Raw genomic sequence first — 141499 nt, forward strand, 5'->3', positions numbered from 1 at the left:
ATTTTAAAACGTTATGTTACGATCGGCAATAGAGAAATCACCCCGGCGAGCCGTTTAGGGGCCGTTTTACTGAACATTTACCGTTCGTGGGCCAGCATGATTCAGCAGTAAACGACACCCTCGGATAGGGTAAGTGCTGCAGCCAAACACATACTGCGTAACGATCTCACGATCTACGATCTATTCGACAGTCGCGCCGCTTATCCTCCCTGGTTTGACCTGCTTTTTGAGGGTTTATTTCTATTTTATTTGTTGATTTCTTGAGGAGAGTGTGTCACAAAAATTGTTAGTATGGGGTTTGGTACCGATTGTGACTAAAATCGCGTCCACCAACATAGGAGGATATGATCATGTTGTTTCTTGGCTGAGACTGAGAAAGCGATCTTACCCGATGTTTTCATTCAAAAACACCAATCTTCTTCGCTCTTGCCCTCCTGCTGGCCATCGACACCAACACAAGCATCTTTTCTTCTCCCTTTTTCGGATATCTACTTCGTTCTTAGCGAGATTTGTTCGTTTCCAGCAGCAGGCATGTTGCTGCAGCACCAAGACGTCCGACCTGATCGAGCCTTTCGAAAGCACGCAAACATCTTGGCAAGAAAGATCGGAAGGAAAGCGAAGAAGCACACATGAAAATCGGTGGCTTCTTCTTCTTTTGAGCTGATGCTGCGTGCGAATTGATAACAACGGGGAATGATAAATATGCCAGGCGCTTTCGACTTACCTCTTCTGCAGGAGAGATCGCAGCAACCGTTGTTTTGGCATTGAGTTTCGGAAGGAGTTTGGTGGTGGTGGTTTGTCGCTAAGGAAACAAACGTCGCGATCACCGTATTGCGTTTGCACATGCACTGTGAACTTCGCCACTTCGACAACTCGAATTCAGGGCACGGCAAAAAGGTTAAGGAAAAGGTACGGCACACGACGACGGCGACGAGAACGTACAGAAATGCACACCTTTTGCGCGGGGCACTAGAAAAGAGGTGATACACACGGCACAAGACGGGCTAGCACGGCACAAGACGCTATAGAAATACACTGGCACAGTACAGTTAAACAAACGCAATGCAAGGGGCGAAAAAACGCACACTGCACAACCTGCAACGATGCAACTTTGGCTGCCACGGTAACTGCAAACCAAACACTCGCGGCACCGAAACGGAACGGAGGCTTTCAAGTTCTGGAAGACTCCCTGCTCAACAACCGGCCAGCGACGCACTGGCGACGAACCCCCCGGACGGTCCACCGTGGTGGAAAAGAATCTTTTTTCAACAGCGAGCGCGAGCAAAAAACGCACGAACTTCACACGTCGCCAGCGAACAACATAAACTGCTCGACTGGCAAGCACTGGACTACTGCGCGAGAAATACGAACGAACGAAACGCGCCGCGTCTTGGAGACGCAAACCTCCTTCTCCAGATCGTTGTTTTCTTCTTTCCACCTTTTTATCTACCTTTCCTTCTTCTCCTATAAGTCGCGCGCGTTTCGCTCTTTCTCTATCTTTGTCGCGGGCTTCCAATATACAGGGGCTGAAGAAAACGAATGAAATCGTAAATTTCTTGCTTTTCCACTCGCTCCGCGAGCTTCAGCGCTTCATAAGCTCCTGCTGGTCTGCATTCCGTAGAACCGCGATCACGCGACGACGCGATGGCCACAGAAAGGAATCGATTTTTACCAGCTCGCGGTACTCGAACGGTCCCACTTGAAGGAACTTAAACGGTCGCTAAGGTAAGAAACGGACTTCCCAGCTGTTGTTGTGAGACTGTTGGAGGAGATCACAACAATGGGAAGGTTTACGGGACGAGAAAACCAACCCGGCTGGTGGGTAGGGAGAAACGGAAACAACAGGGCACACAAGTTCTTTGCCTCTTGAAAGCACTACATCTTGGATCGATCTTGCACGCGCGAAACTTTATGCGCTAGCTAGCAAATCTACCTTGAAGATCAAGTGCGAGCTTTCTTCAGTAGTTTGATGAACGGAATAACTAGGAGGAAGCAACAAAAGAAACTAAAATAAACGAATACCGTGGTCTTTTGTTTACACGCTCCAATTCCAGCCGGCGATGAAATATGCAACAGAAACATGAGATTTTCGGTGCACATGTTGGAAAGCGTTGCGTGAATGCGATCGAAATGCATCTTTTGCACGGGATATTTAGGACAACTGAAACGTATGGTTTTTATGCGGGTGTGAAGTTTTTGAAATTGCATTTCTTTTAGGAAAACTGTTTCATTTGTCAGTTGCTTGAATTTCTACATTCAGGTTTTTTTTAAAAAAAGAAACCAACAGTCATGTATGAAAATGCAACAGTTTGACGGTTGCTTACAATTGCGGAGTTTTAATAATTTCTTCCTGGATTTCAAACGATTCTCAAATTGAACCTAAACTTACAAAAAAATTTAAAAAATATTCAAAAGTTCCCAATGAAAACATTCACAGCACTCTGAAAGCACAACCCGGTGAAAATAAACGGTTGCCACAGATTGTTACAGCGTTCTACAAATCAACAGCTAAATCCAGCGACATTGAAACTAGTCAATCTAACTTTCTTTAGCGAGAAAAAAAATGAATCTGTAAATTCAACTGCATTTTCTTCCACGAAAATACGTTTAGCGTATTTTAAAAGATTCGTGTCGAAGTTTGAATGTGAGCCAACGTGTTTCTGCTTTAGCTATTCACTGAAAAACCCTGTATGGATTGGATTGTCACTACATGTTTACCATGCTGGGTCGATTACTCAACAGATTTTCAGAATTCAACGTTTTACAAATTAATATCAAAACCAAGCAAACATTTCTTCATATGTTTATGCTTTAATCCTGCAGCATAATGAAAATTAAATGTCCAGCATTTCACATTTCGACATTTGTTTACAACATCAGAAAGGAAAATCGCGTTGAGAAGAGCTCAGAGCAAAATAGGAGGGAGAGATACGTTGATCCGCTTTACTTCTCAACATTCTCTCTTTGTTTCGCACTATCAGCCTCTCTTCTTCGACCAAATTGGCTCTCGTGCTCTTTCGCTCTCTCGTGTGCTCTCTTCGTCTGTCCCTCGCGCGATTGTGACCCGCAAGCGCATCTTGCGGAGCCACGAACGGTACAGACGACTTTTTCCCTTTCATGCGGGCTGACAGTCGTGTCGCTTATCGTTGTGCTTCTTTTTCCGTGCCAGTACAGTGAAACGGTGTCTAGCAACCGCCGCCATATTAAAGTGAGACAAAAGACGGTTCGTGGTGATTCGAAACGAAACTCGGAACGGGGACGCAGAAGAGTGTGTTGTCGATCGAATAAAGTGATTTGTTTTGGCCACCGAAATCATCGTTGGTCATCCGGCTGGGCAAACTGCCGCGAAGAAGGTATGAAGCATATGGAGCACCCCAAGCGCGCGCTAGACCCCGTGGGGTGCTACGCCACCGCCAGGCAAGGGACGGCTTGGCAAATGAGACTCGGGGAATGGCGGCCGAGCGGCTGCAAAATCGATCCACTTTTGTGAAGCTCTCGCATGCTGCTTTAATTGTAATCCCCTCAACTACATCGCTTGCTGTAGATATGTTTCGAAAATCGCAAATGCTACCCCGGGAATTTGACTGAATGTTTCTAGATCGAGATGCCCTAAAGTAGGCGCCTCGGTTTCGTCACAGATTTTTGCTTTTCTCATCGCGCGTCCGCGAGTGTATGCGTGCATGGCACGTCGTCGCGACGTTCGCGCGTACGGTTGTGTACGTGCATTGGCGCAGTGAGCAAAGCGCAAGAGCGAGTTAGCAAATGGCCGCATGAACGGAAGCGGAATTTGGTTAGAGTCGGGCAAACGCTTTCAATGCAACCAACGCCTGGTCCGTTCATACGTCAGCCGCCTGTGCGTTACTGTTTCGCGATAGAAAACTAGTGGTAAAGTCATCACAAAATGCACTAATCTACTCGTATTAGTAACGTAAACCCCCCTAGGGGGTGTGAAGTGAAGATTTGCTGCTCGCATTCTCGAACAACTGTGACTGATGCAGTCCTCCGTTTGAGAGACTGACCATTTTTCGAGGTGCCAACGCGTGGTGTCATCCCGTTTCGCAGCCCCTTTCTCGCTCGTTCCGCTTTCTTGAGTCCGCCACGAACAGCGCGGGAGGCTGAACAGTTTTGCGTTTGCCCGACAACAAATATCGCAGTCGCCTGTGCGTTCTACTTTTGTCTCCTTCGGGAAAAAGAAATTTTTCAAAGAAAAGGGAAGGAACGAATACAAGCCGTGTGCGGACGTCAAAGGTGGGCTGGTGGTGATGATATGCGTGTGCTGCTTCCACCAGGCACAACACAGCCGCCCTGCTCTTGCCCCACGAGCAAGAGGGCAAATCGGTGCGGTTTCTCTTTTCCCTGCGCCACCATCGACGACGGAATACGATGCACGCGATCGACCCATCCATCCTTTTTTCCGAAACGGTGCCAATTTGCAGGTTTAGACAAAAAGACAAAGTAACACCGTGCGTCTTCTCTTTCTAAGAAGAAAGCAACAAAAATGTGCTTAAGCAAAAGAGCAGGAGAAAAATCATAGCCCATGTGCGTTAAAGTAAATTCGCGGTTTATTTACGTTTTTTCCATATAGAGTTTTTATGATTCGCAAAACATGCTTTATAGATGTCTGTTTAATTTACTTCAGTAGGGTATTTTAAAAACATTTAAGCGCATAACGCTCGCAAACCAGCCCTATCGTAACAATGGGTTGTAAAGGTGATGCACTAATCTTGGAACACTGAGTCCACCAAGATTGTACGATTCCTTCGCGTACAAGGTGAAATCGCGCGTTTACTTTCAAAACCAAAGTCTTTACCCGGGCGACATTCGCGCGGTGCCTCAACGTGAAAATGTTCAAAAAGTCACAACACAACGACACGTTCGAACGTACGCCTTTGAAATTTGTCCTATGGCGCAGGGTGAATGGCGTAAGGTTTCCGAATGCATATCCATGCAGCGGCTAAAGGCCTACTATACCTGTGATCGTAGCTTACTTCGATAACATAACCCACACGGCTCACTGCCGTTGAATGAATGAAGCAGCACGTGATGGAATGTTGGTTGGCACTTTGTCAAACGCTTGTTCCCGATCTTGATCAACAACATTTTTCTTATTTTTAATGTACTCTCGCCGTTCATTTTGTTTCTCCACACAGATCGAGACGGCGCTAGAAAAGCTATGCTTACGCGATCGACCGCGATCATAAGACTTTAGAGAAAGAAGAGAGTGTGTTACGAGCGAGTAACGTCAGCACGCGAGCAAGATGTTTACCACCAACAACATCCAGACGGCCACGGGAACCCCTATCGGCATACAATACCAGACCACCACCACCGACATCAACAAGGGCACCAAACTAGAGGGTCAAAAGACGAACCAGCAGGCACCGGAGTTCTCCACCTTCTACGCCAATGTGAATATGATTCAAAAGCTAACGCCAACGTCGCAGGTAACGTCCCTGGCGGCTGGCAACACGCTTTTACACACGCACGGACGGCTCGCTGACGAGAATGGTGGTCTTTCTCTTCCCGTTTTTCCTCTAGGCGTTGAGCACCGTGAACCTGGCGCAGTTGTCCGATGACACGAAAACGGTCCAGTATTTGCAGCCCTTCGGGTATGCCAACTGTGCCCTGGTCAACCAGATGCCGATACCGAATGGCGTGACCGGAATCACCGTCGACGGAAGGCAGCTTGTGGTAAATAAGCCCATCACGGTACGAGTGTGCTTTATCCTTTGCCACCGGGCAACTCTTGATCGATTGTTACTTTTTCCCTTCGTAGAACACCATATCGAACATTAGCTTCAAGTGCGACGTGTGCGGTTTGATGTTCAATCATCTGACGCTGCTGAATCATCACAAGCGCACCCACAATCAGGACGGTGAGACCACCTCCGATGCCATCACGGTTGTCACGCAGTCACAAAATCTCATCTCGGAGACGGGCCAGAACCTGGGCCAGATTCAGATCGTTGCTACCGAGGCGCTCGATCCTGTGCCACAGCAGCAGCTCCAGCATGCCCAGGAAGCCCAGCAACAGCAGCAACAGGCTCAAGCGCAGGCACAAGCTCAAGCCCAACAGCAACAACAACAGCAGCAACAGCAACAGCAGCAACAACACCAGCAGCAACAGCAACAACAACAACAACAGCAGCAGCAGCAACAACAGGTCACTGTTACTCATACGGCGAAGGGCGACAAAGCGCAGAAATGTATCTCCTGCAATGGACCAATCCACACCAACCCGAAGCGGAAGGGCCCCAAGCTGATCCGCTGCGAAACGTGCATCAACAACGATGGAGCACAAACGGTGCCGGCACGAAGTAAGCATACGACATGGCCACTTTGCGTGTAGGACAAGATTATCTATAGCTCTTTGTACCGTCCACAGCCACACAAATCTTTGTCGCACCCGACGGGGACATCAAGTTCGAGATCGGTGAAATACCGAACGCCTCGAACAGCAACTCGTCAATGGACTCGCTGATGCCCGGTGGGCAACAGATGCACTCGATCAAGGCCGAGCAAGCGATCGTGCAGCAGCAACAGCAGCAGCAGAATGCGCATCCCGTTAAAAAACGTAATTTAGCAACTGTCACAAAATGTAACAAATGTAACGGTTCTGGTGTAATTATAGTTGGTGGCCAGAAGAAGCACATGCACCAATCGCAAGTACATCCCCAGTGGGTATCCCATTTTGTTTTTGCTGAACAAGCAAGTTGGGAGTATTCGTTCGATAATCAATCGGTTCGGTGTTTTCTTCCTGCGATTTTATGTTTCTAGGCCTGAAAAACCGTTCACCTGTAACACGTGCGGAGGGCGTTTTTCGCGCTACTCCAGCCTCTGGTCGCACAAGAAGCTGCACACGGGCGAAAAGAACTACAAGTGCAACGTGTGCGGGATAGCGTTCGCGAAGGCGGTCTACCTGAAGAACCATATGCGCATCCATACGGGAGAAAAGCCGTACAAGTAAGTGCCTTTGGCAGCGGATGTTTACGGATTCTCTAACTGCTAACCAAACCCGTTGTCCCGTTGCAGATGTGGAACCTGTGGAATGCAGTTCTCGCAATCGCCGCATCTGAAGAACCACGAGCGTACCCACAGTGGAGAAAAACCATACGTTTGTGAGGTATGTAATTTTTGCTTAATTTTAGTAAAAACTAAACCTCTAAGTCACTCAAGTCAAAGACTTGAATGTGGTTGCTTCGACCAAAACGGATACCAATTCGAGTAAAACCATACCCTAAAGACAAGATGTTTAATGATCCGATGTTGTTTCCTTCCTTCCAGGTCTGTGACAAAGGATTCGCACGCCATGCCACCCTTTGGAACCATCGGCGGATCCACACCGGTGAAAAGCCGTACAAATGTAACCGCTGCCAGTCGGCGTTCAGCCAGGCGGCCCATTTGAAGAATCACGAAAAGGTAAGCATGTGACACTAAAACTCTATAAAATCCCATACTAAACGATTGTGCTTTTCAATTGGTTTCGCCATTAGGTACACTCCGGTTTGAAGCCGTTCAAGTGTGACATCTGTTCTGCCGCATTTGCCGATCGTTTCGCACTGAAGAGGCACCGTGGTATTCACGAGAAATACGGTATGGTTTCAAATCGTTTTATGAAACAATCCGTAAACTATGAACCTAATGGCAAATATATTTCCGTTTCAGGTCAAACGACTCCACTGCATCAGAATCAGCAGCAACAAGCAACCCAAGTGGTGCACAAGGAGGAAATCATCGAAATGGATGAAAAATCTCGGGAAGTTATTATCACTGGAATGTAAAGAAACTCGGTGGCTTGAAAAAGTTGCACTAGCGATCGGTTGAAGATTCTGCATCATGTAGGATGGAGGACGAACGGAGGGAGAGATAGAGTACGGGGGATGCATTTTGCGACGGATGATGAAATTCTTTAAAAACATAATTAGGAAAGTAGTAAGTAACCTATAAGAATTTGTGTAGCACCTACGAAATGCGAAGGTATGCTGCACGCGTTATAGATCCCCGAAACCCGACGTACGAAGAAATAACGATAACTGTCCTCCAGGAAATTACATCGCAGTGAATTGAAGTTTAAACACTAGGCCATAGGTTGAGACTTTTCCCGCTACCGCAGGATAGGTTATTAAAACATGCTTAAAGTAGATCATAACTTCATGCAAGGTTGATCTTAAGACGTTCGACGAACGCCGTTGCGCGTGCGATGGGATAAGAACACACTCTCCCTATTCGAATGATGATTTTAAACAAGCAGTTCTCTACGAAGAACACCTTCAGCTGCGGAATGAAAACACATTTTAAGACATTAACCTTCCCTTGTAAGTACGTATTATGAATTTTTTATTCTGTAAAGTAAGCCACATGCGACCCAGCCCGTTTGATGAACGGTCGTCACTGATGGTTCATTTAATCGATAATTTTTGTTCCCTTAAACCGCCGCTATCGCACTAATAATTGTACATACTGACCGGTTCTTCGACACGCAAGTATTTGTACTCTACTGAAGTGTACGCAAACACTTTTTGAACATCGTTGGTGAATAATAGTTAAGTACGTAAGTGTTAGAATAATTGAAACAGCAGCAAGAATAGGAGTGCATTTCATTTGCATTAGCGACTAACATTATTTTTCTTATTTTATTATTACTAAAAGTACTGCATTACTTGAAATGTATCACAAAAATCTTTGAAAAACGTAGTTAAATTCAAAATCAAAAAGATAAAAAAAACAACCCCCGGGCCATGTTCAACACATCCGGGCATATGTTGTTTGTTGAATAGTATTCAGAAGAAAGAAAAAAAAAAACAGCAACAAATGTTGCGTTACTTTTCGTTTTTGGGTCACAATCTTTGTTTATCATGAAACTTTGTTTATAATAGAAACTTAGTGGTTAAAACAACAATTTATCTACGAACAATATGTCGTAAGGCTTTGCTTCCTTGAAGCAAGGCAGAACGAAAAGCAGCACGAATATTTACCTTTAAACATAACAGAACTACAGGATAAGATCTTCAGATGCCCACACCTGGCGCATCTGGGAAATGTAAATAGGGTTTTAATGTTATGCTTAACTTTACGGCTACAGTATGCAGTATGCAGGCACCAGAGCAAAACCAGAAGAATGAGCGAAAAAGCAAGAACAACAGGCAAAAGAGGAACCCATACTAAATTCTTGTGCACATTTTTATTGTAAAAACAGAAGACCCCCAACTTGACCTTACGCAGACCTTAAGCTCCCGGAATCACGTAGTATCTAGCGTACGAAAGTGCAGAACATTCATACACCTATCTTATAAGTGAAATAAATCATTTCAAGCAAAAGCGAGTAATTTAACTAGGTGGTGATTTCATTTCACTGAGTGTGTGTCGAAAAGGACTCGTTTCATTCTTTCTTAAAGTAAGTGAACTTACGAACAGCTTACACGGTTACATATTTTTATTTTGAAATTAAAACACTAATGCAAGTTTTAATGGTCCGCGATCACTTGATCGTGACAGGCATGAAAAGTAACTGTTTTATTGCTACATTAGCATAACGGCATACAAAATGCACTTTAGTGGCACCATGGCAATCACGAAATGCTTCAGCTTACTTCGATTGAGTCTTGCCTGAACTGAAACATATTTTTCACGTACCAAAAAGATCAGTTAGTTGAAGTTATCTATTTTGTTGGCTCAATTGATGGACATGAAGTGGTTACAAAAACATTGAAATTGATAGCAAACTAGAAATGCACGCGCCTAATAACGATAGTGTTCCGGTTTGTATGGTCCTTCGGCAGGCAAGTTCAGGTACTCCGACTGCTTGGGCGTCAGTTTGGTCAGCTTAACGCCAAGCTTTTCCAGGTGCAGTGCGGCTACCTCCTCGTCCAGCTTCTTCGGCAGCACATGCACACCGATTTCGTACTTCTCCCGGTTTGTCCACAGTTCAATCTGCGCCAGCACCTGGTTGGTGAACGAGTTCGACATGACGAAGCTTGGGTGGCCCATGGCACAACCGAGGTTCACCAAACGGCCCTCCGCCAGCAGGATCACGTGATTCCCGCTCGGCAGTAGGTACCGATCAACCTGCGGTTTAATGTTAACCTTCTCCTTTGCGTTCTGCTCGAGCCAGGCTACGTTCACTTCACAATCAAAGTGACCAATGTTGCACACAATCGAATCGTCCTTCATGTTGAGGAAGTGTTCGCCCATGATGATGTCTGTGCAGCCGGTCGTGGTGACAAAGATCTGTGCCTCCTTACTGGCCTCCTCCATCGTCGTCACCTCGAATCCTTCCATGGCCGCTTGCAATGCATTGATGGGATCAATCTCTGTCACAAGCACGCGACCTCCGGAACCACGGAGCGCTTGGGCGCAACCTTTGCCCACATCTCCGTATCCGGCGACCACACACACCTTGCCCGCAATCATAACATCCGTCGCGCGCTTAATACCGTCCAGCAGCGACTCCCGGCAGCCGTACAGATTGTCGAACTTGCTCTTCGTAACCGAATCGTTCACGTTGATCGCCGGCATACCGAGGCGACCCTCGCGGAACATTTTGTACAGATTGTGCACACCGGTGGTCGTCTCCTCGCTCAATCCGCGGATTTCTTTCAGCAGCTCCGGATGCTCTGCGTGCACCAGGTTGGTCAAATCGCCACCATCGTCAAGAATCATGTTCAACGGCTTGCCATCCGGGAAGATGAGCGTCTGTCGAATGCACCACATGTACTCCTCGTCCGTCTCACCCTTCCAGGCGTACACCGGAACACCCGCCTTTGCCATGGCCGCAGCGGCGTGATCCTGGGTGCTGAATATGTTGCAACTGCTCCACTGCACCTCCGCGCCTAGCTCCAGCAGTGTTTCGATCAGCACCGCCGTCTGGATGGTCATGTGAAGACATCCGGCAATCCGGGCACCCTTGAGGATCTTGAGCGGACCGTACTTCGTGCGGCACGCCATCAGACCGGGCATTTCGTTCTCAGCGAGAATGATTTCCTTACGTCCGAATTCGGCCAGCGAAATGTCGGCTACTTTATACTGTGGTTTGGACATTTTTTCACACGAACTGTTCTTAGCTTAGCGCACGAAATTAGAATTGAGCCGATTTGTGCAACACTCGTCTGATACCGCGTGAACCGAAAAGAAACTGTGAAACCGGCGTGCTAAATTTGGCGTTTATAACCTAACCGCATGGAAAGGTAGTGCGAGATAGATTTTGGCTTTTTAGCTTCTGGAAATGGTTCGAAGAAGGCAATTCAAACCTTAAAAAAGGAGATTAATTTACAGAAATCCGCAAATTTATCAGAACACAAGAAAATTACCTATTTTACCAATTTATGAAAACCATGCAGCAAATAGTTGCTCGAAACAACTGTCAATTTGCTATAAAAACGTAGCTAAGCTGTCTAAATCTTGCCGCCTTGCCGATGTTTACCTCGATAGCTGCCATCATCAGGTAAACAAACGCCATGCGGTACTAACAGCAAAGAGTGTGATCGTTTACTCTTCACGCCGCAGTATTAAAATGGATTTCTTCGTGGTCGATACCGTTGGTGACACCGCTAACAGCGGTCATTTTAATATCCCAAAGTTGCCAAAGCTTCCCAAACCTTATGTGAGTGTTTTCGATGGAACCGTTCCCGCAACCGCTGTAGAAGAGGTGAAGAAGGAAGAGCTAAGCGATGGTAATGACGACGATGACGACGATGACGACTTTGGAGGTACGCTACCATCTTTTCCCAAGATTTACAAAATGAAATCCTCAACGAAGCTTTTTTGTTTGCAGGATTACCTCCTCCCGGTGAAAGCATTGCGAAAATACTGAGCACTCCCGTAGACGATATGTCTTCAATTGTGGATTACAAAAAACACGCACTAAATGTGCGTACTTTCCGTGCAGACAAACGAGCGAGCAAATCGACAGGCCGTTCTACCCACCAGGGAATAACACAGAAGAACGAACTCAATCAAACGGATGTCAATGCCGAAATGAAAAACGCCGTATTAACTGCTAGCATTGAGAAGAAAGATAGCATTGCACGGTTGGGGATGAGCGAAGCAGCTCGGCAGAAATTAAATCGGGTAAGAAAAATCGTATTTCGCTATGGAAAGGGATTTGCTTTATGATTTCCTTACTGATGATATATTCGACAGCTGAAATGGTTGCTTAGATACTCTATTACATTGTCCAGACTCAACCCGTGCTCACAATACAGCCCTCCCACTGTAATCTTAACGGAATGATACACTTTTCTGAAGCTATGCATTCTGTCGTAAGGCCGGTGGGATAATGAAGCTGGTTCGAGCATCGATTCGGTTCGCTTTCGCTAGTGAAACGATGTTGATGATCGATCCTTGAGGATCGGGCACTTTATGTTGTTTAGAAGCGGTTAACAATGTGCTGGCTGCTATGATCCCACAGAACTAACTTTCCAAGGGTTTTCAACGAGCACGGGTCTTGATAAGTTTTCAGAGATCTCTGAACCGATTGATGTCCTCTTTAGTAATCTGATTTACCTAATTAGGGAACCTCATCGCCGTCGGTAGCAAAAAGGTACACTAACATGTAGTCTTATTTTCTAGGCGGAACGCCAAAAGACCAAGGGCAGAGAATGGTTCAACATGGCTGCTCCAGAGGTGACGCCAGAGATGAAGAATGAACTCGATCTGATACGGATGCGCTCCGTGTTGGACCCGAAAAAGGTATACGGTCGGGTGGAGAAACGAAGCACTCCAAAATACTTCGAGATCGGTACGGTGCTCGAATCGCCGTTGGACCACTTTAACGAGCGCGGAACTAAGAAGGCCAACAAGCAGTCGCTCGTGGACGAACTGATGGCCGATGCGGAGTTCCAGAAGTTTAACAAACGCAAGTACGCGGAAGCGTTGGAAAAGAGAAAGAAGAAAGCCTACCACAAGGCAGTGTTGAAGATGAAGAAGGATAAGAAAAAGAGGAAATAAATAGAAAGCTTTTGTTTATTCGTTAAAAAGTCGATTACTTTTGTTGCGATGGTGTCGTACGACTTGGCAAACAGGGAATCGGGAAATTTCAAGCAAACGGGCGTTCCGGCATCGCAGCATTGCATTACGTCTTTTTCGATCGGTATTCTGGCTAGCACTTCCACCGAAAGCTCCTGTACATATTTTTCGATAAGATTGTCCGCTAGTTCAATCCGATTGTCACATTTATCACAAACGACATGGCTCATGTTTTCAACCAGTCCCACCAGTGGTACCTTAAGCGTGCGATACATTTCAGCACCCTTCTTGGTTATATCTAGCGCTGCCGCTTGTGGAGAGCTTACTAGCACCACCCCATCGATGGGAACGTTCTGGCTGAGCGAAAGATGGACATCTCCTGTGCCGGGTGGTGTATCGACGACAAGGATATCCAACGGGCCCCAAGCTGCCCCTTTTAAGAGTCGCTGAATGGCGGACATCACCAGTGGACCACGCCAAACCACGGGCCCAGATTCGACCAGCAGGCCCATCGATAAACTGAAACGATATTGTTTGTCTCATAACTCATTTCGAGTCTCATGCTATAGCGTTCAATATTTTACCATTTCACACCAAAGTTGACCAATGGAACCATCATATTCCGCTCGTCCACCAACGGGGCCTCGCTGAGGTTCATCATTCTAGGCACGGATGGGCCGAAAATGTCTCCATCCAGCAGGCCCACCGTTTTACCGTATTTTGCCAGTGTAACCGCCAAGTTTACTGCCGTGGTTGTTTTACCTACGCCGCCCTTCCCGGACGATACAACTACAATGTGCTGTACGCCAGGTAAAGCCAACCGTTTAGGCAAACTTCTGGCCATAAGTTCGGCCTGTCTTTGGTTTGGTTTTGAACATAAATTCCTAACGATCGACACTCCATAATGTCTACTATGTAATCCTAATCGCATCATTTGTGCGGCACTTTCAAAAACCATCGATCTTTATTTTGGAAAACACCGGTAGTTTCGTAATGTTTGACAAATCGATCCGGTTTGTTTACATTCCAGTTTGTTTGAATGATCCATAATAAACGATCATTTCGGAATATATGAGTCAAATAGATTTTTACATGTTAATTATTCCTAGAAAAATCGTGGATTATTATAAATTAATATGGCTGAAAAAACTAAATCAAATTCGTATTCTTTTGAGTTAGTTACCGCATTACAGGTGTTACATGGTGTTACGACGAAATCGCACAATAATTTGTCAAATTCCATACAAAGTGATGGGATAACAAATCGTGATTCAATAAAAGTCCGCTCTCAGATCTGAATCTTCTAATCCGAGTCCTAATACGTAATATCACGCGTGCACCAAAATGAAATATCAATGGAATATAATTCACCGTAGCAAACGACGGAGATATGTGAATCGCGCGAAAAAACCAATCTTTGTCCAATTCATCTATCTCTTCTTGGCGTAACGACCGTCTTGGTCATGCCCGTTAAGGGCTTACAAACCTTTTTCCCTTTGCGTGCGTGAATAGTCAGTCCTCTCGTACAGGTGAGGATTCGGTCTCGATTGGGATTCGAACCCACGCCGTCGAGGTAGTCCAGTGTTTGATTCGAAAAAACTGCTGTCAATCACGTTTTCTGTACATCGACTCGTTACATGACTAATTCGACTCAACTCGTGTTTGGGTCGAGTCACATTAAATTCAAATAGATTCGAGATTCAAGTCTGAATCGAAACAAATCGAGTCCCAAACAAATCAAATCAGAATCAAATCCCCAATGAATCAAACATGATCCGAGACTGTTAAATGGGATTCAATCTTTATATTCCTCAAAGAGGGGCGAGTCTTCTGGTCTTCCGAATCCCCATCTGCTGCAACTTTCAAAAACGTCAGTGTTCTTCGAAGTTTCGGTGCGGAAAGTTGTGTCGGTCGGTTCGTGTCGTGCAAAGAGTTGAGGGCGTTGATCGGGTCTGGTCGAATTAATTTCCCTATTTCCTCTGTGTGAAGCGACTGCTGTATCAGCGAGCGCAGGAAAACGGTGAAAACAATGGTGGTTCTAGTGTAGTGTCTTACTGCTCAGGAATAGTTCGATCTTCTTCGCGTCTTCGCCTGCTCCGCTCCGGTCGTCAGTCGGTGTTGGTGAAACGATGCACACCTGATTTGCACTTCAGCAGTTCAGAAAACCGTCGAAGACACATATCCGCGGAACGCGCGAGCATCAATTTGTCCACAATCATCACGACCAGCGGGTGAAAATTAGTTCCTCCTCGGGCCCGGCACGGTTTTTTTCGGTGAGAGTCTGTCTGCATTTTTGTTGTCACTTATCTGTGTAAAGTGTGCGTGCAGTTTTTTGTTCCCTTTAGTGTAGTGGCCAACCGGAAAGTGGTAAAAAGTTTGCTTTGCTCGAAAGCAGCATCTACATCCGCGCCGCCTTGTTCTGCTTCGTCCGGCGCAATTTTACCCCAACAGGGCGGAGTTAATTATCAGTAAAGTTTTTTCCCCCCCCTGCCTTCTGTACAAACCGTGCGGGTGTGTTCAATCAAGTGTTTCGGCCAAACCGTTACTATTACCGTACGGTAGTGAGCCAGCAACCGTGTGTGCATTTGTTGCTGGCCAGGCGCCACTGGAAGAGACATCGGCGTTGCATTATTAATTATCCCGTGCACTTGTGCCCATTTCATTTGCAAGGTAAGACAACAGCAAAATAGCGTTCAACGTTTTGGGAAAGGATACACCGTATTTTTTTTGTAGCCCGCTCGCATCGGCCCCTTTGTGAGGTGGCTCAGCTAGATTACCTTTATGGCGATGTGAAAAAGAAAAAGGAAAAGCTTCCTTGCTCCCCTTCAACTCCCGGTAAAAATGGAAAAGAAAAACCCATTTTGTTGTGTGTTTAAGCAGGCGCTGGTTTACCCGTATGTTTGTGTGGGTGCACCCGCGAGTCGATGTGTTGTATGATGCGGCCCAAAAAGAAAAGCTAAACCGCGTCCGGTTGGCAAATGCAACATAAATGAGGAAAAGGAAATCGTAGCCTCCTGTGTGTGGCGGAAGATGGGATGAAATCGAAAAGAAAAGCAATTCTTGTGTTTACCCAAAGGATAGCGCCAGAGGGGGTGTGGGAGAGCAAACAAAATGTACGATGGGAATGGAAAAAAAGGTGGAATGTGCGCGCATAGGAATCTTTTCCCGGTGGTGACCATTTTGCGAACGAACCACAGAGATATCGAAAAGCATATACCATCTGTAGCTGTATTTCCGATGAACGATAATTCTTTGCTTCAGCATCAAACGCCGAAAAAAAGATCATCGAAGATGGCTCTCTATGGAGCATGTCGTCCCACGTCCTTCAAGGCAGCGTTTCGCTTGCTCGTCATATGGCATTTGCCAGTTTTTGGATGTTTTTGCGGGCTCGTCGTTTGTTTGTGCGAGCAATAAAAAACGCATCATTGCTGTGGCCCGTCGTAAGCGATTTCTGTAAAGCGGCGAAGAAATAGAAAGGTTTCGCTGGTTGCCGTGGCATGCAAACGAGGAAGGAAGAGCGCTGGCCGAGTAAGGGCAGGCGGCGGCAATGGAAAACGCGAAAAAGAAAGTTGGCCTACCACCATTTGTGCCAAATTCGCCAACATCCATCGAACGCTCATCATCATCATCGTGGTCGTCGACGTCGTCGTCGTCGTCATTCGTCAGCAGTAGGCACGCATACAGAACTGGACATTCCTTCTGTTTCTGCGCTTTATGGCTGTGGACTTTTGAAAATCTAGTTTTGATGGCGTTATGGGTCCCCCGTTTACGAGCGCCACTCATCCGGACATCCGGCGATGATGTGTTGCTGTGCATGCGAAAGTGTTTCGCCGCCCCGAGAACGCTTATGCTGCGACTGCTTATATTGTCATCGCTGAAGAAAACGCCACCCCGTCTCGCACGGTCCCAGACGCTCTCCCTTCCGTCGGCGGCCAATGGAATTTGAAGCACTCCGCAAGCCATCGGAGACGCCACGCGCTTTTAACCAGTGTAGCAAAAAGTCATCTCCGGCACACCAACACAGGCACATCGGTCGCGGCATGAGATGATGTTGTTGTTGTTGTTGTTGTGGGGAGTATTGTACCGCCCCGTGTATAGCTCCCTTTGGCATTGGGCGCCCTCGACGCCGGTCGACGTCTTCCCGTCGATGTCAAGGAGATTCTAAAAATGTACCGTGTGCGCGCACATTGCGTGCGTACCATCCCAGCAGTTCCCTTCTCCTTCGTGCCCCACGTTTGGCCCTTCGCCCTTAACCCACCCACCCCTCGCCACCTTGCGCTCTGGCAGGAGCGTTTTTCCCGTTCGCCCCGATGCTCCTGCGCCCCAGTGCGTTTTCCTTATTTTCTTTTACGCCTCGCACCGCTCCCTAGGGGCTCGTTTCAATGGCATTTCCCTTTCCGGACACGTGAGAACGGAGAGGAAAAATGGCACCCTAAGGCGGCGAAACCACCCCTCCTTCGTACCCTCTTCCCTCCGGATGTCTTTCAAATAAAAGTGTTTCTGGTCCATCCGGAGATAGGAGGGGGGGCCAATACCTTTGGATGAAAAGGTTGTGAAACGCACACAGGGTTTCTTTCCGGCTGCAAGTTGTTTACTCAATGCAAAACCACCTAGAGTAGACGAGTGAGAAGGTATGCGCGCGCGTTCTACATCGTGGCCTCCGAGACAGGGCAGACGACTAATTACCTACACATTCACTCTTGGGGCTAAATTATCGCTCAGACCGCTAGCAGAGATTAGCAACGCGCTCCCCTTTTTCGAAACCATACCTCCACCCCCCGTCTAAAGGCCAAGTGGCGAGGAGAGATAGATAAAGTTAAATAGTTCAAGAATGCGACCGAACGATGGACATGAATCTAGTTCATACTGATGTGGTCCGTACCGCATTCTAGTGGCTTCCTGGGAAGATTTATGCCCCACCGCCCCCTAGTGCAACACCAAAGCCGGGACTCACATTGTTGTCGAGCGATTCGAAAGCGGGAGATGGGGAAACGATGTTAGAATAATTGAAATGTCTATGACACAGCATTATTTCTATGGACAGATTTTCTGGAATCTTATTTTCGTCCATCAGTACACGAAACGAGCAGAACCGGCTCTCATCGCTTGTAAAAATGTCACATTTCAACACCTAAAGCAAAGCTGACTTTTATGAATTCTATCTGTCGTGAAGCTCTCAATCTTGGAGTTTGAAATTCTAGTAATATCTCCAACGCTCCGTCACATGTCGTTAGTATGACGCTCGGTTGAACTTGTTGTGTAACGGCGTGCACACATCCCATACCCCAGCATCATCCCGGTTTTGTTGCGATTGACTTTGCTGCATTTTTTTTCTTCTTCTAATAGTTGTTTGCCACCCATTGAAGCGTGTCTAATGGTCCGTCTTTTATTGTCTTGTCATCGAGTTATGTTCCCCGGTTGTCGGGTTCGATTGCATTCCTACATCGACACCTTAACACTCCAAAATGGGCAGATTTTCACCGCGCAGAATGTTCTATTTTTGCTTGCAAGCAGAATAGAAATAAAAGAAAACAGGAAGACATCGGGGAAAAAAACATACAAGCAAGTACGATGTGCTGCTGACCTAGAAACTTTCCGTACAGGAGGACATCCCATGCACACGCGGTATACCGTACCTGTGACAAATCCGTGTCCACAATCCGTCCACGTTTATCTCATGCAACCTGCCCTTCCCACCGGATGTGTTTGGTTTGCGGGTAGTTAGGTGTGGGGCCAGGAGTGATTTGTGGCCAGCAACATTGGCAGTAGTAGTCCGCTCCAACGGATCACTTATGCGTGTGTGAGTGTGTGTGTTTTTGTATGTTCCGGGAGTGCCAAGTTGATGGCGCCCGGGGCTCTGATGAAGCGAGATTAGAAGAAGTTTATGATGCCTTCTGTTTTCTCGATTATTACACCACCGGCTCTGCCGGAGTTTTAACGAGTATTTTTATCTTGTTTTCATTTTTTGTTTAATTTTAAGTATTCTCTGTCGCATGAGAATGTTACTCCATGACTCGGACATTTTACTTATTTTTATTGTGCCTATCAAAGTGAAGTTTTGTCTTTTTGCTGCCCCCCACCCTTTAGTTTCTTTTTCACGTTGCTTTTTGTGATTTGGTAGGTTTTATATGTTTTATTTCTTACGCTTTCAAGAAACCTAGGTAAACGTTAGAAATAAAATTGGTAAAAGTCTTCTTGCTAAGTCTACGCATTTTAACAATTACCGGCAAGTTTAACGGCACTTAAGCTATTATTCTACACAGTTTGTAAGTAAACTCAAACGTAGGAATAGCTACCCCAACGTTACGTACTTATGTTTTATGAAGAGGGTTCGTTTTAGGCTCAGCCATGCCGTTATTCAATTATGATAATTAATTGTGGCCCCTCGCCGCACGAACCTTGGTTAAACAGGGAAAACAAAACCGAAAACTATAGCAAAACCTATTAACGATGTCTCTAAATGGACACCTCTTTTGAAAAAGGGGCAACCCTTTCACTGGGTGGGATTTTCTCACTTCATTTTCAAATCTCAATTTGCACGAAATTATCCGCGTGTCTGGCCAAACTCGGGCCGGTGGTTCGTGCCGGCGCACGGGTTTGTTTTATTTATGTGTGCGTGCCGTCCCGTGCCACATATTCGAAACGTGAAAACCGATTCCTTTGGAAGGCTCACAAAAAAAAAAATACTAGCTGAAGAGCCTTTTTCGAATCTCAATTTCGATCATTTATCTAATTAAATCCGGCAAACTGCCAATCAAGTTGCATGCAAAACGCGAAACCGAGCACGTGCACTTTTGCTCAAACCTTTCCAAAAACTGTGGTTGAACATTATTGGGCCTGCGGGTTGGTCTTTCCTCTATTATTGTTTGATCCGCACGGTAACAGGTCCGTTCAGTGAAACCTTGGCCTTTGCATGTCTCTTGGTGGCTTTTGGGGCTAACCACCGGCCCCGTTCTTATCAGCAGCAGGCGGCCACAAGTGCAATAGCTGGCACACGATAAACCTCGATCATCGCTGTCGTTGAGTGGTTGTGCTTTACCCGGCACACCCCAATTTAATGTGGGGTGCAGGGAAAATGTGCTCCTCTTATGGCCTTATCGAAACCATCGTACCCATTGCGGAAGGTTTTCGTTTGTTTTTTTATGTGCCAACCTTTTCCTCATTAGCCGCGCGGATAATAAATGCTATTTTTGGATTCAATTTCGCTCATTCAATGAAAGTTATCGAAGCCAGGTCGGAAGGAAAGTCAGCCCCAATGAGGCTGTTAATGGGTGCGCTCATGCAGCTCTCTCGTTTTCATCACTCATTTTCCCTCCCAAACCCCTAGGCGTGTGCTGTCTTATGAATGAAAATGGGAAATAAATTTCCTCCCCAATGGTGCGATCAATCGTAACACCGCAAATCGTCAAATCGTACGCTTTATGTGTGCGAAACACTTTCTCCATTTGTCAAGTAAGAAAGAAACCACCCTCCCAATAGCGGTTACCTTTAAGAGGCAGCAAGTTAATAAGTGCCTAGGATCGGTTACATTACCGGTGGTAATGCAGGGGTCCGGGCAGAACGGAAACCCCCCCCCCAATGGCCCCATCGTTCGCATGTTTTGGCACAACCAACCTCCCCCCAGTAGGGAAAGCCAAATCTATCCGTCATAACAACCGGGGCGGCAGTTAGGAGAGAGGTAGGGAGCGAGTGTGGGTCCCAGGCGGGAGTTTGGGGACGCTCGATGATTGATGAAGGATGTCACCGGGTCCGTCGCGAAGCATTTGCCGGCCCCGTTTCGTTGTGCGATTTACGCAAACGATCGCGGACAAACAGATGTTTTGTTTTCCTTCTTGGCTCGTTACTTTATTATTGTAACTTCTAGGCTAATGACGTCCGTCCGTTTGGTCTTTTAATTGTTTTTCTTTGAGTTTCTTAGAGCAGTTAATCGAAGAAGATACAGTAGTATTTTTTATACTTTATTTTTCCCAAGACTTTTTATTTTCCAAGGTGTTTTTGAATAAATTTTGTCTTAGGAAAAACTTGTTAATGTATTGTACCTGATTATTGTTCTAAACTGATGTTGAATAGCTGGGTAATAATTTAATATTTGTTTGCCTTGGTACGCTACATTTTACTATCAAACAATAATTAATTCTTGTTATTTCCACTTCAACTACGTTGAGTAAAGTTTATCCTCGACTTACCTTTTTTCTGTTTTATGCTTGTGATGTTTGTACTTAACTGTTCAGGCTCGTTTTCAGCTTTACTTTTGCTTGATGTGCATTGCAAAAAAGCCAGTACAACCAAGTTGGCATTAGCTTTCGCGATTTGTAATTAGAAATTCCGTCGTGATTTCATCGCCATCGCAATGGCGCAAGGCAGCAGCTCTCGCCGGTCGTCGCCGGCATTGCAATTGGGGTTGGTGGTTGCGCTCCGAAAGGCGGCACGTGGACGCTGTTGTCTTGCAAGGGAGGGAAGTGTTGCCCATTTTTGACTCAACCAGTTGATCCCAATTGCCACTGGAAGCACTTCCCCTCGTCGCTCGTCGAAACAGTTCTGTGCCCTCGTACTATTAGCTATTCGGTTCTCCAAGGAAAGGTTAGCGCCTCGTCTTCAGTCGTCCAATTCGTGACTGGAGTCCATATCGAGAGCCCGTCGAAAAAATGGCACATGGAGGAGTACCAAGAGAACCGAAAAAAACGAAAGAAAATTCTTGCGGTAAAATGGTCGTCCGCCGGTTTGACTTTTACTTCTACAGCTTGTTCCACGCGTGGCTGGCCTCGTGGAACCGGCGGAGGACCATGGAGTTTTCCCGGCCTAGTTGGTACTAAACTAAACAACGGTTACACATGGACGCGGTAGTACACATTTCGGTGTCAACGTACTGTATGATTTATGCTTTCGTCGTGCCGGCATCGACTTTTTACCGGGCGGCCGGCTATTATCGCATATACACACATGCTGAATGGGTAACACCTTGTATTATCATAGAAGAAGGCAGCATAAAATAAATTTCCCATTTAGAACAAATTGGAGGATTCTGTTTTTACTTTAATGCAAAGGTTATTAGTGGTAGCGTTAGTTGAAAGTTTGCTGGGATCGATTTTTATTTTAAATTAGCATCAAAATAATTTATTTTCTGCAATTCTTTTATTTTATATTTCATGCCTTACACTTCCTAATTTTTTAATTCATAAAACGAACATGTTTGCCCATCCGTTGTACGGAGATATGCACAGCAGTTTCCTTCTATCGCATCTCATACATACGCTTTCCATGTCATTAGCGACCGAAAGCGGCATCCTCAGGAAGGCCTAGACAAGAGTCTAGAGTGTCATTGGATGCCAAAAAAAAAAAAAACTTGTCACAATGGAGCAGACAAGTTGTGCCTTCTGGGCACGTTATTCATAACGCCCACCTTCACACGGAGCGTCATATGCGAGTCTGGCAGAGATTTGCCTCTGAACCGAACGACATGCCGTTGCAGGTTGATTCTACTTTTATGGCAGGACACGATTCTTCTGTACCCTTCTTCAATGACACATCCTGCCCCTGGAGGAGGGAAGAGGGGAAGAATCGACGCTTCCTTCCCGAAGGAGAAGCCGGGGAACTCCTGTGTCCATAAAGAGGCTGTCTGGCGTTGGACTTCTTGCCCTATTTTGCACATTATCGGGCATGGTTCGAGTGTGTAAGTACCTGCATGCACACCGAGTTGAGGGTGCGTGAGTAATTGGTTGGTAAATAAACTCGTAAACCAAGAGTTCCGAACTTCCGAGGCGACAGTTTGGTTCAACCTACGTCACGTCTAAAGGAGCCATATTTCAAGCGCTTATAATTTCCATTTTTGGTGGTTTAAAAATCACTCGAACGAATACTCCCGACGACGGTGAGGTTCGAAATAATCTTACACGACTTGGGTTACGTGAAAATATTTCTTTTTTTACGACATGCCTATCCCTTTTTCCTGACCGAGGGTGGCCTTTTTCTCGACAAGGTTTCACCTGGACGGCTAAAACCCTAAGGTGAAGAAAGAAGCTGAATAGTTCTAAGCCACCCCCTAAACCGTTGTCCTACTTTTAAGCTAATCTTCATCGTAACACGGGGTTGTTAAGCTTGCCGGCGATGCATCAAGGAAGGAAGTCAATGTGGGTGTGTGTGTGTTTGGTCACTTCCACCCCGCGATAACGCGACGGACGAGTGCGATGATTGTAAGGTGTCGTGTGGCGAATCATTGACCGGCTACAAAGTAACGACACGCGGGGCTCGCACGACATGGCACTGGCTGGCGAAGAAGGTTGCTCCAGTTTTCTTTTATTTCAATTTCATTCACCTAAATTCGTTCTTAAAACGAGAGCCGGTGTGGCAAAAATGGCAATTTCGTCCGGCTGCGCCAAAGTAAGTCGGTCAGACGCTGGCGAGAGTAACAAGCTCGGTTTCAGGCGCGACGGAAGTACAAGAAAGTTGAGTGACAATGTTGCGAAAACGTGCACATCTAATCTCGTCCCCCTCGGGGAGAGGGTGGACTGTGCTGTGACCTACCTACTGTAGGGGGAGATACGAGCCAGACATGCACCGATGCGAATGAATCTTCGATGGATGAGTCATGAAATAGCTCGTGGAAGGCATAACGAACGGATTGTTTCACTGGACGACAGCGAGAGATAAAGCGGCCTGTCTTCAGGTGGTGTTTCCGCTTCGGGTGATTGAAAACCACGTGGCAGCTTAAAACATGTCCGTTTAAATAAAAAAAGATTGACTCAGGCCATTGATGGTTTGTACTTTAACATGTCTAAATTCATATTTTTAACTAGGTGTAATAATTCAATATTGTCCATTTTAATTTCTCTTCAGATGCGTCTACACATAAACGTCTGTAAATTGTGAAGATGATCGTGTTATACTTGATCGAAACATGAGACTTAATTATGTTAACCAGTGTCGTACATTTGGTTTCCCGAAAATGATAAATTTCTTATGAAAAGTTTCAACCAAGTTTTTTCTAAATTTACAATTTCAAAATTAGTCAACATTCTCCACAGATTTTCATAAAAATGTACCCTCGCTAGTTCTGGATCGGGAGAAGTTGTGAGAAAGTGATCAACGGTTTGTGACGAGCATATTTATGCTGACGATGATCGTTGAGTGTAAACAGACACTCGGCTGCGATCCTGAGAGTAAAGAAAGCGGGAGGATTGTTTCTCACAAGCTAACAAACACACACATTCAGATACAGTTCCAGACGATCATACATTGGCGCTGATTATGCAAAACAAACCGGTTCTGGTGTCTCCTTCGGTGATCCATCGTTGGGTTCGTTTTATTGTCTTTATTTGGTGTGAAGTCTTATGGCGGTCGAGTGCCATGTATAATCACAGCCCCGTGGTGGTTGGTGGTATTGAGATTTTGAAACCAAGAGCCCGTGTTGGACGCACCCCCTAGTTGATATATTATTATCATTTTCAAGGAGGGCGCGGCGTATCGAATGAGTGTTTCCGAGTAAACCGTCAGGACGAACGAAAGGGAAATTAACCGACTTCGAGGTGGCACCTGAAACAAGTTCCCTTCTATCGGAATCTTTTGTTAACTTCACGCTAGACGTTTCAATTTTCCCCGGGCGGATTGACGAATGGGATCCTCTCTGCTGGCACTTGCGTGCGTTCCGGCCGGAAAATGTTAAACGGTGCAGAAAAACGTGACAATATTGAAGGGACCTTTGAGTTTTCTTTTTTTTTTGTTAACTTCCTCCCTATTTGAAGGCACACAAAGTGATAGATGGTCTGACGTCATCCTTCCTCTCCGTCGGCTTTGCTGTCTTCATTTATGCCACTTCGTGACTTTGTGGTTTTCGTCCCCGTTCGTCCCTGGAAGCCTCCCTCCAGACGGCGACGGAATTCCAAAGGCTTGAGTCAGTCGCAGAAATATGAAGCATTGTGGCCGGGCGTTGAAGTTCTAATAATAAATGTTCTCCACTTCTTCAAACCATCGCGAACTTTGTGATCTCAATGTCAACCGCGTGCGTTTGAGTTTTATGTTTTTCCCTAGGTGAAGTTGGAGTATATATGAACCTAAAAATGTTATTATTAATTACAAAAATGAATTTCAATGACTTTTTTAAACTTTAATGAAGCTTTGTATTATTTTAGTACCCTCAAAAATGTCGTCAATTAAATGTTTAATTTTTTATTAAATTCAGGCTGTTTTAGTTTGTAAATGAAATATAAATGAATTCTACATGAAAATGGCAAGAAATCTCGTTAACTTAAAGTGCTTTTTGTAATATAAAATTAGCACCATTTATTTACCCCAAACCAATTCCAAACCAATGGTCGTGGCACGTGCTGTTCTTTGGCGACCCAAAAACGCTCCATCATCGCGGGGAAATATATGAGGCTTGTCAGCCCACAAAACTATCGCAAATCGTTACGTAAAAGTTGACTATTATTATTTTTATATCAAACACATACACCTTGAAAGCCACATGGCGTGGGTGGTGAGAAGGAGATGCGACGGAGGGGCCACCTGGGGCCGCGGCTCCCAATGAACTTTGGCACAGTTCCAGCCATAAAAGGATCATTAAAAGTTCTTTCTCTCCTTTGGCGCTCCTCCATAGCGGCATTTAGTTCGTTTGACTTGAGACAGGCCTATTGGCTGGCCGAACAGTCCTAGGAATGTCTTGTGGCTACCTGGGACTGTGGCCGTCGTTCTCCCGCTGCTTCTGGAGCATCGAATCGTTCTAATGCGAATTGATTTTTGGTCAGTGAAGCGAGTGAGCGGGCAAATAAAGCAAAGAAAGAACGATGTGCTCCGGACGGTTGAGAAGACGGTGGAGATCGTAATGAAATAATAATTTTACGGTTGTTAGACTTAGTTCAGTTCAAAAGTCGTTTGACCCGGCGAGCAGACGAAACATCGGAGGGCAGAAAAAAAAGATACAGACATGTTTTCCTTCAAAAAGTGCGACGAATGTGAGGCACTACGACGGGGAGGATAAACTCTCCCGAGCAGACATTGTACGTTGAACGCATTTTTATCAGCTCAGCCAGTGTCTCAGGTGTCAACAACCTTCGCACGTTAGCGAATTTTCATTTAACACACGTCTAACGGCACACCGGCACGGTTCGTGACTTTGCCGGGCAATTATCACGATCTTACCTCTTCGGCGATCTTCGAGAGAAAGAAAAAGAAACGGCTAAATTGTCACAAATGCGTCTCCCCATTATACTCCATTTTATGGGGAAGCTTAGTTGCAACTGACATAATCCCAAGCAGCGTTAAATTTAGAAATACTCACCATATTCCCTTTGGGGTTGGGAAATCATATATCATAACTAATCTCGTGTGGATCGTTCCGTTCCTATAACGCCCCCTTTGGGTTTGAATGCGAAGAACGCTTCCTCCGTTTATTACCTCGAGTTTTTTTGTTGCCCCACAGACCTTTTCATGTTCACCCAAGCCCGCTAGTAAAATGATATTCCACATTATGTTTCGTGTAAATGTGCTGTTTGCTATCGCCATCGCCAAAAATACTGCGGCCGAAAGGGTGGGGACGTGTTGATGGGGAATGAAATTACGTTAATTAGTGGTTGGTGGTAGAACTGTACGACTGTGGGGGTCTTTGGCACATAAGGTGTGAAAATCAGTCTAAAAACACTGAGTGATATTCTTGACCTATAAATCTGTGTCGCGAAAAATTGGCTCTGACGTTGGGAAACAGACGGAATCAGATGTTTATGAAAAGAAAAACGGTGTGTGATATTCTAAAATGCGATTGTTTTGGCATTCATTTGTTTTGTTTTAGGTTTCAATAATAGTTTTAACACATTTTCATGAATGTTCGCATATCCTTATTCTCGTGCTATAGACTATCTCTTAACAATCTGTAATTATTGAAAATTTTCCAATAGTTTGTGTTGACTTTTCCAACCGTTTGACTGTCTTTCACCTTAATTGAACTTCATAGCTAGTCGCTGACTTTTTTTCTGAAATTTACCACAACAAAAGTTACAGTTATAAAGCACTTGCAAAAAAATTATTTACGTCTTTAGGATTTAATTGAAAATGGAACTTTCCCTTTTAGATGAGAAGATACTCCAACAAAATATCCAGTTCTTGCTAGTTTCTGTAATGAACATATTAAAAAATAACGAAAGAAAATTTGTTTAGAAATTGTTTAATTTCAATTTCAATTTTGATGAAATTTGGTAATTCTGTACTGTTTTGTAGAGTAAATCTTCCATATTTATTGTACACTATTAATCCACGACTTGCCACTTGCCCGCCGTGAATCCGCAGCAAAACCGAACCAAGTAAACAAATACTACTTCTCAACGACCATTTGAAGGGGTTTTGCGCCTCTTTATGTCGCGCTACCAATTCCGCGATGCGAGCGGTATTTAACGGTCGTCCATAATATCTTCATTACGGTGGGGATTAAATTTATCTCCTCTTGGACAAACAAATAAACACGGCCATTTAACAGATTGTTTTCCCTCCCTCCCATCCGCTCGCTGTATGCTTTGTGATTTCGGTGTAGATAATTCCTCATACTGGCGTTCGACCGAAATACTTGCCAACACAACCACTAAATGAGACCTGCGCCGGTGGGCAACGACCTAAACGATGGCTGTATTTGTGTGTCGGTAGTGTGTGCTTCGCTTCGCGGTGGTGCTATGTTTTCGGTCACTTCCGGCCAGGTTGTGGCCCCCGGCCACCACCACGGTCGGTCATTTCGGTGCTGAATTTTCCGTTATCGATCCGAGCAAACAGGAGCCTAGCCGAGCCGCGGCGTTACGGAAGATGAAATTGAACGGTTGCCAGAAAATCCCCTTCCGGTTTGCCGTTTGCTCCAGAAACTCCTCAACCCCGGGAACACGCGGTGGGGACTTATTGGTAATGCAAAAAGCGCGTCCGTCGTTTACTTCCACGTTCCGCTGAGTCGGCCAGCGGTGCTTCCGAATGTCCGTGGAAAAGAAACGGGGGGATTGGGGGTGGTTTGGTAGCAGCGAAACGGCACCAGTGGATCACCTCACGCGGGGTCAATGACACACGAGCCGATGTTGAGCCCAACGAGGGGTAAGGAACAACTGCAGAAGTCATTTTGGAGTTTGGAGAAAAAAGGAAGCAATAATACCCAAATCCCTCAGGTGGAACGTTTATTAATATTTTTGATAGCGAAATCCTCCTCGGGAAAGGAGGACGGATGATGGGTGGATAAGATCCAGAAGGCAGCACAATGTCAAGATCTTGATGATAGCGTCTTTTCTGCAGCATATTATTCCACCTTTTCACCAAACTCTAAAGCTTAAGCCGCACGGTATCATTTCGCTTTTCATGACCCTTGAAATATCGCTTAACCCATGAGTAAGGGAACGGGGGTGTGGAGGGTTTCGGGTCGAGACGGAAGAGAAGATGGCATAAAGTTTAAACCGCAAACATTAATCAGGAGCCACGAGGCCAAAATGTCGTTGGACGATGCTCCCGCCGAACGACATCACGGGTTCGTTATCGCTCGTCGTAACTCTACCAAGGCAAGGTTATGGAGGTGGAGGACGGAAAGGTTGCACAAACAAAACACGCAGAATTGATGGTCCCAGATTAGTGCCAAACCTTCCAGACCGTGGTGACGTTTGTCTCCAACGTGTTATGAATGAATATCGATCCATCCTGTCGGAGTGTAGAGGGCTTTTTTGCGTGAGATATATTTGTGGATTTGTGTATGCGCCATTTGTTCTTTATAACTATTTATTTATTACTTTTTTATCGTATATTTTACTAATTTTGTTTTTTATTAACGTTTTATATTACGGCAATCGCAACTTTTGTTTGGTATTGTTTTGTTGTTGATCTTCTTGTGTCTTTATGTTTATTTTTTATGTTTGAATTTTCATTATATTTTATCTTTGGTATCATTTTCTTCTTACCCATCAGTTACATCTAATGATTATAGTTGTTTCTATTTTTGTACCTTTTGCTATTTTTTATTTATGTTAAATTATTGTATTCGCTTATCCAGTACTTTTTGCTAACCATATTTTTATTAAATTCGTATCCGTATAAAATTACTTTCGTATCCTCCAGTAAAAGAATTCGGCATTCGCTCAGTGTTAACTGTTTCTAACGTCGATAACATAGTCACAAAAGATTAGGATTGATGTATGTGGCTGTAGACATTTCGATGATAACCCAATTGGCGCTGACGTAATAACCATTGATTATAGACGCTCATTCCGTTCACATTCTACCCTCTCTGCTACGGATCCGCCACATGCGTAGTGTTGACTTTAATTTCCACCTCTCGAGTAGGGACGTAACCGTAATAAACTTTTACTCCTCATTGCTCTTGCACCGAGACTCGACGGTTACGGTTTCCGCGCTCAGCAGCAGTAACGAGCATTTTTACAGGGCTTTATGATCCATCGATTTTTCGGCTGCCTTCGCCCCGCCTAGCCCCCCGTGTCCGTTGATGGACATCGTAAAATATGGTGATGCTACCTTTCTCCGCCACGATTAGTAACGTTTCTGCCCCCGTTGTATCGTTTCGTGCGTGGTGGGCGAGTTTATGAATCAGTCCGTCCCCATCGGAAGGGAAAGGACCCTTCCTTCCGGTGTGCTATACGCTTCCATGACCGGCAACCGGGGCCCCGAGAAATGGAGATGGCGGCTTCCAGCGAGGTGGAAAACCGTACCCCGGCGCACGAGACTTTGATTAATCACTCCGCTTTAAGGCTCTTTTACACGTCGCATTTTGTGGGGAGTTTGTACTTTTTGCTTCTTCCTCTTCTTCCCACCTCTTGCCCATTTCTCGGTGCACACGTTAGTGCAGGCGAAGTTTTAGGGCACGGAAATAAAAGAATTTTTTAAGAAACTCTCGCCCATTAACGGTTGGTTCGCTGTGTCGTTGTTGCCACGCTCTCGCAACAGCTGAGCGGACACAAGAAAGTGCTCTAAAACTAATGACAATGGGGTGGTACGATGGTGTGGCGATGGTTTTGGCTACGCTTTCTCCCGAAGGCATCCGGCCACCGACACCAGAGCTCTGCACGTTTCCGTGTGTCTTAAATGGCTGACTCTTTGCACTCGCGCTTGAAACCGTGGCTGGCCCCCGGGGCGGGAAAAAAGACCCGTGGTGGTCGGTTTCGTTTTCGAAAGGGAAAGCCAGGGCCACCTACCCTAAGACGAGAGGGGAGGGGTGATAATCATAATTGCTACCGGGTAGTGGTGGTGGTGGTGGTTTGGTTGCTGCAGACAGCGGAGGCCCGGCTGGCGTTACAATTAATTCTAATCGAACTGGTTGTAAATCATTCGCGTTGGGCTTTGGAAGCATTTACGGCCATCGGTTTCTCTTCGATTGGCGGTAGCAATAGTAACTTCAATGCTCGAACTCGCACATGTTCGCGTGGTTGTTGAAGGAAACAATCTTACGCAAAGGACGCCTTTGAGCGCGCCTTGGTGTGAAAGCAAGCAGAACCGATGAGAATTAAAGGGAAAAAAATATAGCCACCTCCCAGATACGAGTTTTTATACTGTAAAACGACAGTTGCTAAAGGTTTGATTAGGAAAACGGAAGACTAACATATAACACACGCTCGTCCATGTCGCCGTTTATCTGTTTGCATTTCCAACAGACCACGAAAAGATTGCGTGTTCCTCTTCCTCTTCCCATCTGGGCGTGCTGTAGTTTGTACGATCAACACATATCGATTGTGTTGTGTGTTAGTGCTAGTATTAGAAATACAGTGAGTATGTTCAACTTGTCTTTCCACCCTGCTAGACGAGGAAGTGTGCGGGAAAGTTGCTGATAAACAAAGACCGTGCCGTGGACGGGTTGAAATGTAAATCATACCCTCGGATGGGTTGACATTGAACTGGATCGGTCGGCAAACAAAAGCAAACAAGACGGGGTGCTACATCGAGGAAAGATAAACCAGTGTCGAAGGGAGGAATATTGTGATACACTTGTTATTAAATAAATATTTTTTTAAAGGAATTTGACGTAAACTTTTTTTTATGTTTCAGTTAAATTTTCTTCGTCACCAATAACCTCAAGGAAAATAAACAAAGGAAAAATCACAGACACGAAACAATTTGTCTCAAGGCCCGTTACAGTTGACTATGGAGTAAACAACAGTGTCTCGAAGGGAATGTGTAGTTTATTTACCCATTTCAATTTTCCTTCCCTTATCTAAATCGATCGGAAGGTTAATTAACCATCCAACCAAACGTCATTAAACTCGCTTACCTACCCATCCCATCCCATGAGCTCCTCCATCAGACTTCGCAAACGACGATAACCTCGAATCGAATCTATTCCAACCCCCCAACCGGGCGGGGAGGAACTCTTTAATTGGTTTGGTTCGAGCAAAACGAGATCATGCTTTCGAAGCAGATCGGTGGGATTCAAAAAGCGAACAAAAAATTATGCTTCCGGTCAATTTTTTTGGGGTGTTGGTGTGATTCACCGATTATTTTTCCTTCGCAAACAAAACATGTCTAATTGAATCCGCACGGTCGGTCGGTCATGGGGAAAAGGAGGGGGGGAAGGAGCGGGGTGTAGATGATCTTGGATTTGGAGGTTGCTTTCTTGTGCTCACATCTCCCGACCGATGTTTACTTATGCAGTCGGTGAGTTGTTGCCGATCGCATGGCTCGATCGCAATTTCCATTACGCCACCGCGCGCGAATCAATCATGCCGGGAGGGAAAATCAAACCTATCCCTACTCCGGGTATGGCACCCTGGGCGGGTGGTGTGGCGAGTATCGTTTCCGTTTCACTGGCGATGTTGCCGTATTCGCGCTTCCCTCACACTGGGGGAGTCCGATTGCGATGTGAAACCGGCCACTGGAGCGACTGTTGCGGAACGATGTTATGTAAATGGCGAAGAGGAATCAATTATCACGCGTGTATGCGGGAATCCGACGCCCGTTTGACGTCTGCATTTCGTTAGCGAAATGTTGGGAATGAGGACTATTTCCATTCCCGCATTTCTGCAATCAGGTAAAGCACTTCAAATTGACAAGAAGGAAAACGAACCTGGTCCCCTTCGGCGCTTTGCGATGCAAATGATCGCTAAATAAAAGAAATCACAAGGAATACTGTTTTTATCGATTCATTTATCCTGCATGACATTGCGTACTGAATGTAGACATAACCAAAAGTGACAGTCGACGAGTCGTTTTATATCTGGCTTAAGCAACGGCTGTTGCTAACTGGAAGGAAGCTGCACTGCACCAAACCACCATCATGGTCAACCCTACGCGCTCTGATAAACAAATAACACTATAACGGCACTCGGTCTGTTGAAGGAAGGGAAAAAATCGCGTCGTTAATGATTGCGCACGCCATTGATTGCAGTTCGCCCGACTGCAAGGCGTCACCGGGCACCACCGACAATGCAATTTGCACTTCGGGGGGTTGTGCAGCTGTGGCACCCTTCGGAGACAGTTAAATGCCAGTTTTGACGTCTTGCAAAAGGGAGCCACGTTCCCCAACCGCAGGTTACCCTGGTTGACTTTCCAAGCGTTCAATTCATTTATGGATCCCTCGGCCCGGGGAAGTCACATTTTCCCCAACCAATTACAAGTTGAAAAATAAAACTAATTTAACAAATCTCTACCACCAAGGGGAGCAAAGTAAAACATACGGTAGAGCTGTGGTCCGAAGCTAAAAAGTAACAAGTACAAATAACATACTTTTCTTACCCCGCACCAAACCCTCCGAAGGGGGTAAAATCTTTATCCCTGCTTGCACGTTAAGTGAGCCACGCGATAACGTGGAAGAAAAAAGTTTCTCTCGCAAACGGAACCAGCTGATTTTCCTTTGGAGCTGAGCTTGGCTTTCGTTTTAATCGCCAGGCCAATTACAAACGCTCACTCGGTGCTAGTTCAAGGTTAGTTCGGTGTAAGAAGGTTGTAGAAACATCAGCATCATAAGGTCAAGGGTTATGATATTTGGCTTGCAGTATTTGGTTCTTTACTGTACTTCCGTTGCAATTGCATTAAAGTCATGCAACCACCAGGGCTTTACATTGGCTGCAGTAAATTAAAGAAGTTTATTTGAAAACAAGCTAAAATGGGGAAATAAGGACCTTAAATGGAAGACAAGTTATTATTGATACAATGTTTGGTTAACTTTAAAATCAAGGAAAAACGTTAAATTAAAGAAAAAAATATTGTCGAAAACAAGTTGATTGATTCTAAAATACATTCAAATAAAATATATAAAAAAAATATTAACTTCTTCAAAGTTTGAATAAAGAAACGTGAATATGGATCGTCGAAGTTATTTTTTCCGAAGTTTTCATTATATTACAATTTTCAGTCCAATCCGTGGCCAATGGAAGCCATGGAAGGAAATAATTATCTATTACCCCAATTTTTCGGAAACGAAAATCAAAACTACCTCGCTCTATTTTCCAACTCGATGCAGCATTTCCGAACGGATTATAGGTTTGGTCCAGTACGATGGTATTGGAGTCTAATATTATTGATGTCCGATGGACGATGATGCATTCGGGAGCATTTCTACTACTTCCAGCTGGGGGGATTTTATTAATGATTGACGCTAATGCGATGTGCAGTACGCAATGCCACTTGTTACGGCCATAATAATAGTGATGATGACGATGATAATGATGCCAATGATAATGTGCTGCTAGTGTGTACTTTCGATGACGATATGGAGGTGGTAGTTAGGAAATATATTTCGGCAGTAATGGAAATATGCCACAAACCCCATTTTTCGTCGCCCCCGGAAGAGTGTTTCCGTAATATTCATGTGTGTTCGGTTTCGCTTACCTCATTTCGTTTCAGGAGCACAGGCGTCTAGTCTAGTTGGAAAAGCCATTTTCCAAGCGGATCATACCGCCGACAAAATTGAGGAACCACGGGCGAACGGCAGCAAAAAAGACGGCGGTATGGAAGTGAGCACCCATACAACTTCGACGCTCAGTCGAAGCAACAGCCGGACCAGCTCAAACTCGGAGCTGGAAAAGGAGCTGATCGATCTCGACCTCAGCGGGGGCACGCACAACAAATCGAACACACTGAAGAAGCGCATCTCGAGCAGTCGGACGCCGGCGAAAAAAGCGAAACGGATACGATTTTTTCGTAACGGCGACAAGTTCTATCCCGGCAGCACGATACCGGTCTCGGTAGAGCGTTACAGGTTGGTACGAAAGGGGGAGGGAGAAGAGTGACCCAATCCGACGTGATCCCCAATCTAATTTGTGTTTATGTTCGCCGGCAGATCTTTCGATAGTTTGACGGAAGATTTAACGCGACTGCTCGAGGACAGCGTCACACTGACGGGTGCGATTCGGGCAATCTACACCCTCGAGGGTAAGAAGATCGAGAAGGTGGACGATCTGGAGGACGGAAAGAGCTACGTATGTTCCTGCAACAATGAAGGTTTCAAGCGGATAGAGTATAATGTATTAAACACCAACACCAAGAACCCCAACAGACTGTCTAGGTAAGGATCATCATTGGGTTGGTGAAGGGGAACCGGAAGGGGTTGAAGAGAGTGGCACTTGTATGTTTTGTTTTTGTTGTTCTAGAATAATACGCCCACTTTCACCGGTAAAAAACGGAGGCTCTAATGGTGGCACCCCGCTGAAAGAGATCGACTCGGTGGTGCATCCCCGGATCGTGACGCTCATAAGAAATGGCGTGAAGCCACGAAAGGTAACCACGAAAGCTGATTACTGCAACACCCCGTTGGGTTCACATTCTATTCCATGACACCTTTTTTCCGGCTTCCAGATCCTACGATTACTGCTGAACAAACGCAACAGTCCAACGTACGAGCACGTGCTGACGGCCATCACACAGTGCGTCAAGCTGGACACGGGCTGCGTACGGAAGGTGTTCACCGTTTCGGGTGTCCCGGTGCAGCAGCTGGCACAGTTCTTCGGGGACGATGACGTATTCTTTGCGTACGGCAACGAACGGGTCGGTGTGAACGATTTCGAGCTCGAGGCGGAAGAAAGTAAGGCGATCGCGGCCCACCGGAAAACGCTCCGCAGCAGTACGACGCGGACGGGACCGAAGCCCAAGATGCCGGTCAAGAGCCACAACGATACGTTCGTTTGCGTGGACGAATCGGTGCTAAATGGGGGCATCCTGCCCGATTCGTTGCCACTGGAACTGCAGGCGAAATACACCCTTGGGACAGTGATTGGTAAGTGTGTGTTTCAGAATTAATATTATCCTTCTTTTATTGTGCAAACGTTATTTAATGATGTTTTTTTTTCCACACGACTAGGTGACGGAAACTTTGCCGTAGTACTGAAGCTAAAAGACAAGCAGAAAAACACCGAATTTGCATTGAAAATTATCGATAAGTCGAAATGTTCCGGCAAGGTAAATTTCTTGCACATAAACAGTAACAAAGATCAAACAAAGTTCTAAATGTTTTTCTCCACACACACTTCGTCCAGGATCACTACCTAGCAGCGGAGATTCGGGTAATGAAGAAGCTAAACCATCCGTACATCATCCAGCTGGTGCACGACATCGAAACGATCAAAAACATGTACCTCGTGCTGGAACTGGTGCGCGGGGGCGATCTGTTCGATGCCATAACGCGGGTGACGCGCTTCTCCGAGAACCAGTCGAAGATCATGATGAAACACCTGGCGTCCGCCATGGCTTACATGCATTCCCTTAGCATCGTCCATCGGGACATCAAACCGGAGAATTTACTGGTGAGTGACACGCGCGTGGTGTTATTACGTTTAGTGAGCGAGATTGGTTAACATTGCGTTTCGTGCTGGTACAGGTGGAACTAGACAGTGATGGTAATGTGGTCCTGCTGAAGCTTGGAGACTTTGGACTGGCCTGTGAAGTGACGGAACCGTTGCTTTCTATCTGTGGAACCCCGACCTATGTCGCACCGGAGATACTCATGGAATCGGGCTACGGTGTGAAGGTAAGAGTTACTGTTTCCCATTAGCTTTTTTTTTCTTCAGAAAAGTTTTAACAAATCCCTTCCATGTCCAACACAGATTGACGTTTGGGCCGCCGGTATCATACTGTACATTCTGCTGTGCGGTTTCCCACCGTTCGTGTCACCCGAGAACCAGCAGGAGCAGCTGTTCGATGCCATCCTGAACGGGTACTTTGACTTTCCCGCACCTTACTGGAACAACATTGGCGACAGTGTGCGCGATCTGATCATCAACATGCTGCAATCCGATCCGGAGCTGCGGTTTTCCAGCGAGGACATTCTCGACCACCCGTGGCTCACGAGCGACATCGTGGACGATACGCGCGATCCGGACGGGTACCGAATTTTCTCCAATCATATGTATTAGAACGTGAAGCGCGGGACCATTCGTCGGTACCACGCCACGGTAGATTATTGTGTACAGGAAGTGTGTTTCGTTTTCTTCGTTCCGTTCCGTTTGGTCGGTAGATGTCGTCGAACAGCGTTTGTGTGCTTGGTTTAGTTTTTGATATGTTTGTTTTTTTTTTAAATGTGTTCTGCTCTGGAGTAGGTTCCCTCGGCAGGCACTGGTATATGTTCTGTGATGATATTGAAATTCTTTAGTTTTTTGTACTCTTTTTTTCACTTTTTTTGACTGGCATTCGATAGCCAAATATCAGTTTTATACTTGTTTTGCGGTAAAGTCGTAATATCACTGGCAAGTGTAGTGACCGGTGCTGTAGTGAGCATGTTGACTTTTATTAATATTCCAACTGACACGGTTTTTTGCCTTCTTTCCATTCCATTTTCCACTGCCCTATGGTTGAAAATTTCAACTTCTATCAACACCGAAAAAATCCTCCGCTCAAAGGCTCGTTCTTGGAGAAAATTGTGTTCCACTCGAGACGACGGTGGTGGCAATTCCAATCAGCATCCAATAATAAGGGACGCCGTGTCGCTTTGGTGAGAGATCGATACAAAAACAATCACAAAATTACATAAAGGACGGCCAGAAAAGAAAATCTCGTTCCTAGAAGGCGCCTCATAAAAACCTCATCCAAATCTCACAGTGGATACACACACACATAATGCTGCGAGTGGGATGGAAGCGACCGAGGAAGGTTTGTGTGCCACTCTTTATTTTGCTATCAATTTTTTGCTTTTAACTGAACAGCATCACATTGGTTTGACGACACCGTTTCGGTAAACGTTTTGTTGTACATATTGCTTCACGAAGATGTATTTATTTCTAGCGTGTATTATGTTATAAATCCAGCGAAAGTAGTGAATAATTATTATGCCTCGTATTTCTACGACTATTCGGTTGTTTGTTTTGTAGCACCATTTGCATCACATTAGTTAGCAGCAGTTTAGTGTTTGTACTTTTCTACTCCTTTACCACCACTACTCACTGCTACTAGTCTTTATTAGTGTTTTGAAGAATTGATGACGGCGTATCGCCGATTAGCTTGGGGAAGAATCAAGCGTGAGCAAACTTAGAAACATCCCATGAGTACACACCATTGCGAAGATGAAACTTAAACACAAACAGCAAGTTCTTCTTTTTTCTATTTATTTACCTCCGTAAAGATGACATTGCATAGATAGAGCATTATAAAACAAATGAAATTAGAAGGAAAAAACTCGACGGATTAAAGAAGAATTGTAAGGAGAGTTGCTAAGCAAATGTTATGTTTAAGTCAGTCAATGTCGAAGCTTGGGAACGGTTTGATTGTTCTTCTTTTTTTTTTGTTAAAGCGAAAAGATTTATGCTACTCTAGTAAGTGCTGGTGTGTTATCATTTAAGATAGGCACGTTTAGTATTTGTTTTTATGCATATTAGGGGTGAATAAGGCTAAACATTGGTAGCTTTCATACTTCTGGTCATACGAGACTCAAATTGCAAAGAAAGGATCAAAAAGCACCAATGGTCTGTGCGTGTAACAACGGGACGGTAGAAACATTTTGATAAGAAACAAAAACGATCCAAAATTTAATTATATTTAGGCTCAAAACAAAACATCGCCAGACTGGGAAACTCCGTCACGGCGGGAATATTAGGTTTTTATTTTGGAAACGAACGATATTTGTAAACACGAAAAGAAATTGAAAAACCAATCTCCCCACTATTGTAGGACGCTTTTGTTTTCACCACATGAACATGAAATACACTGAACGCTAAAGATGTAAGATCTCAAATTGCACATTTTGTTTTCCTTCGATTGTTGTCGTTTTCTATTGGTTAGGTAGTTCAACTGTTAATTTTGTTTCTTTGTCCGGTAACCCGCACCAATAGCGTTTCATGCACACAAAATTTGAAGCCAGATTTAATACATAGATTTGCCCGATTTACGTTCACTCTGTTACTAATCATTCCACTTTTCTCACATTTGCAGCGCATTTCCGTAAATCATTTCTATATACGATCAGCCCTACGAAGCTGCTAACCTCAATTTCTTGCAGTAGCTTTTAAGGATCCGTTGGCCAGCGTTAGTCGAAGTCGATAGGTTACAGGTTCGGAAACAGTTGCAAATGAATAAGCATATAAAAATACGAATATATATTGTTTGATAATCATATCACCTTCTCTCCAGAATGGAATTCACAACTATCACGCTGAAATGCTATTAATTTCGGCAGCGTATTGCATCAATATTGAACTATACTATAGTGTAAGATACTGCCCACTACTTATTCCGATGGTGCTTTTTACTGTATAAAAGGTAAAAAGTGCATTGGATAGACGTATGAAAATAAAGCATCATCATACGTAAAGCAGTCTGAAATAAGTGACCAATTTGGACGAGCCAAAAAGAAATTTAGGGTACTTGTTATTTCTGTTGAGGTATTAATCAATATTGGTTCCACTTATGTTACACAAGAGATATTACAATATGTGGAAGGTGCCGAGCAAAACAAACATGATACATCACCCATCTATTCCTTGTAAAATAGACTCTGACCGACGGTTAGGATGATGGCACAACAGAAACGAACAGTTTAACGTAACGTGTGCCTCGAGAAAATGATATCGAACCCCTCTTGAAGGCAAACAGTAAACTGGCAAGCCGAAGGAAAATGCAGCTGCAGATAGCGAACGGTTTTATATAAAGATATGATATACAGTTTATAGACAGCTTATTGGCTTTTTAGACACGTTTACGATCGTATGAAGCGAAACGTACTGAAACGAGCAATTTTGACCGTACAAGGAGAAGGGCGAGCTAGAGAGGATGCGGGAAAAGTAAGGTAATAGGTTTCTCAACACAAATAACAACGACGAATTTCAAAACGGAACCAATTTCAATAATCATCCATCCATCATTTCTCTGCCAAGCTTCTCTTCATACGGTGTTTGACAAGATCAGCAAGAAGAACGTATAAATAACGTCAATTACACTTTTGAGTTAGATTGCGCATTCCATCTGCGCCAGCTAGAGCCTAGAGAGGGAATGAGGGGGGGTTACTTTACCCGAGAGGCATTCTGATGTAATTTTTGTGCATAGCTTTCAACACACAACCGTCTTCATCATTCTGTCCAATGAGGTTGCGCTTCTGCGGTACGAACATATTTTCCTCGCTCGCTTCATAAATCACCATCTTTGCCATTCTGTTCTAATGGATCGTCGCCATGTAAATATGGTGGAAAGGGACCTTCAGGGACCGTTTTTGCTTAACGGAGCGCGAAAATAATGAGCATTCACAATGGACAATAACAGATAGTGCAGAGATCGTATATTTCTCATACAAACGGTGGAAACACATGAAACATTATCAGCATTAGCCTACACCACACGCTTCCAGATCAGCATTACTAAGCCTCGCGCGTATAGAATGGTGGCCACTTAGAAGATTACAAACAGCAAGCAAATCAATCGTCCATCCAATTGGAAGGCAAACCAGTACACAGCACTGGCTGGCAGCAGTATCGCCACATATAATCATACCACGTTTCAAAACGCCCGGAAACCAGTCTCGATGCACCAGGTACACACAGTAGGCTTCTACATTCATTTCTTCGTGCATCTTGTTTGTGCTCTTTTCTTTCGGGTGCTACATTTCCGCGCTCTTTACGAACCGCAACTATCATCAGCAACAAACAAACCACACACTGTAAATACTGTCCAGCAAACATGCGGAATATTAAGTGCGGTAGTAGAAAGAAGGAGTAGTACTAGCGGCGAGAACGAAACAGTGCCGAAGGATTAATTAATCATAGGTTCGCTACATTTTGCGTGATATTTTGAGATGAGTTTCGAATTGGCTTACGCAAGTGATATATAGGAAGGAATATTTGTCAACGAACAAGCAGCATATTAGCATTTAATCAAGATTTCCGCACTACAGCTTACTGAATAACGGTGCGGGTGTCGGCCTCACTGCATATACTTTCCGACCCCCGGTACGCTGGAAGCACAAGACAAAAAGTATCGTATGCGATAAACTGCAGTACGCAATTGCACATGACGTGCGTATTAACGGACATTGAAGTGCGAAACCAAATCGTCTCTTGGAAGGACGGTGAGTGAAATCAACTATGAATAAATTATTCTATCGCGAGCAATATGAAAATTGATGGAGTTGTTTGATAATCCCTGGGAAAGAACTCAAGATAGAAAATATTTCCATGGTAACGGGGAAGTAATTAAACACGGTAAAATGATTGACAAACAGTTTGGCAACGATGACATTAGGAAGAATTTTCTTCTAACACAACTAAACTGAAGGGATAAAACTAGAAATGGTAGGCATAGCAAACCATGATGGAATTTAAAGAAGGTCGATAAATACGACCGGAACGTTGACGTAGATACAGTTTTCTATCTAAGTTTGTTCATAAATCTTGTAAATATTTCCCTACAGAATGCGCCCATGTCTCGGTTAAGTTATAAGCTATTACTCATTTTTCCAACACATCGGTTTAAAGATGAGAAATCCTCTTCTTTTGTTTCACGAAGAGAACTATCACTTGTAATTGCGCGTTGGTTTATCCAACGCTGATTCACTCGCCCTAGAAAATGTTTTGTGTTGTTCAATGTTTGACGCGTTTGTGAAAATAATCCCGGCCAGTTTTAAAAACAATCCAGCTGTGAAACCCTGGCAAACAACAAGGGTTGTGCGAGCAAAGTTCGAACTGCGCCTTCCTGCTGGAAATGGAAGAAACGGTCGACACAACAAACGGTGGGCCAGTCGTGTGCGACCGGTTTTTTTGTCCAGAACCGACAAACTGTTGAACCGATCAGACACCAGCCGAATCCAGATTGAGGCAGATCGGATGTAACCATAGTTTCTACCGGATTTCAACGACGAGGTGTATTATTCAACTGCTGATGGTTCCCTTGAACTTTTCGCATACTCGAAAGGAGAAAGGTGCTCAATATCTACGAAAGGTAGTTATACAATGGTTTTATTTTAGAGAGTATAAGGGAATATTGAATGTTAGTAAAAACTGAACTTCTAACCTCCAGTGAGTTCAATCTACTTAAATTTTCATTGATTTATTTTTCCCTCCAATAGGATCTATTAAAGTTAGCGTGTCTGGTTTGTAATGATGAATCATTTACCATTGTGGCCGTAATGACACTGTTGGTCCCGTTGTGTGCCATTCTACGGGGTTGCGTGTGTTGGCCCCGCAAACCTCAGACATGTGTCACCGTCGAAGATCGCTATGCTGCTTGCCAGGAAAACGGCAACGTGCCGCGATCGGCACTGATCGCGGCTTGAGAATAATTACCGCCAAATGGCAAGCTAATTGCGTTCAATTAGTAGACGGAATCGGAATCCGGACTTTGGGTGTACTTTGGCTGGAATGGGAAATGATACCAGAAATGAAACCATTCGCAGGCTAAAGAGGAATCGTCTCGATTTTCCAAATGCCTTACGGTTAGTGTACGTACGCGTTCGGCCAGTCCTTGCGTCTTTAAAATCACAAGTCACAACACGTCCTTGCCGTAGCAGGGGAGAAGATGGCGATCGTACTCCGCGGCGCTCGAGAGCACGCGGTAAAATTATTTAAATTACGACCGTTGGAAGGTGCACATGGGTGGGTACGTTTTTCGATGTCACCCCGGTCGTCAATAACAGTGGACCCTTCAACCGGTCGAATAGTAGACAAACACACGTAGGTAAAACCACATAGAGTCACGCAATCCCTAGAACACAGTGCTGGAAGCAACCAAGATCGGTTGACGCATCGAATGCTGCAGCGTAAATAGAAAGCGCTGGAGTGAATGAATGGGACAGGGTGTCTCCCTACGTTTGCCCACATCCAGCCGGTTTTCAGACAACCGATGGAGGAACATCTCCGATAAGGGCTCGAGGAACTATGGGATGTTAAGGAACGGATAATCTTAAATCTTTGAATTGTTTTCTTCAATGTTGCAATCAAAGTAGGTATGCTAAACGGCTTAAGTGGCGCATGGTTCTTTTACTGACATACTAAACGGATGTTTAAGTAGTCTTTTGCTTGTAAGGCCTTTTTTCGCAACTGCAATTTCCACAAGTTAGTTTTCTTCTACTGATTAAAATGTATTTGCTTGCATTTAGTTCAACAACACTTGTGTATACTTTAGATTAAATTAACATCAAATTAGGTCGCTTCTTCCCGACCGAAATGGTGACCGATCCCATAGTGTCCAACGTACGGACGGAATCGAACCGCAATGCGCGGGGTTGGTTGGATCATCGCGGTGCCCCCTTATGTGGCCCTCATGGCCGCGGGGTTGTGGTTTTCTGTGTGTGTGTGCGCGAGCGTGCTTGTTTGCTTGCTGGCCTGCGGTGGCAGGAACTTGTTTGCGGCATGATGGAGTGGTGCGGTAAACGGAAAATGATAATGTTTTAAATCAACAGTAAACAACAGTGCTCCGGCGAGGGCAAAGATTTAGTTCTTCGCTAGCAATCCGATCGGGTGGACGCACTTGCCTCTTCGCGCGTCGCAAGGAGGAGATAAGTTTGGTCCCGGTAGTGACTTTGGAGTGTTGAGTTGATTTGAGTGGGAAGAAAGTTAACTGATAGACTACTAAAAAGGACTTTGAAACTAAAATGAGAGTGTCAGTGTGCATTGTGGTTGCTCTTTTTGGATTATTCCGGGACCAAAATTACGTGAGCTCGTTAACGGTGGACGATTCTCCCGTGGTGGACCGTTACGAGTTACCACCCGCCCTTGCCCGGAAACTGGAACGCTTTGCCACCAACGCCAACGTCGAGGAAGCGCTCGACTACAGCGAGGCCGTGTTCGAAAAGTCGAAACGGTTGGAAGGAACGATCGCCGGTTCGCGGGTGAAGGTGGTCCGCGGCGGGACAACGTACGCGCAGATCATCGATGGCCATCCAACTCCCGACACCCAGCGGCAGGATGTACTCGCCCGCAACGTCCTCCGTGCGTCCACGTTCTTTGTCAATCGATACTGCGCTCCGGCCGGCATTCCCTCGTACGAATGTGGCCTTTACCTTGGCGGGATCATCGTTCCCGAGGGGGCACCGATCGGGCGCGAGTGTCGGAATGTGGTCGAGACGAAGGAGTACAACGACGAGTACCGTCGGTTGCTTCCGGCGGCGTACGACGACGGTATCTACGCGTTCCGGCGCAGCACGGCCGGTGGGGAGCTCCCGTTGGCCAGGGAAATTTCCAGCAAGTTCCATTCGCGCAGTGTAGACGCACGGGATGCGACCCGGTCGGTCGCACTCGTCCAGTGGAGTCAGTTTATCGAGCACGATCTCGCCAAAACCACCGTTCAGACCATGCACGACGGGGTGGACATCGAGTGCTGTTCGACGGAGCACGGTCAGCTGCTGCCTCGCTACCGACATCCGTCCTGCAAGCCACTGCAAGTCCCAGAGGACGATCCGTACTATCGCACGTACCGAGCGACGTGCCTTAACTACGTACGAAGTGCCCTTTCCGTCGGGGACGGTTGTCGGCTCGGTCCGGCTAACCAACTGAACCAGGCCACGGATCGATTGGACCTTTCCCAGCTGTACGGTAACCTCGCCAATGACACGCAGTCCCTACGAACCGGCAAGGGCGGACGGCTGAAGTCACATCTGTACGACTCGGTCGAGTATCTAACGGAAGCGGCCAGCGGAAATTTGTGCGTGGCCGACTCAACCCTCGAAACCATCTGCTACGAGTCTGGGGACACACGCGTCAATGTGAACCCTTACATTACGCTCATGCACACGCTGTTCCTACGTTCGCACAACCGGTTGGCCAAACACTTGGCACTGTTAAAACCGGCTTGGAGCGATGACCAGCTTTTTACGGTGGCCCGTCGGATTAACACACGCATCTACCAGCGGATCGTCCAGGAGTGGCTGAGCGTGGTCACGGGCGAGCGGACACGACCAACTGAGGACATTCCGGTCGAGCGGGACGACCGTGTGAGTAACGAGTTTGCGACGGTCGCCATCCGATTCTACAACACGATGATGCCGGGTGAGATCACCAGCGCGGTCAGTTCGTACGACCTGGAGAAGCTCTTCTATCGGCCGAAAGATCTTCGAAAGCGTGAATACTTTGCCCATCTGGTGGGTAGTGTGCTTGGACAGAGCGCAATGTCCCTCGACACGGCGTACGTGGACGATGTGGCACATCTTCTGTTCGGCTCACGGAACGTCGGTCTGGACGTGCTCGCCCTAGACATCCAGCGAGGGCGTGACCATGGGTTGGCCCGGTACACCGACTACTACACGCTGTGCAATGGCAAACCGGTGGCCGGGTGGGCCGATCTCGAGCAGGTCCTCCGACCGGACGATTTGGCAACGATACGCGCATCGTACGCAACCGTGCACGATGTGGATCTGATCGTCGGAGCGATCTCCGAGCGGCCCCGTGCCGGCGCCACCGTTGGTCCCACTCTCTCCTGTCTGATTCGCGAACAGCTGGACAATTCTCTACAGGCGGACAGCGTGCCCACTGCGCTGTTGAACGAAAGTCGACTAGAAGCCCTGCTGGACGGATACAGTGCGGCCCGGTTCATGTGTGATACGGCGCAGCTGGAGCGGGTCCAGCGAGACGTGTTCCGTGTGCCGGCGGTCGATAACCCGCAGTTACAGTGTGCTCAGCTTCCAGCGCTCGATCTTGCTCAACTTGTTTGAGTGTGCACACTCGGCGTGTACTGAATAGGTGATTAATCGAAGGAGAAAGGTCAAGCGACGCAAACACCGGCCCGACACCGGCCATGGCGACATTCGCCCGGAAGTGGTGGGCCACGCTGGGGATCGATTTATTATCGCTTCATTTGCGTACACCTCGTAGTTTTGCTGAGCTGTGAACAAAGTAGGCGCAATTGGAGGTGGCAGGGGCTGCAAACCCACGGCCTCCTAAGTTTCTCTCTTCACCGTTACATCTCTCTAAGATTAAGGGCCGGGCTAAGTTTAAGTGCCATCCCGCGTGCAAGCATTCCGCTAGTAATAAATATAAGCATCCAGTAAATATGTAAATGAAGTTAAACAGCCTGTGAAAATGACTATTTTTAAGGAATGCGCTCTTGGCGCATTTTGCTGCGCGTTGTGAAAATAAACATGTCCGCTGTACACATTAACAGCCATCTTCGAACGAATCGTCTTTTTTAACGACTTTGCCAGTGTATTGTTCTGTTTTCTTTACAGCTCCTCCAATGGTGGAATGGATCGCCAAGTCCACAGTAATTGATTTGTTTACAAAAGCTTACCCTCGTCCGGATCCTCCGGTTCTCCTCTAGTACGAGACCGGTTTTTGGTTTGGTAATGATGCACAACGTGGTCGGTATGCATGGGGCACCAAGTGCAAGTTTACGGCTTGTTGCGGCCCGTTATCAGCAAGTACGACACCTCCGGGTGTGCCTTGGGACCAATCGAACGGCGCCACTCCGAGCTAGACTTAAATCATGTGAAGCTCTTGTTTGCCCTTAGGCTGATTTTTGTGTTCCGTATGTTACCGGTTACGAATTCAGTTGGAAATGAACACCATATCAGTGCATATTTAATTTAAGAAATTGTTCTTGATTGTGATTTTTCATTTCATTCACATCTCATCTTTAGCGCAATCTAAAATTTTAAAACCAAATTTTATTTGCTTTCTTCCCCAACATCACTAACTTCGGCCATTGAACCCCTTGCCAGCAAAAAAAATCCCAAACATCCTCCATGTGGTAACCGCTTTAAAATTTCTTTATTTTCTAAAGCTAAATAAAAAAAACACAAATGCTTATAATTAGTGCTTGCATATATGTGACCCACTTTGGAGCCACTTTCGTTCACCAATCCTCGTTACCCTCGTCGCCCCAACCGTCCTCGGTGTTTTCCATCTCGTCCACCTTAATCTCCAACCGACTGCTGTTTACCAGGGGGAACTCTTCCTCCTTATCGGCACCCTTCTGGGATCGTGCGTTCTGTTGCTCTGGGACGTCCTGCTGTTCGGGTGTGTGTGATTTCACTTGTGGTGGATTTAATCGCTCCAGTGACCCACCGCCGACATCATCGTTGTTGGCCGTGTCGTCATCGTCGTCAATGAGAAGAACGTTCGCTTTTTGGATTACTGGTTCCATGTCTTTGAAGAAATCGAAATCTTCGCCCCCTGCCGGGTCGATCTTTTTCACCTTGATGTCCAACCGTTCAAGGCTTTCCTCCGGTTGCACGTCACGGGATGGTTTTCGTTTTGATTCCAGAGAATTTTCCCTTGTAACGTGCGCTTCTGTTTGACGAGCTTCCACCGAGTTCCCGTTGCCAGTAGCGCTTGGAGGTTCTTCGATCTGTGGACCGTTCGTGTCCCTGCCGGATAGAGGGTGGTTTACCGTTCGTTCGTTGCCATCATTCTCCCAGTCGCTCCACTCGTCCACCTCGATCTCCACATCGGAGTTGGTCTGATAGATATCCTCTCCCTCGGGTGACAATCGTTCGGGCATGATGTTAAAATTATTCTGCGCCATCAGCACCGACGAAAGCGACGTGCTGTTGTCTCCACCGCCATCCGGCACCGGACTGCCGGATAGAAATTCGTCCGATCCAATGACCGGTGTTATCGAGCGGACCCCACTCCAGGGATTGGCCGCATCCGGTATGCCCTGTGGTCGGCCATCGGCGAATATTTTACTACGATTTCCACCGATCACCAGCGCCGAACCGAGGATGGGTACGAGATCGGCCAAGCAGAGCAGTGTTTTCGCCACCAGCACATCGTTCGTGTCTTTAATACCGAGCAAAAGCTGAAACGAGAAAGATTTGAAATGCCATTTAATTAATGATTTATTTTTAAACCATATAGGGGATTATTTTATTATATCTATTCATCAGTTCCAATTTAAAGAAACAATACAACGTCAGAAAATATATACTTTAACGAAATCGGGTTCCTTCCTGGATAGCTTCGTTTTCTTACCTGAGGTAATATATGATCTTGCAGATCTTCCTTCGTGAAAAACTCCACGTACGCCGGGAAGTACTCCAACAGCATAAGCCGTATCTGTGCGTCCTGCACACAGAACACCTGTTTAACCTTTGGCAAAATGTATGTCGAAAAGATTTTGGGCGTAAACAGCCCCGGTGAAAGATCGTCGGTTTTCGGCCGCAGCACGTACGGCGTCACGCACAGCTGGGCGGTCGTGTCGAGCAGCACGATGCGCGACAGCAGCAACGAGCACATCTGTTCGGCCACCGTTTCCGGGTCGAAGGAGCGCAACCGATCCGCCAGGCTGATGAAGAATTCCTGCTTCGACTGGGTGTTTTTTAGTGGGAGCTCGGTCAGGAAGGAATGTATGAGTATGAAGTCATGGTTGAAGATCGGATGCAGCAGGACGGCGGAAAGGTTCGGGCGCATCGCCGGGTTGCCATGCTTAAGGTGCGTCGCACAGTAAGCCTTAAAGTCCTCCACCGAGGGAATGTTGATGTCCGTTTTGTTGTGGAGTATTTCCTCGCACATGACACCGAACGCAAACTGTTCCAGCGATTGACCTTTGCTCGCGAGTTCGTTGGGATCGATCGCCTTGTTGTACCGGTAAGGTTGGGATTTTTCCAGCAACGTTTGATTGAAATCGTTCGTTCTCCAGAGATGCTCGAACCCGGCCAGCCTCCAGGCTCCATCGTCCGTGACATAGATGGACGAGATGCTGATACTGAGATGGCGCACCGCCGCCTGCTCAAGAAGGAAGATAAGTGCACACAGTATGTTCCTCAGCCCAAGGCATATCTGGACATCGCTCGTAATGTTCAGGCACGTCGCCAGCGGTCGGCAGCGTTCCGTGGCCAACATTTTCAGCGAACCCTTGCTCCATGATGCAAAGTACTTCAAGATGTAGGGGTGGCGGTAGATTTTCAGATTTTTGATTGCACGTTCTAGCGGGTTTTGATTCGTCCAGAACTGCCCGCTGACTAGGGTTTCACCTTGGAATATCGATATGCTGCTACTTGGTGCGCCGTTCGGGTTCGGCAGCTCGCCATTGTACAGTGACCAATAGTCGGTCACCTGGATCGCTTTCTTGCTAATTTCAACTCCTTTCAGCTGAGACTGTTCATTTCCCATAGCACAAACTGGAAGCAACTAGGAAGGGGAATAATTAGTACATTTTTTCTCTAGCGGACACTTGAAAACCGATAGGTTTCGTCGTGGATGTGTGTACTGAACCGAAAAAGAAAAACAAATCAGAATGCTGTCACATGGGGTACTAGCCCTCGCGTTTACATCAAAAAGTTCACTACCGCAACGATGGGATTAGGGTTTTTTTTTGCATTGTTTACAATTAAAAAAGTATGTATTTTGTTCAGCTTAAGCCCTCATCTTTCATTTACAACTATAAAGCATGTTAAAAAAATATAAGAGGAAAACTAGCCAATTTTCAAAATAGATTTTTCGATTCTTTTTGTGCACAGTGTTGCGACGGATTAGCTCATACATATTCCTACCCCTCAACGTCAGAGTGACAGCTAGCTGTCACTTTGTCGATTGTCGGTCGCAGCGCCATCTTCTTTCTTTCTTTTTTCTGTAGGCACCGACGTGTGGAAAACGTGCTGAACGTTTCGTGTGTCGAATTTCTCCCAAATTAAGCCGAAATGGTAGGTTTTCTGTACTACAAATGTGTGGATTCGTTATATCAGTTCATATTCCATCGAGTTAAAGTGTTTTGGCGACTATCGGGCTGTGAAAAAGAGTAATTTCGGTGTCCAAGACATCTTCTAGCATTTATAGTGTCTGGTGGTGAAGACGTGGGTCGGTCGGATGGAATCTTTTGGCGTTCGTCGGTGAAAAGTTTAACTTATCAACATTAACATGCCCATTTCAGCTTTAGCAACGTGTTTACACCTTATTTCGATAGTATTTGGTAGAAAATGAACTGATATAAACAACTCGAATGCATTGGTAACACAGGGGTGACCCTAACCTCACATTGATGCACATCTGATCCGGTTGTTTCTTCTTTTCTCCCTCATCTCTCCTCAGGGATTCGTTAAAGTAGTGAAGAACAAGCAGTACTTCAAGCGGTACCAGGTCAGGTTCCGTCGTCGTCGCGAGGGAAAGACCGACTACTATGCCCGTAAGCGCCTGATTTTCCAGGACAAAAACAAATACAACACGCCGAAGTACCGTCTGATCGTTCGTCTCAGCAATCGCGACATCACCTGTCAGATTGCCTATGCCCGCATTGAGGGCGATCGCATGGTCTGCGCGGCCTACTCGCACGAGCTGCCACGTTATGGTGTTAAGGTTGGTCTGACCAACTATGCTGCTGCCTACTGCACCGGTCTGCTGGCTGCTCGCCGTATTCTGCAGAAGCTGCGCCTGGATACCCTGTACGCTGGTTGCACCGATGTGACCGGTGAGGAGTACCTGGTTGAGGCGGTCGATGATGGCCCGGCTGCCTTCCGTTGCTACCTGGACGTTGGCTTGGCCCGCACCACCACCGGAGCCCGTGTGTTCGGCGCCATGAAGGGTGCTGTCGATGGCGGATTGAACATCCCGCACTCGGTCAAGCGCTTCCCGGGATACAGCGCGGAGAACAAGAGCTTCAATGCTGAAATGCACCGCGACCATATCTTCGGTCTGCATGTCGCCAACTACATGCGCACGCTGGAGGAGGAGGATGAGGAGGCATTCAAACGCCAGTTCAGCAAGTACATTTCCCTGGGCATCAAGGCCGATGATGTAAGTATCGTTTATCTTTCACATTGCATTTATTGCACGTCCACCCAAATTTCTGTCGTTGATCCTTGATGTGTCACGATAGTTTCCGAAAGTGGACAACAGTAAACTACGACCAAAATAGTTCGGAGTTTACAGGATAATACCTACCTAGCAAACTTCCTTGATTTTATCGTACATTCAGTACTAAAGTATTTGCCTAATTGAAAGTTGCTTAAAATTAATTCTCCCCTCAAGTATCGTGTAGCATTCACATTGCATTTATTGCACGTCCACCCAAATTTCTGTCGTTGATCCTTGACGTGTCACGATAGTTTCCGAAAGTGGACAACAGTAAACTACGACCAAAATAGTTCGGAGTTTGCAGGATAACACCCACCTAGCAAACTTCCTTGATTTTATCGTACATTCACCACTAAAGTATTTGCCTAATTGAAAGTAGCTAAAAAATAATCCTCTTGTTTGTTATTTCTTTTCTAATCAGATCGAAAACATCTACAAGAATGCCCACGCCGCCATCCGCAAGGATCCTTCCTTCACGAAGAAACCCGAGAAGAAGGTTACCAAGAAGCGATGGAATCTGGCCAAGCTCAGCCTCGAGGCTCGCAAGGAGAAGATCGCGAAGCACAAGGCCGAATTCATGGCCAAGATCCAGGCCGATGCCGAAGCCTAAGCGTACAGATTCGCTTAGCCGTCGCTGTCCGAGTGTTACATCCTTACTCTTACTTTTCTCGCTCAAATACGGCGAGCAACAGAAAACATTCGTTTACTTTTTGCTTCTACGTTTCGCTGAAGATTAACATTATATTCCAAGTGATTGTGGTGAATACGATCGATTGTGGTTGGTGGTGTGTGTTGATCGCAGACCATGCTTTCATGCGCGCGCTTTCCTGCCCGAAAATCCTTTCTTCCTCCCGTTGGCCGGCACATAACTTCTATGTGCTGTGAATTGACCGAGGATTGGCGAGAAGATGATAATAACAAAAATAATAGTGAATAAATGTAATGTTTCTATTCAGCCGAATTGGAATCAAACAATATGAAGTTCGAAGTTTTGTTGTTCACGTTGTTTTGTAGCGGGATGAAGGGGAATAGAATGTTTCACTTATTTCATTTAAATTAGAAGATAAGTTTATATTGCCTGAAAAGGAACAAAATATATTACACTCTAAGCATATATGACAAACGAAAATCCATTAGTTTCACATCCATCTGGGGGTAGGTGAGAAAAAGATCCGATTGCAATGAATTGCACTTCAACGAATTTGTCTATTTTCGCTGACATTTTGAAAGAATACATTTGTTTTCGGAAGAGATGACGGACCCAAATTATATACATATGTTTTTATAGCTAAATAGCTCTTACACAGTCTTTAAGTCACTGATTGTTGTATAAATTCATATTGCAGCAATGTTATTGAAATCAACATGCATTTCGATGGACATGAGTTACAACATAACCAGTGAACAAAACAAATGTTAAATCAAACAGTGTTTTTTGAATCAATTATCTTGATGAATCGTTTACTATATGATTAATTATACTGATATTGTATTAAAGTAACAACTTTTTTGTGTAAACTATTTTTCAACGTAAAAACATAATTCAAATGTAGCCCACAGTGCGCTGTCAATCAGTTTTGTATCTTGAAAATTTATACTCCATACAAAACTGGGTTGATTATTTTGACATTTTACGCAAATGCCAAAAAGACAAGCAGCTCGTACCTCGCAAAGGGAGAGAGCGGGAAGGCGCATGCCAAATTGGTATCGCCGAGCTGCTCCAGCGCGTTGGAAAGGCCACACACACCAGCGCAGCCGAGCGAGGGATTGGAAAGATTCTCGCAACAAATGATCCAAATAGAGGTTCCGAAAAATAAGTGTTCCCAGTCGCTAAACGAGTCATTTGTAAATGATAAATTGTGCACTCGCTATCGGGCTACGGTAATACAGTGCCAGCGTAACGAACCGGAGAAAGGCTATCGAAAGCGTGTTCGTTCGTATTTCTAGTCGCGGTTTGCCGAATTTGACGGTGTGCAAAGTTAAAGTGAATGGTGCTCCTTCAGCGAATGAGCTCGGGGTTCGGCCATCTTGAAAGTGAAGCAACACAAACACACGCACAAACGCAGACACGTACGTCGTGAGCCGCGGCTATTTCTCGCCCCGCACCTCCTCACATTGTCGCCTTCTGCTTCGTATCCAGTAGAAGCTGCTGATTCTGTTAGCGGTCCGAAGAATCGGTTGCCGTCGAAGCAATCCTTGGTTTGCCTCGGCTCGTCCTTTCGCCCCACCCAAGCCCCGCGCGCGTACAGTTCAAAGCAGCGCACCTGCCGTGGCCAATCGAGTTCCATTCATGGCCGACGTTGGAGGCTTGAATTGAGGTTTTCGGAAAACGAAAAAAAGAAACGGGGCCCGCAGCTCAATCACTACCACACCACTCCACCACCAACTCTCTCCCTTTCTCGTTCGCGCACACGACGTTGGTTACACGCGGCTACCCGCTAGTTGTCCAGTGCAGCGGCAGGAGGCTTCAGCCAGAAGGATTACATCCGAAACTGTTCCCCACGATCCGGAGGCACGGCCACGAGCCCCTCGTGAAACGTCGGTATCGGCGAATCGAACGCTGGAGCAGCGCGAACAAGAGTGTGGTACACCGGAGAAGCATTGAAGGTCGAGAGGCTTTTGGCAACGCGCGCGCCAGAACCATTCCAGCGGCCAGTTTTGCATGAGTAGATTATGTCTGATATCTGTGAACAGATGTGTACATAGCCATGGCTGCGACGCGAAAGTTGCAAGGTGAGACAAATTACGTTAGTTTGTGGTGGCCAAAGGCGATTACAAAGCAGCACCAGCAGCAGCAGCAGCAGCGGCATCTAAAACGGCAGTCACGAAGCGGGGTTCTACTTCGAAGAACGAAGAAACAAATTCTTTCATAACGCCCTTATGTTCTATACCTTCTTAAACGACTCGTCGTACGATACTTGTGAATAATACCGGTGGATTAATATATCTGCACCCGGAAATCCTCCGGACAGTAATGCTAGTTTGAGATTCGTATGCGAATGAAAGTTTATTCCCTTTATAAAGAGTGCACTCAAAATGCGGTAAAATAGGAGCAGTGTATATAAACATTGTGTCTAGGGATTAGCGAGCAGTAATCTCGATGCACGGATGCTGCAGGAAACATTGTCAACGTTCGTATCGAGTGATGCTCCACGCTCCCCCCCCCGGTGGGGATAAATGCTCTGGGATGTCGATGTTGGGCTCTTAAAGAGGCCGAGATGAGATGAGCGAACGATGGTGGCGTTATGTGATTATGAGGATATGTGTGATATCGGGGATCGTGAAAGGGAATCATGATGCTAAACGGACCGGTTGGGGAGTTGTTTGAGTATAAAAACACGATGGTCCCGTGTTAGGCCGGGTAAAACCGCGAACAGGCGACCCATTTACAAAGAAATGTATAAACAATGTAGAGCACCTCCTCTTCGTTGGAGCTTGTTTTTTTTCTTTCATCCGCCAATATTTGGGGGGATACAGTTGGCGCTTTCTCGGCGTTGTTTGTTAGTGTACGATTCAGTCATAGAGCGCCGAGATACTATCGTAGTAGGCTGCTTGCATTGATTTTGACAGATAGTAGAAAGCAAAGTAGTGGTGTGTTGACAGTAGCAACACGGCAGTGACATTTGACGATCGACTACGTTAGTAGGACACTAATTTTGAGAAGAAAACTCGTTCACCTGCTGCTGCTGCTGCCTCCGTCGCCACCGAAAGAGCGATGCCTCTTCCGACCACAATACGTGCGTGCTGTATCTTGCGATCCGCGACTTTGGCGATTCTGTGCTGGTTATTGGAACCTTTCTTATCGTTCGTCTTTCCCTTTGCTTTCTCTCTCTCCCTCTCCGTTGCAGGTGAAATCGATCGGTGCCTGAAGAAAGTCACTGAGGGTGTAGAAACGTTCGAGGATATTTGGCAGAAAGTTCACAATGCTACAAATAGCAATCAAAAAGTATGCCCGCCAGCCCGTTACGGTTGCGCAGACCGCGCACGGCCGCCTGCGTAAGAAAATGTGTGATAAATTCTCTTCCGTTCTGTTCCGTTCCGTTTTTGCACTCAGGAAAAGTATGAAGCAGATCTCAAGAAGGAAATCAAAAAGCTGCAGCGGTTACGTGATCAAATCAAATCATGGATCGCATCCGGCGAGATCAAGGATAAAAGCGCACTGCTGGAAAACCGTCGGCTCATAGAAACCGTATGTGTACTTTGCCCTTTCTCTTCCGCTTGTGATGTGCAAATTGATCACTCATCCCTCCCGCTTCTCCCCGCTTCGTCCCCCTCACCCATCATCGTACTCTGTATTTGCAGCAAATGGAGCGGTTTAAGGTAGTCGAACGGGAAACGAAAACGAAAGCGTACTCGAAGGAGGGCCTCGGTGCGGCCCAGAAGATGGATCCGGCGCAGCGGGAAAAGGAGGAGATCAGCAGCTGGCTAACGTCCTCCATTACCTCGCTGCAGATACAGATCGATCAGTTCGAGTGCGAGGTCGAGTCGCTGCTGGCTGGCAAGAAGAAAAAGCTCGACAAGGATAAGCAGGACAAGATGGATGAGCTGAAGGGCAAGCTGGAGAGGCATAAGTTCCACGTCACCAAGCTGGAGACGCTACTGCGGATGCTCGACAATGACGGCGTGGAGGTGGAGCAGATCAAGAAGATCAAGGAGGACGTAGAGTACTACATCGACTCGTCGCAGGAGCCCGACTTTGAGGAGAACGAGTACATCTACGACGATATCATCGGCTTGGATGATGTGGAAATCTCTGGTAATGGAATCCTGCCGACACAGGAGGTCCAGAATGGGATTAATTTCTCTTTTGCTTGCTTTTTTTTTTATCACTCCCCATAGGCATTCCGGTGTCGACCGGTACGGACAGCAATAACAGCAATGAAACGGCTGGTTCGCCTAGCAGTCTAATATCTGGTACTAGTCCGGCGCAGTCACCGGTGCTAAACTACAGCGCCAGCACGTTACACAATCACAGCAGCGATCTGTCCGCCGATAACAACAACCTGAATGAGAAGCGTTCGAAGAGCGAAGGAACGAAGATTACGGTACGTGTTATGAGATGGTGCACACATTTGCACAACAAAACATACTTGCACAGGAGATTTGCACGAGTTTTGTTTGCTTTTTTCTCACCACCACCGTAACTCCTTAGCCGGTGAAACCGACTGCAATCCGCGCTAAGGTGGACCCGTCCGTAGCGGCTGCTGCGAGCAACGTCGTGAACAACAACGGTAGCAGCAACAGCAGCACCAACAGCAGTAGCAGTAATAGCACCAGCAACAACAATACGTCCAAGCCCGGGCTGATCAGCTCGACGCCCAGCAAAAACCATGCTACCGCGCCCGTACCCAGCATGCTGGTGTTACCGCAGCCGCCCAATAGTATACCGCTCATGGGACCCGCATTCGCTGCCGTTGCTAAACAACTTCCCAGTGAGTAGAAGCCTACTACGATGTACTGCCACCTGCTATGGTATACTGATGAACGTTCTATTTCACTTTTAGAAAACGGTTCCATACTCCAACCGAATACGCCGGCAACGGTGGCCGGATCGTCAGCGCCCGCGGCCAGTGGTCCCCTTCAAACGCAAGCTCCGAATGCATCGAATGTCTTTAGCAACCTCAGTCAGATTATTAATGCATCTCAACCTAAGCTTAGTCAGCAGCTGCAACCGCAGCAGCAGCAGCAGCACGGTCAGAGCAGCTTACCGAGTGCGGCCGCCGTGGTCGCAGCGGCGAACAGTAGTAGCGGGCAAGCGAACGTCGTGGGTCAGTCGACAGCATCTACGCAGCAGGCGCAACAGCAGCAAGCGCAGCAGCAACAGCAAGCCCAGCAGATTCCTCCCGGTCAGAATTCCATGCTGCTTCACAACAGTAACGCCCTGTCGTCGGCGTCGAGCACGACGGAGAGCAGCAATCATGTAATGAGCACATCGTCCGCGTCTACCATCAGCAGTAGCGGGGCGAACGTTATTAATAACTGTGTCTCACCCAGCAATTCCGCAGTCAGTAGCAGGTAAGTGGCCCGTACCGACGACATCGGAACCTCGCTCTCGTAAACAGCACATCCCCCGATTCTTACCCTTGTTTGTTTGTTCTTTTCAAACCAGAGCGTCACCCAGTTTGATGTCACCACCGCAACAGCAACAGCAGCTGCTGAACGGCCCCACAACACTCGGTAAGTTGTCGTGTTCCTGCTGGCCCGCAAAACACCGCCAACGTCGTGGCTTGCCAGTTCGTTCGAATGTCGTGTTGTGATTGTTGTGTAACGTTTGTCGAGCAAAGTGTAATGATTCATTGGTTCTATTTTCGGTGCGCTGTTTGTGCTTTTGTGTATATTTTTTAGCGCAAGAAGTGATAAATAGAACGGGAGTTCTCGAAACGGTCCCAAGCCCCAATCCGAACGCGTTGATGCAGCAACAACAGCAGAGCCAGCAGCAGCAGCAACAGCAGAATCCCCAAGGTGCATCGGCAGTGGCGGCAGCTTCCGCCCAGCAGGCCGTGGCCGCGGTAGCGGCGGCCCATGCGGCAGCGGCACAAGCAGCGGCGGCGCAAGCAGCGGCAGTAGCAGCCGTAGCCGGCCAGCAACAACAACAACAACAGCAGCAGCAGCAACAACAACAGCAGCAACAATCGCAACAACAGCAGCAACCACAACCACAGCCAGCGGACACGAGACAGACGGCTGGTGGGCAGATTCCTTCGAACCAGAGCGTGCAGCCGCAGGGCGGCGCCGGCCCGCAGTCATTCATGGTCGATCCCGCCGGTACGCCAACCGCGGCCAACCTACTACCGACGTCGTCAGCAACTGCCATCACGAACGGACCGAACACGATCATCAACACAAACTCTAGTATTTCGAACGCCACCAACGTGAACAGTGGCGGCGGCGGCGGAGGCGGCATGAAGGTGGCCGGCACTCACGATGCCTGCATACCCCCGCTACTCGGTGTGGCACCGCTTGGCACGTCCAAGCTGCAGAAGGAGCATCAGATACAAGTAAGAACCAGGCCTGTCCGTCGGACTCTTAACTCGATGAATAATCTGTGTGTAATTATATTCTTTTAGTTCCAACGGATGGAAGCCGCCTACTATCATCTGCCAACACCAAGCGATTCGGAGAGGCTCAGGCCGTACTTGCAACGTCAACCCGTGCAAACACCACCGCACTTTCCACAGGTGAGTTAGTTTCTCAGGTGATCGTTTAAGGTTATTATGTTATTCCAACTGTTCCGAACGGAACGGCTGGTTTCCATTGTCTAGCATGTATGACTGGTTTGAATTGTGTAGCTGCGTTTCCACCCGCTAGGACGTTTTTCGCGCAGTCGTCCTACTTCGTCCTACTCACAATACAAAACTGCTTGATATTTGTGTCACGAAGGACGTTTTTTAGGACGATTTGCTCGAAATCGCCTATCGGGGAAGGTGCAATTTTTAACATCCGCAGCAGGCAAGGTTAAGCTTTAACGGTTTGTAGCTCCCTTGCTTTTGGATAGTGGTACGTGAAGCATGCGTTTACTTAGAAGAAACTAGGAGCGATGCAAAAAAACGAAGATTCTCTATTCTCGTTATGGAACACCACCATTTACTGCTTTATTATTCGCAACAATCGTCCTCTAATGGTACAAAAAGTTAGGAAATAAATTGAAGTTTGACGTGAGGCAAATAAATGTAAAATATTCTAATGATTTTCTTATCTTCTTTTTATTTTAGCAACAACTTCCACATTCTGATACGGTTGAGTTTTTCCAGCGCCTCTCGCCTGAGACGCTCTTCTTCGTGTTTTACTACATGGAGGGAACGAAGGCCCAATATTTGGCCGCGAAGGCGTTGAAAAAGCAGAGCTGGAGATTTCATACGAAATATATGATGTGGTTCCAGCGCCACGAAGAACCGAAAGTGATCAACGAGGAGTACGAGCAGGTAAGCGTCCACATACCCCTTCCGTAAAGGGGGGGCAGCATTTGATCCGGACTTTTCTCATTTCTTCTTCCTCTCGCCCTCCCCCATCCAGGGAACCTACATCTATTTTGACTATGAAAAATGGGGCCAGCGTAAAAAGGAAGGGTTTACGTTTGAATACAAGTACTTAGAAGACAGGGACCTGAATTGATCTTTACAGATTACGGAACTCTTTTTTTAAAAAACATTGTGGAAAAAGCAAAATGAAACGCAAAAAAATTGATCAATAAAAACTATAAAATGTTCTGAAAAAAAAACCAACCAACAACAAAGCAAAACAAATCCACCCGCAAAAAGAATCACACGACTTTTGAAGCGAGGGATCGGTTAGCGAGACAGAAAGTGAAAAATGATGTACATTTGCGGAAGAATCATTGCAAGAGATCGCGATCACTGACGGCTAAGAAGAGCAGAAAAGTTTCGCTATTCAACCTCATTTGCACCACTTTTACTTGACGCCATGATGATGATCATGATGATTATTTTGGAACGATCGATCTCTCTGGTTTGCTGCAGTTTTGCCGCCGGGATGAACTTTGCAGCATTTTTCTACACTCTTTCCAGTTTTGTTCTATTTATTTTTAGATCGAAAGGAAACGGGGGTTGCCACGTATTTGTTCCCCATTTGCAGCTTAATTTTCTTTCCAGAAGTTCCTGTGCAAGAAGCAAAAAGGTTTGATAATTCAATCTTCGATCAAATGGTCCTAAGTTCTAGCTACAACTTGGAACGGAGTTTTTCTTGTGTGTGTAGCACGTGTTGCGATATTGCGGTCTTCTTCCTTGACACTTATCAAGCTTTGATACACCACCATCGATCAACCACACAGCTTCTGCTGGAATTCACTGAATGTTGCTACACGGATTTATTACCAAATGTTTGCATTTTTAGTCCTTGTGTCCTCGTAGCGATTGTCCCCAACCACGAATGGGGCTAGCGTGAAAGGCAAGTTAAGGAAGGCTTCACATTAGAACAGCCGCCCGGAATAAGGAATAGAAGAAAACACACAGCATAATAACGCATATTCGGTCATACCGCAAACATAATCTCCCTAGTTTGATTGTTTGATTTGATGATAGGAAATAGCTTTTAAAAGAAACAAAAAAAGATGAAAAAACGGAAAACAAAAACGAGAGAAAAATTAGAGAAAACCACAAAAAAGTATGCAAACGCAAAACCGCGACTAACAAATGATCGGTCCCCAAATTATGTGAAGCGGAAGAGGAGCGGGGTATTTCGCGAGAGACGGCGGTGTGTTGTAGTGTATCTAGACCTCCCCTAGATCACCCCACCCATAAGCACCGGGGTTCCAAGAGTCAGTCCAATGAACGCGGGCGGGATGCACGGAATGGTATGTGGTTGTTTACATACCAATGATCCTCCGACGGACCCGACGGGAAAGGGATGGAGGTTTTGTGGTGTTTTTTTTAAATAATGGCCGACATGTAGCAGCAGTAGCAACCTTGTAAAAAGCAAGCGAAAGCCAACAATCATGTTCTAGGCCTCGCTAACGACCGGAACGAGGGCGAGTTAAAGTCGTTCGGTAACATAACGATCGAAAGGGATTGATCGGTCTGTCGAATGTAGAAAAATGAACAAAACAAAAAACTAACTTGCGTGTAAAAGTAATGTTACGAGTTAGTAGTGTAAAGTTACATTGTTTCCCAGTATTCTCTTGTACTCGGTACCCATAAATACACATTAGCCCCAACACAGCATCGTCACATCCTTTTTGTGCACCATGACGACGAAGAAGGAGATTCGCAGGCCTCCTCTGACTACGTACTGTTTTCCTTTTTTCGTTTGTTAACGATTGTTCTGCATGTTTTCAGTGCTTTCTAGATTCGAGAGAACAACAATTAAACCGGAGTAGTGAAGCAAGTTAAAAGAAAAGATCCGTTCTTTGATGAGTACTTTGTGTTTTAACGCGATAAAATAAAACAATCGCGCATGACAGAATAAACTAAAATTCCGATAGGTTTCCCCGCTCTAAAGTTGCAAACAAAAACTTTGTAAGAGGTAGTGTTCGTTGGTGTGAGGGAGCATTTAAAAGGGAGTTTGAAGTGCTCCGCCTGCGGTCCTCGAATAAAAAGTAGTGCATGACAACAAATCATCAAAGCAAAACAGAAATAAGAAATGTAAATCACACAATAATGAAACAACATCACCGCAACAAAAGCCACTGGAATCAATTCTACACCGTGGCACCGTTGTTGTTGCCGTTTGTTGTCTGCGTAATGTTTTGCACCGGTCAAACGGTATCCGGTTTGGCAATCGGATACGGACTCTATCGTGCGGGATGAGTAGAGTAAAGTAAAAACCACCCGAAAATCCAAACCACCATCACCAACGATAGGAAGAAAAAGTTTAAAAAGCGATACAACAACAACAAGACTATCTAGCAAACGATAACATTTTCGTATGAAATGGCATCTTCATCACTGTTAGTAGATTGTGTATAGAAAAGTAACAGAAAATCAACTGTTCGGCAAGAACGAATCGAAAGCATCATCCCCATCTGTTTGTACCGGATCTAGTAGACTTAGGCTTACTTACTCGGTTCCGGTGCTGCTCATCCGTAGCTTTCGGGTTAACAGACATTAATCGATACCTAGTGGCCGGGTAGCCACTGGTTCTCTCCGAATCGAAGAGGACACTGGCACGGGTTAACGCTCTGGCCCCCAAACAGCAGGAGCATCCGAACACACGCCGGGAGAGTGGGTGAGCCTTCGCAAGCGGCACCGTTTAATGATGGACAAAATAATTAACGTACGCTCAGTAGCAAATAAAACATAAAGAACTGAATCCGAGTGCAAAGAGTGTCATTCCACGTGTGGAAGTGCAGTGCGGTTTTTTTGTGTTAGTTTTTTTTTCGGTAGGCTGACACTGCCCCAAATTATGAGTGACGCCAAAACGAGGCAACATCGCTAGAAGATCCAAGCACATACAAAAACTAATAACAAACAAAAAGAATGAATATGATTTGTGTTAATAGAACATAAAGAAAGTAAAACAAAAAACAGAAATCATAAAAATTTAAATGAAAAAAAGAAAAAACAGAAAAAAAATCACAAAACCTACAGCGAGACAACGTTGAAATGAATAGAGAAGAGAATCAGAACAGCTACACAATAAAAAAAAAAAAACAACCAGACTTACGGGATGGGAAGTAGTTGCCAAATGAAGATCATCCAGTTCTCCTTCTATATTTGCAACGGAAGCACGTGGCACACTTCTTGCGACACGAATGACGATAAATGAATGAACAAAACAACTGCATTAAAATGTGATTTATAATTATAGATAAACTGATTGAGTAATTATTAATGAAATAAAAGCTCTATATATTAACGTGGGGAGTTTCATTCAAGCTTTCACAAATCGAATTGCTACTTAACTTTACGTGTTTATGGTTTCTTAATTTTTTTTTTCTAGTTTTTACAACCATTTTCGATTTTTAATTTAATTTTATACTTTACTATTATTTAAGTATGTAAATTTTATTTTACTTATTTTTATTCTTTATCTTTAATCTATCTTTTGATATAAATACAAAACTTTGTGCTGATGTCGAAATCGATTATTTTTGATATATTATATTTATCCATTTCATGCAGTGTTCTAGATCTAGGTATGACAACCACTTTCATTAATCAATATTCAATCATATTCAATAAATTTTCTCAATAACTTTAACATAACAATTGTTTTATTGCCTGTTCTCATTTGGTATGAGCAATATATGTTTCACGTTCAGAAAAAGGAAAGTGACATCCTCCGGGGGTCGGCAATGGCCACACTGCGCACACTCGTAGTTGTTCCCATCACCTGTTGAACGGTCCATATCGCAATATGGTACCAGCCAGCGAATCGTTGTCACTCTGGACCATGTAATGTGGTGCCGATAGCATCGGATTCGGTATATATGATGCAGCTATTTATAATGCACCGTGAAAGTATTGATCAAATACTGGCAACAGTTCGAACACCCGCAGTGAGTTGAAGTGTCGTGCAAACGGATACAATGGAGCTTTCCGATCTTCCAAATGAAGTAAGTATCCTTCTGTGGAGCTTTATTGTGTTACAGTTTACCACACCAAAAATTTCTTCTGATGTTTTAGATTCTGGAGAAAATATTCCTCCATCTGCCCGTGGATGAACTGGCCACCGTTTCGCTGGTGTGCACCGCCTGGAGTGAGCTCATCCGGACGTTCGTCCTGCCAAAACACGCCAGCGTACACATTCGACCGGTTCATCCCGTCACACACCAGCTGATCCCGATGGAAACGATCCTGGCGGAGCTGATGGCCAAACCGTACCCTCGGTGCAACATTAAGCTTACCATTCCCAACGACGATCTGCCGGCGCGGGCCGAGTTTGGTAAATTTTTCCAGCACCAAGGTCACGCCCTGAAAGCACTTGCCCTTCAGGTCACGCAACTGTCGGCGGACGTGCTGGAAGTGTTTCCGACGCTGTACAACCTGGAACGGCTTACCATTACGAGCGAGTCGGAATCGGCTTACGGTGCGGTACCGGAGAACATCGAAACGGCACTGCGGTCCTTGAAGGCCCTCCGACATCTTCGGTTGCACTTGGCAAGTTATTCGATTCTGCGAAGTGTTGCGTTTCTCAATGGAGCCCGACTGGTTTCGGTGGCGTTTGAAAGGTTCGAGATGGAACTGCATCATTTAAGGCCACTGCTCAACGACCACCATGGCACGTTGAGGGAGTTGACCGTGCGGGTGGAAGAGATGAAGCCACTGTTGGCGCTGCTAAATTCCTACCACGGGCTGAAGCTGTACCGACTGAACGTGAAAAGTGCCGGCAACGAGGACGATTTCTCCGACGAGTTGATACGCCTGTTCGAGGCACAACCGCAGCTACGATCGCTTACGATCGGCTCGGAACTGTCCCTGCGGGCGGTGGATGCGTTGCCGAAGAAGCTGCTTCAGCTGCAGGAACTGGAAATAATCGCCGAGAGTATCAACAACTGTAAGGCATTCCGGGAGCTGCGCCATCTCCGGATCGAGGGCGTAACCGAGCTTTCGTTGGCCGTAACCTTCCCGCTTATTTCGCCGGCCATATTCTGCTCCTTTCCCCGGTTGCACCGGCTCTGCCTGGAGGATGTGGACGATGAAAGCCTCATGCGTGACATCATCGTCGTGCGAACCCTGCTGGATCGGATGCGCCATGTTCGGGTGCTTGATTTGGAAAATTTTGTGTTCCGCGAGCGGGAAATCCTGGCCGAGGGGGTGGTACGGTTCGAGGAGTTGGAAAACCTCACGTGCCTGCGGTACAGCTGCCGGGATATGTCCGACGCTTCCCTGCTCACGATGAACGTTCCGAACTTGCGCGAGTTGGTCCTCACGCACTGTCCACAGGTGACATTCAAGGGGATCTCGTTCGTTGTGCGCAACTGTCCACTGATCGAGCACCTGCATCTGGAGTCGAACAAAGCTGGGTTCGATGATGACTGTCTGGCGCTGGTGGCCAGGAAGTTGACCCACCTCCGCCGATTGGTGCTGGTGAATCTTCGTGCCCTCACGAACGCTTCCGTCGAGGCAATCGTCCGCAACTGTTTCTACCTTTTGGTAAGGAAATGATAACTTTCGTTTGACTTTTTCTCAAATTTCTTTCTTTTTTGTCCACAGGAACTAACCATAACTCACTGCATTGGAATTACCCTTGAAAAGGCGGATGCGATCGAACAGTTATCCACGGTGAAGTCGTTGAAGAATTTAATCTACAGTTAAACGGTGTACGACACGTCTTAAAAGAAATGCTTTCGCTTCAAATTTTATTGGTACACCATATTTTCACAAAAATAACCAAGTCCCTTAAAGCACGTGCTGTTCAAATCGATAATAAATTGTAATCATTCAACACAACTTTTCTTAGATTTATATTACTTTATATCTTTATTATCTGTATAGCGCTGTATAATCTAATGTCGACGATACAATACTTTCAGAAATCATTTTTATGTGCCTCACCATTTTCCCCTTTCCCGCGCAGCTGCCCAACAAACTTACCTGCTCCTATATTTTTCCTACCGTCGGTTGGTTAATCATACACACAAAAACACATACATGTATGGTTTCCTACGCTGAGCTACCGATATATCTAGGATGACCGATCGTTTTCCTCCCACGTTTTCCTTCACACGCCGCCCTGGATGACCATGTTCTATCACTTGCCGATGACAATGATGATGAAGATAAACCCGCGAGTAATTGGTTTGCGAATAAACAAACTAACAAATCCGTGCCAATATTGGTGGCTACCGATAAAGCGTCTAAATTTCTTGTTTTCTCTTTTCTAGTTAGGCTTTTTTTTTTTTGGGGTCGAGCCTTATCCGCTAATCTCCCCCATTCGATCAGGTCACACTCTCTGGTTGCGTATCGTATGTTTTATGTTTTACTTATCCCGTTTGTGTTCACAAAATTATTAAAAATCCAAAGCTACCGTTTTAACGAACGAACGCTTGTTTTCCCGTGTGGTGTCCGAAACCTATCATTGCAAGGGTTTGCAAAGTGTTTTCCTTTTCCGTTTAAACATCTAATTAACAACAGTGGCCTACTGGGGTTTTTTTTTAAACTTGCTTGGATCGATGTTGACGGACGTGTGATGTTGGTTATAAGATTCGAAAATGTGTGTGTGTGTGTGTGTGTTTAATTTAACAAAGTGTACAATTAAAGTGTAACCATTGCCATCGCCTAATAATTGTTGCTCGATTGTATACGATAGTTATATATGCTTCGTTTGTATGTCTCTTTTGTTTGCCTTTGAACATTAGTTTGGTTGCAATGCGATACGTATTGTTGACATGTTTTAGACGTTCATTTACGCTTTCACTTCACGCCCTTTTTTGCTTCCGCAGATCTTGAGAGGTTTAGATTCGAAGGTTTTAATGATGGAATAACAATAAAACCAAAATTGAAAAAAAATTGCCAAATTGGTGCCAAATTGGTTTCTCCATTTGTGGCATAAGGAAAAACACTTTTTACATCTACTTTCCACTTATCCTACTCCAATGGTTGTAAACAATATCTTAAAATAAACACACAACGTAAAATAATTGTATCACGGGTTTTACGATTACCTGCGCTAATTTTACTGAATTAGTTAGAAAATATAAAATCCAAATTCGACACATTTGAGTGGCAAAAAACACATAAAATCCTACTGTTCGTACGTCTCATTTTCTAATCGTTCTATATAAACTATTCACTAAAGCCTTTCACCTCATCTCATAAGATATTGCCCTACGCAACAAACACACACCTACGCCTGTGCCTTCGTCGCACGCATGTTTGTCTAAAAACTTCGCTCCGGATCTCAGATCCTAGAACACTTCCACCGGGGAGATTGTGCTGTATTTGTTGGCTAGTGTCATCCAATCCGTCCCGCGACCATGGACAATGGGAGCTTTCGTTTTTGCTAACGTCTTGCCTTCTGTAATATGCTTATAGAAAATATGTTGATGGATGCGTAAGCTTAGGGATTCATTTTACACTTGTCTATTCTCTAGTGTTCTATGGTGATACGAGACTATATGGATCGATTTAGTTGGATGGACCAGAGCGGGGCATTCTGTTTAAGCCATTTCTTAGCAATTGTGTATAGCTCTTGATAGTTGCTTGTGAAAAGAATGATTTGGTAAACGTTACTCCTGCCGTACATGGTATGATTTAGCAGAGATTTTTCCAACTTCCAGTTACTATCATTATTTGAATATTTTAACTTGTAAAAACTGCACAAGACTGTAAATTTACACATTTCAACGAAGATTGTAAATGTGTTCATTTAAAAATAATTTTCAAAAAGCTAAATGATCCATATCCATATCTCATTTTCATTGTTTTAGGTTACCTGGAGGTAAGAGACGTGCATGGTAGCTAGTTTAAAAAAGGAGGTTCACATTAGACCAGCTTAAACCAGCTGGACCATTCATAATCAAAGCGTTAAAAATCTGCGGGTAAATGTTGTGTTGGCCTAACTTTTTTTTTTACATACCGATACTATAATTGTGAACTGGTTGGTTTTTCTTCTAGATTCTACCAGACGTGTTTCCCTACGTTTTATGCTACCTCTCTACTCTGTGTCGTCGCCCTTTATTATTGTCCACTTCACACCGGGGACACGTACACTTACAAACGCTCAGACCTACTTGGGGACGGCGGCAGGGAAGTAGCGTTTTTGCTAAGATTCATACGAAACAGCTTCCTTGCTTTTTTTGTTTACCTACACTTTTCACCTACGAGATCCTTATCGGTTGCTGTTTGAGGGATTGTTGTATCGTTTTGCTTCTTCTCTCCGTTAATTGATTATACTTCACATTCAGTAACAGGTGTCCTTAAGCAGTTATAATGTACCTTGTTTAGCTTCTTGTTTTTGTGTCGTTTAGCTGCCTCTAGTTAGATAGTTATATAGTGTTTCTTTGAAGAGTTTCGTTTCTCCATAATTCGATTTTCCTTTTGTTGCTTTCAGTTTCAGTGCAAATACAACCTTTTCATTCTAGCCTCCTTCCTCCCAGGGAGGTAATTTCTGCAGTCAAAATGTTTGAAAGATTCATAGTAAGGGTAGTTTGGATTGTTGATAAAGATTCACTTTAAAAAGAACCATAGCGGAGATGGTTATGCGCCGAGATTCATGCTGCTTACACATACTGGGTATGATTGAACAGAGTTACGGGGTCGGCAAGGTGCCGGCAGGCTCGCCGCTAGTGCCAATGCTAGTGCTTGTGATGTGGGAACATTCTCCCTCTATCGAGTGGGCGGAGGCCCCGGATGTGGTGGCGCTCCGTTCAGTCTCATGCGTTGCCGTTCATCATCGAGATTGTAGGCTGTTCGAGGAGAATCCCGACTGCAGACTAGTCATCGAGCCTTTGTAGTTGGCCGAGCTGAGAACCTCGTGGAAGTACATCAGCTGGGCCGGACCGTCGCAGGACGGTGGACACATCCACTGTAGGACGTACGAACCGGTGCTAGCCATTTCATGGGAGCCCTGGGAGAGGGAAGTTATAGTAGCATGAGGGTTTGTTTGTTAGGTCATGTTTAAATTTAATTATTTAAAAGAAACATTTAGTTTATCATTTAACAAAAATTACCTGTACTCCTTCTTTCGGGCGGCATTTGACGTTCTGTTCGATTTTCTTATAGTTCACACCTTCCTTGAAGTCTGCTGAGTCAAACACTGAAGCGAAATTATCTGAAAATATGTTTGAAGTGAAGCAAACATTTGCACAAACCCACAAAACTCCAAAACCTACCGCTTCCACTCGCTCCGAGTTCCTTCTCCGTGTGGTAGACGGCGAACAGGGTATCATTTTTCAGCACCTCAAAGTCCCACGTCAGGACACTCTTTGGGTCGGTGTTGCGGATGATGAGCTCGAACAGCTGGCCCGGTTTGAGGTCGACCGATTTGTACAGTCCGTGGTGATCGTGCGCGTGAACCGCACCGTTGCTTTCCTCGATCGATTCCGACTTGTAGAGGTGCTTCGGGACCAGGCCCCCTTCGTGGATCAACGTCTGTAGCGAGTGTGTAAGAGTGGGAAAAAATGGAACCAGTAAATTTAAGGGCTCTACCATGTGCGCAATAAAATGCAATTTGAAAATGTTCAAGTAACGAGAAGGAGAGAGCGGCAGCTAAACGATGTCACTAACCATTTTTGTTTGAAAGCGGACAAAATTTGATGTTTTTAACCAGCGACAAAACTTTGCGATCGTTGTTAAGTTGGAGTATCTATGCAGTAAATACAAAGTGAGCAATAAAGTTCAATAGATCACAAACTTAAAGCGTAAATAAATTCCTTATAACGCCACTACAAACAAACAAAAAACACGAAAAAAAGTATCAGGGTATCAGGGCAAAAGCAAAAACAAAAGTGAATCATAAAATTGCACCAACGAGTAGCTTAAGAACGATGAACGGAGGACGATAATGGACGGCCAAAGTCGAAGGCACTGATGAAAGGTGACGGCAGTGTTTATGTAGCGTTTGGCTGATTGGTCTTAAATGTTTCGATTGTCTGGCACGATGTAATGATGTGTTTTGCAAATCTTTCCATAACGTTTTCCGAATACGAAAGCGGACAAATGGTGCGGGCGTGGTAGCTAGAGAGCATACAAGTAAAAGTAACGATCAAACGAGAGAAGGTAGGTAGGGAAAGGGGGTGGTGGTAAAAGAAACACGGAAATATATGTACATTCTTATCTTACACAGTGACATGCGCTCAGAAAGCAGCGCGTGTACAGTTTGGCCGGTACCGGTTCCACCACCGTCAGTATACTTGGCTGCACGTGTGGGAGGAAGGTGGTACGGGGAAGTGGTTAGTGGATTTTTATATCAGTTTAATTACAAAACGCAAAAAAAAAAAACGGAGACTTGATTGATCTTTCAGCCGAGGGATATTCGTCGAAATATTTGGTTAACCGAATCCGTGTGTTTTAACAATAAAAGTACATGAACAAGACCGTCACGTGCAACAAGGTGTACAAGTTGTCGATTCCCAATACTCCCCACCCGGCCTGGGAATACTTACACTGCATGACCCTCCCAAGAAGCTGGGGATCTTGTCCGTGTGTACGTACTGCTCGATCCCGTCTTCCGCGTGCAAACAGTCCGGTCCACCGAAGAACAGAAACTTTGAGCGTGTGTTTTCATCTGCAAATATACACCAAAGGTATACAATGGATAAGCGATAAGATGCGGTCATTTCCGCGAACACACACACATACCGATGAACGTGCTAACGATGGTCCACAGAACGGGAAATACGCGCGGTGCACGCACGATCAACACGCGGCCCATCGTTTCCGGGTAGTTTGTCTCGACCGTTTCGATGATGCGCAGGAGGGCTTTCACTCCCGGCCGCCAAAGGTGCCGCATCGAGAGGCCATCGAGATCCACCAGCAGACACCAGTTCCAGATTGGTTTGGCGAACTGATTTGCCGCATCCTTCATCAGCTGCAGGCCTTGCTCGCAGATGTGCAGTGTCTGCAGGAAGTAAGAGGAAAGAAATAATGTTTATTGATAACGGCCGTAACCGCGGCAAGGTTTCGTTTTCTCCGGGTGATGTTGCTTAATTTGCGCGCTGACCGCAATATTGCGCTGACCTAGTACCCCCTGATAAGGCTTCCCCGGTGAAGGAATGTGCTCTTTGTCCCTGGTTTGCGGATAGTATGTTCTTTTTCTCCTCACTCTTTTGTCCACGAACACGAGGACGGAATGTGAATGAATTTAAAAACCACCTCTTCTTCTTTGTTGTGCATTGAGACATTAAGCTAAGCTGGCTATGATTCTTACAATATGTTTTACTAACACAGCCTACTGTGTTCACCACAGCATCTTACCAGTTTGAGGAGTTCGTCTTCGCCGACCGATTTCAGCAGACCCTTCACATCCATCGTGCCAAGTCGTAGGATGTACAGCGGACGTCCGTCCTTGTCGTGATGGTGCCATCCGCCCGGGAAGTACTTCTCCACGACGGCGGGCGTCTTGTACTCGCCGAGGATGTCATCGATACGGTGCTCCTTGCGCCACTGCAGCGATTCCTGCAGCATTACCGTGGCCTTGTCGATGCTGAAATCGCGCGCTCGTAGAAACCGGAGCAGTGTTTGATAGTCCGGCACCGGTTGTTCGGTCGTTTCCTCCAGTCGCTTACGGAACTGCACCAGTTTGGACTCTTGCAGTGGCGTCAGCTGGCCGAGATGCTTGGCGATGTAGTCCGCGTCCAGGATGGAGTTGTCGCGACACAGCGGGGGTTTCTCCGAGAGCACCGTGCCGCTTGTGGTGGTGTTGTTCGTGGTACTAGTAGTCATCACATCGGTATCCACCCACCTGGAAGGGATTCACAAGTAAAGACGGGATGTTGAATCAGGCAATATTTTCCTGGAATCACTCCATTCCTACCTCTCCACATGCGTGACACCCTCCTGCTTGAGCTCGTTGACGAAGTACTCGATGATCTCCTTGCCCTTGAGCGTCGTCTGCGTGTACTGCTTCATGCCCATCTTCTCCATCGAGTGCTCGATGCCGAAAAAGTTCTTAATGTCCAGCGTCGCCGTCTGGTCGAAGCACGTCCAGTCCGGGTTTTCCGGGTGCGCGTAGTAGCGACACTTTTCGAAGATTTCCACCCGCGTCGCGAACGACTCGTTCGTCGCCTCGATGCTCAGCGTGCGCGTCTTCATGTCGAGGAAGTTCTTCTGGATGAAGTACACCACGTCCACGCCGATGATCTTCTTGATCAGGTACGGTGCCTCGACCGCGATCTTGCACCGACGCTTCGTGTCCCGGCGCGCCCCATTGTCGAACACGCTGTCCTCGATCACCTCGCAGTCGAGCACGATCGGCATCTGCGGACAGGTTGGGAAGCGCCGCTCGTACGCCTGATCAATTGGAGTAAAAGAAGAAGGAGTTTAGTCAAACGATTATAATATTTGAGAAAAGCATGCATCTTTTGGCTTTCTAAAATAAGATCAATTTTGATCGCAATCATCCAAGAAACTTACATAGAAGATACTTATGATAAAGCTAGCACAGCTTCAGTATTTAAATACTGACTATTGCAATAAATTTAACTTATTTCAATAAACCAGAAAAGGCTTTTGGTCTTTTGGAGCAAATAGTCAAATTTGGTTGAAAAATCAAATATGCTTAGCCAATCCCCAAGAGCTTTTGTAAACTTTGCTCATTATTTCAACGTTGTGTATTTCGATGAGCAACCATTCGAATACCTCTGTGTGTTTATGTAATACAAAAAACACAATTTGGTATTTAATCTATAAAAATGGGCCATATGATTTTCATAATCCATGGATCAATCGGTACGCTCAATCGAGTTTAACGGCGGATAATTAGGTTCATTTGGTTTGTTAATTTGTATGCAAAACTGAAGCAACAAGTCTCTTATGGAGTCAGAATTTCTCCTTCCACTTCTTGTAGTTCCGTATAGCTTTGTTTTGAAAACAAACCTGTTTATAAATTCGATTATTTCGTATTTGTTGCTATAGAGGTTTAAAGAGATGTTGATAGTTTGGAGATAGTTTTAGATAAAATACATTTTGTTTTAAGAATATATATGATCGTTATACTTTTCTGAAATAATTTTGCTATAGTAAAATCGACTGTCATGGGGTTTTAAAATAATGAGTTTCCATTTTATACTTGAAGACGTGCTTAATTCAATAATTTAAAATTAAACAATCTACTTCATGTCTGCACAACTGCCAGAGGTTTTGTTTCCCATACACACACCGTAGACCAATGTTTCAAATGAACGGTAAAGTGCTTTGTCCAACAAAAGGTCATCGTGCAATTCACGGCTCAACTTTGCCACCAGATTATCATCCACGGTCTTTTGCAAGAGTTGTTTAAAACCTGCTCCACCCGAACCCACCATTTGCGAGGGCAGCAACAAAGCTGGAATGGAAAATAAATAACATTTTCCACACCGCCACAGCCAAACGGAGCCATCCCGAGCCACTTCGCGTACGACATGCGGAAAAGTTACCGCATGGAGTTGCCATTACATCGGCGTGTGTGGGCTTGTATCTGGTTGGATTTTGCAAGTACCATCTCCCAGGGTGATTGTGCGGGACACAACAGCCCGGAAAACCCCGGTAATCCTCCGTCGAGCCAATCCATCCCCGTTGATTACAGTTGACATAATCCACCCACCAGAATGGCTTTGTACGTTTGTTGCGAACGGAAGGCAAACAAGTTTCCGGCTTTCCCGGGGCTTACGAATGTTGCCGGGATGGCTAGCCATTTGTAGAAACGAAAACTGTACGCTTTTTCCCCCTCGCTCGTACATTGGGCAGTTGTGAAAAAGTTTTATCAATAACCATCATCATCCGCAGCCCAATGTCAATCAAACTGTTTAACGACGTTCGTTTGGCGAGCGAACTTTGTTTTTGTTCCCCGCTGGAAGTTATCAGCTGCGCGAGGACCTTGAACAATAAGTTCTCACCAAACTGCCGGTACAAACATTACTGCAAACGAGGCAACACTGCTAAAGAACTAAGGTCGCCCTTGAAGGTCCTCCGCACCTTTGGGGCGAGAGAAAGGAGGGAAAATAAGTGGAAGGATCGTTTAGCAACCGAACAAAGAGGAAAGAATGCAAACACAACCGAAAGGACCAGGGGAGCCAATCAACTCGCTGGGTCGCTTTTTCCCCGCGGGCATCATGCTATTGTCCCAACGAGGTGGGATTTTTCCTTTTATCCCTCGTCTTCTACGCACTGTGTCCTAATGATCAATCAATTAAGTAACAATTAATGGGCCCGGGATGCGGGCAAACCGCGCGCGCGTACATCGATCGGAAAAGCTCTGGTGGTGCTTAGGCCATAAAACAAACATCGAACGCAAATTGTTGCCAATCGTTCATTCGTCATGGAGGGGGGAAAAACACCGGAGTAGGCAGCGTGGGTGCCGAACCTTCCAGAGAGCTTTTCACCCAGGGGGTCGGGGATGAAAAACGATGTCCTAGGCAGCTCCCAGTTGTCGTCAACCCGGGGCAGAGCTCGCAGAAATCGTGGCGTTCAATTTATAAATAACGTTCACCTTCACTCCTTCAGCCCACGCCAAACCATCGAGTCAAGTGGGAATGCCACAAGTGTGGCGGGTTGGGGACACTTTCTCCCGCGTGCACCAAGCGAGTGGCGGGGTGGTGTGGAAAAATGATACTTTTCACTGCCACTGACAGGCACGTGGAATCATTCCGTGCACTATCATCCGCCGAGCGAACCGGGGGGGGGACACTACTCTCGGTCGGCCTCCTCCCAACAACCTCACATAACGTGCATAACAGCACCGCATAACACACGCCGGTGTCGCTGATAAATGGAGCCTTTCATGCGAACTTAAGTGCAATCATACACAGTGTTGCTGGTGCTACTGCCCTCGCCTTTCTTCCGGCCCTCGGTAGGAACGACGCGCGATTCTTCGCATTTAGTTCTGGCAGCTTTTTCCATCCCGTTGACGTTTGCCGGGTTTGATCAATAAAGGAACGGTTGCAATAGATCGTTTGAAAACTGTCGGCGAGCGGGGGAACGAAGCCAAGGGGAATAAGTTTAACTTGTTGAGTGTTGGCGCTTCCGAGAAGAAGGAAAGGATGCAGTTTATCATGACGGATGAAATGCTGAGTGACATGTGTGTGCATAATATGATCAACGATCCGCTAAATAGGGCAATTGATAAAATTGCGAGAGGAAAAAACAAAATAAACTGGCATAACACGAAAGCGTAATAAATTCCATACTACAGAAGTGATCTTGCATGAAACAATTTCTACAACTTATGTTAGAGAAAATATTATTATAACTTTTAGTTTCTTAAAACTCTCTCTGTAAAAGTACAAATCCATCCCATTATAGTTTTATAAACTAAGGTACATGACACTTTAGTTACAATCCAATCTGTTTAGAAAATATGTAAACAATATAAGAAATTTTTAAAATGGCGTTTTATACTATAGTAAGAGTAACTATAATTGCACTGTCGCTAGAAGGAACAATATTGTGTGAATTAAAAATCATCATCAAAAATTTGTAGTGAAAAATAGATAAAAAATTTCCTAATTTACACATGTCTTTTTAGATGTGTAAATTTAACGTGTGGTATTGTTTTGTGTACTTTTGCAAAAATGTTTTGTTTTTCAAAATTAGTTAAAGCCTTCACAAACATATTCGCAATTTATCTTTAAAATAATACGTTCATAATCATTTGGAAATCTTCTAGTTTTCATGTAGTTGGATAATTTTTTTTTTTTGGATAATTTGTTTTAATTTTGTATGATTATGATCACTTTTTCCTAATACTTTTGCAAAAAGGTTTTGTTTTTCAAAATTAGTTAAAGCCTTCACAAACATATTCGCAATTAATCTTTAAAATACAACGGTCGTATTCATTTGGAAATCTTTTAATTTTCCTACATTTAGCTAATAAATTGTTTTAAAAAAGTACCACATCATTATAAACTGGATTCATTGAAGGTAACTGACCAGCTACACTTGCATCTCTTGGGAGTTGCTGTCTTTGTCAGGCACACCGTCACTATGGGTAACGATGCTCTATGCAAAGCTAATCTGATTAGTCCCGGTCGGTCACTGTGACACCTTTGTCTGCAACTCTTCAAACATTTACAATTCATTAATTACTATTGCTTCATGGTCGTGCCATTGCTTCATGTCGTTGATCGATTGTTTCAATACCGTTGAAAGGTGGCGGAATATCAGCGAAACGCAGCATATAAAATGTCGCATTCGCGCCGCAGACGTTGGTTTTTTAGTTCGTGTTGTGGGCAAAATTTATTAGAATGAGCCCCCGAGTGGTTCTCTCCGTCGGTTGGTTCGTTTTCTTGACGGGAGCGGTGGTCTTGCTCCAATTCACAAGCGAAACGGCTGCACAATGTACGATCGAAGTCACCGAGGACGAGATGCGACCGTTGCTTGGCAATCCATCACCCAGCTGGAAGTGTAACGAGCTGTGGAACAACGTGCTGCTGCAGTTCTACTACACCCGGAAGAACCTAACGGCGTGTGAAACGCGCGAAGAGACGGCCACCACGCCAGAACCATCGTTCGCCTTCTGCCAGCTGATGCTGGACAAGGCACGGGCCGATCTGGAGGGCGACCTTCGGATGCACGAGCGTGAAATGCAGACGCGCGTGCAGGTAGCGCAACTCGACATTCGACATCAACAGAACGAAAAGCAGGCCATGGAAGGGGAAGTGCGCAAGCTGAACGGGGAATGGCGTCCGCTTCATCTCGAGCTGCTGCTGACCAACATCGGCATGGGTTATGTCAGGCAGGCGCTCAAGTACTACCATCTGTACCTGGAGGGACATCCACCGGACACGCTGTACCGCACGATCATCGAATGGGTGTACCGAGATGCCAGGCGCCAGGACCAACGGTTGGACAATCTGTTTACCTTCGTGCGCCACCTGCCGGCCAAGTCGTCTAAGCTCACCATGTACCGGCTTATCAAGCCCGAGATACTGAAGCGCCAGGACCAGCGGGAGGGTTATCTGGCGGCCGTGGCCGGCTTGGATGCGGGCCGTGTCGTGTTTGAAGACGACAACCAAAATGAGTATCATCTCTACACGGACCTGTACGAGCCCGTGGAGAAGCGCTGGAAGAGCCAAGTTCTGGCGGGAAATTACGACGAAGTGATTGCCTTTGCCAACTCCCATCCGATGCAGTTTGGCGAGGTGGAAACCAGCTTCTCTACCTTCAAGCCGGAGGACTGGAAAAAGCTTAACCTGAACCAGTTCATAACCTTTCCGAACCAGTTGCCACTAGCGAAGCAGCGGCTGGAGGCGCTGCTGATGATTCTACTCCAGCTGAAGGAACGAAACGCGAACAACTTCAAAGACTACCTGATAAAGCTGGCCAAAGAGGTGGAAATCTGCGAGCAGCTGGTCAAGAAGAGCAAAGATAGCGACACCGTTCAGAAGAAGCTGTCGGAGGTTAAGGGCAAGTTTGCGGAGATCGATGGCAACAACGACTATGAGTACTATCTGATTGAGTCGAAGAAAGGTCAGAGCAAATCGGGCTAAACTAAAATAAGAAATCGGAAGGACAAATGATAGGTTTTAAATCACCATTTTAGAAGCTCACAAAGTTAGTATTCGCACAACACTACGAGGGAAGTTCATTAAACATACTGCACGCAGCACATGTACAAATATTAAAATGTAATAAAAAAATGTAACGGGAATTTAGGTTCAACTTATCCAAAACCGTTACTGAACTAAGAAATTGATTTATAGGTTTTTGTGTGTGCTTTTATTTGGATGTAATTAATTTTTAATATTATAGAAAAGTTTTTATTGTATGACATTTATAGAAAATCTTATGATTTATTTATAGAGACATGCAGTTTTATTCGTTGTTACAAGCTTTAACTTTGTAAATTAAGGTTTTAACTTTGGTAAACCAAATTCTCATGTTAAAATCACCTTTATCTGTTAGCAGATGACCCAATTTTCTTTAATAATATTCAAATTTTGTCCATGATTAATTTTTCTCACCTCCTCCCCTTGCGTTTTGGAGGGAATGCAAACATTACTAATAGAAGCTCGTTGTGCTTGAATGTCGTACAATTATAATTATAGCTTGGCTGTTATCACAACCTTACCATCCAGGTTCCATAGCGATGAAAAGATCATTAGTTAAATAGTTGCATCGACCGTACTGCGGTCTATAATTATTCCCCTCCCACACCCCGTGGTAAGGGAATCTGTCGTGCGCCATCGACATCGACATTCCACCTGGACCCACCCCCTCTTCTGGCCAGGTAAGATTATTTGATCAAATCTTGTCTCCGGGTCAATGACTATGTGGGAGCTTTCAGAGATTCAGCCCCCATCGGGGGTTTTTCTTTCTGAAGGGACGAGAGTTTGTTTGTTGCCGTTTGTTGCCAATAGCACCAACAGTGCCGTCGGATGTGGCTTGAACTTTGACATTTTCCCTTTCGCTTTTCGTGCCGAGGAATGGCGGCGGAATGAGTTCGCCATTGGTGCGTGACAAACGTTGCTATATCCCGGTGACGATTAAATCAAGCTGTGTGAGGTGGCGGCCGTTGTGGGACGAAAAAACCTCAGGTGTATGCAACTCCACCCCTCCGAGGGCGTGAATCGCCCCCTGCATGGGGACAGGAAATGGATTCAATGGTAAAAAAAGGATCCACAGGACGCTCGTTGAGGGCTAAGAGCCAACTTCCTTGTCGGCCACAGCCAGACTATCGTCGGGTGGTCTAGCCCGCTCCATTCCGGCGCAATCAATACTAATTCCCTCACTAATCACTAGCATTGAACGTTCATTATCCAATCAGCTGGATGGGACGTCGACGAACCTCGGCCTCGATTGTCGCACCAAGGGGAAAAAATGAGGACTGAGTTAGTTTTCCGGCTGGATAAACCAACCACTAAAGAAGTGTGGACTTTAGGGTCGCGCACTGGAAAATGTATCGATCGGGTTTCACTTATTTTTTCCATGTTTCTGCTGTGGGAAACCTTTTTCTTTAGGCACCCCCGTGGCGGACGCAGTAACGCGTAATTTTCCCACGGAAACCGTCAATCAAGGAGGCACTGGACAACGCACTTTTCGAAGCCGATGGAACACGATGACGCGTTTGAAGCACGTGGCGGGGATTAAAAAATATAAAAAATCTCATCAAACATTCCGATAAATAATTCACCCTGTACACACCTTAACGAGGACATCGAACGAAGGGTTTTGTCCGGTTCAGAAGCCAATGCATCCAAGTGCCGGTGTTACAAGCCGTACGAGAGGCCCAGCTGTTTGTCCAAGGACGAACGGATTGAGTTAATTCTATGGGCGAAGAAATCTGCATTATTTTCCCCCGCCAGGCAAATGCGTCACGGCGATGTTAAATCAGTGCGTTGTAGCGCATAACCAGATGTGCCATTTACCCGGAGAGCTGGTTGAGTGCATGCTTCGGGCCATGCAATTGCGTTTGATTGCAAGTTTCTTGTGCCCCGCAGGCCACGAAGCCCGCTTTCCCAGTCTACTCTCGACCTTTGATTGCGACGTGTTTTTCTCGCTCAGGGGGTTTTCTGCCAAAGGTTCTTCCAAAGTCCTTTCGCACTCCTAGAGTGTAACATTTGGTGGCAGTTACCGAAACAAACTCGGGCCGACAATATCACCCGGGCCGGAAGTCAAACATTGGTAATGCCATTTTCTTTACATCCGGTTTTTTTTCCTTCATTTTCTTCAACACGACTTACGACTTCGTTTGGGTCGGGTGTTTTGTTGTTTTTTTTACTTCGTGGGGGTTGGGAAAATGGGGTCGCAACTGTCGTTTGGAGTGTGTGTGTGTCGTGCCCGACTGACCTCCTGATGCACTTTTCCCACCGCTCGCCCCGTTCCACGGTTCGCCTTTTTGTTTGTTGTTTGAGCTAGTTTTAAATAATTCAAACAGTTCGTGCACACCCCTGACGAGTGTTTCCTTGCTGTTTTATGGCGTACCGTTGGCATCGGTATCGACATGCATCTCTATATTACCCGGTTCGCCAGTTGGTGGTGAAGCCCCACACAGCAGGACATTGTACTTCCGGAGGCTACGAACGGACCGGGGGGAACGGGAGAGACAGGCCGGTTAGGCCTTAATAAGTGAGTGACTTATTCGGTCGACGACGGACTTTCGCTAGCAAAAGCGGGCAAATTGTTGCATGTGTTGGTAAGGCGTCCGGTCAACCGGTCTGCCGCTGGTCTAGGTCCCGCGTGTTACGTAAAGCCGCTTTCGTAACATTTATTTTGCAACACGATTAGAAAGACGAAGTCGAAGCTCAAGAGGAGAACGTCGTCAGCGTGCATGGGAAGAAGTGAAACATTAGCAGCAACTGGTTACATTTGCATAATTGCCGCCGGTGTGTGATGCATTTTTGCTTTGTTCTTAGTTGGTGAGGGTCATTCGCTTTTCATATTGCCAATCTTTGTTTTTGGGAACCAACTTATGCAAAGGAAAAGCAGGGTCTTGGTGGGACACATAATGAAACATAATAAAAATATAATTGACAGCAGGTAAAAAAACACAAGGTTATTCAAAAATAAACTTTACATTCAATTGCACAAATTAATTTTCTAAATGACATGAAGAAATATTGTTTGATATTAACCTATAAGTTGTCAAATTAAAAAAAAACTATTATTTTCGCTTTACAAAAAATAAACTAAATAGAAAACAATCTAACATTATCACATCACATTTGGGTTCCTTCTAATTAGCCCAAAATTATTTGTCTTTTGGAAACAAAAATAATAAAAAATGTCTTCTTAAACGTTGGGAAACTATACCGGTTTACGTTGCAAATTTAATTACATTTCTACCCCACGACGACGTTGTTTGGTTGCATTAAATTGCCAGAGGCGAAAATGTTTCGTCATGTAAGGGACAAATTATTACTCCACCTGCAGAAAAAATAGCTGTCACCTGCAATTAAGTGTTACATTTTCTCCATACGTACTACCCCACTACGGTTGAACAGTCTCGTAACATTCAAATGGGCAACATGGTCGCGAATGGCTTGTAGTTTGCCCGGAAGAATGGCCAATCAAATCCGCACTTTTTCGCACATCCTTCCCCCCCCTCCCCCACCCATAAACCAGGGCCATCAAAGAGGTGTTTCGCGAAAGGTAAAGAGATCGCCCACGCCATTAATGTCGCCGAAGCGTGTACGTCAACACGGACACGGTGCTGCTGCTGCTGCTGCTGTTCCAGGTCGTTTGTTTCGTGTTCAATTTGCGGCTAATGTTTCAAAACGCAACCCAGATGGCCGCCCATCGTGCTAGTATTTGGCGAGCTTTACGATGGTTTACACATCGCGCCAACATAACCATCCGTTTCGGCGGTTGTTTTGGGAAACATATGCGCCTACAGTGGTGGGCGTAAAGTGAAGGGAGGATGTGCGATAAAGGTACGAGTTTGATTTAGCGACATTTATTTCGAACCCTACCCCGAAAACATGTGAAGCTCTTCGAGTTCAATCTTTAAAACAATCAACCTTTTTTTGTTTAATTAAAATCATAAAAATTATGAACAAATTCAGTCGAAGCAAAATGTCTCGAAATCGAGGTATATAAAATGATCTATATGAATGTCAAATAAAGCTTCTTCCAGCCTTTTCCGGTAATGAAGTTTAAGGATTTGATATCCACGTCCATAGAATCAATAAAAAAGTTGACAGATACCATGATGGATTTCAGGTTGCCATATTACGGTTTCACGATCCGATAGAGGAATTCACAGAGACGATCAACTCGTTTAAGCTTGCTCTAGCCATAGAAAAAGGCTGTATAAAATATAAATATTTTTAACGAAGCTTATTGTAAATCAAAATCTATCTGTAAAGCCTTCTAAATGACAAGGTGCAAACAGAGAACTGACTCTCGATTCCGGGAAACATTATAGTTTTTAATTGAAGAATTAAGTCCATCCATAATAGATATTAACAGGGGTTAGCCAAGGCGCAACGATAGCGCAAGGAAACATCACACCATACGTTTGGGATCGAATCTCGAGTCTTGATACCCCACTGTATTACGAACGGCTGACCACCGATCTATTTATTCCCGTCTATCGGTCACAAATAGTATCTTCGGGAAAAGGCCTGGTCCCACTTGAGGATGTTGTGCCAAATAAAAACATAAATAAATAAATATTCAGTAATTGCAAAATAACCATCCTTCTACCAATAAAAGTAGTTTCGCCTGTTTATTAATGTTACTATAATTTTGGGAAAAAATCTAGAAATTTCATATTTTTTTATGCAAAGAGATTATGCACTATTTTACAAACAACCACACATGTTTGGCGATGCTACAACAAAATATTTAAGTTTGGCAGATCCTCATGTCCAAGGTTGCATAATTATGACGCACCACTGTAGATCTAGAGTGACGCAGGGAAGTAAATTCTTTTTATCGCCTTGTCGGGCCAATTTTTCGGCAATTTCAAGTGTGGCCAACGCGCACGGAGATAGGAAGGCATAATTCTTAACCGTCCGATACAAGTGCTAGCCGGATTTCTGGCGTGTTGGTGGTTTTTGGATTTGGCAGCCGACCAGCACGCGAGTTAATTCGAGGGCAAATCTCTGCCTCCATTGCAGCAGATTTCGGCGCCGTTTGTTGACCTTTAAAGTGTCATCACTACCACGAGACTACTGTTACTGTGTGGCCCCCCCTCGGGCCCCAGGTGTAGTCAGCTGTTCCCGGGGAAGGGAGTGGCCCACGAAACACCGTAGTGTGGTTGTAAGGGCCCTATCATATTTGGGTAATGGGACGAGTGCGGCGGGGAAGTGATTGAAGTGATGTTGTTTAAAATTTATTACTATTGCGAAAGTTTGTCCGAACAACCGACTCGGTGCGGGGAGATGCCGGAGGTTTGCACACAAACACACAGACGAGCGCAAGATTCCGCGAACCATGTTCAACATTTTCCTAACGCGACTGCATTCCTTGGCGCTTTTCTCTCACGCTCGGTGCACGTGGTGGAGAAGGTGAATGTTACTTGGATGTTGGAAAAATGCACAAAGCCGCAGCATTTGTGTGTCCGTGTGTGTGTGTGTGTGTGTGTGAAGTAGCGGGCAAACGGCGCGCGCGCGCACTCTTTGTGAACCATCCCTTCTCCTCCCGCCGCGGGACAATTTCGACTCCAAATCCAAATTCTTACGCTGGTAGCTCTGCCGTGGAACCACTCTACCGTAGCTTTTTTGCCATCCACGGTCGAGACTTTGGTGCAACCTTGAAGCAAACGAACCGCCGTACGCGCCCCGTTACTGCCTCCCTGCCCCGTCGTTGGAAATCAGGGCGGCCACTTCACCCAAGGGGCCTGTGGCTTCTGAATTTTCACATCGGAGCTGGCAAAGGAAAATAACACTACTGACCTCTTGTTGCGAGGCGCACTGTGCGGAGCTGCTGGCTTTTCGAGCCCCATCGGGCAGAGTGCGGTTTAAAGGCCACGGTCATCATGCCATCGCAGAGCCGCCCTGCTGCAGAGGATTTAAAATAGCCTCCGTGAAAAGGACGAACGCAAGGGCAACAAACGGGGCTTTCAGGACTGTTTCCGAGCAGGAATGTAAAACGAGCCGGCTTTCCGTTTTGATTGCTTTTCCCCCCCAAACCGAGTCCCTTTCTCCGTACACTCGTTTGTTTCACTTCAAAGTGGTTTTGATATCAAATATTATTCCAACATGAAACGACGGAGTGTCAAATGGCGCGTTCGTAGAAGTTGGAAAATGTTGCGAATGAAATTTTGTAAGCTTGACCATGACAACTACACACTTCAAAAGGTTTGGTTTTGCGCTTTGTGAAGAGTCTTTTGATATGAATTGTATTGTAAAAACTGTGGCACAATGATGTTTTCAACGGTTTTTTGAATAATGAATTGAATGCGATTTTTTTAAATTAAACAATGTGAGTTACACTTCATTGTTAATTCCCATTCCACGTGCAAGATTAATGCAAAGTTCAATCTCTGCAATGGAGAAGGTGGACCAAGTGGATTTACAGCGAACGTTTGGGGACGATTTTATGGGAAAACTTTCACGTCCCTACGCTAATCCGAATCATCTGGCCAGCCGCGGCCCCAACTGAGTGTTCCATGGCTTGCGTCGGAACGCTAGTTAAGCATTAAATTGATAAAGTACACGCCCGAGACCACTAAAGTGCAGGCCCCCCTGAGGGTGGCCAGTGGACAGGTATGTTCGAGGGGCTTTGGGGAGGTATGGTTGGGCAGGAAGCCCTACGGGAGAAACTTCATCAGTTGTAATAAAAATACCAACTCTCGAGTAGATGCAATTGAAAGAAGGGAAAGAAAATATTTTTTAAAAATAAATTTCAACTATTTCTTTTCCATTACAGTTGGAAAAAGCTACATACCTTTCAAGTAAATTCTTTTGTTCAGTTCAGCGCAAGCGTTTGTCTATTTTAATTAATTTTCTCGTGTTATTTACTACCTCGCAGATGCGCATGTAATATTTTCAAATAAGTATTTCTGTGGTTCCTTTTTAGCTGCACCAGGGCGCGATGGCAATAGTGAGAACGCAATTGTCCTTCGAATAAATTTCAACCTGACATCCTTTCCTGCTCGTTCTACTCTGCGCCACGAAAACCCCACCCCTTCGGTTCCGAAAAGCCCGCGGGCCTTGGAGTGTCTTTTCGTGTGGAACACGGTTACTTTCATTCGGTGGCGACGATTGTGGCGTTTTAATCAATACCCAACGGCGCCTCGTTGATTTTGGGCAAACAGTTGCGTGGTTTTTTTTTGTTGATTTTATTTATTTTTGTTACTTTCATACGTTTTTCGTTTTCGTTGCGTTATGTTCCGCCGAATGGCGCCCGATCGGCTGGCGGTGCGGTGGAGAACCACGGTGGACCTCTTGGGAAATTCCGAGCTAAAAGGTGAATTAAACGTAAATAAGTACACCCGGGACACTGACTAATGGATTTTTTCAGGAATGGTGCCCTAATTGAACGAACATCAAACGGGGGACGGTGGGGTGTTTTTGAATGATTGATAATTTGTTTGACGTATAGCTGAGTCAAATGAAGCGAACCGCGTACTGCATGTGTACTTTTACTTGGTACTCTAATCAGAAATAGAATGACGATGATAGAATAACTTTTATCATTGTAAATATCAGGCCAGATTGGTTGACAAAACATCAATAACCGTAGAAACTCCTGTCCGAAGGTTACGGAAGGTTTCACTAATAACATTTCAAGATCAAGTCGGTTGAAGTCTGGTCGAATAGAAACAGAACGCGGCCAAACAGCGCTTGGTTGAGATACCAGGACGGTGTACATAAATACAGACATTTGAATCAAGGCTAAGGCGAGCAATGTGGGAGGCCCTTCTTCGCATTAAGGAAACTCAACAACAATTGAACTCGATCGTGATAGAATGGAAGACAAGCATTCGCTTGTAGTTTACTGTTTGAGATGATTAGTTTGAGGAATAAAAGTAAAAGAGACACAATCTTGACCTTGAAAATTGCAATTGAAATGGCTTGCCGTACATACATCTATTAATCCCATAATTCCATACTGGCTGCGCTTGAAGTAACAACCGATTTCATTCACCATTTCGTTTATCATTCAGCTTATCTTCTTCCATTCGAGCGTGAAGCAACCCCCGGCAACGATGTTTTCGCAAAACGCCCCCGGTGCCGAAAGGATAACAAAAATAAACAGTGCACAAAGTTGGCGTTGCAAATCGGTGGCGCAAAACATGTTTTCGATTTGTCCTCGGGCGCGCTTCTTGATCAGCACGCCTCGCAGGGTTTCTGCCGGGCCGCCCGTGTGTACCGTTTTAATTATCGATCACATGTGCGGGGCGTTCCGGTCACGAACGGCCGACGGCGGAGGGGAACGAAATGATGTTAACACATTCGAAGCGCCCATCCTCGTGTGAAGTGCCATGTGATTTTAGCGAGTCTTCTTCATCGAGCTTGAAATGAGATGGAATATCCCAGCGTCTCGAAGGGATGGATATTTTGGGATCTCCTTGAAATCGGTCACTAGCGAAGGAGGATACAATTTAAATACCGCAAGTACTGCATGTGGCCCGGGGGGGTACTTACCGCGACGACCAGCTCGAAAGGATATTTGTAGATCCTGACGGGAGATTCATACTTCTGCACCATGCTTCGGGATAATCCTTTGTAGTGTAGAGGGCAACAGGAGCAATTATTCACACGATACTGATAGCACCTCTTAACCTCGGGATGGGTTGGACTTTATTTTTGTCGAGTAATAAAACAAATCTTCCGCCTTCCGGATCGTCCCAGGTAGATATCTCTCTCTCTCTCAGCTCCGAAGCATCCAAAGTAGCTGGAAAGGTTTCCTTTTACCACGTCCGATTTGTTTTATCGTTTCCTTTTTATAACGCACCCACCCCACAGCACGACCTCCAAAACACGCAAGGCAGGCGCAAACACTTTCGCTTCCGGAGCGCAGGGAATATGATTCTATTTCAGCTTCACTTCCGGCCCGCGTTTAAGGTCAAACCGAGGAACCGGTTATCCGGGGCGTTTCTTCTTATCGCGCTTTGTGTTGTGTGCTAGCGCCGTTTTTCCCTACCAACACAAGCTTTCCCGCCCGTGGTTGTTGTGTGGTTGGTTTTCCACTCTTTTCTCTGCTCGCCGACCACTAAACAACACCGACCAGCATCCCACCGCGGATTGCAGTGTGAAACCAATTTCACCACCCGTCGGACGAGATTCGCGGGTTAATTTACACACGCGACTAGCGCTGCGAAAATACACTTTATGAAAATGGAGAGGTGGACGCAAAAGTAGGCTGCCCGCTGTACAGTGTGAAGGAAACGCGAGGGAGAAGAAAAACTGGTGCCAGTCGCGCTTGTTGGCTGGTTGGACCAGGCATCGGAAAGTGTGGCGCTGCAGGGGAGACGGACACGGGATGACACGGTTCACATAAATCACTCACGAAAAAGGAAACATCTTGCGAACGACAACAATGAACCACGGCTGTCCGACTGTGAATCCCGACGTGCGGAATCGAGACGTCAACAAAAACACGACGCTCCGCGAGGAAATCTAAACTCTTTCTGACGAGTTCGGTTGTACACGACAACAACACTAGTGTTGGCAGAATCGGGATTCGGAAGACTCGAACCCTTGGCCGATTCTAAAGGATTGGATCCGATTTGATGGGTTCAAATCCGACTTAATTCGTTTGGGTCTCGATTTGATTAAGACTTGATTAGAAAGTGATCAAGTCTCAGATTGTGAAAATGTAGAGACGATGTGATTGAATGTGTGATTGAAAGGTTTACGTGCGATTTGGCGCAGGGTATGTTAAAATAAATGAATCCATTTTAAATTAATCAATACACTCACGTTATCACACTAGTCATCAAAGGCATCGTGACAAATTCACTGGACTATCAAAATGCAGTGTTGATACCCAGTTTCTGCAGCTCGTAAATCAGCTAGCATCTGCATATTTCTCAAGCAGGGCAAGAGAAGACTATTGCAACTATTGAGTTGATTGAATTTTATGAGAAAAAGAGAACTGAAATTCTGATTTTCTTGCATAAATCGTTCAATGAATGAAATAATGACAGATATACCTGGCAATCTGAATTTGTCCGCATGGTATAACGGAATGGGATTCGGATTTGGCGATCCGGATCTCAGACCGGATCTGATTTGAAATATTAAAGTCCTTACAGGTATTTAATTTTTCCATCACTAGACAATACAAGAAAACCAATGGGCAACTGACAGTTGTCTTTTGCACCAAACACCTTTGCCACAAGTTTAATAATTGCTAATTTCTTTATAATGTTTTAGTCTTTTAGCCGAATCGAATATTTTTCGATCTATTTTAATTTTTAAGAAAATTTAACATCCGAGAAATGGCTTTAGGCAATTGAAGCTGAAGCTGTGGAAGCGAGCAATGTTCCTCTAACCATTATTTGTGGGTTTGTCGTTCGTTATTGAGAAGCAGATTTCATTCGCTATTTATAATAATAGCGAAGATACATTTTCTAAACATATCAAGCTGTTTGAAACATTTTTTTAAAAGAAAAGGTTTTGGTTTTGTAGTTTCGTCAAAACCATTGTTGTGTGCAATCAAATTGTGCAAGCGATTGCATAATTTAACCGCATACAACGTTTTCGTTGAGCTTGCGTGTTGTATGAAACTTAACATGGACTGCAACCGTAGCTTTTGTAAATTGTTTGTTGATTTAAAATAATTAAAACTTACGTTAACTTCCAGGAATTGTAAAATCGCCCGTTACTTGTCTTTAAACTTAAACATAGAATATTAAGAACCGCTTACAATCGGACATGGCAGTCTAATCACGAGAATGGAGCCAAGGAAATAGAAAGCTGCCAGATGTTTAAAAAAAAATTATTTAAAAATACACTTCATTTCTTTACTTAACTAGAAGATCCAAAACATATACAAAATATTTTAATAATTTTCTTCAGTAATGCGTTATTGCGTGACACGTGTTACAGGTTTATTTTTCCAACCATTCAGTCTTATTGCGTTCAAGTGTAGCATAAAACATGCTGTGCTATAAAGATTAAACATTGGAAATAGCTGCTGGAATGAACACCAGAGGGCGAACGAGAATTATGCTGCTTCCAGCATAACCGAGCACCATCAAGCGCATTAGAGTTTACATGCTTCGGCCGCTTCCTCCGCCGCAAGTTTGTGAATTTCCTGCAGATGTGCTTTGAATTCCTTTTGGAAATTAGTCCCAAATATCCGATCAATTTCTGGTTGCTGGCATAATTTACACTCATACAGGAACTTCCCTTTGTGCTTCGACGTAGAGATTACATGTTTGCGTAGATTTTCCTTCGATTGGCAAAAGAAAAACAGTGATTAAGTAAATCAAGTGCTTAATACTTATTTAACTTGGTACTTACAATGTTGTTGCATGAATAATCACAGTGCGGACACGCGTAGGGTTTGCTTCCGGAATGCACCAGAAGATGACGCCGAAGGTGTCCGGGAATGCGCGTGGCAAAATCGCACTGATCGCATTTATACTTCTTCCCCACGTCTTCGTGTCGGAGGGCATGTCTGTGAACGAGAAGGAAACAACATTAATGATACCGGTTGTAAAATGGTTGCGCATGGCAGAGATATCGTAAAATCGAAGAAAAACAACCGCTCAACGCCACCAACGCGCATAAAGGATGGATTAAATTACGGTATTCCGGAATGTTCGCTAACTCAAAACGTAAGTAGCGCACCCACTAAACGGTCGTAATGCAGTCCAAATTGCCATAAAGGTTATAACCTGCGTGTAGTTTCCCTCCTTGCTTCCTCCACACACACACATGGCCGTAGAAGGGAGTTGATAATAAATTCACTTGATAATCCCTCGGGTTTGAAGAACTTGAACGAACCGTAGAACGCAGAAAGGAAAAATCTGGTTCACTTTAATTGTCCATCGCAGCCAAACCCTTCCCGAGCGGATCGATCGTTGTTTCCAACGCAGCATAAGCATAATGATCGACCGTGTACCGAAGGTTCCGAATAAAATGGCCGGTTTCGCATCCCCGCGTGCCTTCCAACAGGAAGATAAAGGCGTATGCGGAGGCAAGCGGTGTCCGGAATCGGTATGATTCGATCGCGTCGGCCCAAATTGGAACTGCCGTAAAATGAAGAAATCGTGACTTATTAACTGACCGTTGCCCCACCCGTGCACACACACACACACACACTGGTCCCTTTCATCTCCCCCCCTCGGGAAGGAAAGTTCAACTCAACCGAAAGCGCACGCGTCCACCAGATTTGCGCTTGCCCCTTGGAAGGGCAGTTGGAGTGTCTTGTACGATCTGGTGGATTTACTTGAAGCTGCACCAAATACGAGACTAAAACAAGGGCACACATACAGATCGACTCCCTTTTGCGCACCCCCGATGTGCGCAATGGCAAAACGGTTGCAATGCGATCATATAAATTATACGCGTTGATGATATCGTGTCGATAATAATATGTATTAAGGTTTTTCACTTCACCCAAACCGAGCGGCATCGATTACGCGGTACTGACGGAAGCCCGGCACGGCGGGTGGGTTGACAAAGGTTTACGGAATGAGAAATTATGCGCCTGTGTCCCGCGGGAGGATGGCGACACGGCATATCGTCCGGTCGGCCGGGCCGAGGGAGGTTTCGGGAACGTGATGGGAACATGATCACCAGAGAACAGGGTATGTGCTTTATTTTCTCGTTCATCACATTGTAGGTCCTTCGGTGGGTGGGTGGAAAAGTTTCTAACTGAGATGAAGCTTATAAGAAAATACTTAGAAAATAGTAATTATTTATAGACGGTTTCTTGGCTTACATAACTATTTACTTGGCCAATATATTTATAAATGTACGTTCTTCTAACGCAAAGATCATCATTTAGACTTAAAAAATACACAATTTCGTAAGTGTTGCCTAGTTTAGCTTATGTTTCGTTTGTTTCGATTTAAAGACTGAAATATTGTTCAAGTCAATATGATTTTTAACTAGTCTTAAGAGTTTCAACAAGAACTAAATCAAATTTACGCGTCCGTAAAACAGTGTGATTCTTCACTAACAAATCAAGTCTAGAATTGACAATCAACTCGAGAGTAGATGATGAAAATTAGGCAATTCTGGAAAAAAAGCAATGAGAACATGAACACGTCATTAAATTCTTTAAAAATTAATCTAATGAATCATGGCTTAATGACATTAACGAAAACGTAGAAACAGTTTAACTTAATATGAAAAAGAATAAAACACTTTTAACAAGCTGTAATAATGCGTCTTTAAAAGTTCTATATTCTAGACCCTGTCACTGTTCGTTTTACCCCCCGAAAGAGTTTACCATCGGTTGCGTTCGTAGTGACTATTTGAACCGACGTCGAGTGCGACATGAAATCGGTTTCGAATTGTAACAATTTCACTCGGATTCGAGAAGAAAAAAAAAAGGCGGGCAGCAACAGCAGCGATCGCGTTCCTCTCGAATTACAAAGGGAGTACAAAAAGCAAACCTGCAGTAGGAAGTGAAGAAAATTGAAAACAAAGCTCTTCGCGCACCCGGCGTAAACGCGCCTTTTCGCGCATAATTCGCAAGTGGCTCTACCGTACGTGCATTATAATAATGTCCGCCGTGTGCAGCTTGCAGTTGGCCGGGGTCGTGGAACGAGAGGGAGGCAGGAAAATGAGACACACCATGTTGATCTGCCGGAGGGTGGTGGCTCGATTTTCCGAAACCGAATTCGATCGTGTCCCGCTGTCCGGCCAAAGGGGCGCATCTTGATCGAATATCATCCGTCCCGGGCGCTCCGAGGATCGACCACTGGAGCCGGGGCGATGAGAGCCGATGCGAGGCAAGATGAGCGTAAATATATTCACCAAACATCAACCACGGACGCAACAAGAGGTTGCTCGTTCGATGCAGGTCCGATGGCAAGCGTTCGAAGATGTGGTGACGCTTTTTCTTGCTTCGTCTTCGCGTTTCCCCGCGGAAATCGATCGTAACTCAGGCGGCATTTCGCTGCACATTTCCAGCGTGGCATGGCGGTATATGTAAATTGCGATCACTATGCGACAATCGGCATTTCGGCATTCGGCGCGTACTCCTTCGGAAGCCACAGTCAGTGTACACACCGCCGCATGGTGTCCATTTTCTTCCGGACGCTAGGCCCTACGAGCGGTCGGTGGAAGGAAGAGCGAAGTTGTCCGCCGGTATTTGAAACAGTTTCTGTTGCGGTCGGATATCGTTGCAATGTTCGAGATTTGTTTTAGTTTTAATGCCAATCCTCTTTGTCGAACAATCTATCCTTCTTGTTCTGTTTTCCGTCATCCATCGTTTCGAAGGAGAGTTTTAACGTGATTTGATTTGTTTTCTACATTAATTTGCGAAATATGAAACTGTTCGGAATCACAGTTTCATTTGTCTCTTTTTTGGAAATGTTTCTGGCTTAGGTGAGGAAATTTTATTTGGTTCTTTCCATCGGCTTAAGTCTTATTTTTACCTATCTGAAAATTTCACTAGACGAACTATTTTACAGTGGGATCATTGAAGATGAAAGTATCCTTCTTTGTTATATAGTTAATTGTCAAGGATATTCAGGATATGCATGCTCAAAAGATTTGATAACATGCTTAAAATATTAAGAAAAGCCTGTATCGGTGATTTTGAAAGAACTTATAAGACACGACAGATAATCAATATTTTTTTATTTTGAAACATTACCAAATGTAGATTTTATATATTTCTTTCAGGGAAGCAATTCTTGTGCAAGCTTATAGAGTCTTAATAAGACTATTGTACATCAATTTCAATGTTCTCTCCAGCATTCCCTTGGATATTGATGTTTATTATTTTAATAAAACATGATCAAGAAGAACGTCTATACTGAAGATCAACGATGACGATAACAACGACGGAGATCATCATCATTTATGTACGTTTGCTTCGCAATATTGATGTAATGGAATCACAGCGAGAATGCCAGCCGCTTCCAAATGTTGGCCAACGTCAGACATAACACTAGAAAATATGAAGACATTTTTATGCGCAACAACGTCACGAGCGCTTCATGTGCTGGATGTGTATATTGTACGAGATGGGGCACAATAACAAAAAGAGAGTAAATAGTGGAATAGGAAAGCTCACCACGCGCGGTGGTGGAAAGTTTTTTCCCATGCCGGCGAGAAGTTCGCTCGGTTTGTCTATTCCGGGTTCCTATTTACCCACTGTGCACCGTGCCGGATTGTCCGGATTCCGTGTTGTCGGTGGTCTAATAAACCCATTTGTGCAGCTGGGAACGTTCGTCGCCCGTTCGTCATAACCATAAGACCGGCCAATCGACATTCCCCACCGCGAGCGACCCCTCAAGCGAGTGGGAGGGAAACCCAACGACGACGGAAGCTAATCCATTGCCACGCGGCGGGGTGTAACGGAAGTAAACAAATCGTTTACTCAGGACTCGGGAAAACACCCGAGACGAGAAGCGAACGATCACGGAGGATCCATTTTGGCGCAGCGTTCCGAGGACAGTTGATTTTCATTTCCTCGGCTATTGTCTTTGTCCGTTTTTACAATTTCACTTTACCGACGCTCTTCACCCGCTCCGAAGGGGGGGTTTTATCCCTTTTCCGCCGGCCCAAAGTCCATGTAAACAGCACGATGGTGAAGTGAAGCTTCTTAATGTGCGTATCGTGAGGATTGTATGTTTTGATTAAGACCGTGTACGATTGCGCTGTTTGTTTGCGTCGGACGCCAAATTGCATTTGTTTTTCGCTGTTTTCCACACCGCTGCCGGTATCCACTGGGGGGGAAGGCACTTTTTCTTCCTTTACTGATTTGCGTGTTGGAGCAACGGAGTAAGGTTGCTCCAACACGCAAATCAAGGCAAACGGCGTGGAACGACACGAATCCGGCAGCACTCCAATCTGTTCGCTTCCCCCCGGCGAAAGATATTGATGACACATCCAACAGCGTCATTAACATCGTCTTCCGCTTCGGCCGCCCATTGTGCATTATTATGCATTTTGCAGTGACCTAGGAGGAACCGCAGTGGCAGTGGGTGGGCGAGGAATGCATAATAATGCAAATGATAATAAAATGAAATAATAACATAAAGAATTATCTGAGCGCAGGGAAAAGTGCACGTCTGTGTATTTCTCGGGCAGTAAAATGATGCGGACAGGGACACAGACACACACAGGGGTTGCAAAATGGTGGAAGTTTTTTAAGGTAAACCTAGTTATCGTCGGAATCCAAGTGCTCGGAAGGGGTACACAATTTTTAATAAAAATAATAGCAAATATAAGAATGCAGCTACCGAGGACGATCGGCAGAAGACGATAAGCGGAAAATATGCATACGTGGCCGATTAAAGACGAACAGACGACAGAGAGAGAGGAAGCGAGGTTCTCAAGCGTTGCTTGAAACAATGGAAAAGTGGAATATTAACCATGAATCCCACCCCGGAGTGCGCCCGGAAAAGTAAAAGAATTTGTATCAAAAATGGTGATAAATTCGTGACTGTCGAAAAGAAAAAACACAGATCCGGTATCGAAATGCATTCCCAAAAGCGTACAGCGGGGCGCTTGACATTGTCTATGGAACGATTTGAATTATGACTAGAAAGTTTAATACAATAATTATGTATTATTCATGCAAACCAAAAGGCGGAAAATGTAGCATATTTTTCAGTTATACGTATCCTATGTTTGATGGCTAGTATCCGAACATAAATTGTAGAAAATAAATATATTCTAACGGCTTTAAATGTTGGAGAGTTCAAAATTTTTATCTTCATATTTTTACAATAACATGTTGCATGATTTCGTTTCATAAAATTTTTATAACATCGAATCTATAAAATATGCAACTTTTGACAAAATTTTACTTATAACTATTTTCTATTTTCCTTTCCTATTCCTTTTCCAGAGTTAGTAATTTGAATAACCAAACCATGCAAACTTGGTTATTTTTTCCTAAACTTATTTCCTTCCATTATTTCTATACAAAACCGCAGATTTAATCTTTCTTCTCGTTAAAAGGTGAAATTAATGAAGTTTTGGCAAAAGGCAAGACTTTTTTTCGCGATTTCAAACGTTCGATAGGATTTCGGATACGATCATCCCATCGAAAAGGGAGACTCCTTTTTACATTCCAACGCCTTTGCGTTACGTCCTATTCCTCGAACGAATTTCGATGGTAGGAAAATTCCCTCGGGAAGGTTGGAAGGTTGCCCCACTCAAATCGAACCCCGGTGCCACCCCCAACCACCCCTCGTGGCTCGTGAGCGAGAGATATCTTATTTGATCTCGATTTTGACAATATTACGACCGTGACAGACGGGTATTTCTGCGCGGAACCCTGCGAGACAACAACGGGAGAGATATTGTGCATACGCCGTTTGTGGCCCTTCGGTTGGGTTTTTATTTCTCGTTCTCGTCTTTGTTTTCATCGGTCTTTAGGAATGATGACCACAAAGGGGTAAGGGTGCATCGCGAAGGCCTTTCGGTGGCTGCACTCGTTTTCCCTATCGCGCCGCCATCGTGTGAAGGTGCATTCCTGCGCCGGAGAAGGCAGCGTTCGAAGTAGCTGGTGGCAGAAGTTTTCGTGCACATTTTTGCATCAGCCCACTGAAGGTTTCGGGAGCTCCTCCTTGTGGCTCACATGGTTTTGGCCTGGTTTTTCTCCCATCTCCTCCTCTCTCCTTGCGCTGTCGTCTTTAAAGACCCATCATCGATATCGCAAACCGTGCCGCGAACAATCTCGAGCTTCGCCTCCCTCGACACCGAAACATGCTTAAGGTCCTTCGCCATCACTCTCACCACCTCCCCATAACCTCCCCGACCACTGATTACAGCTGTTTCCTTCGCTCCAACGATCTCACACAAAGCACGGAGCCCAGAGCTCATTGTTGTCTTCCTCTTTTTCCTGCGCCGGCTTACTCTTGCTACTGGCGGTGCATGCTGCACGAGATGCACACTGCTGCACTGCACTGACGGGTAGTATCACACAATATATGCATTATGGGACGCGTTTTTTTTCTCTCTCGCCAGACGACACAACCTTTAGCCGAAAAGTTGAGCGCGGAACCTCCGTTTTTTTTTGCGGGATCGGTTCGATGCGATATCGTATTTTTCCCGGCGCGTTCCAATTCGGTCATACGTCCTCGTGGTTCTCGGCGTCGACGAAGGTAGTTGATTGGCAATGAAATTGAATTGATCGAATCGTGGGGATGCTGGGGTTCGGCGAGGCTTAGAACACAACTTCTTGTGCTATGAAGATTATTGAAAAAGATATAGTTTTAAATGTCGATTGTTAGGACGGATTTTAGATTAAAATTGCTTAATATTGGTAGACAATTATGCCTTCTAAAATAAATCTAAATTTAAATATACTTGGTTGAAGTATGTATGTCAAATGAATATTTTTTTTCAATGAAACAAGGATAATTCTTAATTTTTGAAATGTTTAAATCATGTTTTAAATGAAATCAATATCAAATAAATGATCTGAGATTAGTGAATCCCTTATACAATTATGACTTTTAGACTGTAGGTTTTATGCAGGTTAGTTTTTTCTTAAATAATTTTTCGAAAATTCGTCTTGAGCCAAACATGAACCTTTTTGCAAATATTTCAAATATTTTGTCCGATACAATTTATTACACACTCTGAGCTAAACCAGCGTTCGTTAGCACCCAGCTCTCCCCTACAACAAACCCATGCGGTGCACATGTATCACATGCAACCGTTAAAAAAAGGGACTGTAAAAACTGAAACCGATCAGCGAGCGATCAGGTTTGTGTCTATTGAATTTACGTATTTCTTCACCGTAACTTTACGCCATCGATGGACCGATCTCCTCCCCCTCACCCACTCTCATCCAAGCAGCTTTTCGGCAAAAACTCGTGTCCAATTATTTCCGATATCCTTGCCGCACAGTGGCATTTCGGTGTGTGTATTTGCTTTGTTTTTTTCTTGCTCTCGGTGGTTGCTTGCAGGTTTCAGTTTTTTTTTTAACTTCTTCTACCCGTGCTTTCCGATCAGTCCAATCTCGGGACGTTCGCAGCTTGCACGTTATTTATATGCACTTACGGCCTGTTGATATCCTCGCAACCCGAGTGTCCTTCCAAAACCCCCACCCCTTTGATATGACGAAACGGTAGTCAACCGAGGGGGTGGACTGTGGCAGCGAAGGGGAATTTGTGTGTGTGTAAGATGGGAAATTAAAAACAATAAAAAAGTGCTTCGATATCAAAGGAATTCGGTATTAATTTAATTTAATTATTCCCCCATTGCCTTGTAGTTGTTTGCGTACGGGGCGTTTTTTCAAAGGCTTTAGCTGCGTAACTGCCTGCAACTGATGCTGAAGGGAATGGCCGCTTAACGTTCTCCCCGTTCGACAGCCACCATACGCCCAAGTATTTCATCGACCTATCGGAAGGCTGCGCAACAAAGGTGCAAATCCTTCATGCGTAAGATTCATGCAGCCAGGTTTATCGGAAAGCTCGTTACGCGCCCTCCCCAATGCAACGCTCCGTATGGGACGAAAAAATCAATCGTTGATAAACACAACCCTTCCCTTGTGCATTCATTGGTAGTGTGGGGAGGTCCTGAAGGGGGGGAAAATATTTTGTCCGTGGTTTTTTCCCCCCCATGTTTCCATACCCTCGTGCATCATGTTTTCGCCCTCACTGGAATATCCTCGCCGTAGTTGTCGCTGTCACTTATCTATTTGCGTTGCTTCGTTGTACATACGCGCAATTGCAGGCAAAGCTTTTCTTTAACCGCGCTCGTCCGAGTAAAGAATCTTTCTTTAGATAAGTTCCCATTTTTTTTCCTTCCAAAGAGTGAGAAAGAACCACACAATGGAAGCACCAGGTGAGTGTTCCTCCGTGGCGTGAATGTCCTTTTATAGAGGTTGGGGAGAGGTGGTAAGAAAATTCCCTCCCCCCAACCGTGGGTAAAATATCGACACGCGTTAACACACAATGCGAAGCATTGAATGGTAATTTTTGCTATCTTTCTGATAGTTCTGTGTTCTCCCGGGCTTCTGCAAAAGGAACTCATAAAACTCGAGCACGGCACAAAAATGCTAATGCGTTTCCCTCGAAGGCGTCTGCTACCCGTACGTCATCTCGGTGCTCGGAATGGTTGATAAAGTAATCAATTGGGATGGAAAAATGGGGAAATTCATTACCAACTTATCGCCAACACATGCCGGTTTGACGATGAAACCAGGATGATGGAAAACGCCGAACTTGGTTGATCGTGGAATAAGATTTGTGCGAAGGAAATTAATTGATTGGTTTTGGAGATTGAGGAAAAACCCACCGATGTGTGTAATTCGTTAATGAGAATCGAGAGGAAAAAGGTTCGCGTCCACACCGTCATCCGTCAACGTCACACAAGCTTCCCGGTGGAATCCCCCCCGAGGGTCTCCTCGGGGATTCCAATTATCGTGGAAATCATCGTTTAATTAGATGGGGTTTTCGCGCCTACCTTCGCAACTGGGCCAACGATTTCCCCCGGTAGTCGCAGCCGTCCTCGCTGCAGGCAAAGTTTCGCTCGTCCGAATGCGACGGCAGGTGGCGGCGGGCGTCGGCGGCGGACTGGGCCTGGTAGTGGCAGCCCTCGTACTGGCAGGCGAACGATTTGATGAGCCGCTGCTCGAGATGGACCTGGCTGTGTAGCTGCATGATGTGGCTGTGGGGTAGAAGAGGGAGAGTGCGAGCGACGATTAGTGGTCGGTTCTGTACGCCGGTGGGAAAATGGTAATGTGCGGACATTGATTTAATCATTACTTGGTACTATCAATCATGAAGGATTTGGCAGATTCTTATCTGGCCATAAGGAATACCCATTTCGTTTGAGATGGTTCAAGGAATCGAGTTACGTTTGGAAGAAAACAAGATCAATTCCGACTAAATACAAAGAAATACCCTTTCATAATTTTCGATTACATGCGCAGTGAATGCCTTTAAAAACACTGCTAATTTCGCACAGAATATTAATACTATTGGCGGAAGAAAAAGGTACACAAAAGTTACAAAACATACTTCACAATAACAAGTAAAGTATCCTTGACTAACATGATTAAATTTGCTCTAGACATGTTGTTAAAGCAATCTTAAACATGCCGAAAAGTATAAGACCAATTGTCTGTTAAAAAATTTAATAATTTGAACTGCTCATTAGCTTATTAATAAGACTATTCCAATTGCATTTTTCATGTTATATATGGCTATAATGTTCTCTTCAGTTAAATCTATTTATAAAATGTTATACAATTTGCACAATTATTCCACACAATGTTTTTCCCACTGACCAACCTCATTTTGATTAATTTGTAACATTTTACTCCGGTGCCAATTTCCTGCAGAAAAGAATTTTTCACGCTTGAAGGCGGTGTGACTAGCACAACTTTCCACGATGGCCAGCCATAGACGCCACCGAACAAAGAAGTGGTCAATTCCGATTGTGTCCCCGTATGCAAAACTCAAACTTACGACCATCGGGCACTAAAAACCATTCATCCCAAAAGCGGAATGCAATTATCATATATATCTATAAGCCGCCGTCCGTTTCTTTCCTAGCGCTCGCTTCCTTCCTTGCTTGCGCAAGCATCGTGCACTTTCTTTTCCATCCGGGCCAGTGGCCGGATCCCATCAACTGGGAAAGCGCCCTTTAGCTTCCATGTTCTCCTTTTCCCTTTGCCTGACGGAGTGACATTTTACGTTCGAAATGCAAATGACATTCGTCGGCGATCCGTTCGTTCCATTCGGTTTGAGATGCGTTCCGAGGACCACATTTTGTCCCTTCCCTTGCCTCCCGATCACTCACTTCACTGTTTCCGTCCCGCTAGAGGGCTGCCTAGACTTCTTCAAGCTCATCGTTTTGCTTCACTTGCTGCACTTTGCTTTCGTTGCATCGCTTTTTTCTATTCTCTCTCTTTCTTTCTCTTGTGCTATACGAAATGGATGTTGCGATAAATTTTTATGTTTATTATTATAATCAAGTGTAGTTTTTCTTATGACCGAGCGCTGCATTTCCCGGGCCACTTCCGTTCGAGGCGCGCACAGGACCCGGACCGGTTTCCGCGTTTCATGCACTCTTCTCAATGGCCAATTTGCATCCTGCCTGCGGACACGGACACCCAAACACTCCAATGCCAAAAAGGTGGCCATCGCCGGCAGAAGCAAACCCGGCGGAACTTTTTCCCATTTTGTCATCCGTCCGTCCATTCGGGATGAGTTTTTCCAAGAGCTTTTCGAAGACATTGGGGGGTGCGCTTGCCCCTCTAGTGGAAGACGGTCCTCGAAATCGGTCCTCCAAGCACTTGATGATGCATCGGAGTCGTCGTTTCGTCACCGTCGTCGGCGCTTTGAGTCTCCGGTGTCGATGAAATGATCCTTGCCTGATTCCCGCTCGCTTTCCAGCGCCCGGCGAAGGACATCAGCTGCATCAGCGAAAAGAAAGAAGTTATAACGGAATATCTGCAATTCCAAGAACTTTTCCCACAGTTGATGATAGTGTCCGAGAAGGGACAACTTTTTTCTCTTTCTCGTATCTTCATTCCGCGCCAGCAGATTCCCATCAACTACAGTAGGAAATTTCGAAACATTCACCTCCGCAAAGCGCGCTTTCCCCCGTGCCGCAATTTATTTTCCCACCCAGCAGTTCTTGAATATTTCATTTTTTATCCTCACGAAAATAGTTTATAAAGATGGCCCAATTCACTGGTGCCTTTCCCGATCGGCACCCGTGGAGGTGGAAGTGTTTCATTTAACTTCCCAAGTGGTATTTAACGGTAACGATTATTTCTAATGATGAAGAAATTTTCTTTCCCCAGCTTCCCCCGATGGATCGATCGCACAAATTTCAATGATCATAAAAAGTTGATTTAATGAAGTATACCGAAATAAAAATTAGAATCAAGGGACTTACTCCGCCGTTGGGTAGCGTTTCGCTTACATTCTACTTCACCTAACGGAAAGCTGGTGCACCGGATATTCCTGGAATGCACTGCCGCATAGTTTGAACCACAATCAATTAGGCAGAACATTGTGCAACCATAATTTGTGAGCCCTTTTTGCGAACCAGCCATTTTGGAGTTTGGGCGACGGGGCGTTTGCGATCTTAGGAAAACACTTAGCAAATTGCCGCCACCGTGTGCCATTAGGTATTCATCGCGAACGCAAACGGATACCGAAACGGTGTAAGCGCATGCAAACTCCGTGTGAAAGATATGGTTCGTATCTTCCTGGTGTGGAATATGAAATGGAACCGTTGTGGAGCGTTAAAATGTTCTGTTTGTTTCTTAAGCTCCACCGTGGAGTGTGTCTAAATCTTTCGGTGCAACTTGTATCGCGGTAAGATAGAGAAAAGGAGTAGGCGACGACGAGTGTTGTCCGGGGTGTGTGTGTGTGTGTTTGTACTCGTGGAGGTGACAGAGGAAGAAACATTTTAAAATTCAAAAGACAATAGAGCACCGCCCGTAATTAACCGGCATCCCCATATAAAGGCGTGTGAAAAAAGGGTGCTACGGGATCTGGTGGGGGGAGGAGATGTCGGTGGGCAAATGAAAAGTCGTAAGAAAACCCGTACGTGAAGAAGCACCACCGGGTGAGCTTCTTAACCTCGACCACCATCGCTCTTCGGTGTTTGGCTCGCACACACAAAAGTAACACTTCTTGCGGGAGACCCATTTATCGCGCGGGGAAGCGGTGGAAACATTTTACGATTTTCATTTCCATTAATCCTTGCTGCCGCTTACACCATGTGCGAGTGTGTGTGTGTGTTTGTTTTTCATATTTATGGCAGTTCGTGCGGTCGAGAATCCTCCGCTTCCTATTTGCTTTCGTCGTTTGCAGGCGCTTCGTTTGAGATGTACTTAATTTTTCCTTATTACTTCGACCCCGCTTTTCCACGCCTCGGCTTCCTTCCACCCCATAGCCACTCGAAAGGTGTGAAATGAATCCGTTGAGTAAACGGCTCAATGAGTGAGTGCACCCGGTACACCTTTTGGTGCGAGTCGCGAAAATTAACTTTTATCTGGTAAAAGTTATGGAAGAATGATTCTGGGAAAAATATTTCATCCACCTGCCTTCTCCCCGGTGTGTAAATATCCTTCTCCGGGTCCTTTCATCTCTAGGGGTGGTTCGTTTATATTAGTACAACTTTCCAAAACGAGCGAATGCGTAATAAGCCAATGGAAGTGCCTTCCTAGAGCGTCTGAGACAACGCGGGCACAGTTGTTCATATCATTCGTTATCCTTGGGAAAAGGAAGGGAAGGAAGGGAGAAAAGTTCTTCCACATGTGCGCCATTGTTTAGGGGTGTCATGAAGGTGTGTGCTCGGGTGTGTGTGTGTGTGCGTGCCGGTGTGAAAATATGACATAACAGCACTACAACCGTGCGCCCTTTGGTGGCATAAAAAGCAGCGTGTTTTAAAATTGGCCCTCCCCGAAATGAGAAGAAATCGGATAAAATCTCATGTTCGGTGCTGAATATTTCATAACGCACCCGGTTAGGGCAACCGGTCCTTATTCTATCTTCTCGATTAAGGATCTATACGGATGATACGATGTGGCAGTGCTGTTGAAGAAGTAGGTGCACGCGTTTTGCCGCTTGGAAATCCTCGGGGAATGTTACGTGGAAGTTTACAAGCCTGCGAGGGAAGGTTAGGAGAAATCACCTACAAAGGTAGAATAAAATTTGTTAGCAAAAAGATGAAAGAAGATCAAATTACAAAAGGTTATGCTGAAAGAAAAAGGTATGATTTGACACAGGCACCTGTTCTCGGCAAATATTCAGTTAACCATATGAACTATTGACATTTTGATGTGGTTGAAATTCTGGAGTTGAACACTTCGTTCTGCGATTTATAATCTTTAGTTTTATTCAAATAAAATTTGCTCTTCATTGTGAAGTTTCTGACGATGCTAGTTGAATTCAAATATTGCATTAAATTAAATGCGTTTTAAGTTTGTACTGTGTATGAAACTAAAAGCAATCACGCGAATAACTTTAGTTTTGATCAAATGTAGCTGCTGTTTTATCCGTAGGGATTAGAAACAAAATAATTTCTTAAGTATTACTATACTCTTGAATTATTTTTCCATTAAAAACATTTGATTTTATGTTTGGTTTAATTCTTAAAAGAACCAAGTCATAGTAGTAAAGAATCTAGCTTCACTAGGAAAAACTATTGTTTTGAAAATTGTATCACTTTCGAGAAAAATGTTAAAGATATTATAACATGCTCTATAGAATGTGAAAGGTTTCGAATAATTTTGAAATATCAACACAAAATTAAAGTATTTTAATTTTGTTGAACGTGGATATCGAGTAAGAGAGCTTTGGTTGTGGATGCCAACATAAATAAAACAATGTTCTACTATCGCAAACCTTGAACCGCATTCGAAACATTACACACTGAACGAACGAAGTTATCTTATGCCTCCTGTAACACCATCAACCGGTGTCTTAAATCAACCTTACGACGTCAACATCAGACATCAGCGTTGATCGTTTCGAAAAAAAAAGAAACGAGCTGGCACAACCGAACCCGAACCGTCACCGCAACGCATGTGGACCACCTTCATCGTCGCCTGAACTGGAAGTGCAATCGTGCTGGGTCCCGGATTCCCGACGTGGACACGATAAGGATGATTTGTTTCCCATAAACGGGACACACACACGGGCGCGGGCTTTCCATGGATCATCGGCGCCAATCACTCGGAAACGCTCACGAATCGCATCGCCGGGTGCGGTAAATACTTCCGTGCGCACACTTCATTACCACCTCTCCCCTCGATGGGTTGAGTGTTACTTTCCGGATCGTTCGAGTCCACCGTCATCATCGTCAACACGGCTTTGCGCCCCGCGGTAACGGAAGGACTCGCGTGCTCTTACGACAGGACCAAGTCAAGGATGAGCTCGGAACCCACCGACGGCAGAAGGGTGGGTTCCGAAGAATTGTGCGCAGAGTCCCTGTGAAGTCTGGATATCGGAAAGATTTATAAAGGCACTTTCGGTCGAATCCCGCCAGCCGACCGAAAGTGCACTTTCGTAATGGAAACGTCAGAGTGTGAGGGCTGCGGGTTCGTCGTTTATAAATCGCTTTTCGATAAAACTCATCCCTACAGCGCGGGTCCGATGATATGTGGATATGTCCGGCCCTTTGCGGTCAGATACGGCGGGACAGGCGTCAAACACCTTCCAACTTCGGTTGGGGGCACTTTTGGGAGGTGAAGAATTTGTCGCCCGCTCGAAAAGTGAACGAAAGGAGCACGTCAGGGCTCGCTGGGACGCATTTCGCATTTTGGAATGCGTGTTGAAATACACATTTCTACACTTTAAAGGATTTGAGGGTTCTTTTTTTACGGGAATAGGAACCGTTGTTTGTTTGCTTGTCCATAGACACATGGCTAAAACGGCACTTCTCTCTCTGTAGGTTGGACAAAAAAAAGGGGCCTAAATAGCCAGGTGGAGATCCTTGGCCACCTGGAGCGAAGGATGCTCCGGGGGGCTCGCTGGTCGTAAATCATGTACACGGTGGCGTTGCACGGGAAGATAAAAGTATTCAATCGTACCGTGGCCACCGACAAAGTGCGCCATAAAATACAAACTGCAGTCTTTGGCATCGGGGGTTCATGAAATACCAAACATCCTTGTCGTTGTCCGGGTCCCTCCTCGCCCTCATCCCCCGCGGGGTTGGCCTTGCTGGGAAGAAAGGTTGCTGAACAACGGTCGGGATTTCGCTCGAATTTCAGGAATTCGCGATAGTCTTTTCGCATCCCTTTGACTGGCCGGGATTGTGTGTGTCTATGTGAGTTTAGGTGTTTGAAAGAGGGAAAATATATTATTATCACCTGCAGAAGCGAAAGACGTCCCATGGCCGGAGCCTGGACCTGGTGGCCATCGAAATGCACGGAAAACGATTGGCTGCGATTGGTGCAAGCCGGTGGATTTTGGGGGAAATATTTATAGACATTTATGTTCTGGTCAACTGAAATAAGGAATATTTTCTCGCCTATCAAAACGGGCCGAGCAGCCTATGGTCGGTTTTTTTTGGGGGGATGAAGGTGTCCTCAATAGATTTTCCCGGCACATGGAGCGCAATTCTGGTGCCCCAAAGTTGTCCCCGACCCGTTGGCAGAACGTTCTAAGACCTACGATGTGTCCTCCCTGCGCGCAAGATTGCTTCCTTGCCTTCCCAACCCAGATAGGGCTGCCGCCCTGTCCCCATACGGTTTCCCAATGGACACCATAAAATAAGCTGACCATGATACTTCGATGCAGGCCAATAAAGCCAAGAATAAAAAGCAAAACCCCGGAGGAAACTCTTCCCAAAGAATGATCCAACTTTGGCATCGGGTAAGGTGGGAGGGGAAGGGGCAAAAAGGTGAAGCAAAGAGACATCCAACAGCACTCGGAAACGATTGCCGTGCATCGGGACGAAAGAAATTAAAAGTAATGGCCCTCGGCTAGCTCTAACGCCTTGCAGGTTAGTGGAAGATTTCGGTTTATGTGTGGGTGAATCGCACCGAGAGCCATTATCTCTTCCCTTGGACTTGGGTGTCCGGTATCACCGGGGTTGTTTAGGAGAAGTGGTACTACAAATAGACGTCCTTTGAGCGGGTTTAGAGTTTAAATTTGTAACAAGCAATTAAAATCCGACGTTACAAACATTATGTTGAGCTTAACATCGTTGTTGCGAAGAACTATAGTTTAGAAGAATTAAGCAAGCTATCGGGAGTATGATCTTTTCAACGTCCCATCTAAAGTGCATCCAATTTGTAAACAAAAACAACTTTGGTTCTAGCGCGTGAAACATGTGGAAACACAAACGTCAGAAAAGAATCCAAGTAGTCCGAATTCCTCCTCAACCGAGTGTGTTTGGAATAAATCAAGGAAAAACGTCAAAGCGTAACCAGCTGAAATAAAAAGGACATCTTCCCCGAAGCACAGCGAATGCGAAGTGTATAGGATATGGAGTAAGTACGACTTCCGTCGCGTGGTCATTTCGCTATGTAATCTATGCGGATTGAACTGGTAAATGCTTTCCCATTTTCGGTTGACCGAAACGGACTCCTCGAGCAGGTGTAGGTAAATACCGTCGACCATGGGATCATCATAAAAGGAGCGCAATGAAGGAAGCAACCAAAACCGACCGCCAGCGAAAAGCTAATACAAAAGTATGCACGGCGAAACCTCCGGACTTGGCTCCGGATCCCGGATGGATTCCTGCATACCCGGGAACGACTTTTCCCGGTGGCCATAATGTCCGGTTTACCTGCGCTTCCGAAAAAGGGATGGCGAAACAAAACGGGCGATTTACGTAACCCAATATGTGTGCGCCCGTCCTGAGCCCGGGTAATGGGTCTTCGGAATCATTTTCGGTCATTTTCGGTGGTTCCTTGGCCTGCAGAAGGTGGGTGGAGAAAAGGACAAAAAAAAACAACCCCCCATCGGTGGGGAGACAAGAAGCGACGGCTCGGTGGCATTATGTTGCAAATATTCAACGCAAACGTCGACGAAAACCTCGACAAAATAAAATAAACTGCCCAGTTGGTTGGTTCCCGGATGGCTTGCGGGGGTGGGGGTCACTTCACATCCCGGTCGGGTTCGGCAGGAAAAGCGCCCGGAAAAGTGATTCCAATGCGGCGAAGGCGCTCAATGGTGGGTCAAAAGTTTCTCGTACATTGGCGGTTTGACCGTTTGGTTTGCAAAAGAAGATAAACCGTTTGAAATCGGAGCGAAACCGGGGAGTGCCATGGGGGACAATCACCCCACCCCATTTTTCCCCCCTCTTTACGCTTAAGCAACAGTAAAGTGTTTTATTTTCCACACACATACAAACACATAGATGTCCCTGTGCGAGCAGAGAATGCCTACAACTTGTTTATTGCTGGCCCACTGTAATTATATAGAAAAGAATTTCCCGAACACCAAGTGGGACAAAAAATACAACAACAAAAAAAGGGGGAAAACAAAACGACCCATTACCAGAGCATCGGGCATGAACGGACACTTACGGACAACATAACATTGGCCATCGCCCGCCGAGAAGACTACCCGGCGATACCGGGCTGATCGTCTGTGGGTTTAGCTTTAGTGCCACCATTTTCCTTCTTAACGGGTGTTTTATTTGTGATCGTATGCATGAATGTGGATTTGTTGCGCCGATTTTGCTCTCTTGTTTTAACGTCTCTCAATATATTGTTTTTTTTTCTTTTGTCGCCTTGATACGCCTCATTGCAGGTTGTTATGTTGTGTCACGGCTTGTAGGAAAATGTTTTTCCACATTCTTTTTCCTTTCGGCTGGTACCACGAGATGGGTGCAACAGTTAAACCAACGAGCGTTGCTGATGCGGGCAGTTTTGGGACAATGCAGTTAGGCAAAGTAGCGCCGGAAACAAAACAATATATCTATTGCGGAACCACAGTAATGGACGGTCGAAAGTCTGTTGGATTTAGTAAGGTGACATACTATTATGGCGGAGGACTAACGACTAAACAATTAGTCAGACGCGATTTATGCTCTATAGTGATAGTCTATAATTTTACAGATTAGTTTGACAATTTTGTGTTTGACTACAAAATTTCCAATAGTGAATAAATGGATAATTATTTTAAACGAAAACGAAGAAAAACCATTTTTACGTATCTTATTGTTAGGCATGAAGTAGATAAAAAGGATAAACATCGAGAGTAACAAAACGTAAAAGGTCTCTCAGATAATTATGTTTTAGTTTGATAGAATGTAACAGTTCTATGATCGATGTAAAAGGATAAAGAACATGTCCGAAATATTAAAACATATAGATATCTATTTAAAATAGCATGGTTTAATTTGTTGTAACTGCTAAGTAAGATTAATGATGAAACAAATATACATAAATTGAATATTATTTTAAAAGATACTAAGTAAAGTTCTCGCATTATGATCAACATTAGGTACCAACGTAAACTGACCACATACGTGAGTTCCAAAATGGAAAAGAAAACAACATAGGCATGAAGATCGTTAAACCCATGTCCGTTCCACAAAAAAGGGAAAAGACCAAACAAATGGCGAACCTACGACACTGCAGTATCCTTTCCGGCGCAGCTCGTGTACAGTGGGAGTTTACAATTTTACCGAAAACAAATAAAATGAAAATCTTTATAATTTATTTGCTATTTAGATTTATACTTATGCTTAATGGGGTAGCGCCTGGGCCGATCCCGGTGTTCTCTCCGCACCACCGGATGGTCCGATACACCGGAAATTCAAACGGAAGCCCTGTTCACACCGCGCGACACGACAAAAGACGGATACGGCCGGTGGCACGGAAGCGCCTTTTGCGCGCCGGGTGAGTGTCTGGGAGTCCTTCTTACCTATGACCCTTACGGTTGTCGTTTGGCGAGGGTTTTTGAAAATAATTTTAATCTTTTCCCATACATGTGTCCCCCCCCACCCGGATGTGTTGGCGGAACGTCGGAGCCGGACAAAAGCCGAGTGCCCATTACGAAACAAAGTATTACCACTAGGTGTGAAGGTTTGTGTTTTGTGTGCCGCTGTGGCCGCTCGGTCTCGCAAACGGAGCCTGGGCGGCGGCATTTAGATGAATTGGCATTCTGGTGGTTTTGTGCGGATCTGTCCTCCTCGGAACGGGCTTTTGCTGCGGCGGACGGTTTGTAAAACATTTCGCGCGGAGGTTCCTCCACGCCGGAGCAGGAGTCGAGGTTGGGTCGTAAAGTTCTCTTCCCCCATAATGAGCTCCGGGAGGGTCTTGCCTTCCGAACCAAGGGCTGGTGTCCGTGTGGTATTTTTCAAAAAAAACCCCTTCTCAATGGCGGTGTTCTACTCATAAATTAAACGAAATGTTTCTCGGGACTTAAGCTCATTTCCTTGCTCTGTTTCGAGCACCTTCCGCCGAACGCGTTAGCATGCGTGTCCCTATTGGAGGCAAATCATCAAAACTCAATCGAATTATCTTCCCTTCCAACCCGTCCACTTGTCTTGTTCTGTTCGAGATTTGCTTACCCTTTTAGGAAAAGGCTCATTCGTTCCGTGTGACCAGCTTCGGCTTTGCCCCCCCCAAAAAGCGGTGCTACGGTGTATGAATATGTAATTAAATCTATCCCGCCATCCGTGGAGCTGGTCCGGCACTGGGGGCAAGATCCGGCTGAAAGTAAATTGCCTTCGTTGGCACGTTTGGTCGCGCCAAAACACGGGGAAAACGGGAACTTACACTACGAAAAGGCGCGGATGCATATGGTGTCAGAAATTTATTCGATAAATTTTCGGGATCATATCCGAAGGGAGGAGGATGTGAGATGGTACTTTATGCGTTTCCAAACGATGCCGTAAAGCTATGCCGTTTGGGAGTGCAGAAACGAAATTCATCCATTCAATGGCTTGATGATCAAATGTAATGTTGAAATCTTTCATAAAAATCTTTTATATCCATTCTCTTTTGGCTAAAGATGCCTTTTATATAGTTTTTGTAAATATTCCAACCATTGTTAGAAGACGAAAACTTATCCTTTTCTGGCAAATAAAATTACTAACACGTTACCAAAGGCTGAGTTCTTCGTTGTAGCAACTCACTGGAACTAATGAGCCATCTCCGAAGCCGACCGTACAACGGCTAGTTACGGCACATTTTGATGAACCCCCCACAGGTTAGTGCTTGTGTTGGTCGCGATTAGCAAGCAGCATCCGAGCACGGGATGGGAATAGTAAATCTTAAAACAACCCCTATTACCCGGAACTCCTGGCCCGAGGAGTGGCACTAAATATATGTGTTGGGCCAGTGTATATCACCGGGGCCTTGTCATATTAATATCGTATATCCAGTCGCGGGCGTCAGGGGTAGTGTGTGTGTTGTGTGTGTGTGTGTGCAAGTGCTTGACGATGTTCCGAGGACCTGGGACCGAATTCCCCATCTGTTACGGTTATGGTTACGGTACGGTACGCCGTCGGATGGTGTCCTTGTCCCGACCCCATGGACCAGCTCGGGCAAGTTTATGTCGATGAGTGCGTACAAGCTGATCACAAAAATGATTCGTCCTTCGTCCTCGCAGCCACCGCTGCGGCGGGACGGGAAAAACCGACACGACGACCCCACGGCGGCCGGTAACGGTAAAAGGTTCCGTCCGGTATCGGGCGACCGAGGGATGGGCAAGTTTATGTGCTGGTATGTTTATGCGCCAACTGGGCCACCGTCCGTTGTGGTTTGAGTTACTTGTCCGCCTCGGTCCAACATCGCACCAATTAAGAAGCGTCAGGATGAACTTCCCGGGCCCAAGCCACCGGGGCACCGGTGTCGTGGCGCGTCAGTGTGTCGTCAGCGTGCCGTCATCGTTACGCGCTCAGGTCCACAGACTGACAGGATGTTCGCGCATACACTTTCGGTGGTCGGTTTTGTCCGTGGGTGAGGGGCGAAGCCACATCAGCAGCAGCGGACCCAATCCGGAGCCGGTTCGGTCCCGTTTTGGGGATATATTTGAAATTTATCTACATTCGTGCAGCTGCCAATTACAAGCGTTCGTCGAGCTGCTGAAATATCGTGTCAGCCTTGATAGGAGTATTCTCTCGTAACGGGGGAAAAATTGAGCGTTAGCTAACGCAAGTGTATATGAAAATATATTTCACTTGTGAGTGAAACAATCGGCCAACGAGCTTGGACGGGTTGATACATAATTATGGCAGAAGCAGGGGAAGTACTCGCAATCTTTTTACTATTTGGGTTTTGTCTATGATAGCGTAGCATGTGATTTACAAAAAGAGCATTTTACATTTACCCTAGGAATTATATTCTATTTTAATACGTGTAAAATCATTAAAACTATTGATTTAAATACTTAAAAACGTCCTAGATAGCAACGTATCATTTGACCATTAAGTAAAATAACTTTTATGAAATGCAGTACTATTTAATGCTTATTTGTTTGATGTTCAATCGAGTATCAAATTTCATTACCTTAAAATATATTTTAAATTTTTATTGATTGCAATGCCAACTTCATAAATTTTAACAATCCAATCGTCATCAATTGAATTTAATATCAGATTCTGATTTACAAAAAAAAAGTACATTTAAAAGTGTTTAGATTGTATCATTTACAAGTTTATCGTTTGAAGTGAACACATAAATTGGATAAACCCGTGCAACTACTAATTGAATTGAATTTTGTTTACGTCTTGCTAGTATTCCATTCCTTAACGATGTAGTTTTCTTCTGATTGCAATATTCCCTATTTAGTTTCCTAAAAGAAAGGTACTAAACCTCGTTAATTGTCCCAAACGTAATCGAATCCTGATGGCCCTGTGATCAAAGGCATGTGTGTCCATTTCTTTCCCTTCGGTTATTGGGTCCTTCAGATTGGCATTAATTGGTTATCTCAATATAAGCACTCGAGCAGTATATGCTCGGTGGAAGGTAAAACATGTGTACAAAAAAAAACACACGGTCGGTACATGGGATAAACAAGAAGTAAAAAGAATGAAAGAAAAAAACATCAAGATACGCCACATCTAACCCATCCAAGAGAATCCATGCGAAGCGAAACGAAGAGATATTTTTTCTATAAATCTATCAAGTCAAGTAGCTATTTTCACAAATTACGTTAGATTTTCTGTAATTAACTTTGCATTTTATCGTTCGGATATGCGCACCCACCGGAGTGAGCACGGGTTTTTTTCTCTCTCTCTCTTTTTGGTTAGCCTCACCGGACACCGGTCGACTTTTCCGGTTCATTTGAGTCACCCGATGCCAATTAATGCTAGGCAAGGTTACCACCAATCACCGGGCCACTAATCGGGACACGACCGGACCAGATATAGGTGCCGGTACGGTAATGGGCGCGCGAAAGCTACCCGGCCCGCCCGGGAAATGGGCTGGCTACACCGTGTCGCTAATGTCGGTTGTTTTTCTGTAGTCTTCGTATTTGTGTTTCGCGCCGGAGCGAAGCGAATATGTTGGCCGGCAAGCTTGGTGACCGGATCTCGAGAATCCCGCAGCGAAGCACTTACAATGAATCTTCTACCGATCTCCGGTGTGGGGGAATTTGCAGTCGGAAAATCCTCACACGCTTAAGTGATCTTGATGTGCGATTCATGAATTAGTTTCGCCGGTCCATTGCCGGCGTTACAGGTGGATTGGTCGTACGTAGGGGATTGGGCATCGCTAGCTTCCAGTGAGGAGATAATTGCTAAGTTATCTCGTCGATGTTCGAAATGGAAGGGGGATGTCGACGTAGAGTGACCAAAAGGTTCTTTCCGAACTAAAGATTTGTCGTTCGCTATCGCACATCCTTGTCTTTGTGAAGGAATTTGACTATATGCCTTACTTTTTGGAGTTTATCTGGGAACACTATTGAAGGAACCTTAGTATTGAACTGATGAGCATCTTGCAGGCAAAGGGGAGATATATCCATTTTATCCAAGAACATAATCCTTACTATAGGATGCTCTCTGTGCTTTAGACCAAATGATACCCCTTCGGGACGTGAGCCAACAAAAGAGGACTCAGCACCAAAAGGTGTACCCAACACCGAATGCTTATCTAAACACTCGTAAAGTACTGTACGAAGATATAAAAATGTTTAATTATTTACATTCAAGTGTGTGTGCGTTGATGTTCCGTACCCGAACAGCCCGGGGACACTTCTCACACGAACTCTTATGACCCGTGAGCGTCCTTTTAAGAGCTTTCCCCGAAAATTTGTGACATCACCCAGTGAAGTTTGGTTGGGTCCTGTTGAGGTTTGCCCTCGGTTTGGTGAATGACAGCCATTTGCGTTGTCGGTGCCAGTTTGCCGGCCCATTACCACTCGTCAGCGGGAACTGGGGGCCGCCGGGCAGGTTGACACAGGTTGGCTGGCCTTCTCGCTGGTGTCAGCATCCTTGTTGGCCGTGTCTTTGCCACAACATCGTCAATCGCATCTGGGTGTGAGTGTTTGTGTGTGTGCTTGGGCGGCTTGGTGGTCACATAAAGTTATCAGTTTTAGCATCATTACACTTCTATTCTTTCCCTACATAATTATTCTGGCGCCGCCAGCGTCGGCGTGTGTGCTTATGTAAACATTTGTCAAACCGAAACGAAACGCATGGCGTGCGTGCGAGGGTGGCGAATTTGGTGGCGGTAACGGATGTGTTTTGGGTAAAATTAACCTGCCTCAGCGAAGTGGATGACCATGTCTGCGGAGGGTTGAGTCTCCTCCCAGACATTCATCCGTCAGCTGTATGTACCACGGTGGGGGTAATTTAAATGGAAGAGTTATGCATTGGTTGTGTCATTGCCACAATGTCTGGTAGTTTATGGAAAAATTTAGCAGAACTCCATGTGGGGGAAACCGTTTCATAATGCGGCGCACGGAATACATTAAGGATTTACCTAGAGCATTTTATTAGTAAGCAAATTTGAAATATTCTGTGTTGGGTTGGGTTTAGTAATTATCATGCTTAAGTCGTACTAGAGGTTGTGTATTTATTTTTATTTATCTAATAATTATAGAATTGCAGCATCAAAACACTTTGGTATCCAAATTAAAAACAAGAAAGAAAGAGATATTCAAAAAGCGAAAAAGTAATAAATTTATATTATATAAATAAAAATAGCATTCAAGTTAAAAAATAAAAAAACTTTAAAGTAAAAGTTATGAATTTAGAACATAAAAATTCCACTAACAAAAATATATTCAAAATATATCCTTTGTTGCATTTCTATCCAAATAATTACTAACTTACAAAAAATAAGATTAGTTATTTGAACCAAACCACACAGAAAAGCATTTGAAAAAATCTCCCAAAATATGTGCTCATGGTTCCGATAACAGACTTATCTAATGGTAGCAACGAGCTTTCGCCGGTCGACCCGCCGGAACTCTCACCCGGTCATATTTGCATTCCCTTCGGCAGGAAAGGGAAAAACTATACAAACTTTCCATAAATTTGCCCTTTGCCTTTCTCAAGACAATGACAATGGCCGGGCGGGCCACATTAGCGATGGCGCAACCATCGCCATTGTCGTCCATTTCCGGCCGCACCGTTCCATCGGAATCAACCCTCCCTTCCGCACCTCCCCCTCCCCCTCCCCGGAAACGGCTGTGAATGGAAATCGCGCCGAAAGAAAACTGCTAAATATTTAACCATTTCGATATTATTTCCCAGCGGGTCATAAATTAGCTGCAAAATGCGTCCGGTTCGAGGCTGAGGCCACCACCACCAGGGAGGAGGAGGAAAAACATGCACAACAATTACACCGAAAAACTATACTCACCGATTGGCGAACGTTTTCCCGCAAGTGGTACAAACGGATCCCTCCTGCTTCGGTTGGGGTTGGTCCGTCGAGGTGGTGGTACAGCTGTCGAGGTTGGATGGACTTTCCACCGGTGCTGGAATGTGGAGCTCCCCCTCTGCCTCCCCGCCGCTCGTCACCGTCGCACTCGCTGCCGGTTTCCGCTGGTGGTGAATGTTATCGGTGTGATTTTTGAGATTGGCCTTCCGCGTGAAAGCCATCGGGCAGAGCGGGCAGGGGAAGAGCCGCTCGTCGGTGTGCTGGCGCAGGTGGCAACGGAGGGACGCCTTCGAGAACGCTTTCCCGCACAGGGGGCAAGTGAGCTTTGGGCGCGGGCGGTTCGGCCGGGGGCGGCCAGCTTCGTCCGGAGGGCCCGATTGGGACGACTTTGCTTTGTCATCCAACTTTGATGAGTGCAAAATTTCGTGAAACAGAAATTCGGCCTTCGATGACGTGCTATTTGAGGGGAGGAAAAGGGGCGAAAAGGGACACCCCAGCGCAGGAGGGGGTGGGCAAGGTAGGGGACGAAATAAATGAAATGAGAAAATTTTAATGAAGGTTGAAAAAGCGCCATTTTGCCCGCACAACCTCCCGCCCCGGTTTTATCCATGATAGGCCTACGTTCCGGCACTTCGTTCTATCGGCCTCCTCTTCCCCCACACGGTCCCCAAACCCTGTTTACCGTGTTTGCGTGCGTGTGTTTCCTGTTCCGTCGATCCCGAACCGATACGGCCCCGGGTACAGACACTAAAAGGATACGGCAAATGGACATGTTCGCACAGCGACGCAAAGCACATCAAGCCCGTACACACAATCACACATACACACACACACACTATGGCTGATATTTGAGTTCTTTCTCGGCAGTGGGAAAAGGCCTTCACTTTCCGGGGAAAAACCCCGGGCGACGAAAAGCGGCGGAGGAGAAAAAGTGGGAAAATTAGCAAGGACAGCAACAAATAAGCAAACAGGTAAACACACTCCGATACCCATCCGGCTCATTTGCTACGCAAAAGGACAATCACTGAGCCGAGTGCCATCTCCCGCTTTCCGGTGTCCATTTTCCCGCCCGCACGCGGGAACGCTTCGGAAAAGCCTCCTGGAAGCTCGGGAAAGCTGTGGGCTCCTGAAAACCCCGATGGCAAAACAACAGCAAAAAAAAACAAGATTCAGACACATAATCAAAGCAAGGGAGCCGGAAAATTTGTGCCTCCGAAAATTCATCTCGGACCGAGTGTGAGTATTTTGAATTGAGCTCTGCCCGAGCGGCAACTGGACAGTATGAGGGGCGGTGGGTGCAAGTGCGAGCGAATCTCTCTCCCCCGAAAAATACATAACACCAACAACAACCACAAATACCTGAATGGGCATATTTTACACTGCCAGCAAACGACCGAACCGTCCTCGCCGATGGTGCCAACAATTTCATCAACGTAAACAGTATTATTCTCGGACGCATTATTAGCCAGTGCGAAAAAGATTTCTGCTGACGCCTGCGGGTCGGAGCGCACGGCGACAATATTATCGCAATCCGAACTTGATACCGCCGTCGATGATTCGCACCCTGGGGGGCTGATGCGGCCGGGGGTGGCGGGGGCCGGCGCAGATGAGTCCAATTTAATTCCATACGGTGGCACGGTGGACGGCGGAAGTGCGCTGGGTGCCGGTGGGCTGGGTGAGTAATTTTCCATCATATCAACTGTTTGCACAGTGGCAATGGCGTTTTTGATGCGGTTTGACGTGATTTCGCAGTTCGCAGGCGGTTCATGAAATGAAAAGAAAGTGGGTTTTAAAAATGTTGTGAAAAGCGCGTTTAAAAATAATGTCAAAGTGAGGTAAACAGTGGGGCGTGACGGGCGTGTTCTGGTTGGCGCACCACTCGGGATGTAGTGATGTACCAAATTGGGGGAAAAAGTTCCTTGGAAGCTCTTGTCATCTAGGATTTGACAAGGGAGGTTTTCGTTATTATACATTTCAGAAACGACCATCACATAAACTGTTAACAAACGAGTAATCCATTTATGAATTTAGATCATAAATATTTTTTACTAAGTTATTCCACGTTATTCTAGAGGACATTTTGTGCTTTGCTACAATAAATAAAGTAACTATTTGTATTTCTCTCATTATAAGACAAAACCTAACTTAATAAAAATTTCCTTTCCAAAATCGGTAAATCCATATACTAAAAACATAATAGAAATGGGTATTTAATGAAAACAAGCAACAAATTAAAAATCTTAGCAAAAACAAATAAATGCATTCTTTAGCAATATGAAAAGACGTTCCAGATGAAACCAAACCCCGAGTTGTTAAGTACTGCTCGTATGGACTATATAACTCCAAATGAAAATGAAAACTCTAGAGTAGAAAAATAAAGTATGATTGTTGACATTGTTGGATGTAAAAGATCGTCAAAGTGAAATGTCGTAGGAATAGGACTAATATTAAGACTGATCGATGAAGTTCTATGGATTCTTTATCGCTCAGCAACCTCGAAATTTAAATGTAGAAACAGTAAAACAATTTACACTTACAACGTTCAAGTGCAGAATGAAAAACATGATCGAGGGAAACATAAAACAATCATCACTCAATTTTAATCGATTTCTTTTAAACTATTGAGTGTTAAAATTTGTTCAAGATAAGGATTTTGTTAAACTTTAAAATATAATTCAGACTGCAGAGTATGTGAATACTAAACTGGTCTAAATAGGACTTTTTTATCATCGTTTTAAGCCGCTCACACCATGACGCAAACTTCTGACAGTACAATTATTTAGCCGCCCTATTCTAGCATTCGTTCTGGACCAGCCACGGCCACGGAAGGGGTTGAAGGAAAAGTTGTTCTTGCCCGAGCTGATTTCCATTTCGAGGCCAGTGCGCTTTCCGGGATGCTCGGGATGGAAAATAAAAACGGGTGAATTATGTGCACCGAACCAACCTTTCGCCGGCCCATCAGCTGTGCCCTGCCGGAGCACTCCCGGTACGGACGCGTTGTCACCTCGGGCCGATGCGGATACCGCAATCGACCCCTGGTCCGGATCCGACGCGGACCGTACCACGCCGGTGGCCGAATACAGCTGTGCCTCCTTGCCTAGTTTACGATCATTCATATTTACTTTAATTGAATCATTCGAGATAATTGAATTTGTGCCCGGAAGATGCGCCCGGGTTGCTGATGACGACGACGACGACGACGACGGTGAAGTTTGCGACGAGCCCACGGCCAGAAGTGGACGCTGATGAGTCGCAGACGGACCCGGCGAAACCGGGCCACCCGAATCCATCGCTACGAGTGGCCCCGGTAGCGACGTTGACGGTGTCTCCTGTCCGTCCACCGATGGGGAGGGGTTGAAAAATGTACAATTTTTGTCACGTACGTGTCTGCCCAGTTCCTGCGCCAGGACGAAACACTCGCCGCACCGGGGACAGCTGGAAGAAAACGGGAAGAAGATGGACCGTGTGAGTTGCAGGAAATGGAGCCGGGGCAGTAGGACTCTTCCTTGGCGTACGTTCGTAGCCAGGAGTTTTCAGGGATTCGAAGATTCGTGAAATGAGGCGAGAAATTGGTCGACATGGAACGACACTCGAATAAGGTTTTGGGCAAAAAGAAAGCAAGAGAGAAAAAAATATTTCAACATGTGGTCATAAATTGATAATCTGTGTAGGACTAATGCATTTTCAACTAATGATTGAATGTGAATCATTCTGGGAATTTTTAAGAGCAATTCATGGAGTTTATGTTCAGAGTGAGATTTGAAAATGGAACCACCAGAACAAAACCAAAACAACTTCTGAGAGAATCAAAAGATTTCTCCATCAGTAATATTCTTTTTAAAGAAATAGACTGAAAACTCAAAATATAGAGAACCTTCTAATATTTGATTGTTGTTTAAAGTGACATAAAATTCAGAGTCTCACCTATATTTCACTTCTGGATGACAGTTGGCGATATGCTGCTTCAGTTCGAGCACGTCCGCCAGCTCCTCCTTACAGACGGGACAACTTTTCCGCACCAAACTCGTCTTCTTCCTTCTCCTGGCGGACAAAACCTTATGACGCGAGGTTCGCCGATGCCTGGCCGATTCCTGAGCCGTCTCAAACGAGCACTCACAAATGGAACAGTAATAGTGCGCCAGTCGGTGCAGCTTCTGTCCATGCTGGAGCAGTCGGATTCGGTTGGGAAAGGTTGAGTTACAAAGCTCACAGAGGAACGTGTTTTGAACCCGGGTGCGCACCTCTTCGATCGCTTCCAAGCTGGCCTCGGTGCAGTGACGCTGATGGCGACGCAGTTCCGCATTGTAGCGAAACTCTTCCTCGCAGAAGTCGCACCGGATGCGCGTGATCTTGCGTATGATGATCGGCACCGAGCGGTTGATCACGGCGATCACCTCACGGTGGTTCGCTCCACGCAGATGCTCCGTCATCTGGAAGTTGCTCTCGCACTCGAACTTACAGAAGCTACACCAGAACTTCCCATTCGGGGACGCCACACGGGCCTCGTGTTCGGTCGAGTTCCAGTGAGCCATGAAGTGCGGCTCACTGTTGGCGTAAAATTTACAAGGCGCACACTGGAATGGAGATTCCAGCACGATGCGGTGCATGTTCCGGAGCACGACATCGAAACACTGAGCCGGGTGGTTTAGCATCCGGCGGTAGTGGTACCGGGAGATCAGGTGCTTCCCGAGCAGGTGCGTCGGAAGTCGCGTCTTACAAACCGTGCACTTCGTGTAGTAGCACTTACGCTTCCTTTTCCCCTTACCCGGTGATTCGGTCGGTGGGCAAACCTCTGAAGCGGGTTCTTCCACACGACCCGAGGAACTCCCAGAGGGTTCCGGTTTCGCCACCCGGCCGGAAAGCTCGTTCGCGTACAGTGGCCGCACGGCACGTTCGAGTTCGCTTTCCTCCTGGGCCCGCTTGAGATGGAGGTTCGACTTGAGATGTCGCACGTACACAAATCGCGACGCCAGCCGTCGATTGCATATGCTGCACCAGAAGCTGTCCTCGTAGCTACTCCGGGCCATCGGCTCGTGGACGGGTTTGTACTCGAGCCGTGTGATCTTCGACCCGGGCACCCACTTGCCCCGGGTGTGTCCCGGAGGTGGCGAGAAACTCTTGAAGCTGTCCAGTTCGTCCTCTTCTCTCGCGTCGAGCGATTTCTCGACCGGTTCCGGCGGTGTCCAGTGGCGCCATTGGGTCGAACGTTGCAACGCATTCGGTGAGGGTCGATTCTCTGGCTTCCACTTGCCACCGGTGTGCGTGCGGGGTGGTGCATCGTACTCGTCTTCGTCTACCGGACCCGCCGGTTCACTGTCGTCATCCGATGGGTCGGGCGACTCCTGGTGGAATATCGGATACAGCTCCACCTTTTTGTGCCCGCTGATATCGCTGACAGCTTTCATAAGCTTATCGGACTCGTTCGGTGTCGCCAGCCAGTCGTCCGGTAGCTGATGATGATGTTGCTGTTGCTGCTGATGCTGATGCTGATGCTGCTGATCCGGTTCGGCGTGAGGTGGAGGAATCACAAGGAGCTTTGGCTTCGCTTTTGACTTGTGCTGCGGTGCTATCTTTGACGCAGGACTGCAACCAGCAACTCCGCTCGTACTTCCACCCGGGCTCGGTCCAGTCCCTGCCATCGTGGCCGTCGCCGTTGGTCCCACACTTCCTCCCGCCTTCTGCTTGATGATGCTCTGCAGCTCGAGCGACCAAAAAAACATATCCGCTCCGAGGTCGTAGTCGAAGTTTTCCTCGTTCTTGAAGTCGGGCGCTTTGGCACCGTCCGACCTGTGGTGATCGTCATGATGAGCCGGGGTCACATCCAGCTCGTAGTTGTGATACTCATAGCTCGGCACTTTCTTGTGCCGCTCCGGTTCCTTGATTGGTTCGCCAAAGTCAAACGGCGTCCCAAAGGATGCCGACGTCGGTCCGCTGCTCGATGGCGTACTGACGGCGCGTAGTTCCACCGTTGGCTGATCGGTGTTGCCAATCGGCTCGTCGCCACCACCGGGAACGGTACCACTTCCCCCACCGGGAGCTTCATCGTCCGCGGGCTTGGGTTGGCCACCGGTACTACCGGTGCAGCTTACCTTGCGGTGTTTAATGTAATTTTCAATTCCCACCACAGTGCTGCCACACTTAATGCAGAGATGTGTGTCATCCAGCTCGCTGTCGTCCTCGTGCAGCATCGTTTGCCGAACGGCCCAAAACGGTCGCCGACTTGCGGTCGCGCCTTTTGACACCGCACCACCGAAGAACCTGGAAGTAAATCAAACGTTAGACATAAGCGTACATTCAAGAAACCGGCACACTCTGGTGAACGATGGTCTCGGATGGCGTATACGGCGTGACAGCCCCAGCCGGGGCCTACCTTGAGAGATAAGTGCAGCGAGTGCCGATCCGACCGCAGATGGCGGATGACTTTCCGAGCGGACCAAGGTTCATAATTATGAAGGCACACCGGGGGCACACGGGGGCATGCATGTAGATTACCGGCATGTGTCGTGCTCGTCCAACAAAGCAACTCGCCTAACGTGTGTGAGTGTGTTACCCTCCCGAGAAGGTGATAAAGAACTTTCTGATAAATATATCATGTAAAAACATTTATTGTCCCCACTCTCGGTTTCTTGAGGGAACTGCACCCTGCAGTGTGGCGTGCTGCAGAACAAATTCGCAACCCGTCCACCTCGCACGGGACTATGGACATACCGCACCCTGAACTTCCCGGGCGTTCGGCAAGTTCGGAAGCGTTGTTTTGAGCTAGATAAAGCATCGTCTCCCGTATCCTCTCCTTGCTGAAGTTGGTTGGAAAACATGACGATGACGGTTCGGTAAGATAGAAGTTGAAGTCGAGTCGAACCAGTCTCTCTACGGTGGCGTGTCAGGTAAGAAAAGTGTCGGCATCGGAGGGGACCAGGGTTCCGGGGGCGAACATTTCGGGTACCCGTTTGATGGCGGCGGATAAGGCACGATGGAAACGGCGAATACTTGTGGGGAAACGGATCCATTACAACCTGTGGTACCAGGTTGGCCAGGTTTTGGGAAGCCCGAGAGGAGCCTCCTGAGGTACCGTCGAATTTTAGCGGCGTTGATACTCTTACGACAAGACCCCAACCGTTGGACTAGTGGCACCGAGTGGGAATGGCATGGGGCGTGGGGAACAACAAAAGGACGAGTCGCATTAAAGCGACACACGTGGATGGGAGTTTGGCGGAGGTCGCCCAGGAAAACCCCGTACGGACCTTCCGGAGGACATGACGAAGGCGAAGCAACCGAAGTTACTACACGTCGGAACAATGTTCGCTCGAAATGGAAAACAAGAACGGAGTGGCTTCGTATGTGTGTGAAAGTATGTTCACGTATGTTTGTCCATGACCACCACGGGAAGGGCTCGAGCGTACAAGCGATATCTTTTAACGTACTGGTATATCGGCCAGCCGCCAGCCGTCCGGTCCACTACCTGTTACCCGGACCAGCGCCCTCGTCCAGGGAGGGAAGCTTTTCCGAATGTTATGATCCCTGAGGAGGATGATTATACTGCCATCTAGAGCTTGTTATGGTCATAAAACTGAAATCCTTATTTTGATGAATGGCCAAAGTTGTTGTCTAATTGTTGGAATAAATTCTGTTTGATATATCACATGGTTATTACACAAATTTATGTACACACAGACATGCCGACCCGGCGCTGTTAGGCAAAACTTAGCAGCTCATTCCGGGCGGACTACACCGGTGCACGAAGTAAATGCAGTCAATGTGAACTCATATTTTCCTTAATTGCCATAACCTTGCACGAAATAATCAGTAAACTATTTAAAGAATGAATGTGAACTAGAAGATGGGTCAAAATTGATATTACGACATTTAAAGGCTTTAGAAAAGTGATAGATTTATTTTAAAGATGAAAATTAAAGGTAAGACATTTGCGTTTAATTTCATGTGATTTTAGATAAATTCTGCGGTATTCATTTTCCAAGAGTCCACTCAAATAATTCATTGATTTCAAATCAAAATTATTACGGTTTTATATTGATGTTACAAACAAAGTAAACATTGGATTTTACATGCAATCTGCAAAACTTTTCACCTCGACTGTGCACGTTATCAAATGGTTCTATTGAAACATTGGTAGTAACTCTTTTCGACGAACGACCCCCAGGACCTTGTGTGCAGCTCGTTCACTCTCCGGCCGGCTTCATCTTTCGGAAGGTCGCGTCAGTCGCAACCATTTTCCAACCGGCCGGTCCGGCCGAACCGAAGGACGAAGAGAAATGGATCCTGCGGTCCAGCCAGCGTGAGGGTAAACCTTGCGAGAAAGGGCCATCTCTCATCTCCGTACACGGCCAACGTGTGTGTGCGTGGGCAACTTTTCTTCCACTCGGCCGAAAACTCGGACAGACCGGGGCAGCCCCAATGGTCCCCGATGGTCCGGTGGTTTCGTTCGAATTTTAGCGAGCCCCTCCCCCTCCCCAAAGCCCATTCCGTATCTTTCAGAAGGATGTTACTTCGCAGCGTCCGAGATGGCCAGCGCCGAGGGAATAGGAAAGTAGTTCGAAAGATACACTCGCACTCTAGGAACACTAATAAATATATCTAATTACGTCGGGAAAGGTTTCGCTGCTGGAATGGGTGGATAGAGTCGTGCATCGGTTCTGAAACGGCGAAACAGCACTTCTTCACGCATTCGAAAGAATGGACAACGAGTGCGATCGGCATATCCGGTTTGCAAAGGTGATCTCGGGTGGGTAAATCCGGGGTCGGTCGTAAGTGTAAGCGATGGATCTTTCGTCCATTTCGGCGCCTGGGAAACAAATCAACAGTTACGTAATGACGCAGGAACCGATCCCGCTCGAATGGGTGAAAATTCGTCATGCATGCACCACTACAATGCATGCACCATGCTCCAAAGGGATGGCCAAATGGCGAAATGGTCCACCCGAGTGGAAGAGTATGGTAATGCCAAACGGCCTGCGAACCGCCCGCTTTCGAGCGGGTAAAAGATTGCAAAGGATCATAAATTTCATAAACTGTTAATAACTCATGATTAAGTCCTGGTAGCAGAAACATTAGTGCAGTTGTTTTAACTACTGTGTGTGTAGCTACTGCCATTCGCATTCGTCGGCCCCCGAGACTCAACCGAGGAGAACAACCGAGAGAGAGAGAGAGGGAGAGATCATGCATAATGTTTCACAATTGCGGGTTTTGTAATGCTGTTTGAGCTGTTGTTATCACATAAAATGGAATCAGTGTCGGCTTTATAGTTTCACCACGCAGAAATGGGTGCAAAAGACAACGATTTCCCGAGAAAGTGATCCGCCATCAGTGAAGAATGAGAAATGTTTGGGAAGGATTAAATTAAATTTGGTATTGTCGGCAAACTTTTCTATGAATCTTAAGAAGACCGACAATGGGGAAAATTCAGCAATTTTTTCCCATTCCTGTTTTTCTTCAAAGGTCTTGTACTAAACATTGCGGAAAATCATGTCTGCATCATTGCCTGATGGTTTATCGTTCTTTTTTATTTTTGCACTATACAGTAAATTATATTTTATTACATTTGAGTTACAACAGTATCACAATAATTCAAATACTAATTCAGTATTTTAGTTATTATATCTAGTGAAAATCTAGCGCTGAATCTGAGAGAGGTTTTATTTATGTAGGACATTATTATAAAAATTTAAAAATCTTTGTTCGCTTCTGTAACTTCAAACTCGTTCTTCGATGGCCGACTTGTTCCACGCTCGGCCATCGCTGCGGTTGTGGCCGAAAGCGCTACCTCATATGCATGCACAGGAAGCGGATCCTGATTTGCAGGATATTGAAAACAATAAAATAGTCCCTGAGGTCTCTTAAATTTTCTCCCAGGGACTCTTTCCGGTGCGGGTCCGGTAGTAAAACTTTGGCTAACATGCGCCCCGGCGAACGGTGTCGTTCGGTTGTGGGCCGTTCTTCGTCCGTTCTTCGTCGAGTCCAGCTTGGAGTTGACACCGTGGTGAACTGATTGTGCGTCTGAGGACCGCACGGATTACCCTTCCGTCCGTCCGACCGCTGGATCGCTGGAGTTGCGGGGTGGAGAAATGTAAGTCTCACCCTGTCGCAACTAACTTGACGACATCGGACCCCGAGAGCGAAGCGACTTCCGGGATACGCACGTATCCATCCACGGGTCGGGCACGAAGGACACGCTGCTTACGAACAAGGTCCAGCTTGGGCGGGTCCACCGAACACCCCACCGATGCTGATGAGCTGTTCGCTTTGTCGTGCCACGCTTCGGTCTCGGACCCATGCTGACCCAAGGGACACCAACGCGGTCATAAGCAAACGGATCTTACTGCCCACCGTGCACCGGGTACGGCGCCGATAGGGTAGGCCATCTTATCGATGGAAAACTCCGAAGGCCATCGGCCATGATCGGTGGGACTTGCGGGAGCGATGTTATCCGTTTCCGCACGCCGGAACTCGGACATCGATGGCCACAGTTGTGCCGAAAAGACACGGCGAAGGATATTCGCTTCCGTCGGAATGTTACGGACTCAAAATTAGCACTACAAAGAAAACATCCAAAGGTTTGCGGTTGGCCCTCGTTGATCCAAACCATGTTGCCTATTCTACATTATTTTTCCGTGCGAACGCAAAAGAAAGCCGGTGTTTGTGTGTTCGAGAAATTGTTTGAACAGGACAAAACGGTGTTGTCATGTTGTCACCGAAATTCATGAGAAGCTTAATGGTTAGAGTTTACATACCAAAGAAGCATATAAAGGATCTCTGTACGTTGGTTTTTGAAAATTTATTATGAAAATTTACACTCCCTTAACTTTAATTGTTTTTTCCACCTACTGTTAGGATTGAGTGATTGATCTGGAAATGCTTCAGTATACTCCTTCAGGTTAAATTTGACATAAAATAAAAGTTTGACTATGAGAATTTGATGAAAAGCAAAAGGCTGGGCGACATGGAAAAAATATCCTGAATATAACCATATTTAAAAGGCAAAGATGAACAAACTAAGGAGTAACTCTAATAAGCTATAGTTTCAAATATCTATGACGATAATACATAATCGTAGGTTATGCAATAATCAAGGAAATTATGTAGTAAATTAGTCTATACTATTGATTGTTTTATGCGGTAGAGCAAAAGATTGACAAAATTGTGTAATGGGTAATCATGAAGAAGTAGCGTCCCACTACAAAAAACCCATCCAAGTACTCCAAATTCTTTAACAACCCACCCGAGGTGTTCGCCCTACCTGCGTAACCTGGGCGGGCAATAAATACACGATATAACAATTGCTATTTAAAGTACTCTAATAACTCGCCCTGATTTAACGTTTCGCGCTTCAAATTCCTGCGGTTATTAGCCGCAACACCGCAAGCCGTAACGGGTGCACCCTTAATGTCCGCTCGGTGAGCGCGTTGGAATTCGCGAACGGCGAACGTTCGCCAGCAACGGCCCATTCCCGGCGTACGATGGCTACGTGAGGCTGGAGCCCCCGAAAATCCGTTACCGTCCAAAAATTGCTGACCGGAATCGGGGTGGAAAGGGTGCAGGAGTGGTGTAGCCGGTGGCGGGGTGGGTCGTTGTGCGAAATTTCAAGCCATTCCGACAGACAGCGCCACGTTTTCGGGTGGCGTTCTCACGAGGCCACGGCGAGAACGTCGCAAGTCGAAAACCCGGCTCGGCAACGACGGTGGTCTGCCGACCGGAAGGACATGTATGTTTTGTCGTCGTATTAGCGTGTTTAGCCGAAGATAAATGCTTCCTCCGACGGCTCACTGCGGGACGACGGCTCCCGATGAGCTTCCGTCTGACGCGCCGGTGTAGTTCTCGAAAAGCGTCCGGCACCGGCGTACACCTCGGTTGGCGGTTGCACATCATTGTGCCGGTGCTCGCAACTGGCAACAAACCGGATCCGGTTGTTGCACCGGTAGGAAGGCTCCGTTTACCGGCACGGACGGACACGGCACTTTCGTTTGGAAGTCTCTCGTCAGCGCCGAAGGAAGATGATTGCGTAGAACGGCGAGCGGTTTGTTTATGCGGCCGGACACACTTGACGCATTATTTGTGGTGTGGGTGCCGTCCAGCACCGAGTTCGTGTGTTGCGAAAGGGAAACAAGCGCCACCGGAAACGATGCGTGCTTTTTAGGGGACGACGCGCAATATGCAAAATATGAACCGGTACGAATACTTTACGCACTACGCTGTAGGTTAATTTTCGATCGTTTAAGTGCATTGTTGGTGACGATTAGAAGTAAAGGTCAAAATAAAACTACCTCTTAAAAATAGTTTTTGTAGTTAAACTAGTAGATTTTTCCAAAACAAAAGAACTCATTACTTATCATTTTTGTAAAATATTACTAACATGAATATCAAGTTGAAAACGGAAACAAACAGTTACAAGTGCTTTGGCTTTAAACTGTCTTTTATTTTCTTAATCAGTTTGATTTGCTTCATCAAAAACAAACTTATTATATTGTATTATATTTGTATTATTCTTAAATGGAAACTATACTTTGCGGACTACATCTTTAATATGATGAATGTTTATAACAATTATAGCTACCTAAATATTTTTGTTTCAGCATTGGATAATGCATGCAATATACCAAGAATTTTTTCTGGGTATCTTACTGAATACAATTTTGTTGCATCTAAAACTCCCCAAAAACAACGTTCTGTCCAAAGTAGTCGTCCATTGTTCACATTTAGTACCGAACACGCCTCGAAGAGAAGTCGAAAATCTCGAGAGTAGACGCGGTCACTCATCGAAAACATCTCCCAGTCCCGGCGCTCCCCAGGCCAAGAGACAATTTTCACCATTTAACGGTAGATTTAAATCAAAACACCGGAGAACTACCTATTTCCGGTAGGTCTTGTGCCATCATGTTTACCATCCTCCCGCGTGTTGCCCCTACGACTGCATGATGAACAGACGCGCTATGCGGAACTCGGCCACATATCGAAGGACCGTTCGCTTGCAAGGACGACCGGAACGACATCGTTCTGCAGCGTAAGGATTCAGCGTTTGCGAAGGTGAAACCGTCCCCAAACACAGCCGAGCCCGAGAAGATATGCGTCATGTGCGAACGGGACGCCGGTTTACTCAGGCTACGACAAATTGACGATATAATATCGGGAGTAATGAATAATTTTGCATTCCCACGGGATTCATCAATCGCTTGCAAATGTTTGCGCACACGTGAGCTGAAGGGAAAATGGGAAACTTTTCATGTGTTTTTGTGCCAGCGGTGACGGTGATTAGGTTTTCTTTGCGAGAAATTTCTAGGGCCATAAGAGGGTTTTACTTGGAAATATAATAAGTTAATTGGTGGAAATATGACAGAACTATAAACTTTCTAGACATTTTTATCCACTTCTAATTTAATCAACTCAATATCCTATAGCCTGAAAAGGTACTTGTTTGCTTTATTCATAGCGTTAAGAGTTTCAACATATATTAAAAAGAAAAAAACTACAATACTAATAAATAAAAGGAAAAACTGTTGTTCGTTTATTACCAAAGTCAGCTTCTGAGTTCTAATTATCTCCAAAATTATCAAAAGTTTCATCAAAACCATACCTCGGATGGAATTTATGGAGCATTGGAATTCTTTTAGATCATCCCAGCATTTCGGTCCCCAGTCGGGGGTGGGGGGGGAAAAAGCCTAAATTAAGAAACAACAAGAAACACTCCGAACCACTTTACAAACTTTCCAACCGATGCCCGGGCAAACGCAGGGGGAAAGCTTTTCGCTCGCAACATTTCGCAACACTACCACTTGGCAACTTCTTGCATGACAGCCTTCCATCTGGAAACTTTCAATCAACACAAACCCATCGACCGGCTTTCTCATTTTAAGTTGCGTGAACCGTTCCCATCGTTTGGCGCTCGGTCGTTTTCCCCTGGAGCGAGGAAAAACCCCTGGTGGAGAGAAAAGAAAAATCCTCAATGGTGGGGTGAGTCGCGCGGCAAAAGCAACCCAACAAATTTAGCGACGCGTAAGAAAAACAGGAAAATTTAACAAAATTCATTGCCATCGTTTTGCGTCCGCGTTGGTGTTGTGGGGGGAGGAGGAAAGTTTTTCCCAGCCACCACCTGCATTTCCCACCCCGTTCGGTGGTTGTCACAGTCCTCGGAGCAGAAGCGAACCGTTGAAGAGTACATAAGCGTCAGCGTATCGCGTATCGCTCTCGTCCTCGTCCGCTGGTGTATCGATGTTTTCCGAGCACGCCGGAACTATCGCTGTAGTTGTGGGACGAACGTGAGGCGACTGTCTGTGTGCCGTCTTCGTGCGGTCGTCCGGGCGAGCAGGGGGCGGGAATGGTGGCCCGGAAGCCCTGCGGCACGTCAAAAAAGGCGTCCGTGCCAGCGCTCACAGTGACACGTTTATGTCTAATCGATGTCGGGATGCGCTCCGTCGACTTGACGGTGAACGCCATTACGCACCTTTACGGCTGTTCCTCCCTTCGTCACCCCTCGGCCGTGGCGTCGGCTCCGGGCTCGCCTGTGTTGGTTTGGGTAGTGTCTGTGCGCAGGCAAAACGTGGCCCGTTTTTCCCGAGGCTGTCTTCGATGCTGTCGGTTGCTCGTCAACGGTCACGACGGTATGCGCCGAGCATCTCGAGCCTTTGACTGACACAACACGTCTCGGTGAATGGGAAAGGAGAAAAAATCACCCCCAAACCACCCACGCGGGCTGGGGGGGTGGGATGGTGGCCTACACAACACAAGCGCCATTCGTTCGTTGTACAAATACACAGCAAAGCAAGCAAACCGGACTCTTTCTTTCTGCCCGAAGCAGCTCTCTCGTTCCGTCCCGGAGCGCGTCCTTGCAGGATTCGGTTTCTTTTCTCCGGCATCAAACCGCTGCTCGGGATTTGTGTAAATGATTTTTCTCGAGGGAATTTCCCGGGAAAATCTATTTTGCGGGATGGGAGTCGGGAGACGAGTGTGCGGTAGTTTTAAAAGAAGGGAAAATAACGGGAACGATATGTAGAATCATCTGCTCATTCGCGAGCTCGTCTCGTCATACCGCAGGGAAACTCGTTTGCAAGGGCTCGTTTTATTCCGACTGATATTTCTGTACATAATCATATGAAATGTGTGCATCCGAATGTTTCGCAAATGAATATTCTACACTCTAATGTAACGTGTTGATTTGATCAATATATCACGTCAATAATTGAATCAATATAGTTACAATGTCATTCTTTTCTTAGATAGTTATTTAGTTGAGATTCTTTTATTTTAGGTTTTGGACTATGGAAAAAGATTCTTTTAAAAAAGGTTAATAGTGTTGCAATTTTTCTGTTCCTATAGTTGGAAGGTGTCAATGTTAATCAGTAAAACATATATGAAACCTATTCTCATTTTGTTTTGGGATAGACGTACTATGAATGTCCCAGAAAATACAGGATCAGTCTTGCTAACCGCCAGACGGCCACATCTTTGGCGTTTTTATTACGCCATTTACCTTATGTCATAATTTTAATGGTTTTGTCTGTCATTTAAATCTGAAGAGGAGGGTAGACATAGAAGATGGTGATTTTAAAGTTTTTCATTGTTATCTGTAACTCTACCCGCATCTTTCTTCAAATGATGCATTTCAAAAATGAGGCGAGGGTGAAAAATACAGCATTCTAAAAATGATCCTGACGAGCGAACTGGCCGTTTCAACGTGTGTACGAAAGATTTTCACTTCGAAGCTGTGTTTTGTGTATTGGTCCTGACATCCCGGTTTTCCCGACTGTGGTATTAGCTTTTGACAAAGTCGTAACAGGTCAGCCCCGTTCGAAGGAAGTGCGTGAAAGGTGCCGCTTTTTTCGACGAAACTGAAGATTATGGAGGGATGAAGGGATCATACGCTTTTCGGGGTTGGTTGACCCGGGAGGTGGGTGCGTGGAAGATTTATGAGTTTGATGATGGCGGAAGTACTTTCCACTCCTACCACCAGGTGGCGTTGGAGGTATCGTAGCGTGATGTGATGGAAAAATCGGAGTTAAAGGAAACAAATAATAATTCCACAGATATATTTTAGATTCTGTCCTTTATAATAAAATAAGGAAAGTTTTCAATGTATGGTTCCTATAGAATTAATCAAACAAAGAAATATTTGGAACTGGTGGAAAAAATATGCTGATAAACCTCACGATGAATGTTGATTGGATGGGACGCAAATGGGGACCGAAGACACATATCACCGTTGGTGCACCGACATGAGCCGTCCGTTACAGGAAATTGGAATCATTCATAGGGCGCACATGGGAAAATGGAGCAACAGCAAGAAAACTAGCACCAGCAAGACATACGACAAGATACTTGGCGTCATTGTGTTTCTGCTAGAGCCCTGGGCTGCAACAGGGGCAAGATGAAGAGATGAGCGGCCGAGGACAATGTCGTTGGACATTTTCTTGATTGAAAACGAAGTTTTCCCATGGCTCATCGGAGTTATTTCTTTGTGTTTTGTGTTCCTGCCGTGACCGTGAGGAATGGAATCCTTAAGGAAGCTACGAACGACGGTGATAATATGCCAGGCATAACGGAGACGTGTGTTTGTTGGTGTGTGTGTTTATTTGCACAATTTAGGCCACCAGCAAACATCCAGCCTAGCACTCGGGGACACAAATTTATTGGCACAAGCGAAAATGGTGATGATGAGCAAGATGCCCCGAATCGATAACGTCCGTAAGCCATCCATAATTAGGGAAAATGTGTGTCCCGGGGAAAATCAGAGAGAAAAAAAAACAAACAAAAAAAAAGGACATACCGTAACGATCCGTGCGGAGGAGTCTACCGACGGTTTCGAAATGGTTTTTCGTGAGAACTCAATCACATGCGGAATGATGCAACCATCAAATCAGAAAGTATACACAAAGCCTTGAAATAGGCACGATTCAGGGACAGAGGAGAGGGAGGTCCCACCACAATCCTCGCAGAGTGGTTTTCGTTCATCAACCCATCAGCATCTTTCTACGACAGGAGGACCTAAACAAAGAGCCGGCCAAATGAAATGTGTGCTCGGGAAACATTCGGCGGGTGAAGAAATCGAATGAAAAACTGATAGGATCCTCATCAGAAGAGAAACAGTAAAAAAGCGAAAGCAAAGAAAAACCTTGACAAACAACGGCCACCGGGTTCCATCCTATCTGACGAGCACGCAAACGCGTCCGGGGCTCAAATGTCTTCGCCGACACGATTTCGCCATTTCGCGCGGCATTCGGCAGTGTCAATCTTCGTTCCATCTATTTCCATAATCGTAATCATATTTTTCCGTGTCGATGTGATGTGCTTTTGATTTCGTCGGCCGGTTGCGGTATCGCAACCGAACCGGTCGGTGGCTCGATGGCTCGAACGCTCGTTTGGCTAACGGTGGCAACAAATTGGCAGACTCCATATCGCTGCCAGCAAATCGATGCGGCGTACGAAATAAATAGTCAGAACTCGTCAAAAGCAGTCCTAGAATCAAGACGCTATTATGTGAACGTCGTACACGCCCGAAACTCGTCGGTGGAACTAGCATGAGTGTGCATTAGGTTCAGAGATAGTAGAAGGAAAAACAACACCGCACGAAATAATAACACATCAAACGAATGAGTCGAGAAGCTATTTCAAAGATTGAGATGCTTCAATCGAGATTGAGTAAGTTGATAAAGTTGTCATTTATCCCACATTTGTTGTTTTACTTTCTACTTATACAAATAACATTGCGGGATATTATACAAGAATTTAAAAGAAACTTTCGATAGTTACGTGTTTGAGTCGTTTTAAACAATGTTTAAAGTCTTTTTGAATCTATGAATCTGAGAAACGTTAGGCTTAATTGATTAAGTTATCAATGGTTATTTAATATTCTCCTCTGTAAATATAAAACTAATACGGCGAAAGAAAGTTGAATGATATTTACCTAATTATAGCGTTTTTGTCCTTTGATAGATTGTACTTAGTAAGTGTCATTATTTAGCTTCGTTACGCTTATTTAAAAGGTTTTCAATTATTCTTTTTATATACTAGTGTTCTTAAAAGTCAACTCTATAGAACTCTGTTCAATGAACATTATAAATGGTTATCAATGTTTCGAGTGTTTATGTAACAACTTGCTAACAAATAAAATGAAACTCTCTTGCCGGCACGTTTTGAAAAAACAATTGAAGATCTACTCAAACGAATCTATAAAAACCAACGGACAAGAAGAAGTCCTTCGGAAAAACAGCGCGGAGGGAGTGAGTCCAGGTTGCGGAAGGCGGAAGGCGGGCACATTTATGCGCCAGTGCTGTCGACGTCGCCCGGGAAAGAAATGAGATGCTAGTAAATATAAACAATAACTTAGGATAACCCTCATAAGTCTTGTACGTGTTATTGCCGCTTCGATGCTGGAAAACAAAGCATTTCAGCCCGGGTCCGTCCTCCGATCACGATCGGGTTACGCTACCGACCTCAACCCGTAAGTGTCCGTGTACGGACGGGCGAAGGATGTTTGCTGCCGTATGTGTGCCGACACCGAACGGTGCCCCGGGTTTTTCTGCTCGCTGGGTGTTGCAAATGTTGGATGGTGCGCCGGGCTGAGTGAGCTCTTCGAGCTGGGAAATGGAAATATTGCACCACTCGCCGACGAATGGAAGGAACAACGAAGGAGGCGAAGGGAGGAGTGGAGTGAAAAAGGACCTTCGCAACAGAACCGCCTTTCTTGGGGCGATACTGGGAGGTTGGGGTTGTACAGGGTAGATGGGACGCTGTTCGATTCGATTCGGAAAAGAAATGAAGGACAGAGTGGAGCAGCAGATGATGGAGAAAGCGTTCTTCCTTCAATGTCGAACTGGTCGTGCAGCGGAAGCCCGGAGAGTGATGGAAAATGTCGGAAAAACGGAGCAAAACGGCGTGGCGACGGTGGTGGGGCGGCATGTGGTGCGCTTCCCTTCATATTTATGTTACGACTCTGTTATCTACGATAACGAGTTCCGTTTGATTGGATGCCGTTACAGTGCGATGGGTTCAAATTGAAGGCAGCAGCATCCGGAATAGATGATACGGGTCTGTAGTCGGTACGGTGAAGATTTTGGGGCCGCCGGCCTGAGGCCGTGAGAGGTTTTGAATAAGCTGTATGGGATTGTGTGTGTGTGTGTGTGTGTGTGTGTGTGTGTGAATGCCATGAGGGATGAAACACTTCTTGGACCCCGATCCGTGCTGTCGGGCACAAAACTCCGAAAGGGCTGGAAAAATATGACAAAAATAAATTAACAGAAATATCGGTACGGAAAATTCAAAACGGTCCAACTTAGTCAGACTATATCTGTCTGAAAACTTTTTTCCACGTCACAAGCCGTAGGAGACTTTCCGGTTTTCTCCTTCGAGTTTTTCCTGTACACCATTTATGGAGTATGATGTCAAACTCAACAGTTTTAGCTATTTGATGGTAAATTGAACTATTTTAGAATCTTTAATTAAAAAATATGAATACGAGTATTTTATGTTCATTATCAAATCAGTTTCGAAATACGTAAGATGCTTAAAACCAACTTTAATGAGCAATAGACAATCCCAAGCTTTTCTTTTCAAGCGCGGAAACATTTGCCCCACCACCGAATGCAATCCATTATTTGTACCAAATCATCCCGAAGGAATCGTGAAACTTTTAAATAAATCTTCCCATAAACCCCTGAAATTTGTAACATCTCCAATCCGCCGGCCTTTTTCTTTACTCCAAGAAAACCTCGAGAACGTGAAGATAGAACCCGAAGAACGATGGATTGCTGGGGAAAGATTTTCCCACCACCCATTCGCCCATTTGCTTCCGGTAACGGCCAAGCACCGGATCACCTATCGGATGCCGGGTTCGGGTTTTAAAATTTATGTCACCACCACCACCACCACCATCGGGGGCTCCTGGTGCATCTTTTCTCCTTAATTACTCTCGCCCGGACGTCCTGCAATCGGTCCCGGTGGGTTTCGTACCACTTCAAGAGTAGGAAAAAAAAGGCAAGACGCAGGAAGTTTTCTCCAAGAAAGCACGAATCGATCACCGGCCAAAAACCTGCCCAAAATGCGACGGACGGATTCGGATCGAACAGGAATCGCTTTGCACGTCTTTTTCATTCCCCTCCCCCCCACCCCCTCCCCCCAACTTTGCAGGACACCATTCCCGAAGGACTCTAAGGAGAGTCGTTGAATCGTTTTTTTTCCCCCCGTTTTGTTTTCCACCTTCGATTTTCCTTTTTGTTCCGGATTTTCCATCCGGTGCGCGCCTCGGCGAAAGCAAAATCTTGTGCCGGGGGGTTGTACGGGGTTGGCCGCGTGTTTGAAACACGCTTCGCATCAAACCGCACCGAGGCCGAGGCAAAGGGCCGTGGCACATAATTTACTGATGTGTCTAATAACAAAAGCGTTCAGTGAACTGTGATGCAATTCCGGGACGGGAAAGCTTTTCCGCGAGCGCCTCCTCTCCCGGGGAACCGGGCCGTGCACCCAGCAGCACCCGTCGACAGTCGCAATGCTGAGATCCCGAGGTCCAAAGGTCGTCACTGGATGCACACTTACAAACACACACACACACACACACACACACACGCTGGTTGGAAATAAGAAATCGTCCAGCGACCAGCGGGTCACGAGGAAAGTGCGCTGCGGTTTCGAGGTGGAAAAACGCCACTGCCGCCCCGGTGGGAAATGGCGGAAAATGGGAATGGTATTGACGTCGCAGCGTCGCAGGTCGCGTCTCCCGGATGATCGATGCCGATGGGAACGAGGGGAGGGCGGGCGAGCGCCGGGGCATTTTCTGACAGATTTATTACATTCGGCCTGTCTTGGAGTTTGAATTATGTCCGAAAATAGACGAAATGTACTATTTACCCCTCAAAGTGTCGGTCTGTGTTTTTTTTCTTTCTCTCTCTCTCTCTCCTCTTCCCTTCACCCCCCGTGTGCCCACCACCCCTCGGGCCGGGCTTCGTTTGAAGAACTGCCGCAAAGAACTGCTCGCCTTTATTTCCTGTGTTCGCTTCATGCTTCACTCTCGGCACTCTTTTCCCTTCCAAGTCCTTCCCCTTTTCAACGCTTTCCTCATCCCGGAGTGAAGCGATTTTCGTGGGCCAACGCGGAGGGGGGATGGATGGATTGCTGAAGTGATTATGTTCCGGCACTTTTCTCAATCTTTCTCTTCCCTTTTCTGCTTTTTTTTTCCTCCAGAGAGATTTGTGTGTCCTGTTGGATTTGTGCAACTGGACTGTCGGCTTGCGAAAGGAACCGAAAGTGCTTCGCATTCATGGAACGCAAAGTCAATCGAAATGACAGCAGCGGTCTTCACTTTAAGGTTTAGACTTTCTCAAGACTTGAATTTCAGATTATCGGAACGTTGCAGGGAGCAGAAGAAGAGAGTGGTTTTAAATTTGCAGCTGGGAAAATAGTTATTTCTTCGATCCGAAAACGTAAAACGAAAAAAGTGAACGAATGTTTCGTTTTCTTTAAGCAGTTTTTACCGAAAACGTGCAAGAAAGCTGATATGTTTTCTCTTAAGATCTGCAAGAAAACATTTTAAAACGAAACGATTCTATAAAAGCTATAGTTTATGTGCTTATTTTCCTCAGCGAAACAACGTTTCAGTCGCAACGGAACGCAAAAACTCGATTTGTATCCACCTCGGAACACATCAGTTTGTTTTTGCCGTCTCTCCTATCCTGCCAACATCCTGATGATCACCATCATCACCGTCAGCAAGGATTTCAGCCACTGCCATGTCTCGGTGTGTGCTTCGTGTTCGTCACCCCTCCCTTTGACACGGGTTTCCCCTCTCCGTCGACTAGAAGAATCAGTCTCTTTTATTCACGCTCCCGAAATCGTACTCAACGGGTTCGTTTGCCTTGACTGCGTTGTCGACGGCGCCGTTCAGCATTTTCCTTCCCTTACCGGCCCCGTCCGCGTCACCTTGGCGGACGCGGAGCAATGTCCTTGTTTCGCACTCCCAACGGAACACCCCGTTATTTGCCCGTTTTTCCTTCTGTTTCTTTATTTCGTTTTTTCGCTTCACTCGCTAGACTAAGTGCTCCTGACGGAAAACCAGGGGAAAGCGTCACTCATCAAACTCGATGGCATCCCTGGCGGGGGAGCTGAGGGGAGGTATCGGGGAACTGCAATCAGCCCCCGGTGGCTTTTTCTTCAGTTCCGTTGGAGTTGGGTTCGAACGGTTGGCGCTCCCTGGCGGAGAAAGAAATAAGCAGAGCGAAACTCACTCAAGCCGGTGGAACGAAAAATCAGTTCAGCATTCCGGGCCGGGGAAAACTTTCCGCAATGACAGACACCGTTTTTCACCCATCTTTCGGGGCGCACCACCGGTGAGATTTTCTGCCGCTTTTTCTCATACTCACACACACACACACACGCTTGTACGCCCTTTCGGTAGGTAGATGCAAAACCTGGCGGTAAAGACATGGCAAAAACACCTCGTGGCATTTATTCCCGAGAAGGGATGAAATGATCCGTTCATCGATCTAGAGGCGCGAAAGAGAAAACCATAGAAAAGGAGCAAGAGAGAAAAGGAACGACGTAGCAAGGAAGAAAAAAGCACAAAAAAACAGAAGGGAAAACATCCGAGGGAAACTGGAAAAATGGCAAGACACGCCAGATGGTAGCGCTCCTGGCATTCGTCACGTTGATATGTTGATATACCCACAGACACACACAGCCACACATCTAGTTAGCCGGAATGTGCGAGCGAGATAGTCGGGAAATGAAAAGAGAGAGCAAACTATGCGACTTCCAGCTTGAAGGACTGAAAGGATCGCACAATGATTGATGCACGAAAGAGGGAGCACCGTACCGTTCGTGCACGAAGAAAAGAGATGGAGATGGAATGAAAATGTTGTGAGACACAGATGGATGGATGGATGGATGCTTGAGCAGTTGCTCACGGGATGGAAGGACTCCCTAGGGGAGTGACTGAGGAGAAAACAAGATGGAATGACATGGATGAGCAACGAAAATCAAGCACATCGCAGTGTGTGTGTGTGTGTATTGGAAAGGCGCAGAACAAACGTGACAGATAGATGGGAAAAGGGCGAAAGAAAACATGCTCAAGGACGAGCGTAAAAATCAAGGGAAAGCGAGCAGAGAAATGTGTTAAAAATGGACGGATGATGAGGATGACGACTGCGATTCAGATTGTTTGTGTTGATGTGCTGTAGCCCTGTGTGTGTGCGTGCGAGAGGGAGTGAAATGGGCCGTTCCTGGAATCGCTCGGGAAAAAGCGAGAACGCGTTCCGCGAAACGAATCCTTGCAAGAGGGCGATGTTTCGGTATTGGTTGGATGTCCTTTTTTGAGGCACGGGAGTTTAGACGAGAAGCTGCGATGCTTGGTGGTGGTGGTGGTGATGATGCGACGGTCGTACTGACAAGAGGCTGACGAACTGACAGGACGAACGAAAACCCGCTCGCTGGCAATGGCTGCTCCGTGATGAAGTATCAAGAGGGAAACGTGAAAAAGAAAAACCACCGGCGCAGTCACGTCGCCGGAAAGGGAACGGAATCAAGTTGTCGTAGTTTGATTTTTCTTGATGCCGGAGAGCGAAGGATTCGGAAGCTGGGAAAGTATATAAATATGCGCTTTGGGAGTGTTGGTATACCGTTCGTTCACAGTGTGCGGGAAAATAGGATGCCATCTTCGAGGTTTTTGGGAAATGCGGAGTGATTCGTTTGCCATGTGATTCTTGCTTGGAACATCCTTTCGAGGGATGGTGATTTTTGTTTTATCAACCGCATAAGATGACTATTTGATGTTGTCCTGGTGATTGAAGGATGATTGTATGGCACATAAGGAAAAATAACAAAACATTTGAAAATAAAATCTTGCTTCCGTTCTTCAGTGTTTTCAACATTAAACTTAAATTATATATACGAAAACACGATGAGAATTTTTCGTTTAAAACTTTTAGAAAAAACTAACCATTTTTAACATAAACTTTCTAAAATTAAAAAACTCTATCAGTTTCGAGAACTATAAATTCATGTTCGGAAATCTAATTTATTTTGTGACTTTCTCGTAACTTGTCTCTGTCACCGTTTTGCTACATTGAACTTTCTCCATTTATTTTTGTACACATAAACATAAATACACAAAGAACCGCACCAGCCAGCTTCCTCCATCCATGTTGGGTTGATGGGAAATTATTGATTTTAATTCAGTTAAATTTAATTTCCCTGATGCTCCCATTATCATTCCGAGCACATCTCAGTCAAAGTCGTCCTTCGTGTAGAAAGACATCCTAAAAACCGTTCGCCAAACATGGAACCGAGTCGGATGTAAAGGGGTGGGGGCGAGGGGGACAGACGTTCACTGTTCGGGAAGGGGGTAAAAAGCATCGGTGCGCATTTACATAAAAGTATCATATCTACACTTGAGCTGAAGTGATCTACTACCCTTTGGTGCCATCGTCTCGGGCACATTGCTCGGAGCGACGACACCCAAACGAGTGAACCTTGATGCTGCTTGAGCCGGAAGGGTGCAGTGGGCGCAAAGGGTTGGGGTACGGCGGGGGTGACGTTTTGGAAAATTCGTCGGCAAGGATGCCATTTCGCCTGGCGTCTCTTGCGTTCAACGCCTGACGGGAATGAGGTTAATGTTGAGCGTCGACGCTTGACGAAGCTTCTTTGTTTGGGAAGAAAATTGGCTATAATATATTAATGAAGCGCAAGCTTTACGCGGGGTTCAACGTAATTAGCGCTGGGTGAAGGAAAGGCAGCCATCAAGTGGATTCGCGGAGGATAGATGAATGCTGCCATTTTATCTTCGGTTGTGCCGTGGGAGGGGGCGGAAATTACCGATACGAGTACTTTATCTGAACGATTCAAAACAGGAGGGAAATCAAAATGAATGGTTTATTCAGGAAAAGTCGAGTATAGAATTAATGTTTGCCTACAACAAATCACAATCGTCTACTCACAAAACTATAACAATATTTGTCTGTATTCAAACGGAATGATTTCGTTTCGCCTAGTTAGCAAGAACTATCTCCCTCCTTCGGGACCAAACTACACTTATGACTTCTTTTACCTTCGTCGCCTTTCGCAAGGATTACCATAAATTAACAATTGTTATCTGAAACGGGGTTCCACTATCAACAATTCACACGTTCGCTTTCCGGAAATGTGCGATGTTAAATGTCCAACCGCCGTACATGGTACACGATTTTTTACTTTACTTCACCACCACCGAAGGACCAAGCCTTCGGTGCGCCTCTTTGGGGGGAACGGAACGTCGAACGTGAGGACAATAAAATTAGAACCAATTTTATAAGCAATTAAATTTTACGATCCTTTGTTTCTGCCACGCACGGGGGATGCTTGCCACAATGCCACAAGATGCGCCTTTCTCCTGCAGGCATCACCGAAACAGGATTTGTGTTGTTCCGGCGTGATGGAAAGGAGATATCGGGTTTGGGGTATTTCTTCTCGAAAAATATTATTATTAAAAGAAAACTTCACTCTGAATTTTTGTCATTTCGTTTGGGAATCAAATGCAAAGGTGCGCGGCCGGAATGATGCCCTAAGAAAGGTGCCACTTTAAGACGTATCGGATCGATAAATAAAATTTATGGATTAGAAGCTATCAATGCGACATTCAGGGTGGCCGGTGGCCAAGGGGACAACGTTTTTTTGGGGAAGCTCGAAGACGGATGAATGAATCGGAAACGGGACACGGAGAAAAAAAAGGCAGTTTCCAGTTCCTGAAGGTGTTTTTGATGGAGAGCCATAAAAATTAAGTCCCAGCGATGTGGGACACGATCGATTTTTTTTTTTTTTTTTTGGAATCGAAACTCCGGCTCCGGAGGATATCGCGCGTGGCCGCTCGAGGTTCGGTATCCTTTTTGGACGCGGTTTTAATGGACCTCGCACTCTCGGGGACACCCGGGCGTTCTGAAAGGTCTCGGGGAAGATTGTGTGAATGAGGCATGCATCAAACGCTGCTCATAAAGTTGAACAAGTAATAAAATCTTTTTATGGTGTTTATCTTTCGCCTTTCATTGGGCGAGGATCCGGCGTGCGAGGCACTGGAGTCTTGGAGTCGTGTTTTAATACGACAACAGGAATGCTTTAGTTTGTGGAGTGTTCGGTTCACAATAATCGCGCTCAAGAATGGACGTGCACATGGTGAGGTTTCAAATAAAACGCAATGCTTTATGTTTCACCTTTTACATTTCCAATTTTCAGACGCACGTAAACTGCCAACCAACATTTTCAGCTCCATCCGTCACGAGTTAATAAATATTCCTTAAAGGGTTCCTTCCACGGTGTTTGCTTTGTCGGTTTTGAGGTGCCTTTTCGCTGATTTCCACCAACTTTAACGAACACCATCAACGGGGAGCCATAAACATTGCTTTTGATTGATCGGAAAGGTCAGACCGTGCCTGGCTGCGATCAAACACAACTGACGCAATATGGTTTGATTTATGACTCCGGTGCTCTGGGCCTGCTGATTAGACTGGTTTCGATGAATATCAAATTTTTCGATGTCGGTACGACACGTTTGCGGGGGAATCGAACCGTGTTGGGGAAATGAACATCCAAACGGAATGGACCGGTGATATAACATATGCGCAATTCTCGCCTTTTTATCAATTCTTTGGGCTCGACCAAACTGATTGGCATCATAAATGACGGACCGGTTGTAAATCATGCTGGAAACGAAGCATTGGTTTGGACCGAAGATCGTGGCAGATGGATGAAGTTGGAGTTAACACTTCAGAGCGGGAAACAATAAAATACCTTTCGGCTCCCGAGCGATTCGTTGCAAAGATTGTTTTGACAATTTTATTTGATGTGAATGATTAAGGGAAGAGGAGTTTAGGTCTGTCGAAATGTGTTTAGAGATATTTTTTAAACATAACTTTGACGTTGAGAATAAGCTGTTTTCTTTGTTCGTGGAATTAACGACGGGATGATTAGTGGATTTTTTTTACTTCTACACAAATTTATCATTCTAAATACATTGCTGAATAAAACTTTTGGAAGAAGTATAGACGGTGTCACCTGCACGGCATGGATAGATATGTCAAGATGGACGAAGGAGAAAATATTCTGAAACGATACGCCTTCCGATATCTTGTCGCTATCAAGAAGGCAATCATTCTTCAAGTCTCTTCCAGTACTGGCCACTCCCATGTTGGCGTCTTGTGTAACAAAAGACAACTCCATTCTCCAGCCCAAAAAGGCTCCGAACGCTTGAGAACATCATCCTGCTGGCGGCTGATGAAAGAACACTTGATGGTTCTCTTCGGAACCTTCCCATCGGACTTAGGAACCATCTGAGGGCGGAACATTTTTTTTCTAACTTGCGTTTGGAAAACCCATGGATGAGGTTAAAAAAACGTAGTCGAAGCAGCTAGTTTGAGCGATTAGAGTCCACGCTCGCCACGAAAACAACGAAGAAAACAAGGGTGAAAAAAAATGGACGCAGACGAATGATTGCATTCAAAAAGGTATAAATCATTTGACCGTCGTTTTATATTGAGCTGTAGCTTTGGGATGCACATTTTCGTCGATTTATATTCCCTTTCTTCGTGTTTCTTTTCCCTTTCGACTTTCCTTTCCCACCCCGACCGCTCCCTGGGGGGTGGGACCTTTCTCTCGCCCGCTGGAAAAAGGTTCCTGGTTCCTACATCTTCCTCGCGTGTCGCAATGTTAGGTCGAACACATGGTCGAGTTTGTTGCGTCGTTTGATTTCTATCATCCTGCTGGAAGCGGTGGACTTTTCGGCCTTTTACAGAGCTTGCCTTACACGCACACGCAACATGGACGAATGTTTTAAATGCCTCGAGGCTGTTTTACCATTTTGCCAGGACCAAAAGTGAAAGCGTACCGTAGGTCTGCATTTCCTGCTGCGTCCATTTTCGGCAGATCCGTTTCGTTAGATTGCCCCGGACCGAATAAAAACGGCTGTATATCGGCGAAAACATCAGGATCCAGAAAGTAGGGCCGTCCAGCGGATTTTTCGGTTGCAAACGTGACCGAAACCCCCGGACGCTTCGACGGCACCGGGAGTGGGAAAACATATTAGAAAATTCACCCCCAACGCCCCGGAATGCACGGCACCGGAAGTGCCTGCTCGCTTGCAGGCTGCAGGCCGGCCTAATTATCTCCCTCCCCCTCCCCAAAGGTGAATCCCAAAGTCCCGAGTCTCGGCACCGTCGAGTGTGTCCGAACGAGGAATGAAATGTTATCATTTTAATGAATCTCTCCATCGGCTTCACGACTCGCGCCGGAACGGACGGTTTTGGAAGCGTGTTTTTATTCATTGTTTCTGGCGCTTTTCCGTTACTGGTTTCGTTATCAATAATTCGCAAAAATGCCCCCCGGCTCCTTACATCCGGAGTACGGTGTGTTTTCCCGATTTCCCCAACCCTCCGCCCTCCCTCGATGGTAAGTCAATATTAGTGTCCGGATAGTTTTAACCTTTCCACCCTCCCAGTCTCGGGTTGCGAAAGCGGTGGAAGCTTCCGCCGTCGCGTTGCATGAAACTCCAGGTGGCCATTACCCATTTTCGGGCCACACCGGATCCTGGGGTTCGCGAACGTGCTCGAATATTATCGCAACAAGGTCGCGACGATGGTGGTGGTGGTAAAAATAATGCTTAAGCAATCGTTGCACCTTTGGAAACGAATTAATCCGAAAAGCAAATCCCATTCCCCTTAAACCCACCCCCCATTGCTGCGGCCTCGGGCAGGATTGGTCGGTGTTCCGTTCCGAGCACTTGCAGGGTCCACCGTCCGCACGGAAAGCACACCGTCGCACGTACGGCCACGAGAGGGCCCTGGCGTACGCTACCGGGCCCCGGTGCATAATTGGATGCAATAAAATGATTTAACACTTAAATGATATCATAATTTAGCGAAATAAATTGTTAATAAACGTTTTAATAAATACCAACATTAGGTCGCTATCTTAATTTAACATCTTCCACGCGCGGTTTCGCGTTAGCTGGAGTGCTTTTAACGGCGCGATGGGTCATTTGGTGTCGTCTTGCGAAATTGAGCTTCTTTGGCGGGTCAGACGGAGAAAAAGGTAGATATTGTTCCATTGGGATGGTGCATCGTTTAGTTCTCTTTCGGAGATTTGGACTTAATGCTTTGATGTTGCCGTGAAAAACGATTTTGACAGAATGAATTTTTAAACGTTTTACAATGAGGAGTACAAGAAACTCACGATTTTATAATAAGATATCGTATAGCGTCTTTCAAATTGAAGTGATTAAAAGCCGAAGATAAAACTTATATTTCATACTTTAAATGTAATGAAAAATAGATCAAAAATTTGACACAGAGTTTTATGAGTGTAATGGTTTAGATAAGGATTTCTTCTATACTTAGTACGGAATTCTTTTCTTCCAATTGAAATGATCCTCAACTCTTCCGTCATAATTTTTGTAAATCTTTTTCCAACCAACCGTATTTAGAATCGTTCTGTAAATTAATTAAGCTAATCATTCGCATACAACTTTAAATTGCTAATCCCATAAACAAACAGCTTGTGTTTTATTTCTCCCAGCGCAGCTCAGTCGCTTCTGCTCGCCTTCAAAGGATTACATTATTTAGCATTAAGCGGCGATAGGAGCTGGCAGTGGCAGTAGCATCGTCGGCCAGTATCACACGCCATTCGCTGTACGAGCGTTATTGAATATTCTTTTTCGCATTCCGGGGCACC

The 141499-nt window shown here is 45.6% G+C and overlaps 12 protein-coding genes and 1 pseudogene across 13 annotated transcripts; 8 read left to right on the plus strand and 5 right to left on the minus strand.

The window, feature by feature from the left end:
• Positions 1-3173: 3173 nt before the first annotated feature.
• LOC131266731 (zinc finger protein 184) lies at positions 3174-9321 on the plus strand. Its single transcript, XM_058269347.1, has 10 exons — positions 3174-3353; positions 5151-5444; positions 5539-5709; positions 5777-6317; positions 6386-6677; positions 6778-6963; positions 7033-7123; positions 7285-7419; positions 7494-7593; positions 7666-9321. Exons 2-10 carry the CDS (start codon positions 5259-5261, stop codon positions 7779-7781), a joined length of 1818 nt encoding a protein of 605 aa, XP_058125330.1. The 5' UTR covers positions 3174-3353; positions 5151-5258; the 3' UTR covers positions 7782-9321.
• A 94-nt stretch (positions 9322-9415) lies between these two features.
• Positions 9416-11180, minus strand: LOC131266732 (adenosylhomocysteinase-like). Its single transcript, XM_058269348.1, has one exon. The coding sequence runs from the start codon at positions 11035-11037 to the stop codon at positions 9739-9741; it is 1299 nt and encodes a 432-aa protein (XP_058125331.1). The 5' UTR covers positions 11038-11180; the 3' UTR covers positions 9416-9738.
• A 266-nt stretch (positions 11181-11446) lies between these two features.
• Positions 11447-12968, plus strand: LOC131262611 (deoxynucleotidyltransferase terminal-interacting protein 2). The gene is made up of 3 exons (XM_058264653.1): positions 11447-11705; positions 11771-12066; positions 12568-12968. The coding sequence occupies exons 1-3, from the start codon at positions 11510-11512 to the stop codon at positions 12943-12945; spliced, it is 870 nt and encodes a 289-aa protein (XP_058120636.1). The 5' UTR covers positions 11447-11509; the 3' UTR covers positions 12946-12968.
• Positions 12948-13951, minus strand: LOC131262189 (iron-sulfur protein NUBPL; the record flags this gene model as incomplete). Its single annotated transcript, XM_058264137.1, has 2 exons — positions 13548-13951; positions 12948-13482 (listed from the first exon to the last, which is right to left on the minus strand). Coding segments are annotated over exons 1-2 (909 nt in total), but the record flags the coding sequence as incomplete, so codon positions are not given.
• A 928-nt stretch (positions 13952-14879) lies between these two features.
• Positions 14880-38073, plus strand: LOC131267401 (serine/threonine-protein kinase GL21140). 2 transcript variants are annotated; one of them, XM_058270269.1, is made up of 10 exons: positions 14880-15633; positions 33754-34108; positions 34190-34414; positions 34500-34626; positions 34705-35122; positions 35207-35304; positions 35382-35648; positions 35723-35872; positions 35949-36226; positions 36741-38073. In XM_058270269.1, the coding sequence occupies exons 2-10, from the start codon at positions 33858-33860 to the stop codon at positions 36808-36810; spliced, it is 1884 nt and encodes a 627-aa protein (XP_058126252.1). In that variant the 5' UTR covers positions 14880-15633; positions 33754-33857; the 3' UTR covers positions 36811-38073. The 2 variants fall into 2 exon arrangements, with proteins under 2 accessions (XP_058126252.1, XP_058126253.1); XM_058270270.1 differs by having other exon boundaries at positions 14880-15236.
• Positions 38074-42910: 4837 nt separating this feature from the next.
• Positions 42911-45407, plus strand: LOC131263899 (peroxidase). Its single transcript, XM_058266178.1, has one exon. It carries the CDS (start codon positions 42911-42913, stop codon positions 44963-44965), a length of 2055 nt encoding a protein of 684 aa, XP_058122161.1. The 3' UTR covers positions 44966-45407.
• A 584-nt stretch (positions 45408-45991) lies between these two features.
• On the minus strand, positions 45992-48455 carry LOC131262650 (protein-associating with the carboxyl-terminal domain of ezrin). The gene is made up of 2 exons (XM_058264703.1): positions 47226-48455; positions 45992-47052 (listed from the first exon to the last, which is right to left on the minus strand). The coding sequence occupies exons 1-2, from the start codon at positions 48363-48365 to the stop codon at positions 46105-46107; spliced, it is 2088 nt and encodes a 695-aa protein (XP_058120686.1). The 5' UTR covers positions 48366-48455; the 3' UTR covers positions 45992-46104.
• A 330-nt stretch (positions 48456-48785) lies between these two features.
• On the plus strand, positions 48786-51017 carry LOC131266580 (large ribosomal subunit protein uL18). The gene is made up of 3 exons (XM_058269148.1): positions 48786-48895; positions 49281-49982; positions 50464-51017. Exons 1-3 carry the CDS (start codon positions 48893-48895, stop codon positions 50650-50652), a joined length of 894 nt encoding a protein of 297 aa, XP_058125131.1. The 5' UTR covers positions 48786-48892; the 3' UTR covers positions 50653-51017.
• Positions 51018-51840: 823 nt separating this feature from the next.
• Positions 51841-58433, plus strand: LOC131267126 (CCR4-NOT transcription complex subunit 3). Its single transcript, XM_058269900.1, has 12 exons — positions 51841-52775; positions 53891-53988; positions 54097-54231; positions 54345-54798; positions 54882-55087; positions 55195-55474; positions 55547-56057; positions 56152-56219; positions 56388-57040; positions 57110-57220; positions 57755-57964; positions 58056-58433. Exons 1-12 carry the CDS (start codon positions 52751-52753, stop codon positions 58152-58154), a joined length of 2850 nt encoding a protein of 949 aa, XP_058125883.1. The 5' UTR covers positions 51841-52750; the 3' UTR covers positions 58155-58433.
• Positions 58434-61926: 3493 nt separating this feature from the next.
• Positions 61927-63830, plus strand: LOC131265846 (uncharacterized; annotated as a pseudogene).
• A 74-nt stretch (positions 63831-63904) lies between these two features.
• LOC131262665 (protein real-time) lies at positions 63905-85006 on the minus strand. The gene is made up of 8 exons (XM_058264719.1): positions 84112-85006; positions 69915-70390; positions 69356-69842; positions 68741-68999; positions 68545-68666; positions 67273-67531; positions 67111-67211; positions 63905-67007 (listed from the first exon to the last, which is right to left on the minus strand). The coding sequence occupies exons 1-8, from the start codon at positions 84172-84174 to the stop codon at positions 66831-66833; spliced, it is 1944 nt and encodes a 647-aa protein (XP_058120702.1). The 5' UTR covers positions 84175-85006; the 3' UTR covers positions 63905-66830.
• LOC131262667 (uncharacterized) lies at positions 74312-75754 on the plus strand. The gene has a single exon (XM_058264720.1). It carries the CDS (start codon positions 74320-74322, stop codon positions 75562-75564), a length of 1245 nt encoding a protein of 414 aa, XP_058120703.1. The 5' UTR covers positions 74312-74319; the 3' UTR covers positions 75565-75754.
• A 1551-nt stretch (positions 85007-86557) lies between the features above and the next one.
• Positions 86558-118008, minus strand: LOC131265496 (zinc finger protein ZFAT). Its single transcript, XM_058267768.1, has 8 exons — positions 115745-118008; positions 114765-115255; positions 113180-113519; positions 111913-112276; positions 111803-111849; positions 96028-96231; positions 86938-87094; positions 86558-86866 (listed from the first exon to the last, which is right to left on the minus strand). Exons 1-8 carry the CDS (start codon positions 118006-118008, stop codon positions 86678-86680), a joined length of 4056 nt encoding a protein of 1351 aa, XP_058123751.1. The 3' UTR covers positions 86558-86677.
• Between the last annotated feature and the right edge of the window lie 23491 nt (positions 118009-141499).

Source organism: Anopheles coustani, chromosome 2, assembly GCF_943734705.1.
Source record: "Anopheles coustani chromosome 2, idAnoCousDA_361_x.2, whole genome shotgun sequence".
NCBI classification, from domain to species: Eukaryota; Metazoa; Arthropoda; class Insecta; order Diptera; family Culicidae; genus Anopheles; species Anopheles coustani.

Excerpts from the sequence above, each read along its gene's own strand:
- LOC131267401 (XM_058270269.1), top strand. The coding sequence starts at position 33,858 with ATGGAAGTGAGCACCCATACAACTTCGACGCTCAGTCGAAGCAACAGC. Across the intron at positions 34,109-34,189 it reads GTCTCGGTAGAGCGTTACAG|ATCTTTCGATAGTTTGACGG; the intron begins GTTGGTACGAAA and ends GTTCGCCGGCAG. Across the intron at positions 35,123-35,206 it reads CACCCTTGGGACAGTGATTG|GTGACGGAAACTTTGCCGTA; the intron begins GTAAGTGTGTGT and ends CCACACGACTAG.
- LOC131262611 (XM_058264653.1), top strand. The coding sequence starts at position 11,510 with ATGGATTTCTTCGTGGTCGATACCGTTGGTGACACCGCTAACAGCGGT. Across the intron at positions 11,706-11,770 it reads CGACGATGACGACTTTGGAG|GATTACCTCCTCCCGGTGAA; the intron begins GTACGCTACCAT and ends TTTTGTTTGCAG. Across the intron at positions 12,067-12,567 it reads CTCGGCAGAAATTAAATCGG|GCGGAACGCCAAAAGACCAA; the intron begins GTAAGAAAAATC and ends CTTATTTTCTAG.
- LOC131262667 (XM_058264720.1), top strand. The coding sequence starts at position 74,320 with ATGAGCCCCCGAGTGGTTCTCTCCGTCGGTTGGTTCGTTTTCTTGACG.
- LOC131263899 (XM_058266178.1), top strand. The coding sequence starts at position 42,911 with ATGAGAGTGTCAGTGTGCATTGTGGTTGCTCTTTTTGGATTATTCCGG.
- LOC131266731 (XM_058269347.1), top strand. The coding sequence starts at position 5,259 with ATGTTTACCACCAACAACATCCAGACGGCCACGGGAACCCCTATCGGC. Across the intron at positions 5,710-5,776 it reads TGGTAAATAAGCCCATCACG|AACACCATATCGAACATTAG; the intron begins GTACGAGTGTGC and ends TTCCCTTCGTAG. Across the intron at positions 7,124-7,284 it reads AAAAACCATACGTTTGTGAG|GTCTGTGACAAAGGATTCGC; the intron begins GTATGTAATTTT and ends CCTTCCTTCCAG.
- LOC131262665 (XM_058264719.1), bottom strand. The coding sequence starts at position 84,174 with ATGGTGCAGAAGTATGAATCTCCCGTCAGGATCTACAAATATCCTTTC. Across the intron at positions 67,532-68,544 it reads TCTTGGGAGGGTCATGCAGT|ACGTTGATCCACGAAGGGGG; the intron begins GTAAGTATTCCC and ends CACTCGCTACAG. Across the intron at positions 67,212-67,272 it reads ACTCGGAGCGAGTGGAAGCG|ATAATTTCGCTTCAGTGTTT; the intron begins GTAGGTTTTGGA and ends ACATATTTTCAG.
- LOC131262650 (XM_058264703.1), bottom strand. The coding sequence starts at position 48,365 with ATGGGAAATGAACAGTCTCAGCTGAAAGGAGTTGAAATTAGCAAGAAA. Across the intron at positions 47,053-47,225 it reads AAGATCATATATTACCTCAG|CTTTTGCTCGGTATTAAAGA; the intron begins GTAAGAAAACGA and ends TTCTCGTTTCAG.
- LOC131266732 (XM_058269348.1), bottom strand. The coding sequence starts at position 11,037 with ATGTCCAAACCACAGTATAAAGTAGCCGACATTTCGCTGGCCGAATTC.
- LOC131267126 (XM_058269900.1), top strand. The coding sequence starts at position 52,751 with ATGGCTGCGACGCGAAAGTTGCAAG. Across the intron at positions 53,989-54,096 it reads CTACAAATAGCAATCAAAAA|GAAAAGTATGAAGCAGATCT; the intron begins GTATGCCCGCCA and ends TTTTGCACTCAG. Across the intron at positions 55,088-55,194 it reads GCGAAGGAACGAAGATTACG|CCGGTGAAACCGACTGCAAT; the intron begins GTACGTGTTATG and ends GTAACTCCTTAG.
- LOC131266580 (XM_058269148.1), top strand. Across the intron at positions 49,983-50,463 it reads TGGGCATCAAGGCCGATGAT|ATCGAAAACATCTACAAGAA; the intron begins GTAAGTATCGTT and ends TTTTCTAATCAG.
- LOC131265496 (XM_058267768.1), bottom strand. The coding sequence starts at position 118,008 with ATGCTGCACGAGGACGACAGCGAGCTGGATGACACACATCTCTGCATT. Across the intron at positions 111,850-111,912 it reads AGCTCCACATTCCAGCACCG|CAGGAGGGATCCGTTTGTAC; the intron begins GTGGAAAGTCCA and ends CCCCAACCGAAG. Across the intron at positions 86,867-86,937 it reads ATTATTCATGCAACAACATT|GAAAATCTACGCAAACATGT; the intron begins GTAAGTACCAAG and ends TGCCAATCGAAG.